The sequence below is a fragment of the Macaca thibetana genome, chromosome 5 (assembly GCF_024542745.1).
Source record: "Macaca thibetana thibetana isolate TM-01 chromosome 5, ASM2454274v1, whole genome shotgun sequence".
NCBI lineage: Eukaryota > Metazoa > Chordata > Mammalia > Primates > Cercopithecidae > Macaca > Macaca thibetana.
Genome location: NC_065582.1, coordinates 45873933 through 46011480, shown reverse-complemented (window position 1 = coordinate 46011480; position 137548 = coordinate 45873933). Strand labels below are relative to the sequence as shown.

The following is a 137548-nucleotide window of genomic DNA, read 5'->3' as shown; positions in this document are numbered from 1 at the left end:
TTTAACATTCTTTGAATGAGTATAAGAGTTGCTTAATTTCAAAGTTCTTCCTTAGTTAGTATATTTCTTGTAGCATTATGTCTATGTAAGTTAAGCACTTCTGTTCAAAACAGATACTTTTACAATTCAAGATGCCTCTTAATATGCATATTATATATTATGTAATATATTAAAATATACATGAGATATATATTGATTCAGATATTGTAAGAGCAATAAAAATTATCCATAAGAAGGCACTTATGGATCTTACAGTACTTGGGGGACATCATTACATTTGCTTTTTATTATGGCACAATACAATATCGAGGACCAGAGTGATCCGGAAAGAACTGGAGCTTTAGAATGAGACAAATCCAATGTGATAAAATGGTCACGGTGCTTAATCCAGGGAAGTATATATATATGATTTTTATTACATTTTGTTACATTTAAAATATTTAAAATGTATGAAATTAATGGGGGTATGGTGGAGAAGGTAAGCTCTTGTGATGATTCATAACTTCCTATCATACTTTTTTCTTGTCGATGCTCTATTGTAGAATCAAAGGACATAGCTTTGTAAAAAGTCCAACATATTTGTGCTTGCTCTGAATTAAAATTCATTTGATCTACTGTAGTGTCAATATATGCCATAATACCGAGAATGGAGGAGTCTGAGGCCCTGGTCCATCAACTGACGGCGTGAACTTCACGTCAAGAAGTGAGATTGGTGAATAAGTGAAGACAAAAGGAAAATTGGAGATACAGCTGCATATATGGACCCTGCTCTGAAAATACTCTTTAAAGGTATAAAGATTCTTATTAACAAATTTTATTTGTTCTTTATCTGATCATTATTTTATTTTGATTTATAGAGGAATATATAGAGGGGGATATCTATCTATAAAGACACACACGCTTATGTGTGTATATATAAATATATATGTGTGTGTGTGTGTATATATATATATATAGAGAGAGAGAATATATATATATTCTCTAGTCATGCTCCAAATTTGGAGTCTTTTTCTATAGTCTTGAAATTATTAGTGCGATATTGTGATATAATAAGAAATATCATTTAAGGTCTTTGTTCCTGATTCCTGTCATAGAGCTAGTAAAACCTTTGGAATTTCTGAGTGATAGAAGTAAGTGGAGAGTCTTTTGCTATTCCTAATACACCCCTGTTAACCATATATGAGTTTATGCTAATGAGGTGACTCTTATTTTTTCTTTTTTTTATACTTTAAGTTCTAGGGTACATGTGCACAACATGCAGGTTTGTTACATATGTATACATGTGCCATGTTGGTGTGCTGCACCCATTAACTCATCATTTACATTAGGTATATCTCTTAATGCTATCCCTCCCCCCAACTCCCTCCCCACAATAGGACCTGGTGTGTGATGCTCCCCTTCCTGTGTGCAAGTGATCTCATTGTTCAGTTCCCATCTATGAGTGAGAACATGCGGTATTTGGTTTTCTGTTCTTGCGATAGTTTGCTGAGAATGATGGTTTCCAGCTGCATCCGTGTTCCTACAAAGGACATGAACTCATCCTTTTTTATGGCTGCATAGTATTCCATGGTGTATATGTGCCACATTTTCTTTTTTTTTTTTTTTAATTTATTTATTATTATTATGCTTTAAGTTGTAGGGTACATGTGCATAACGTGCAGGTTTGTTACATATGTATACTTGTGCCATGTTGGTGTGCTGCACCCATCAACTCGTCATTTACATCAGGTATAACTCCCAATGCAATCCCTCCCCCCTCCCCCCTCCCCATGATAGGCCCCGGTGTGTGATGTTCCCCTTCCTGAGTCCAAGTGATCTCATTGTTCAGTTCCCACCTATGAGTGAGAACATGCGGTGTTTGGTTTTCTGTTCTTGTGATAGTTTGCTGAGAATGATGGTTTCCAGCTGCATCCATGTCCCTACAAAGGACACAAACTCATCCTTTTTGATGGCTGCATAGTATTCCATGGTGTATATGTGCCACATTTTCTTAATCCAATCTGTCACTGATGGACATTTGGGTTGATTCCAAGTCTTTGCTATTGTGAATAGTGCTGCAGTAAACATACGTGTACATGTGTCTTTATAGCAGCATAATTTATAATCCTTTGGGTATATACCCAGTAATGGGATGGCTGGGTCATATGGTACATCTAGTTCTAGATCCTTGAGGAATCGCCATACTGTTTTCCATAATGGTTGAACTAGTTTACACTCCCACCAACAGTGTAAAAGTGTTCCTATTTCTCCACATCCTCTCCAGCACCTGTTGTTTCCTGACTTTTTAATGATCGCCATTCTAACTGGTGTGAGATGGTATCTCATTGTGGTTTTGATTTGCATTTCTCTGATGGCCAGTGATGATGAGCATTTTTTCATGTGTCTGTTGACTGTATGAATGTCTTCTTTTGAGAAATGTCTGTTCATATCCTTTGCCCACTTTTTGATGGGGTTGTTTGTTTTTTTCTTGTAAATTTGACTGAGTTCTTTATAGGTTCTGGATATTAGCCCTTTGTCAGATGAGTAGATTGCAAAAATTTTCTCCCATTCTGTAGGTTGCCTGTTCACTCTGATGGTATTTTCTTTTGCTGTGCAGAAGCTCTTTAGTTTAATGAGATCCCATTTGTCAATTTTGGCTTTTGCTGCTGTTGCTTTTGGTGTTTTAGACATGAAGTCTTTGCCCATGCCTATGTCCTGAATGGTATTACCTAGGTTTTCCTCTAGGATTTTTATGGTATTAGGTCTAACATTTAAGTCTCTAATCCATCTTGAATTAAATTTTCGTATAAGGAGTAAGGAAAGGATCCAGTTTCAGCTTTCTACTTATGGCTAGCCAATTTTCCCAGCACCATTTATTAAATAGGGAATCCTTTCCCCATTTCTTGTTTCTCTCAGGTTTGTCAAAGATCAGATGGCTGTAGATGTGTGGTATTATTTCTGAGGACTCTGTTCTGTTCCATTGGTCTATATCTCTGTTTTGGTACCAGTACCATGCTGTTTTGGTTACTGTACCCTTGTAGTATAGTTTGAAGTCAGGTAGTGTGATGCCTCCAGCTTTGTTCTTTTGACTTAGGATTGTCTTGGAGACGCGGGCTCTTTTTTGGTTCCATATGAACTTTAAAGCAGTTTTTTCCAATTCTGTGAAGAAAGTCATTGGTAGCTTATGGGGATGGCATTGAATCTATAAATTACCTTGGGCAGTATGGCCATTTTCACGATATTGATTCTTCCTATCCATGAGCATGGTATGTTCTTCCATTTGTTTGTGTCCTCTTTTATTTCACTGAGCAGTGGTTTGTAGTTCTCCTTGAAGAGGTCCTTTACATCCCTTGTAAGTTGGATTCCTAGGTATTTGATTCTCTTTGAAGCAATTGTGAATGGAAGTTCATTCCTGATTTGGCTCTCTGTTTGTCTGTTACTCGTGTATAAGAATGCTTGTGATTTTTGCACATTAATTTTGTATCCTGAGACTTTGCTGAAGTTGCTTATCAGCTTAAGGAGATTTTGGGCTGAGACAATGGGGTTTTCTAAATATACAATCATGTCATCTGCAAACAGGGACAATTTGACTTCTTCTTTTCCTAACTGAATACCCTTGATTTCTTTCTCTTGCCTAATTGCCCTAGCCAGAACTTCCAACACTATGTTGAATAGGAGTGGTGAGAGTGGGCATCCCTGTCTTGTGCCAGTTTTCAAAGGGAATGCTTCCAGTTTTTGCCCATTCAGTATGATATTGGCTGTGGGTTTGTCATAAATAGCTCTTATTATTTTGAGGTACGTTCCATCAATACCGAATTTATTGAGCGTTTTTAGCATGAAGGGCTGTTGAATTTTGTCAAAAGCCTTTTCTGCATCTATTGAGATAATCATGTGGTTCTTGTCTTTGGTTCTGTTTATATGCTGGATTATGTTTATTGATTTGCGAATGTTGAACCAGCCTTGCATCCCAGGGATGAAGCCCACTTGATCATGGTGGATAAGCTTTTTGATGTGTTGCTGAATCCGGTTTGCCAGTATTTTATTGAGGATTTTTGCATCGATGTTCATCAGGGATATTGGTCTAAAATTCTCTTTTTTTGTTGTATCTCTGCCAGGCTTTGGTATCAGGATGATGTTGGCCTCATAAAATGAGTTAGGAAGGATTCCCTCTTTTTCTATTGATTGGAATAGTTTCAGAAGGAATGGTACCAACTCCTCCTTGTACCTCTGGTAGAATTCAGCTGTGAATCCATCTGGTCCTGGACTTTTTTTGGTTGGTAGGCTATTAATTATTGCCTCAATTTCAGAGCCTACTATTGGTCTATTCAGGGATTCAACTTCTTCCTGGTTTAGTCTTGGGAGAGTGTAAGTGTCCAGGAAATTATCCATTTCTTCTAGATTTTCCAGTTTATTTGCATAGAGGTGTTTATAGTATTCTCTGATGGTAGTTTGTATTTCTGTGGGGTCGGTGGTGATATCCCCTTTATCATTTTTAATTGCGTCGATTTGATTCTTCTCTCTTTTCTTCTTTATTAGTCTAGCTAGCGGTCTGTCAATTTTGTTGATCTTTTCAAAAAACCAACTCCTGGATTCATTGATTTTTTGGAGGGTTTTTTGTGTCTCTATCTTCTTCAGTTCTGCTCTGATCTTAGTTATTTCTTGCCTTCTGCTAGCTTTCGAATGTGTTTGCTCTTGCTTCTCTAGTTCTTTTAATTGCGATGTTAGAGTGTCAATTTTAGATCTTTCCTGCTTTCTCTTGTGGGCATTTAGTGCTATAAATTTCCCTCTACACACTGCTTTAAATGTGTCCCAGAGATTCTGGTATGTTGTATCTTTGTTCTCATTGGTTTCAAAGAACATCTTTATTTCTGCCTTCATTTTGTTATGTACCCAGTAGTCATTCAGGAGCAGGTTGTTCAGTTTCCATGTAGTTGAGCGGTTTTGATTGAGTTTCTTAGTCCTGAGTTCTAGTTTGATTGCACTGTGGTCTGAGAGACAGTTTGTTATAATTTCTGTTCTTGTACATTTGCTGAGGAGTGCTTTACTTCCAATTACGTGGTCAATTTTGGAGTAAGTATGATGTGGTGCTGAGAAGAATGTATATTCTGTTGATTTGGGGTGGAGAGTTCTATAGATGTCTATTAGGTCTGCTTGCTGCAGAGATGAGTTCAATTTCTGGATATCCTTGTTAACTTTCTGTCTCGTTGATCTGTCTAATGTTGACAGTGGAGTGTTGAAGTCTCCCATTATTATTGTATCGGAGTCTAAGTCTCTTTGTAAGTCTCTAAGGACTTGCTTTATGAATCTGGGTGCTCCTGTATTGGGTGCATATATATTTAGGATAGTTAGCTCTTCCTGTTGAATTGATCCTTTTACCATTATGTAATGGCCTTCTTTGTCTCTTTTGATCTTTGATGGTTTAAAGTCTGTTTTATCAGAGACTAGTATTGCAACCCCCGCTTTTTTTTGTTCTCCATTTGCTTGGTAAATCTTCTTCCATCCCTTTATTTTGAGCCTATGTATGTCTCTGCGTGTGAGATGGGTCTCCTGAATACAGCAGACTGATGGGTCTTGACTCTTTATCCAGTTTGCTAGTCTGTGTCTTTAATTGGAGCATTTAGTCCATTTACATTTAAGGTTAAGATTGTTATGTGTGAACTTGATCCTGCCATTATGATATTAACTGGTTATTTTGCTCGTTAGTTGATGCAGTTTCTTCCTAGCCTCAATGGTCTTTACATTTTGGCATGTTTTTGCAATGGCTGGTACCGGTTGTTCCTTTCCATGTTTAGTGCTTCCTTCAGGGTCTCTTGTAAGGCAGGCCTAGTGGTGACAAAATCTCTAAGCATTTGCTTATCTGTAAAGGATTTTATTTCTCCTTCACTTATGAAACTTAGTTTGGCTGGATATGAAATTCTGGGTTGAAAATTCTTTTCTTTAAGAATGTTGAATATTGGCCCCCACTCTCTTCTGGCTTGTAGAGTTTCTGCCGAGAGATCTGCTGTTAGTCTGATGGGCTTCCCTTTGTGGGTAACCCGACCTTTCTCTCTGGCTGCCCTTAAGATTTTTTCCTTCATTTCAGCTTTGGTGAATCTGGCAATTATGTGTCTTGGAGTTGCTCTTCTCGAGGAGTATCTTTGTGGCGTTCTCTGTATTTCCTGGATTTGAATGTTGGCCTGCCCTACTAGGTTGGGGAAGTTCTCCTGGATGATATCCTGAAGAGTGTTTTCCAACTTGGTTCCATTTTCCCCCTCACTTTCAGGCACCCCAATCAGACGTAGATTTGGTCTTTTTACATAATCCCATACTTCTTGCAGGCTTTGTTCATTTCTTTTTCTTCTTTTTCTTTTGGTTTCTCTTCTCGCTTCATTTCATTCATTTGATCCTCAATCGCTGATACTCTTTCTTCCAGTTGATCGAGTCGGTTACTGAAGCTTGTGCATTTGTCACGTATTTCTCATGTCATGGTTTTCATCTCTTTCATTTCGTTTAGGACCTTCTCTGCATTAATTACTCTAGCCATCAATTCTTCCACTTTTTTTTCAAGATTTTTAGTTTCTTTGCGCTGGGTACGTAATTCCTCCTTTAGCTCTGAGAAATTTGATGGACTGAAGCCTTCTTCTCTCATCTCGTGAAAGTCATTCTCCGTCCAGCTTTGATCTGTTGGTGGCGATGAGCTGCGCTCCTTTGCCTGGGGAGATGCGCTCTTATTTTTTGAATTTCCAGCTTTTCTGCCCTGCTTTTTCCCCATCTTTGTGGTTTTATCTGCCTCTGGTCTTTGATGATGGTGATGTACTGATGGGGTTTTGGTGTAGGTGTCCTTCCTGTTTGATAGTTTTCCTTCTAACAGTCAGGACCCTCAGCTGTAGGTCTGTTGGAGATTGCTTGAGGTCCACTCCAGACCCTGTTTGCCTGGGTATCAGCAGCAGAGGCTGCAGAAGATAGAATATTTCTGAACAGCGAGTGTACCTGTCTGATTCTTGCTTTGGAAGCTTCCTCTCAGGGGTGTACTCCACCCTGTGAGGTGTGGGGTGTCAGACTGCCCCTAGTGGGGGATGTCTCCCAGTTAGGCTACTCAGGGGTCAGGGACCCACTTGAGCAGGGAGTCTGTCCCTTCTCAGATCTCAACCTCCGTGTTGGGAGATCCACTGCTCTCTTCAAAGCTGTCAGACAGAGTTGTTTGCATCTGCAGAGGTTTCTGCTACGTTTGTTATTGTTTACTGTGCCCTGTCCCCAGAGGTGGAGTCTACAGAGACAGGCAGGTTTCCTTGAGCTGCTGTGAGCTCCACCCAGTTCGAACTTCCCAGCGGCTTTGTTTACCTACTTAAGCCTCAGCAATGGTGGGCGCCCCTCCCCCAGCCTCGCTGCTGCCTTGCCTGTAGATCACAGACTGCTGTGCTAGCAATGAGGGAGGTTCCGTGGGTGTGGGACCCTCCTGGCCAGGTGTGGGATATGATCTCCTGGTGTGCCTGTTTGCTTAAAGCGCAGTATTGGGGTGGGAGTTACCCGATTTTCCAGGTGTTGTGTGTCTCAGTTCCCCTGGCTAGGAAAAGGGATTCCCTTCCCCCTTGCGCTTCCCAGGTGAGGCAATGCCTCGCCCTGCTTCAGCTCTCGCTGGTCAGGCTGCAGCAGCTGACCAGCACCGATCGCCCGGCACTCCCCAGTGAGATGAACCCAGTACCTCAGTTGAAAATGCAGAAATCACCGGTCTTCTGTGTCGCTCGCGCTGGGAGTTGGAGACTGGAGCTGTTCCTATTCGGCCATCTTGCACACATACCATGTGCCACATTTTCTTAATCCAGTCTGTCACTGATGGACATTTGGGTTGATTCCAAGTCTTTGCTATTGTGAATAGTACCACAATTAACATACATGTGCATGTGTCTTTATAGCAGCATGACTTATAATCCTTTGGGTATATCCCCAGTAATGGGATGGCTGGGTCAAATGATATTTCTAGTTCTACATCCTTGAGGAATCGCCACACTGTTTTCCACAATGGATGAACTAGTTTACAGTCCCACCAACAGTGTAAAAGTGTTTCTATTTCTCCACATCCTCTCCAGCACCTGTTGTTTCCTGACTTTTTAATGATTGCCATTCTAACTGGTGTGAGATGGTATCTCATTGTGGTTTTGATTTGCATTTCTCTGATGGCCAGTGATGATGAGCATTTTTTCATGTGTCTGTTGGCTGTATGAATGTCTTCTTTTGAGAAGTGTCTGTTCATATCCTTTGCCCACTTTTTGATGGGATTGTTTGTTTTTTTCTTGTAAATTTGACTGAGTTCTTTATAGGTTCTGGATATTAGCCCTTTGTCAGATATGTAGATTGCAAAAATTTTCTCCCATTCTGTAGGTTGCCTGTTCACTCTGATGGTAGTTTCTTTTGCTGTGCAGAAGCTCTTTAGTTTAATTAGATCCCATTTGTCAATTTTGGCTTTTGTTGCTGTGCTTTTGGTGTTTTAGACATGAAGTCTTTGCCCATGCCTATGTCCTGAATGGTATTACCTAGGTTTTCTTATAGGAGTTTTATGGTTTTAGATCTAACATTTAAGTCTCTAATCCATCTTGAATTAATTTTCGTATAAGGAGTAAGGAAAGGATCCAGTTTCAGCTTTCTACTTATGGCTAGCCATTTTTCCCAGCACCATTTATTAAATAGGGGATCCTTTCCCCATTTCTTGTTTTTGTCAGGTTTGTCAAAGATCAGATGGCTGTAGATGTGTGGTATTATTTCTGAGGGCTCTGTTCTGTTCCATTGGTCTATATCTCTGTTTTGGTACCAGTACCATGCTGTTTTGGTTACTGTAGCCTTGTAGTATAGTTTGAAGTCAGGTAGCATGATGCCTCCAGCTTCGTTCTTTTGACTTAGGATTGTCTTGGCAATGCGGGCTCTTTTTTGGTTCCATATGAACTTTAAAGCAGTTTTTTCCAATTCTGTGATGAAAGTCATTGGTAGTTTAATGGGGATGGCATTGAATCTATAAATTACCTTGGGCAGTATGGCCATTTTCACGATATTGATTCTTCCTATCCATGAGCATGGTATGTTCTTCCATTTGTTTGTGTCCTCTTTTATTTCACTGAGCAGTGGTTTGTAGTTCTCCTTGAAGAGGTCCTTTACATCCCTTGTAAGTTGGATTCCTAGGTATTTTATTCTCTTTGAAGCTATTGTGAATGGGAGTTCATTCATGATTTGGCTCTCTGTTTGTCTGTTACTCGTGTATAAGAATGCTTGTGATTTTTGCACATTGATTTTGTATCCTGAGACTTTGCTGAAGTTTCTTATCAACTTAAGGAGATTTTGGGCTGAAACAATGGGGTTTTCTAAATATACAATCATGTCATCTGCAAACAGGGACAATTTGACTTCATCTTTTCCTAACAGAATACCCTTTATTTCTTTCTCTTGCCTGATTCCCCTAGCCAGAACTTCCAACACTATGTTGAATCGGAGTGGTAAGAGAGGGTATCCCTGTCTTGTTCCAGTTTTCAAAGGGAATGCTTCCAGTTTTTGCCCATTCAGTATGATATTGGCTGTGGGTTTGTCATAAATAGCTCTTATTATTTTGAGATACGTTCCATCAATACCAAATTTATTGAGCATTTTTAACATGAAGGAATGTTGAACTTTATCAAAGACCTTTTCTGCATCTATTGAGAGAATCATGTGGTTTTTGTCTTTGGTTCTGTTTATATGCTGGATTACGTTTATTGATTTGCATGTGTTCAACCAGCCTTGCATCCCAGGGATGAAGCCCACTAGATCATGGTGGATAAGCTTTTTGATGTGCTGCTGGATGCAGTTTGTCAGTATTTTATTGAGGATTTTTGCATCGATGTTCATCAGGGATATTGGTCTAAAATTCTCTTTTTTTGTTGTATCTCTGTCAGGCTTTGGTATCAGGATGATGTTGGCCTCGTAAAATGAGTTAGGAGGATTCCCTCTTTTTCTATTGATTGGAATAGTTTCAGAAGGAATGGTACCAGCTCCTCCTTGTACCTCTGGTAAAATTCGGCTGTGAATCAATCTGGTCCTGGACTTTTTTTGGTTGGTAGGCTATTAATTATTGCCTCAATTTCAGAGCCTGTTATTGGTCTATTCAGGGATTCAACTTCTTCCTGGTTTAGTCTTGGGAGAGTGTAAGTGTCCAGGAAATTATCCATTTCTTCTAGGTTTTGTAGTTTATTTGCATAGAGGTGTTTATAGTATTCTCTGATGGTAGTTTGTATTTCTGTGGGTCGATGGTGATATCCCCTTTATCATTTTTTATTACATCTATTTGATTCTTCTCTCTTTTCTTCTTTATTAGTCTTGCTAGCAGTCTGTCAATTTTGTTGATCTTTTCAAAAAACCAGCTCCTGGATTCACTGATTTTTTGGAGGGTTTTTTTGTGTCTCTATTTCCTTCAGTTCTGCTCGGATCTTAGTTATTTCTTACCTTCTGCTAGCTTTCGAATGTGTTTGCTCTTGCTTCTCTTGTTCTTTTAATTGTGATGTTAGGGTGTCAGTTTTAGATCTTTCCTGCTTTCTCTTGTGGGCATTTAGTGCTATAAATTTCCCTCTACACACTGCTTTAAATGTGTCCCAGAGATTCTGGTATGTTGTATCTTTGTTCTCATTGGTTTCAAAGAACATCTTTATTTCTGCCTTCATTTTGTTATGTACCCAGTAGTCATTCAGGAGCAGGTTGTTCAGTTTCCATGTACTTGAGCGGTTTTGGTTGAGTTTCTTAATCCTGAGTTCTAGTTTAATTGCACTGTGGTCTGAGAGACAGTTTGTTATAATTTCTGTTCTTGTACATTTGCTGAGGAGTGCTTTACTTCCAACTATGTGGTCAATTTTGGAAATAGTGCGATGTGGTGCTGAGAAGAATGTATATTCTGTTGATTTGGGATGGAGAGTTCTGTAGATGTCTATTAGGTCTGCCTGGTGCAGAGTTGAGTTCAAATCCTGGATATCCTTATTAACTTTCTGTCTTGTTGATCTGTCTAGCGTTGACAGAGGGGTGTTAAAGTCTCCTATTATTATTGTATGGGAGTCTAAGTCTCTTTATAAGTCTCTAAGGACTTGCTTTATGAATCCGGGTGCTCCTGTATTGGGTACATATATATTTAGGATAGTTAGCTCTTCCTGATGAATTGATACCTTTACCATTATGTAGTGGCCTTCTTCGTCTCTTTTGATCTTTGATGGTCTAAAGTCTGTTTTATCAGAGACTAGTATTGCAACCCCTGCTTTTTTTTGTTTTCCATTTGCTTGGTAGATCTTCCTCCATCCCTTTGTTTTGAGCCTATGTGTGTCTCTGCATATGAGATGGGTCTTCTGAATACAGCAAACTGATGGGTCTTGACTCTTTATCCAATTTGCCAGTCTGTGTCTTTTAATTGAACCATTTAGTCCATTTATTTTTAAGGTTAATATTGTTATGTGTGAACTTGATCCTGTCATTATGATATTAGCTGGTTACTTTGCTCGCTAGTTGATACAGTTTCTTCCTAGCATCGATGGACTTTACATTTTGACATGTTTTTGCCATGGCTGGTACCTGTTGTTCCTTTCCATGTTTAGTGCTTCCTTCAGGATCTCTTGTAGGGCAGGCCTGGTGGTGACAAAATCTCTCAGCATTTGCTTGTCTGTAAAGGATTTTATTTCTCCTTCACTTCTGAAGCTTAGTTTGGCTGGATATGAAATTCTGGGTTTAAAATTCTTTTCTTTAAGAATGTTGAATATTGGCCCCTATTCTCTTCTGGCTGGTAGAATTTCTGCTGGGAGATCCGCTGTTAGTTTGATGGGCTTCCCTTTGTGGGTAACCCGACCTTTCTCTCTGGCTGCCCTTAACATTTTTTCCTTCATTTCATCTTTGGTGAATCTGACAATTATGTGTCTTGGAGTTGCTCTTCTCTAGGACTATCTTTGTGGCATTCTTGGTATTTCCTGAATTTGAATGTTGGCCTGCCTTGCTAGGGTGGGGAAGTTCTCCAGTAATATCCTGAAGAATGTTTTCCAAGTTGGTTCCATTCTCCCCATCTCTTTCAGGTACACCAATCAGATGTAGATTTGGTCTTTTCACATAGTGCCATACTTCTTGGAGGCTTTGTTCATTTCTTTTTACTCTTTTTTCTCCACACTTCTCTTCATGCTTCATTTCATTCATTTGATCTTCAATCGCTGATACTCTTTCTTCCAGTTGATCGAGTCGGTTACTGAAGCTTGTGCATTTGTCACGTATTTCTCGTGTTATGGTTTTCATCTCTATCAGTTCTTTTAATGTCATCTCTGCAATGATTATTCTAGTTATCCATTCATCCATTCTTTTTTCAAGGTTTTTAGTTTCTTTGTGCTGGTTATGTAATTCCTCCTTTAGCTCTGAGAAGTTTGATCGACTGAAGCCTTCTTCTCTCAACTCATCAAAGTCATTCTCCGTCCAGCTTTGTTCCCTTGCTGGCGATGAGCTGCATTCCTTTGGAGGGGGAGATGTGCTCTGATTTTTTGAATTTCCAGCTTTTCTGCACTGCTTTTTCCCCATCTTTGTGGTTTTATCTGCCTTTGGTCTTTGATGATGGTGACATACTGATGGGGTTTTGGTGTGGGTGTCCTTTCTGTGTGTTAGTTTTCCTTTTAACAGTCAGGACTCTCAGCTGTACATCTGTTGCAGTTTGCTTGAGGTCCACTCCAGACCCTGTTTGCCTGGGTGTCAGCAGAGGAGGCTGCAGAAGATAGAATATTGCTACACAAATAAGTGTTGCTGTCTGATTCTTGCTCTGGAAGCTTTGTCTCAGGGGTGTACCCCGCTGTGTGAGGTGTGAGGTGTGAGGTGTCGGTCTGTACCTAGTGGGGGATGTCTCCCAGTTAGGCTACTCAGGGGTCAGGGACCCACTTGAGCAGGCAGTCTGTCCGTTCTCAGATCCCAGCCTCTGTGCTGGGAGATCTACTGCTCTCTTCAAAGCTATCAGACAGGGGCATTTACCTCTGCCAAGGTTTCTGCTGCTTTTTGTTTAGTTATGCCCTGTCCCCAGAGGAGGAGTCTACAGAGGCAGGCTGGCCTCCTTGAGCTGCGGTGGGCTCCACCCAATTCGAGCTTCCCAGTGGCTTTGTTTACCCACTTAAGCCTCAGCAATGGCGGGCGCCCCTCCCCCAGCCTCACTGCCGCCTTGCAGTCAGATCTCAGACTGCTGTGCTAGCAATGAGGGAGGCTCTGTGGGCGTGGGACCCTCTGGGCCAGGTGTGGGATATAATCTCCTGATGTGCCGTTTGCTAAGACTCTTGGTAAAGCACAGTATTAGGGTGGGAGTTACCCGATTTTCCAGGTGTTGTGTGTCTCAATTTCCCTCGGCTAGGAAAAGGGATTCCCTTCCCCCTTGTGCTTCCCAGGTGAGGTGACGCCTTGCCCTGCTTCACCTCTCGCTAGTTGAGCTGTACCAGCTGACCAGCACCGATTGTCCAGCACTCCCCTGTGAGATGAACCCAGTACCTCAGTTGAAAATGCAGAAATCACCCGTCTTCTGTGTCACTCACGCTGGGAGCTGGAGGCTGGAGCTGTTCTTATTTGGCCATCTTGGGCATGCCCTATGAGGTGAAGGATGGGCTGCTTCCAGAGGAGCCAGCCATGTGATTACAGGGCTTGAAATTTCAGTTCCACTTCCCAACTTCGAGGGAGGCAAGAAGAGCTGGAGATTAAGTCAATCACCAATGACCAATGATTTAATAAATCATGCCTATAAAATAGAGTCTCCATAAAAACCCTAAATGACAGGGTTTTGAGAGATTCCAAGTCAGTGAATGCATCCACATGGTAGGAGGGTGGTGCATCCCAAACTCCAGGGGACAGAAGCTCCTGTGCTCAGGACTCTTTGGGACCTTGCCCTATGTACCTCTTCATCTGGCTGTTCATTTCTTTTCTTTTTTTTCCTTTTTCTTTTTCTTTTTTTGAGATGGACTCTTGCTCTCTCACACAAGCTAGAGTGCAGTGGCGCAATGTTGGCTCACTGCACCCTCTATCTCCTGGGTTCAAATGATTCTCCTGCCTCAGCTTCCCACATAGCTGGGATTACAGGCACATGCCACCACACCCGGCTAATTTTTGTATTTTTACTAGAGACAGGGTTTCACTGTGTTGGCCAGGCTGGTCTCAAGCTTCTAACCTCAAGTGGTCTACCCACCTTGGCCTCCCAAAGTTCTGGGATTACAGGTGTAAGACGTTGAGCCTGGCCCATCTGGTTGTTCATTTCTATCTATTGTAATATCCTTTATAATAAACCAGTAATACTAAAGTGTTTCCCTGAGTTCTGTGCTGTTATTGCAAATTATCAAACCTGACAGGTGATTATGGGCATCTCCAATTTGCAGCCAAGTTGTTCAGAAGTATGGTGTCTGAAGTGGGGCAGTCTTGAGGGACAGAGCCCTTCGCCTGTGGGGTCTGATGCTAACTCCAGGTAGGAATCGTAGGGTACCCAGTTGGTATCCCAAGAGTGGGAGAATTGGTTATTGGTGTGGGAAGAACCCACACATTTCATGTAAGAAATGTTGTGAATAGAGGAATAGAATCAGAGTTTTATCTTTGTTTTGTTGTTTTGTTTTGTTTGAGACAGGGTCTTGCTCTGCTGCCCAGGCTGGAGTGCAGTGGCTCACTGCAGCCTCAAACTTCTGGGTTCAAGTAATCCTCTCACCTCAGCCTCACAAGAAGCAGGGACTACAGGCTCAGGCCATCACACCTGGCTAATTTTTTGTTTTCTATAGGGACAGGGTCTCACCGTGTTGCAGTGGCTTGTCTCAAACTCCTGGGCTCACGCAGTCTTCTCGCATTGGCCTCCCAGTGTGCTGAGATTACACCAGCAATGTGTGAGCCACCATGCCCAGGCAAGGAATACTTTTTATTTCATTAGATTTCTTAATTATTACATTATTGGTAGATTAGGCTAATGCCGGACTGCCTACAGCTTCTTTCTAAATATAGGTCTACTAAAGCCTCAGATTGGAATTCCCATTGCTTTCAGGACATTGTATATTTGCTGATGCTGCTTCCAAGTATTACCTCTGTCAGATGAACCGCATTATGTCTTCAGGACAGGGCCTTGAATCTGTACAGAAAGATCCCCTCACAGCAGACACTGAGTGTCGCCTCTGTCTGTATTCTCTGAGCGTGCTTTCTAGTGTTCTTCATTTTACTTCGTTGCCAATACCAGCAAACTCTCCTGATCTCTCCCTGCCTGTGGTACTAGTTTCCTATGGCTGCTAAAACAAATTACTATAAACTTGATGGCTTAAAAAAAACAGAAATTTCTCCTAGTTCTGGAGTTTAGAAGTCCAAAATCAGTATTACTGGAACAAAGCCTAGGTGTTGGCAGGGCTGTGCTGCCTCCAGCAGGAGAATCTACTTCTTGCCTGCCAGCTTCCAATGGCTGCTGGCCTTCCATGGCTTGTAGCCCCCTCACTCCAATCTCTGCCTTTCATAGTCACATTGCATCCTCCTCTTCTGTATGTAACCTCCATCTCACGTCCTCTTATGAGGACTCTTGTGATTACATTTAGGGCCCATTCAGGATAATCTTCCTATCTCAAGATCCTTAATTACACGTGCAAAGATGCTTTTTCTATATAAGGTAAAATCCATAGGTTCCAGGGATTAGGACAAGTCAGCACTAAACATTCCTGCAGGGACTCTATGAGACTTCATCGCAAATTGTGATAATAATAACAGAATGAGGTCATTATAATCTGTTTAATTTCCTTAATTTCATAAATAACTTCCTAATGAGCACATATATTTACCGATTAAATAACTTTAGAGTACATTCACAAAAAAAATGACTGATAATCTCATTACCCTAATAGAAAGTTATTACCATTTCCAGGCATTTTCTTTTAGTGTTTTCCATATGTTTAAGGATTGCAATAGCCACATGGTTGCGGATACTCTAGAATTCATACTATTCTATCACGTAGATATCCTATAATTCAGTTAAACATTTCCTGAGTACTGGGCTGCTTATAATTATTTATTATTATAAATAAGGTTAGGAGCAGCAACATTGTGCTGCCTTAGTGACGAACACATTTTTGAATGCTTAGTTGGCAGAAAACCAACTGTGGAGTCATCAGTGTTGGGTTGCTCCCCATAGTTCAGTCTCCTGGGCTGAGCCCTGGTGGGTACAGCATTTCACCAAGGACCTATGGCTGGTGTCTCTGCTCCAGTAAATGATGGCCCTTAGCTGCCTCTTTCATTCTCCCTGTCAGTGGACCCCTTAAATTGGGCCCTGGGTACTGAAATAAAATATACAACACCTTTCCATTTAAAGTTTACACAAGAATAGCAACATCTAGTATATCTCCATTACACTTTCCAGCTCTGAGAAAACTAAAATATTAAGTGAGAAAAAAATATTTAATTTTTCTATAAAAATGTTAGCCTAGGGAAGAGTATATAAGGGATGACAAATGAGCCCAATTTTCAATAGTGTGCAATTCCATTCTTGGTAGGAAATCAGGTATTTTTTCACTCTTTCAGGACACTAGATTACTTTCATTACTGAACTGTAGAATATGCTGTAAGTCATAACTAGAATATACCAGGTTTTATCCTAGAAGCCTAAAAAATGTAATTTTGCTTCTCTGGCATGTCTTAATGGGTAGAAACTGGGAATGAAACAGACTTTATAAAAAGCACTGTTTGTGATATCCTCCCTCCAAAAATATGAATGCCTAAACACTGCATTCATCTGAATGTACCTAAGTAACAAAAAATACAGTGAGAAAGAAAAAGAGTGATTTTCTGGAAAACACTGAAAGAATGGAAATAATTTCGAGTTCAAAACAGATTCCTCCATAACGCTGACAATGTGTATTTCCCCTGGGCACACACGTACTCAGCAGGAAACTCAATTGTGGCTTCATCTGGGGCCCGAACCAGGGCATCTGTGGGGTCTCTTAGGTATATCTGAGAGTTATCTTGGTCCATGTGTAGTTTTTCTATTACTTTTTTTCTAACGCATGTGAAGGGGACATATCTCTTTGACCTGAAGAAGCAGCCCAATAACTATTTGTTGAATTTGAGTTTAAAAGATTTTTGACTCTGGGAGTTGGGCAAATTGCAAGGTGAGGGAGGGTGATTTTCTGTTGGTGGATATGCACTCAGACAGGAATCAGACAGAACTGGAAGAGATCTTAACAGAAATCGAGTCCAAATTTCTCATTTTACAGAGCGAGAAGTGAGGTCAAGAGTTATAAGGTAGTTTAGAAAAATATTTTCTCTGATTGGGAAAATGAAAGTCTAGCAAAGAAGCAAAACCTGGGCTAACAGTAGACAAGGGCTTCTTGGCCTATATATGCAGACTATATTACAGTCAAGAGCCTTGTCATCCCCATTCAACATTTGGAAAACATGCATCTGGGAATGGTTTCTATCATACACTATGTTGGCTTGAGAATAAGTTAATGTCTGAAACACAAATTTTAAAAAAAGACTTGCACAAGAAATACCTAAAAAGTAATGATGGGGCACAAAGATGTGGTTTCAAAATAATTTGGGAACTTTGGTTTATGTGGTATTAGCCATATCTATATATATTGTCAATTTAACATTAGTTAAGAACTAACTGGGCAGTTTGTGAACTACGCAAATCTTCAACTCTTCTTTCTTCTCCTTTCTACTACTTACATTTTCATCACTTTACTGTTTATTATCCTTTTTTTTTTTTTTTGCAAAAGAGTGCAAAGGAATAAAGAGTTGAAAAATATTCCTACCAAGTAGTTCTGATAAAGAGTTGTGAAGAAAAATTGAAGAATTCACTAAAAGAACTTTATATATGGAGAGACAGTTGAAAAGTGTTTCATATGCGGCATCAATCAGTAAAGAGAGGTTAATCTTTTGATTTTAACTTTTGATTTAATTGATCACAGTGGATTTCTTGCTTGCCTCAGAAACAAAGTAAAACAAAATAGAAAAAGAACATGAATACGGTCTAATTCTTTGTGGGCTCAATGTTTTCTATGTATATATATTTCTATTTCCATGCAGGCACATAAATTACATTTCCACATATCACCAGAATATAACACCAATGATGGTACAATATCACTGATATCCCAGAATTGCTAAGATCTATAAACAGTAGAGTTTCATTCTGTTGTTAGGAGACATAACTTGACTCTTTTTTTTCCCTCTTAAAGTCTTTCAATCAAAGGAACTACAAGCACTCTGCTTACAGTCAGTGATGGTATCCTTGATGAAAACAGTAGTTTTATTTGGTTCTCCAAGCACTGCACCAATAGGCATCTGAAGAACTAACTCAAACTTCTCTGGGCCTTCCAAGGTGGGCTGTCCCAGGTCATCAAGGATGGTCACGCGGAAAGTCTGCATGCGCACGCCTGGAGCAAAGTCCAGATTTCGGCTGATGCCAACATAATCTGTTCCAGCTAGTGGAAGAGGAAAAGGCACTAGTGAGACAGCAGAATTTGTCATAAGTTTTCCTTCAGAGAAAAATGATCATCATCAACTCTGCGGCATTCTCCTTTGTACCCAGCACTCTCAGGATCATATATTTTGGGTTTGATCCCCAGTAGGGGGAACTTCCATATTCTGCCAAATGCCTTGTAGGCCCTTGTGCTATGCCCACCTGCCATCCTCACCAGGGCTTTACACGTCTAGACCAGGCACATCACCTTCCAACTACTTCCACCAAGATTCTGCCAATTGATGGAAGGATCTCTGAAGGTAGCTTCAATTTGAAATGAAAGGATGTGCCTTTTTAATTTTTAATCTTGAAGATAAATATGATACATTTTATTTTGATTAGGTTTCACTCATTCGCTTTTGCCAGACATCTGTTTTAATCTCACAACATTCTGCTCAATGTTATGAAGCCGTGAAGTTCTGCCATTCTCTGCGTTGTTATTAATCATTTTTTCAAGCTGGTCCACCTCACCATACAGCTTCTTTGAGACTTATTTGGAAAGCCATTAAATGTAATGATTGTAACATATGATAATCAATGGAATTAAATAGAAACCCCTGAGTGATATAAATATAAAAATAAATAGAGGAACAGAATATTTATATTGTCTCAAGGTACTCCTCCATAAAATATTAATTGCAAAGGAAAAAAGGGAATATAATGAGGAACCCTGGCAGATACTACCTTCCCCAAGTGACCAAAGTTAACACCACCATAATGGGACAAATGGAAACTGTGTGCCATTTGACAGAATACAATGAAAGGATAGTATCATCTTTGTGATATTCCTGCTGAAAATGCATTACCTGAATCTAATGATGAAAAACCATCAGACAAACCCAAATTTGGAAGACATTCTATATAGTATAATAACTGGGTTATAATCTTCAAAAACATCAAGGTGTTGAGAGGACTGTTGTAGACTGAAGAAAACAAAAGCAGACATGACAGCTAAATATAATGCGTGATTTAGAACTGGATTCTTTTGCTGTAAAGAATGATTTGAGGACAACTGTTGAAATATGAATGAGGTCTGAGTAGATTATGGAAGTGTATCAAGTTAATTTCTCAGTTTATGCTTGTTTTGTGGTTATACAAGAGAACGTCTTTGAAGGAATTACATTGTAAGTTTTTGGAGACATGGTTCCAAACTTACTCTCAATAGTTGATGAAAAAGAAAAGTATCTCATTCTACTTGTTACTCTTCTGTAAGTTTGAGATTACTCCAAAAATTTTTCTAAAAGGCACCAAATAGTGACATTAAGAAAACAAAACAGAGCCGGGCCCGGTGGATCATTCCTGTGATCCCAGCACTTTGGGAGGCCGAGGCGAGCAGATCACTTGAGGTCAGGAGTTCCAGACCAGCCTGGCCAAAATGGTGAAACCCATTTCTACTAAAAGTACAAAAATTAGCAGGGCATGGTGGTGAGTGCCTGTAGTTACAGCTACTTAGGAGGCTGAGGCTCAAGAATCAATTGAACCTGGGAAGCAGAGGTTTCAGTAAACTGAGATCACGTCACTGTACTCCAGCCTGGGTGACAGAGCGAGAGCCTGTCTCAGAAACAAAAACAAAAGCAAGGTTATAGTGAAAATTACTAAGGCAGGAGAGTAATGGATAAGGTTTTGTAACTCATGGACTTTGACTCAAATCTTGGTTTATTGCTTACTTATACTAATTCTTTAACTTCTTTGAGTCTCAGTTTCTTTTCTTCAACTGCAAAATGGGGATAATGATAGCTACCTTATAAGGTTTATTGTGAAGATTATAGATAGTAGAGCAAGGATGCTAACACAATATCTGGCAAATAGTAGGCATTAAGAACACAGAAGTTATAATTATTAATGTAACAAGGTATATCTTATACATATATACATAAGATTAATATAGTTAACTAACCTGAGCAGATATCAAATATTTTGTAGGTTCAATAGATTATCAAGTATAAACCTTACTTCTACAACTGTACTTGTTAAACCCATGAATCACCACCCCAAGCATGAACATTACTTCTATTAGTTCATCCCTACCAGAGAGCTAGCAGAGGCATCATTACTTTTATGCAAAGAGGTTTATCTAAAGGAATCTAAATTTCTCTTTCAAACCACAAGCAAAGAAGTCCACCTAACCAAATTGGTTTCTTCACTCTTGTTTTCATGGATACACACAGAGTGATAAATGACCCTGTCTGAAAACTTAAAAAAGAATGAAAGAAAGGGGAGAGGAGTGGCAAGATGGCTAACTAGAAGCAGCTAGTGTGTGCCGCTCTCATGGAGAGGACAGAGAGTGGTGAATAAACACACAAGCTCTGCAGCTGGATTATCCAGGTGGACAGGTTGAGACTCATCAAGGAAGCAACATGACCCACAGAGAACAGAGAAGAGTGAGACAGGACAGCTGCCACCTAGGACTGGGGCGAAGCCAGGGGAGGATCCCCACCGTGGGTAAATGGTGAGTGAGAGCTTCCTGGGACCCACAGTTCTTCCATGAGCTTTTGCAACCCTGGGCTCTGGAAATCCCCCATGACCACCCCCACCACTGGCGCCTGCAGACAGACACAGGGAACCGTGCGCAGACTGGGCAGAGCTAAGGCTCAGACATGCATGGAGTCCCAGGGCCCCTGGGAACCCTAAGCTCCTGCTGCCTCACATGCCCCCAGGATAGGGGCTGAATCCACAGAGCTGAAGAGCAGATGGACTATACACCTTGCCTCCACTGAACTCACTAAACAAAGCCCACTGGCTTGGGACCCCAGTGTGGCCACTTGAGCTTACAGGCTGGTAGCAGCCCTGTATTTCCTTGGGATGGAGATCCCAGTGGTAGCAGGCAGGCCTGTTGGTTTTGCCGGTTTGCAGCTCTGGCCCCTGCAGTCTTCAGGCTCTGGAGAGAGCAAAAAGATTGAGAACTAATGTAACCCCCAGCACAGCACAGCTGCCTTATGGAGAAATAGACTGTTTTCCCCATGAGTCCTGCCTCTGCTACCTCTTACTGGGCAGGGCCTCCCGACCTGGGACGCCGGCCACCCCAGCCCCACCTAGGCTCTTGGCTGGTAGCAGCTCTGCACTTCCTTGGGACAGAGCTCCCAGAAGTAGCAGTGCCACCATTTTTGCTGCTCCACAACCCCCACTCCTGCTGAGCTCAGGCTTGGGAGGGAGCAAAGAGATTCAGGACTAACTCAGGCCTCCAGCCCAATGCAGCAGCCTTACAGAAAAGTGCCCAGGCTGTTCTCCATGTGAGTCCCTGCCACTGTTACTCCTCACTGGGCAGGGCCTCTCGACCTGGGAATCCAGCACAGCCACCTTGTCCCCACCTGAACACTTTAATCATTGGTTGCTCTGCATTTCTCTGGGGAGGAAATCCCAAAGACAATGCAAAACCTCTCTGCCATTGCAGCTGCAGTCGTACTGCCCTTACTGCCCTCAGGCTGGGGAAGGAACAAAGGGCTGGTCAAGTTACCAGCACCTCCAGCATGCCACAAACACCATACGGAGAGGAGCTCAGTTTCTCTTTCCTGGGAGCCTCTACTGTTCACCAGGCAGGGCCCTCAGCTCAGGACTGGCTGAGCGGCTGCCCTGCCCCTGGCTGAGCATTCCCACTGGTAGTGGCTCTGTGTCTTCCTGGGCTGGAGCTCCCAGTGGCAACTCACAGCCCCTCTGCCACTGCCACTGCAGTGGTTCTGCCAGTGCTGCCCTCAGACTGGGGAAGGAACAAAGAGTCTGAGGGCTTTACTCCCACCTCTACCTTTCCAGTTGCCATATGGAGAGGAGCCAAGTCTGTTTTCCCTGTGAGCCGCCGACCTTCTGCTCTTCACCAAACAGGTCTCCTGGCTCAAGCCCACAGCACAGCTGCACTACCTCCTGACTGAACATTTCCATTGGCAGTGGCTCTGCATTTCTCTGGGGTGGAGCTCCCAGAGGCAACTGAAAGTTCTTCTGTTACTGCCACTGTAGTGGTACTGCCCTTGCTGCCCCCAGACAGACAAGAAAAGGAACAGAGATTCTGAGTGCTTTACTCACACCTCCAGCTCTTAACTGCCCTAAGGAGAAGAGGCCAGTCTGTCCTCCCTGTGAGCCTCCTGCATCCCCTGCTCATCACCAGGCAGGCCCTCCCCAGTCCCCCAAGCTTGGGCTCAGAATGCAGTCACTCTGATTGTAGTAGCTCTGTGTTTCTCTGGGGTGGAGCTCCAAGAGACAAGTGGAAAACCCTCTGCCATTACCACGGCTAAAGGTCCCTGTCCTCATCGCCCCCAAGCAGGAGAGGACATGTAAAACCTGAGCTTGCCTCAGGGCTGTGGTATATAGCTTAGGAATGCAAAGTCAGGATCTGCAGCCAGCACTCAAGTAAGAGAGGAGCCCACACGAGTGCTGAGAGGGAACATGGCTGCAAATGCACAAAGGAGCCATTTGGCTGACAGCCTGCCTACCAGCCATTACACTTACACACCATCTTCTAGATCACAGCCCAAATTTCAAAACCAACAATACTGTGCATATAACACCCTGTGAAACCAAGGACAAGAATTCAGCTACAAATGAAGACCCTGAACAAAGCCTTGGCCCTCTGAAAACATCCAGAAACAAAGTCAACTGACTATACTAAAATTACATCACAGTTAAAGGAATATAAGCTCACACAGATGAGAAAGAACCAGCATAATAACTCTGGCAACTCAAAAAGCCATAGGGTCTTCCTTCCTCCAAATGACTGCACTAGTTCCCTGGCAATGGTTCTTAACCAGGCTGAAATGACTGAAATGACAGATATAGAATTCAAAATATGGTTAGGAATAACGATAATTGACATTCAGGTGAAAATCAAAACCAATCCAAGGAATCTAGGGATAACAATAAAATGATGTAATAACTGAAAGATGAAATGAAGAAAGAACCAACAAATTTGATAAAGCTGAAAATACACTACAAGAATTTCATAATACAATTGAAAATATTTATTATTTTTAAATTAATTTAATTTTTTTTTTTTTTTTTGAGACAGGGTCGAACTCTGTTACCCAGACTGGAATGTATGGCTCACCACAGCCTCAACTTCCTGGGCTCAGGGGCTCAGGTGATCTTCCCACTTCAGCCTTCCAAGTAGCTTGGACTACAGGTGCATGCCGCCATGCCTGGCTAATTTTTTTGTATTTTTTGAAGAGATGGGGTTTTGCCCTGTTGCCCAGGTTGGTCTTGAACTCCTGGGCTCAAGCAATCCCCCTGCCTAGGCCTCCAAAAGTGCTAGGATTAGAGATGAGAGCTACTGTGCTGGGCCAATTGCAAGTATTATCAACAGAATTGACCAAGCTAAGGAAGGAACCTCATAGCAAAAAGGTTCTCTGAATGAACACAATCAAAAAGAGAAAAGAATAAAAAAGAATGTGCAAAACTTCTTAGAAATATGGGATTATGTAAAGAGACAAAATCTATGACTCATTGGCATCCCTAAAAGAGAGGAAGAGAAACCAAACAACTTGGAAAATATATTTGAAGATATTGTCCATGCAAATTTCCCCAACTTCACTAGAGAGGCCAATATTCAAATTCAGGAAATGCAGAGAACCCTGCAAGATACTGTATAAGACAACTATCCCCAAGACACATAGTCATCAGATTTTCCAAGGTGGACATGAAAGACAAAAATATTAAAGGCAGCTAAAGAGAAGAGAAAGGCAGCAAAGAGAACCTCATCAGGCTAATGGCAGACCTTTCAGCAGAAACTCTACAGGCCAGAAGAGATTGGGGGCCTATATTCAGCATTATTAAAAAAAAAGAAACTCAACCAAGAATTTTGTATTCAGCTTCATCAAAAAAGGAGAAATAAGATCTTTACAGACAAGAAAATATTAAGGGAATTCATTACCATCAGACCTGCCTTACAGGAGGTTTTAAAGGAGCACTAAATATGGAAACATAAGACCGTTATGGCCACCACAAAAACATACTTAAGTACGTAGACCATTGATACTATAAAGCAACTACACAACTGAGTCTGCATAATAAACCAACTAACAACAAGACGACAGCATTAAATCCTCACATATCAATATTAACCTTGAATGTAAACAGGCTAAATGACCCAATTAAAAGACCATAGAGTTGCAAGTTAGATAAAGAAGAAAGATCCAACCATATGCTGTCTTCAAAAGACCCATCTCACATGCAATGACAGTCATAGGTTCAAAATAAAAGGATGGAGAAAAATCTACCAAACAAACGGAAAACAAAAAAAGCAGGGGTTGCTATTCTAATTTCAGACAAAACAGACTTTAAGCCAACAGTGATTAAAAAAAAAAAGACAAAGACAGGCATTATATAATGGTAAAGGGTTTAATTCAACAAGAAGACTTAACTATCCTGAATAATATTTATGTGCCCAACAGAGGAGTATCCTGATTCATAAAACAAGTCCTTAAAGATCTATGAAGAGACTATAACCATACAATAATATTGGAACCATACAATAATAGAGGGAGACTTCAACACCCTATTGACAGCATTAGACAGACCATCAAGGCAGAAAAGTAACAAAGGTATTTGGGACCTGAATTTGACACTTGACCAAATGGACCTAATAGACATTTATGGAACTCTGCACCCGGAACTAACAGAATATACATTCTTCTCTTCTGCACATAGCACATACTCTAAAATCGACTACACCATTGGCCATAAAAATTATTAGCAAATTCAAAAAATTCAGAAGTATACCAACCACATTCTCAGACTATATAACAATAAAAATAGAAACCAATACCATGAACATCACTCAAAACCATACAATTACATGGAAATTAAACAGCCTGCTACTGAATGACTTCTTGGTAAACAATGTAATTAAGGCAGAAATCAAGAAATTTTTTGAAACCAATGAGAACAAAGATACAACATACCAGAACTTCTGGGACACAGCTAAAGCAGTAGTAAGAGGAAAGTTTATAGTGCTAAATGCTCACATCAAAAAGTTAGAAAGATGTAAAAGTAACAACCTAACACCACACCAAAAGGTCACAACTGGAAATGAGAAAATGTGGGCATCAATGTACATAGAAGTGTCCTTTTCTTTTCCTGTTGGGTCCTGTTCTTTTTCTGATAAAGCACCTGACAGGTACTCTACAGGAAATGGTATCTAGAATTGTGCCATGCTGTCAGCTAGGCCTTGGTCATCCATGTCAGGAAATGCAAAGGTGAGCAGGGCATGAACACATGCTGTTTGAAGCTAAGGCAAATGCCTGAGTCTGAAGTGGAAACCTCCTACCCTTCAAAGGTCTAATATGTGATGGGATTCTTCCAGGAGCTTGGACTTGCTTGGCCATTATGGGGGTAATTTCATCTGAAATATTATTTATGAGCAGCTTAAGTATCTATAAATATTCTGAACTTTGGAAAAATTAATTTGAGCCCATGACAAACAAGTGGGTAATAAATGAATCATAAAGGCTGCTGTTTGAATAACGTATTTATTTCATAACTAGCAGAAGTCATTACATATACAAACCACCTACGTGCTGAAACCAGAGAAACTTTCATTCAGAGTCCATCAACAAAGACTAAGCGTGCTTACACTTAACAGACTAGATCCCACCATAAACATGTATCCTGATAATGATATGTTCTTTGTGTGGCCCTCTCACCTTCTGCTGACTCCTGCTCTGACTTTCTGGAGCGCACGATGATGGATGATGGTTGGGAAAGATCAGTGCCTCTTCTCCAAACACAAACCTCCACATAGCCAGCACTTTCATTGACGTGATATTCAGCATCCCCAAAGTGCAGGACAGGTTCTAGAGAGGCAAAAAAAGATAAACTAAGAATGCTTCAGCTTGCCTGGTGTACTGTCTCCTTTGGCCCTGTGTGAGCCTGGGCATTTGTCATAATTGTCAGACATGACGGATCCCATAGGTCTTGTTTTTTTATATAGCTCAGGGAGAACAAAAACAAAAACACACAAAAAACCACATCAGAGTCACATGCCATGACTTTGACTCCAGGAAATGCCATGAGATGAAGTCAGTTGGGATGCTATTCATTTTTCTAAGAACTTTCCATTACATAGAAGAGATTTTCCTACTAGGGAAAATTGGCCAATCAGCTGTAACTCAGGCAAGTGTGCTATTGTTTGGGAAAAGATGGTGGAGAAGTTAGAGAGGCTTTTTTGGCAGGGAGAAAATTGCTCTTCTTGTGGAAGGACAGTTGAGCCAGAATTTTGAGTTTGATCACGATGGCTATGGCTTTTCTTAGGGCATTTGCTGATTACAGGGACAGATGGAAATCCTGGGGCAGTGAATGAGGGGGAGGAGAGATCCTGTTAGCTGAGATGCCAGAAGCACTTCCCCAAGAGGCCAAGAAGTGGCTTCATAGAAAAAGAAGGCTGAAGCAGACCAACCAGCACAGACACCAGGCTTCAGCGGTGGGTAGAAGGGAATTGTACATCTTCTAAAAGGAGGAAGAGGTTGACAATGCGAATGTTGCTTTGGCCAAGCAAATACACCTATCCATACCCCGTTTGCTCTGTTCTAAAAAGTAGCTATGAACTTAGGTGATTATTTAAAGCATATACAAGACTTAGCTGTAACAGTACCTACTATATGTACTGTCATGAAAAAGGTTTTGAGATGAATGCTTTTGTTGGTTGTGACATCTGGAGGCAAAAAATGTAAATATTAGGAAGCAGATTCATCGTGGAGGGACGACCCCTTGAGCTTGTCGAATGGAAAATTAGTTATGGAGATGACACCTTTGCAAACATATTGCAATGCATAAGGAGCATATCTGAATTTAAATTCAAATTTTGGAGGCTAGAAATCAGATTTAGTAAATATTTGCTTCAAGGTGTATTTTAGTAGATCTCTTAACTGCTGAGGGAGTAGTAGTAGTAAAACTGCTGAAAGTTTTCCCATGGCATACAAGACCTCTCCCAATCTGATTTGAGTCCATTTTTTCTGGAATCATCTGGTGCCGTACCCCACTCTGTGGCTTGTGTCCCGGTTATGCCAAAGAGCTCCCAATACACTGAACACAGCATGCATTTATGAGCCTCCATCTTTGTTGGTGATGTTCTCTGAGCTGGAATGTGCCAATTTGGCAAATGCCTACTCATTTTTTTAAGGCTTTGATAAAGAGTTGCCTTCTCTGGGAAGCCATATTTATTTCCTCAAGAAATAATCATTCTTCACTCTGTGCTTCCCTAACATTTCAAATAGTTCTATAACTGTAGTAATGGAACACACTTGCAATTTGCTCACCTCAGGCATACAGCAGGCAGATGGCCTGCACTCAGAAAAGGGTGGTGGAGTCATTCTTTCTTTTCTTTTTAATGAACATGTAGTAATTGCACATATTTATGGGGTACATAGTGGTGTTTTGATATATTTATGGCATAGTGATCAGGTCAGGGTAATGTGCATATCCCCTTCTTTCTTCTCTTACCAATAACCTTCTCCTCATTATTGCTAATGGGTGTTTCTGATGCCTCCACGGTTGGGACAGGACAGAAGGCGGAGAGGCAGGAGTAGCAGAAAAGTTATTTCTTGAACACTTTCATGGATGTCAGTATTCTTTGGTCTCGGAAGATGGAAGAAAAGCTGATTCTGTTTATCATGGACACTTTTGCAGGTTCTTTGGCGATCTCTCACTCCCACAGTTGGGTATCTCTTATCTGCAGTTCTCTTGATCAGGATGAAACAGCTATATTCTGGCTGGTGACTTAATCATTCCTCAACCTATTTAGCATTTGGCAGTACCTCTGTTCAGCCTCTAGATGGCACCTTTGGACGCGACCTAAGACAAGTTCATTCCGGCTCACTCTTGTATGCATGGCTAACATGTGGTCCATGCCAACCTTCCTGCATCCTCTGCCTTGATAAACTCCAGGAATACTGCTTAACCCCAATGCAGTCCCTCTCTTTTGTTCATCCACCAAAGCAGCCAACCAGTTTATCTCCCACATTGAGATTTTCCAGGCAGAGCCAGATCCCAGTTCACTGGGTTCTCCACATTGCAGGTGGCACGCATACCTCCCAAATGGTCTCCTTCGAGCCCCCTCTCTTGATTTAGCATCTTTTTAAAGTGCAAAAATGTTAAATACATTCTAACATGCTGTCCTGTGTTTTTATCAGAGCCTTATGAACTGTTCTCAAGGTCAGGGACCATATTCTATATGCCCTTGTATTTTTAGTGATGCAGTGGCTAGCATATTGACAAAGTCTCAAAAATTCGTCAAATGGACAGTTTTAACTCTCTTCTGATATATTTTGAACTTATTAAAAAGTTTTTTGAAAAAAAAGTCTGGACAAAGTTACCTGCATTTTTAGCAGAGGAATTATATTGTGTGGCATTGGGGAAGGGCAAGAAGTGAGAAAAGTAAAAAAACATTTGCATCAGTTATACTGTTGTTCAGAGAAAAAAATGTCAGAACTCAAGCCTCTGAATACACTAAGATATAAGACATAAGAGGAGGATAGTGACACTTGGAAAAAATGTCATGAAATTATTTCTAGATGCTCTAGGTATTGAGTATCAGGAGATCTGTCAGAATAGAGAAAATAGCTCCTCCATGTAGCACAGAAGAGTTTCCAAGTACTCTTTACCTTAGCTCTGTCTGAGAAACTGAGATGCTAGCAGTGATTCTAAAGGATGGGCAATTAGGAGAGTATGATGCTTTGACCACACCATATTTATGTTAAATGGATTCCACAGCCATAGATGAGTTTTAATCTCCTTTAAGAGAGAATGTCCTTTACATGAGAATAGGAAAAATAAATACGATGTCAGAAATTAAGCTCTCAGAGAGATAAGATTATCATTTAAAATGAGCTCAGTGTTCATATTCAGAGACATTTAATGCCAAGTTTTGCAGGTGAGGTAACAGAAACAATGTTGGTAAACTGAGAAACCATACAGAACAGAATGGATACCAACAGATGGAAGATAGAAAAATATTTTTCCAGTTGCCTCAGGATAGAAAACAGGTTCTAGAAACAGACTGGTAGGCTTAATCTTTAGAAAAATTCTAGAACTGCTTATTTAAACAGGTTTTGAATTCTGAGAAAAGAAATATAATGCCCATTGGTTAGTATTGGTTCTTTAATATCAGATTTGGCAAAGTCAATTCAATGTTTTTTCAAAAAAATATTTTTTAGTTCAGTTCAATAAACATCTATTGAGCATCCCCTATGTGCTGTAAGCATGGTGCTAGTTACTGGGAATGTAAAGAGATATACAGTCTTGTTTTCGAGATATTTTTGGTATAACAGGGCCTCCACACCAGTTCCTTCTTTAGCAGAAGGGGGCCAGGCACGGTGGCTCATGCCTGTAATCCTAGCACTTTGGGAGGCCGAGGCAGGTGATCACGAGATCAGGAGATCGAGACCATCCTGGCTAACACGGTAAAACCCCGTCTCTACTAAAAATACAAAAAAATTAGCCGGGCGAGGTGGCGGGCGCCTGTAGTCCCAGCTACTGGGAAGGCTGAGGCAGAAGAATGGCATGAACCCGGGAGGCGGAGCTTGCAGTGAGCTGAGATCGCGCCACTGCTCCAGCCTGGGCAACAGAGCGACACTCCGTCTCAAAAAAAAAAAAAAAAAAAAGAAAAAAAAAAAAGAAAAAAGAAACTGCCTTTGAGGCTCAGGAGTCCTGGAGAAAATAAGGTGCTATGTCTTTAAAAATTAATGAGAATTGACCAATGAGAGAGGTGGGAAAAATAGGTAGAGTGGCTAGTAAGAACAAAGACACATAAGCATGAAAAACATCTAGCATTTAGGAAGGGATGCAAGAACTCGTTTATTGGTAGTGTGTAAGGTGAGAACAGAGGAATGGTTGGAATGAATTTAGAGAGAAAGATAATCATTTTAGGTAGATGGCACTTGACATTTTAGATTGTATAGAATGTGGAAACCAATTTTAGGCAGCGAAAAGGTGTTTGGGTTTTTGTTTTCTGTATATCTGTCCAGTGTCAGTGTGGGCCATGAATTTAGGAGGAATTAGTGTAACCCATTAGAAAGGTATTGCAATTATTCATGTGAGACATGATGATGATACTACTAGTAGGCAGTAGTATTAGTGATGGAGTGGAAGAGGTGAATGTAAGAAGTGCCCTGAACAGCACACAGTGACTAATGCAGCGGCTTCTAGGATGCCCTGCAAATTTCTAGTGTTTGTGGGTGGGAGTGGGAGGCACTAGCTCAGCTGGGAATAAAGCAGGTGGAACAGTGTTGACTGAGGGTAAGAGAAAGAAAGATGATGAGTTTGATTATAGGTGTGTTGAATTTGAGTGGCCTGTGGTGCATTTAAGTAGATATTTCGGAAAAACCCTTTCATGCATGAATCTAGAGTTCAAAAATCAAGCCTCACAGTGGCTCATGCCTGTAATTCCGGCACTTTGGGAGGCTGAGGAGGGGGGATCACTTGAGACCAGGAGTTCGAGACCAGCCTGGGAAACATGGCGAGATCCCATCTCTACAAAAGAATAAATAATTATCTGGGTGTGGTGCACATGCCTGTAGTCCCAGCTTTGTGGGAGGCTGAGGTGGGAGGATCACTTGAGCCCAGGAGATTGAGGCTGCAGTGAGCCATGATTGTACCATTGCACAGCAGTCTGAGCAAAAGAGCGAGACTCTGTTTCAAAAAATAAAAAATCAAGCTAGGGCCGGAGATAAGATTTGGAAGTCTTAAGCATACAGATTGGGGTTAATCCTATATTAGATGGTATGATCGTCTACTATGGCTGAATAAAAAGAGGATCATAGCGGAGAGCATCAACCCTTGGGGAGAAAGACCGAGTGACAGGAGCCCCAAAAAGAGACCAAAAACAAACAGATGGAAAAATAAGCAAACAAGCAAAAACAAACAAGCAAAAAATAGTTGGCAAGATGGAGAGAGAGGAGTTTGAAACAGGAAAATCAAGAGAGTAAAGAATTTTGAGAAGAATGAGTGGTCACAATGTCAAACGCAGCAAGCATATCCAGAAAGATACATGTAAGCCAACAGTGGATGTCAATGGCAAAATCCCAAAACACATCATATGAAACTTTCAGCTGCATAAAGGAAATTAACTAGAGTGCCCATATGAAAGAAGATAGAAAATCTACTCAGGAAGACCTGCTTAGATAAGCACAGTTTTTATGCCAGTATCTTATAATTTTGACTACTGTTGCTTTGTAAATATTTTGAAATCAGGAAATGTGATGCTTCCAGTTCTGCTCTTCTTTCTCAGAACTGTTTTGGCTTTTAAAATCAATAAATAAATTCAGTACAGATGGAAAATACAAATCAACATACAAAAATCACTAGCATTTCTTTACACTAATAACAAACTATCTGAAAAGAAAATTAGGAAAACAACCCCATTTACATTCAAATACTATCAGAATAAAACACTTAGGCATAAACTTAACTAAGGCAGGGGAAGACTTGTACACTGCACTGAAAACTACAAAACATTGATAAAATAATTAAGAAGACATACATATGGAAAGACATCCTGTGTTCATTAAAATACCCATTCTACTGAAGGCCATCTATAGATTCAAATACCATAAACTGAGTAACTTATAAACAACAGAAATTTATCACAGCTCTGGAGACTTGGAAGTCTAAGATCAAAGCATTGGCAGATTCAGCATCTGGTAATGGTCCACCTTCTAATTCATAGATGTTGCCTTCTTGCTATACACTTACACGACAAAAGAGGTGAGGAGTCTCTTTTAGGTCTCTTACATAGGGGAACTAGTACTGTTCATGAGGGCTCTGCCCTCATAATCTAATCACCTTCCAGAGTCCCCACCTCCTAATGCTATCATCTTGGAGGTTAGAATTTCAGCATATAAATTTGGGGGAGACACAAACATTCCGTACACTGCAGTGGCCCTCAGCATCTAGAGTATGGTGGGTTACATCAGTGGTCTGAGGCAGGTAGACAGAAGCCAGTGACTTGGGAAGGCCTCAGTAAAAATCAGAACATTTATGTGTGGTCACATCCTTTTCTTCCCTGCCCGGGTACAAGCTGTAATATCAGCTTGGAGCTGTTTTCTTTTTCCCTGCCCACTCACTTTGCACTGAGCTGGAGGCTGCAGCTGTGGCATGTGCTAGCTTGCTATTACGAACTCTAGTTTTGTTCTCAGTAGTAGCTTCTGGACATCTATGGTATGTGAGGTTGTTAGCGCTCAGTGAGAGGTGACACAGAAGCCAGTGTTTTGTGCATGCCCCAGAAAAGTCAAGGCATTAGAGGTATGGTGCTTCTCTTCTCCTCCTTCCTCAAAGAAAAGCTTGGAGCTCCCAATTGTATGGCACTGTGCTTATCTTGCCCTTGATATAGGACTATGGGCTCAGAAGCACCTTATCTGAAGAGAGAAATATAACTTGGGGAACTACTTAAAAATCTAGTGGTTAGTCTTCACATTTTCTGAGTCATGCTGGCATCCAGCATGAGCTGGAGAATAGTCTGTGCCCTGGAACAGAGGCATCAGAATTTTTAAAGAAGCCCTTAAATCTTTCCAACTGGTTGTAGTGGTCTTATTAAATCTGACAGTGGCTAGCATAAAAAGGAACAAAGTAATGGCATTTGCAGCAACCTGGATGGAATTGGAGACCATTATTCTAAGTGAAGTAACTCAGGAATGGAAAAGTAAACATCATTTTGTTCTCACTTATAAGTGGGAGCTAAGCTATGAGGACTTTAAGGATACAATGGACTTTGGGGACTCAGGAAAAAGGGTGGGAGGTGGGTGAGGGATAAAAGAATACTCATTGGGTACAGTGTACACTGTTTGGGCAATGGGTGCACCAAAATCTCAAAAATCACCTCTAAAGATCTTATTTATGTAACCAAACACCACCTGTTCCCCAAAACCCTATTGATATAATAAAAGAAATGACAAATGCATTAGTTTAGACCTTAACCTTGTGTGCTTTCTATATAAAAAATAAAAAAGTTGTTTTGAACTTTGCAGTTGCCATTTAAACTATAATATGCTGTCAGCATAATGAGTCTAACAGTAAAATAATCCTAGGTCTACTTCTCCCAAGGTTACCTTCAAATATAAAAGTTGCGAAACTTCATAAAAAGATCTGACAATGGTTAGGAGAATATAATCCATTTTCTTTGACCTAAAATAAATGTAACATAACTAACAAATATGAACTGTATGTGATTAAATATCTTGTTTACTAAATACTAAATGCAGAAGAGCTTAAGATATCACAGAGGCTGAAAAGACCACGCACAGCCAACATCTCTGCCTGATAACTACTTTTTATCAGTGCTATCATTTCTATCTCAAGCAGGGGTGGTCACTGGTCACTTCATTCTGGGAATGCTCTTTTCTCCTTTCTGTTTCTAAAGTCTTTTTTTGTTTGTTTGTTTGAGATGTTGGGTAATGGCCTCTAAAATATTTTCTTTCATTAACTTTAAACTAAAAAATAAGGTCCAAAATTAAAATTATGATATTTTAAAAACCTGTAGCAATTGTTTTATTATACAACTAGCCCTAGAAAGCATAATGGTTCTATTTCTTCTGAACAGTTTCCTGGGTTTTTACAGCATAGCAATATATGCCTTTCACATTTTAAAAACTTTTATGTGTTGAAGTTTATCTTGGTCTATAACCATATTTTCAAAAAGTTGAATGTGCTGATATCACCAAAATGACACTTCGTTTATGCACAATTTTTTCCTTACAATGTTTTCTTAAATCTGTCAACATTCTGTTAGATGCCCATTTAATGACCAAGACACTAAACTAGCTGGTAATCTTTGTAGGCAAATTTTATGCAAGTTTTCCAAATCCTACTGCCTCAGGACAAAATATATAACCCTCTGTGAAACTGGACGATTCTTTTTGTGGCAGGTTACTAGAGTTTTCAAATCACGTACTAAAAATTGAAAGAAAGTCTTTACTAGTTGAGCGGAGATAGTATAAAGTGCTTATACATAGGACAGACACATTTTTCAATTTTATCTTGCCCTTGATACAGGTCCAGTGGAAGTTAGGTTCTAAAGCCAGGTGAATAAATGTGAAGTTGCCATTCATTCAGTCAGCAAACATTTATTAGGCGGATACCATGGCCTCCACTCTCATGGAGCTGATGCTTTTATAATGGCTGTCTTGGCAGTGTGGGCCAGGGAGTCTGTTGTCCCTGGCCTGGGGTAATGTTAGTCTGTGGTTGCTCCTATACTTTTTCTTTTCTTTGTCTTACTCCATGATAGTTGTCCTTATAAAAGTATTTCTTCAGGTGATCCATTTGACAGGGGATATTCAATCTCTGCTTAAGGAAGCTAACATTTCCTGGAGTCCAGCAAAATAGAATAAAATTCCCCAGCTCCATCTGGAAAAAAAAAAAAAACTTGCCCTTGAACAACTTGGGTACATCTTCAGGTTGCTAGATATTGTGTCATCACTTGGCCTAAATGAAAACATGCTTTCGTTACAAGATGATGTATTTGACTCTCCTCAAAAGGAAGCATTATTGGTATCTAACATGTGCCTAGACTGGTAAACTATATGTAAAATCCTAAACCTGGGAAATGAACGTGTGCTTTTCCCAGTATTTTCTCAAATAGTCAATGTTGAAGGACACATGTTTTATTTCTGACTGAAATGACAACTAAACTACTGCTGGAGACACACCACACACAGGAATTTGACAGGTGGCTAATGCTTAGAAACTCAAATTAACAGAATTATCATTTTATGTCATTATTCTTTAAAAATTATAATTATGTGGGGAGTACACTAATAATGCTTGTGGTTGCTTCCTCAAGGCCAAAATAAAATGATACCATTCAAAGGGATCATTAGACTCACGAGTGGCAAAATCTGAATATCTCTAGGGTAGGGACTAAAGCAGAAGTATCTCCCACAAAAGTCATACACTGACAGCTGCCAAATGAGTGCCCCATGGGGGACTTGAAGATGGGAGGAAGTCACACCTCAGAATGTTACAAACCAATACCTGCTCAAAATATCATTAACTCTGACAGGAAATTCTGTCAGAGTTAAATATCATTAACCCTGGAGATTGAGCTGTTTTAGGGCACTCAGTAGACTCAAGCTTGGGCTTAAAGGAATGTGACCAAGTGTAACTTCAGTAGAGTCAGGCTGGGTTAGCATGGTTACATCTGCAGCATGGCCGACTGTTTTGTGCTGTATTTAAAGGAAAATGGCTTTAGCTGAAGTTAGCTCTGCATGAAACCTAGAAAAGAGCAAGCAGCCAAAAGAAGGAAAAATGGGTTACCTGTTTCTAGCCATCTTAAGACGAAAGGTACTCTGACCTTGGATGTTTACTCTTCAGGACCCTCAGCATTTATTTGCCCAGGATGGAGATGGCTGTATTGGCTTGATGGGGTTTCTCAGATCCCATCATCATCAGTTTCCTGCTTGTGAAGTGGTTGCCCCGTAGAGCCTCCTTTAAGGAGAGAATCTATTAACCAGGGGACTCTGCTTTTCAGTTTTCTTTGACTTTGGTTTTCACTGTAATTTATAATTTGTCATTTTGGCACATACATCATGTCTCTTGTGGGTCTGCATCCTGTCTCTGTGCCCACAGACAAAATTGAGCTTCTAGACCTCTGACTCTGTCAGGCCATGGACTGCAGTGACGAACCAAGGAACTGCTTCTACATGGCTGGGAGACATCTAGGTAGTTTTAGAAATCTGAAAAGAGTGTTACATCACTTTGCTTTGTAAAGAGATTGTGCAATGTACATCATCTTATGAATATCTAACCTTAAAATGATTTTGATACGTTTTCTCAGATTTCTAGGATAAAAATCAATGGCAATCAGCTGTTATTGTTTGTCTCATTTCTTTTCTCCCAGTTGTCTCTGACTGTGATGACCTCATATGTGAAATGCCAAATGCAGTCTGCACTTTAGACATAGTTGATCAATTTAATACATTCTGTAGCCTCAGTAGAATGACATATTTCTGAATGAGGAATGCCAGATAAAGGAACAACTTAATGAGAATATGTTGATTCAGAAATAATTTGTATATTATCTATATGAGAAAGAAAAAAAACCTTTTTATCTGAGAAATGTTAGTCCCTTTAAGTTATCCAGCCCAGAGAGGCATTTAAAATGTAACACCTGTCACATCCCACTCCCCCTTGAGCTAAATAATATACTTCTTGAAGTCACTTGCTATGGGGACTCTAAGCAGCCATAAAATGTCATACACCCTATAATTCAACAGTGTATAGCCAACCACCAACCAATGTTATTTCTGTAAACCAATGAGAATTCCTGACAAACAACTTTTTGTAATTGCCTTCTGATACAGTTTGGATATTTTTTCCTTCCAAATCTCTTGCTGAAATGTGATCCTCAGTGTTGGAGGTGAGGCCAGGTGGAAAGTGTTTGGGTCGGGGGTTGGCTCTCTCATGAACATCTTGGTGCCATCCTCAAAGTAATGGGTGAGTTCTTGCTGTATGAGTACCCACATGATCTGATTGTTTAAAGAGCCTGGCACCTCCTCCCCTCTCTCTGTTGCTTCTCTCTTGCCATGTGATCTGCACATGCCAGCGCCCCTTCCCCTTCTGCCAGGAGTGGACCTTCCTGAGGCCTTCACCAGAAGCAGATGTTGGCACCATGTTTCCTACAGTCCACAGAACCGTGGCCCAAATAAACCTTTTTTCTTTATAAATTACCCAGCCTCAGGACTCCTTTATAGCAACACAAATGGACTAAGACACTCCATCTCCTGATTTGCTCCTTTTTCTCTAAAAACTTGAGCCTCTTCTTCACTCTCTGGAACACTCTCCAGGGCAACCTGGACGTTGTCCCGGGCTGCAGTCCTCAACCTTGGCTCGGATAAACTCTATATTAATTTTGCCTCAACTTCTTCCTTTTAGGTGAACATATTCAGGATACTAATAAAATACTTAAAAGTTATCTATTTTTCATTAATTATTAATATCTTAAGTGATAAAAATAAGGGCAGATCTCAAATCTCAGGGGTGCTGAGAACTCAAGAGCACAACCAAAATCACTTAGGAAGCTCCTGAAAGGTAACTGGAAGCCAAAACTTGAGAACTTGCCTCCTTTTAAAATTAAATAATATTAATAATTTTAATTAATAATATTATCAATATTTTAATTTTAATAATTATTAATAAATAATTATTTAATAATTAATCATTAATTAATTAATATGTAACATTAATATATAATATGTATGATTAATATATAATGTTAATTAATATATAATATATATGATTACTCTAATATTAATTAATATATAATATATAATATATAATATTAATAATATTAAATAATATTTAGTGTGACTTCATGAACAAATCACACAGATGACCATGTATGTGGATTCTAGCATTACATTTTAAGCTTTGCAATGTGCTTGATCCTCAATAAATGTTACAGAATCTGAATGCAAGTTCCCACAATCCAGTAATTATAAATAATGATTTGCTCAGATAAGTATATAGCAATTCAGATTGTGAATTCACTGAACTATGAATCTTCCATCATTATTTCTGTGCATATTTTTTTCCTCCATTAAGAAGGCTTAATTCATTCAAGGATAATCTAATTAAAGATCGAATTGGGTAGGATAGAAGGCAGAGATAGACTTCGTAGTCCTGTACTAAGCAAGTGGCAGGTCACTACGAATGTCTCTTGAATGAATTATCTACCTGTTAAGAGTCTACTAAAACCATTTCAAATAACATTGTAAATTAATCATTGGATCATATACTGGATTTTGTGTAATTTTCTTCCTTTCTCTGTTTTTTCCTTCTTTTTTATATTTAATACTGGAAATTTTCTCAAGTTCTCTTCTGAACATTGGAGGATTTAAAACTACCAAGTTTTAAGTAAAAATTAAGTAGGAATATGGCAGGGCGCAAGGGTATAATATTTCTTCAAGAAATAGATATTAAGACTTCTACTTGTTTTTACATATCCCTGTATAAATAACTACTCTCACAGTTAAGTACAATGTAGCTCATCTTATTAACTTTATTGTTCACCTGATGGCTTTGTTATTCATACAATGCTGTGGCACTAACAAAATTCAAGTGTTTTGGTTTCATTTTTGGAATTTAATTAGTGTTATTCTATTGTTTCAGTGGCCACTATGATTCGCAGATGTAACTTTACTATTTGAAATATAAACAACAGAGTCAAAGAGAGAGAAAAATGTAGCCAAAGTGGTTTGCCAGGATATGCACTGGATTAATTAAGAAAGTGGTGATTACAAAGAAAGCCATTTACATTCTTTATTCTCTTCCTTCCTCTGACTTTCATGTGCAGCCAATAAAGACACTATCATTTCAAATTCCTACCACTTAACTCCAAATACTGAGAGGCAAATAATTTACTACTTTATAAGTGAGCAAAAAGTCTCCTTTTATTATCTTACAATGTTTATTTACTTGCTACTTCATAAACAAAGTGGTAATTTAATGCCATTTCTATTTTTCTGAAAAGTCAAGCATACCCAAATGTGTTCTTGGGTAAGTTACTTATACTGGCTCATGGTTCTTTCTTCCCTTATGGCCATTTTTCATTTCTACACAGACATTTGCTCAGCCTATGAGATGACTGGCAGAATGTGCCAGCCCCTTTTATTTCAGATTTTTGTTCACTTATTAAGTAGCACGTTGTTTGCATCTCTTTCTTCAAAATTTTTACCGATGAACAATTGGATTCTTTGTTCAGTTGTACACACACAGCCAGCAGGTCTCCACATAAAATGAGACAATGCTACAGAGCCCACAGTATTTAAACAGGATCAAGGTACATTACAAAATCCTGTTGTTCACCTGTGTGGAGACAGCCAACATCAAAGGGCTGGCATCTGCTCCAAAGTATCTACTTTTTGACTATGTGCATATGAAAACATGTTCTTCAAGGGTTTGCTTGCTAAATGGTACCTGTGAAATTACTATATTATGGAATATAGTAACTTTTTTTTTTTTTTTTGCAAACACTTGAAAAAAGCTGCAACCCTTTTAAACTAACAATGGGGTCAAACTTTGGTGACTGGTGATTTCCTGTGGGTTTTGAACATGAAGGTAGCTTTTCGTTATCAGAAACACTAGATGGCCACCAGTATCACTGCAGTTAGTAACTTTAAAAGGAAGAAAATATTATTTGTGGAAGATTTGGCCATTTCTTAGGGGTAAATGCATCCTACAACCATATCACTGAAGGATCATAGTAGAGTGCAAAAGAGTTATGGACTCAGAGGCAGAAATCTGGGCTTTAACTGACTGGGCAAACTGGAAAAACCACTTAGTGCATTTAGCCTCAACAATGAGGAGGCTGAACCACATGATCTCTAGGTCCTTTTTTATTTCTAAGATTTCATGCTTCTATGAATCTAGAAGGATTTTTATCTATTTCTTGTCCTTAGCAAGATTTACATACAAACAACTTAGGTATTAGTATATTGTATATTCTCTTCTTAGAAGTATTCCAAAAAATATCTCTCCACTGTATATTTTGATAGCTATAACTTTACCAGAAAAATTTTCTTAAGTTTGAACCTGAGTTGCAATGGCTGAAAGTTATTATTAATATCCTTTATTTAGTCTCTAGGAAAACTCCAGAATAGTGTTCCCCCCTTGATTATATAATGGTTGTATTCTTCACTGCTGCATCCTCTGTGCCTAGCAGAGTTCCTGACACATGGTAGGGGCTCAACAAATGCTTTTGGAACTATATACATTAATAAACAAGTAGTTCTTCATAAATGTAAAGCATGAGGATTATTATTAATCCTATTGAATAAAAGAATTGGCCTATGGCATTCCTGCACAGTCTTGAATTGCATTCTTGATATCTCCTCATTTATGACTTTGCTCAAGCTGTTTCCTCCACCTGAAATGCTATTGTCCTTCCTTTCTCTATCCTCAAGTTCCACCTACCCATCCAGACACAGCACAAATGGTACATTTTTTCTTGAGTTCTTCCAGCTAGAAGAAATCTCTGCTTTTTCTTGATTCCCTTTGTCCTTCATCTGAGCCTTCCTTGCCTTAATCACTTTTTACCTTGCTCTGCAGTTGGTTCACAGTGTTGCTAGAAGAGGAATTGAAGATTTAGGAAAAGGACATGCAGTCAGAAGGGGGAACTCAACGATTAAGAGTTAGGTTGAGCATCCTTGACTTACACTCAAATGTTCAATACTCTTGCAGGATTATGAGTGTAGAAGAGAAGGCTGTATTTGCTTAATGACAAGAAGAGATCATCTTTTCATTTCATTTCCACACCAGTCACTAAATTTTCTAATTATAAACTGGTTTCTTATATAGATGTTTCCTCCAGAAACAATACTGATGGCATTAATTTCCTTTTGTTGCTGTAATAAATTACCACAAATTTAGTGGCTTAAAACAACAAAAATTTATTCTACTACAGTTCTGCAAGTCAGAAGTCTAACTAAAATAAAGGGTGTTGACAGGGCTGTGTTCTAACTGGAGGCTTCAGGAGGAAATCCATCTCCTTGCCTTTTCTAGCTTTTACAGGCTGCCTGCATTCCTCAGCTTGTCATCCTTTCCTCCAGCTTCAAAGTGCATCACTCCAACCTGTGGTTTCAGTCATCAGCTTCCCTTTTTCTCTGTGATTCTCTTGCCTCTCTCTTATAAGGACCCTGCTGATTACTCTGGGATCACTTGGGTAACTCAGGAAAATCTCTCCATCTCAACAGCCTTAACTTAATCAGATATGCAAAGTCCCTTTTGCCATGTAAGGTAACACATTCACACTTTTGGTGGTTAGAATGTGGATATCTTTGGGGTCCATTATGCAGCCTATATTAATGACCAAAGAGTTTGGATGTCTGCTCTTTTGACAGCCATTCACTTGTTATTATATAAACACTAATATTTTGGTTAAGGAGCTCTCTCATTCTTTTGTAAGGTGGTCCCCAGAGTCACTTCAGTTCTGAGCATACCAACAAAGTCATATAATGTCACCTCACCTGAATCCCATTAAATTGCTTGTTTAGATCTCATGTATGTTGGGTGCTTTATGCCTGTCTCTAGTTTTTGTAGTTTTCAAGTAAGCTCTGGTGTTTGAGCCTATTCTAATTGTTAGGTAAAGAGCTTGCAGAAAACATGCTTCTTTTTTTTTTTTTTTTTTTTTTTTTGAGACGGAGTCTTACTCTGTCACCCAGGCTGGGGTGCAGTGGCTGGATCTCAGCTCACTGCAAGCTCCACCTCCCGGGTTTACGCCATTCTCCTGCCTCAGCCTCCTGAGTAGCTGGGACTACAGGCGCCCGCCACCTTGCCCAGCTAGTTTTTTGTATTTTTTAGTAGAGATGGGGTTTCACCGTGTTAGCCAGGATGGTCTCGATCTCCTGACCTCGTGATCCACCCGTCTCGGCCTCCCAAAGTGCTGGGATTACAGGCTTGAGCCACCGCGCCCGGCCAAAAACATACTTCTTATTGAGGAAGAAGAGATAGAATAATTGAAGGTCAGACAACCTCATCGTGTTTGCTTAAAATTTTCAGGATAGTTTTAAAAGAAATTTCCTTCTAATTATCTGGGTAAAATCATATAATACACTTGCTTATCAAAATGTAACTCAACATGTGCTTGCAAAATGTTAGAGCATGTCCAGCGTATAGACATATCACTTCAGTTATATGTCTTCTGGCACTTAGCTTGGAAAGAATAGCATGAATCAAACAGGGGTAGGCCTTGGAAAAATAAAAGTCAAAATGGATAGCTTAAAACGCGAGACCATTCAAGTTCTTGCTTCACTAATTAACTCCCTTTTTTACTTGTTTAGAGCAAAACTTTGACATATATTTTTCTAAGTTCATGACAAAATTTTAATGGAAAAACTCAGCCTACAGGATGCATCATTTTTGTGTATTGGTGGTGTTTATTAACTAATGCCTTCTTCTTAGAATGACTTAAGAATCATAGAATTATGGAGTGAAAGGGTTCCTAGAGACAACCTAATCAATCCCCTTATTTCATGATTGGGAAACAGAGCCCCAGATAGCTTGACGTAGCCAAGGTTACCCAGAGAGAGTGTGTCTCAGGCTTAGAATCCAAGTCTCCAGGCCCCCAGCACAAGCTTTTCTGACTCTGTTGTTCCACTTTTGATTCTCTTCCTTTTCTCTACCATTTCCTTCATTGTGTACCTTGACCTATTACTAGCTCCAGTAGAGAAGAATAACGGAGACTGTTCTGACGCCAATCTTTCTGGCTAAGAAAAGGTGTGGTAGTGAAGGGAAAAGGGATTTGAAGCTATGTGTTTACAAATTTCAACTTTTCATGTTAATTCTTCATCATCATGGAAAAGCAAGCATTGATTATAAAAAGAAGGATATACTGTGAAGTAGACTATGTAGAAAAATGTTAAATAACTTTCCCTTTCTCCCTTCTCACTCTGCCTGGCTAACACCTTCTTGGTCTGTAGTACTCGGTGTAGGTAAATCTTTCCTAACGGCTTGGTAAGAGATAGTCGCTTTAGCAATATCCTAATCGTAGCCCTGTAATTAAAAAAAAATTCTAATCTTTTAAGCAGGCTTCAGAAACCACATAATGCCATGTCATCATTTTTTTTCTTTCAGAGTGTCCTCATTTCTCAATTTGTTTTCCATATTAATCAACTAGACTTGACCATGTAGGGATTTTTCAGATGTCTCAACCAGACAAATTTACTCAGATTCTACTTCTCTTCTGTTGGCAAATCGGCAGATACTTTTTATAAGATAATGTGAGTAGCATTTCTCTTTCCAAAACAACTTCTTTCTAATGAAACTGGAAAATCAAGGCTAATTTTCCTATTGGACACTTCTTCCTATCTCTTTGGTTTAACAGAAAATATATACAATTATACATTTCCATAAAGGAATATATTGAAAATTTATTCAAATTATTTTAAGAAAAACAATCTTTGTTTTAATTCCAATGAAGAAATTTTTGAAAAGTACATGATGAAGAAAGCATGGATCTCAGGGCCTATCCTTATCCTTAGCTCTTGATACTTGTAAAGATGTGTTTCAGAACTGAAATTAGTCCTTGAAAATTCTTTTTTCTTTATAATGGAGCAAAACTAGTCTACTGAAAATTTCAGAGATCTGGTCCACAGGGTGAAATATTCCCAAGCAAAGCCATTTAGGAGATTAAACAACAAACAAACAAACAAAAGGCCACTTTCAATCTTGCTCATATTTTCCCTGTTCTATGGTTGTTATGAAGACATAATTTTAAACAGAACACAATAGTACATGATAAATTTACCGTACCTACCTGGAGAGTATAAACTGTTCAAACTTTACAAATCTGTGTTTATCTCTTGGCACAGCTCTCAGTTTAATGGAAGCTTTGTGATGCATCCATAAAGCAGTCACATTAATTTTGGGTCTGTAATAACAGCCCAGCCTAACCCTTCTTAGATCTGAGCTCAGCAGCTCACAGCCACTCAAATCCTGACAGAAGCATGGTTGAGAGATGAAGCAGTCAAACTAATTTGAGAGTAGTAATAAAACAGTCTGATCCTGGCCCTGTCTTTATTACCATTTTCTGTTAAAAGTGCTCCTTATAGAAAGGGCAGGTGAGACCTAGGAAAATCATACTGGGCTTGATGCTTTATGTCGTGTCTGGGAGGGGAGGGTTGGTGTTTAGGAATGAGGTGCCCCTCTCTTCTCTGGCTAAATTTCAGCTGGGATCCCCAGGGACTGGAGCAAACGCCCTGCTAGGTAACCATAAAAAGAGGTCCAGATGCTGACACACTGGGCTCCATCTTATCCTTGTGCTGCTTAACAACTCATGCACTTGCTGTGAGGGATGATCCTTGTGCTGCTAAGATGAAGGTCCTCTTGGGGTAGTCCTGGTTGGGTAATTAGACACTTGACTTAGGTCCTCTCCCTGGCTTCCTTCTAAGTCTTAGGTCACCTCCTTGGGCTGTGCTTTTTCTTTTGTCAAGTTAAGTCATACCCAAATATTTAATCTTCCTGCATGGCTGTTTTGTCATTGGTGTTGGTGATGTCTATGTATTTGAAGAGCTACTCACAGTTTTTGGAGATAAAAGAACATCGAATATTCTTTTAAAAGATAATTTAAGCTACATTGGCCTTTCAACTGTTGGGGGAAAGTGTGAGAAGGCAGCCACTGCCAAAGGTTGGGAAGCAAGAAATGGACTTACCATCATAACGATCAGCCAGAATAGTGACCTTAGTGGTGGGGAATCTGGCTCCCAGCTGTCCTCCCACTGGCAGCCTCAGTGAAACACTGAAGGATTCCTCCTCTTCATAAAGGGAGTCATCAATGATCAGGATCCGGCAGGTCTTCTGTGTCTCGTTCTTGTCAAAGTGGAGGATGCTGGTGTGGTCTTCTGGACGTGAGATGTAATCAGAGAATAACACTGTGGAAGAAATCGTACCTGTGGCAGAACCTACAGCAATGTGAGAAGGAACAGGGAAGTTGAGAAGAAATGGAATTCCAAACAAGAAGCCTGTTTGTTTTCTTTAACGCATTTTTAGATAATAGCTATCTGAATGATCCAACACACTTACCTCTTATGCTCACAAATATTAATATTGTAAGAAGAAAGCTTTTGGAATAGACTGTGGTATTTTGACATGATCTAGATTTAGCAATTTTAAAATAGAGTATATTGAATAAGGTTTGTTTATATTAGGGGCTAAACAAACAGGATCACAGGATGCTATTACAGATGAGAAAACTGAGGTGTAGTGAAATTAGGACTAGAGAATCCACAGCATGAAAATAGTATAGATTTTTTTCCTGCTGTGCTCTACCCACAGCGGCATAGCTGTGAGCAGCATCTATGTAATCTGATCATCACACACCCTAACTAGAGTTCTTTGTATCACACCATAATACAGCCAGAAAATTATATCTTATTTTACAAGGAGTGCAAGATTGATTAGAGGATTTCAGTTTAGAATCAGTGTGTTTTAAATGTTATTTTAATAATTTACTTACATTAAGATTCATCAACGTAAATGCACAGTTTGAAGAGTTTTGACAAATGCATATAATCATGTGACCACCACCACAATCATAAAACGTTTTTATCCATCCACAAAAGTTGACTTGTGTTTCTTGCAATCCATCTCCTTCCCTGTCTCTCAGGCCTTGGAAATCACAAATCTGCTTTGCGTCATTATAGATTTATTTGCCTTTATGAGAAATTTCATACAAATGAAGCATATGTTTTGATTCTTTCATTTAGCACAATGCTTTTGAGATTCATCCATGTACCGTGACATGTTTTCCCTTTTATTGCTGACTACTGTTTCCCACTGTGTGGCTATACCACAGTTTGGTTATCCATTTACTGGTTGATAATTTGGGTTATTTCTAGTTCTTGGCAATTGTGAGTAATGCTTCTATGAATATTCAAGTACGAGTCTTTGAGTGGGTATATATGGGTTGGTGCAAAAGCAATTGCGGTTTTCCCATTACTTTTAATAGCAATAACCACAATTACTTTTGCACAACCCCCCAATTTTTTTTTCTAGAATACTTAGGAGTAGGATTCCTAGGTTTTGATGCATTTTTGCAGTTTTAAAACAGTAACACATAGGCTTAGGGCTAAAAGACTGAAAAGTATTCTTTGTAATTTAAATGATTTAGGCAGACCAGATTTAGGCAGAACAAAGACTACGAAATAGTAACCTATTATACCAGATAGGAAGTTTTTGAAAAGTATAAATATTTCCCACCATACCTCACTTTAATAAGAAGCAATAAGGAGATGATAGTGAGATTCTGGACTGGATGCTCCAGTCTTGTAAGAGTCTTTCTTGCTTATAGCTATGGTACATGCATATATGCATGATGACCCCAATGCCCACTGTCATCTAAACATCAGTACAAGTTGGTGTCCATCACTGCATGTTGCCTGTATAGATCTAAGTTGCTAAAACATGACAGTGGTCTCCAACTGACTTCAGATGCTTTGCTCGAAAGGGCACTGACTCACAAAGTATTTCAGAATGGTTTTTTATTTGAAAGAACAAAAATTTTAGAATTATTCGGAAGTAACAAATGGACTGTTTTGTTATTCTGGAATCATAAAAATTGTTAGAGCTGGCGAGTTGATGAGAATAAAATGTGTTTGCTAGGTCAGAGGGCAGAAACTGATCAAAATGGACAGGCACAAGGGGGACTATCACTTGGTGGGGAGGCTAGCTGAGTTTCAGTGGTAGTCTATGCTTTGAAACCTTATTATTTCATGAGATTCCTTCTCTGGGGAAACCTATGCATGAAAAAGTTCTCCACACTCAAGTCAACCAGGATAGGCTGGCTCTTGGGATGTGAGACATAGTGCTATCACTGAATGCCTAAGACAGGCACTCTCCAGTTAAATGGGGAAAGAGATAAGTGGCTAGCAATATAGAAAGGCTCTCAAGATGAGATGATACACTGTCAGGGAGACTTTCTGTGTTCTCCGGCACACAGACAAAGGGAAAAGGTCTTAAGCTCTTACAACAATCTGATTAAATAGCAAACAACTTTTGGAATGTCTTTTTAAAGAGCCAGATGTTTAAAAAGAACTATACCTTGGAGAACACAGTTCTCAATTTTGCCTAGCCATCAAGTGTGCATTATGCTGGTTGACAGGCAATATGACAAAGAACCTTGTCAGAAACTGCATGTTAACTCCTCGAGAAAAATGTCAAAAGCAGATACTGTACACACTAGACTTGCATGGTAACTAACACTGTCTTCACCGAATATAACTATCTGTATTAAACCTCTTTCTCAATATATACCACCTAACGAATATTCAAATAATGATTTATTTGTAGTTCATGAAACAAAAGCAATTGAGATTTTTTCTTTTTCTGTTAAATTTTTTTTTTATATTTGACCAATCCACTGGTCAACATAGATATGACATTTAAGTAGGTTGATTTCTGGGTTAAATGAAAGACTGAAATATAATACTTCTTGAAAATCATTTGGCAATTGAACTTTTCTAAAGCAGAAATCAAGACAATATGTTTTAGCAAGATTTTTAAACAAGAGCTGGTGAAAAAAGTTGTCTAAGTAAATTGTATTTAATAAAAAAATTCAGTTGATCTAAGTGGAACATTCCTTTTAGGATTCTAGAAAATTTACTTTGGGCAACTCTTTCAGCAGTTATATTCAATAGTTAAGAATGTGAATACTGACATTCATTTACATAAAAAACAAACAATATTTTATCTGTAGCAAGTTAAGAATCCTCAGGACTGGAAAAATTCTGTTCTGAAAACATCAAGTATATTCTGAGATAAAAGATAAGGTCCCTGGCGATGGTCTGTATATATCCCATATTTAACAGTGAAGAGGCTTCAAGGGGTATAAATGTATGATTTCCAGGTTGGTATCAAAGACACTTATTGGGTCTCAAGCCTTGTTTGGGTGGCTTGACCAGTGGTAGTGCATAGCATCTTTGTGAGAAATATTACAGAAGATTCATTTTTTTGCAGGGGTAGATTATGAGGCATGATGGATGACAGTTTTAATGGGTATGGGTTTAGTTCTCCAAAATTAAGGGTTAGAACCAAAGACTCATTTCATGTTAACCTAGGAGTTCCCTCCCTTAGCATGGCGATGTGCTCTCCAAACAAGGCACATGAAAGCTGATTTGCAATAATTGCTGATTTTTGTTGTATTAATATTCCCACCATAGCCAACTTCAACTATCAATGTGAAGTCACTGAGCACAGAGTAGGGAAGAGGTACACAGATTCAGCTTTTAGGAGCAGTTCCTGGCTGGATCCAGCATACCACTCTATCCATGATGATGATGGCATCGATTTTCTCTGTCCAGGCCTCCCTCACCTCACTGGCAGCCTGAGAATTTGTGAAGTTACTTTACAAATTAATTATTTATTTACAAAAGAGTATTTATGGCTCAGTCTCTGTGGCTACATATTACACTTGCTTTACAAAAATCATAAATGTTAAAATCAGAGAGAAAGTCCTATTAATGCACTACACTAAAGGGTAATTAAATCATTATATTATGCTGTTTGATTATGAGGTGGCCAGGGCATTTTATCAATGAGGAAATTGAGGCAGAGAATGCCCCATGATAGCCAAGGAGTCAAAGACCCATCTCCTGACAGTCAGCCTGGGGCATTTTTTACTTTCTCACATTGTCTTTAGTTATTTGATGACTTGATTATAAATTCTTTTAAACACACGATTTTCTTTTAATATGTACATTTTAATAGGACAGCAAGACAAGCAATCACCCTCTTTAAAGTGCAGCAGCTAACAGCTGGTTGGAGCAGGAGGCTTTTGGAGCCCCAGGCACAAGTCACTTCATGCCCCAGGAGTGCTGATGATTCAAGGGAGATGGGAGAACCAGAGGAGAGAGGAGGAGGGTAGCAAAGGCTTGACTGGAGCATCCTGGGAGCATCTATCTAGAGGGGACTTTGGGACTTTTGTTTCCAGCAGACTGGCCAGTCAGGTACTCTGGGATGCCTGTACATTAAAAAACAACTAGAAAAAATAATGATTCTGGCTTTTCTGTTCTCATAGGAAGTAGGGAATATCGTCGAGTGTGAAAAAAAAAAAACAAAACCCACAAACAAAACAAAATTGAAATTAAAAATACCTAAAACGAACCGTAAAAACCCTCCCCCAACCTGAAATCCCATAACCCACAGAAGGGATTCTCATTCAGAAGGTGGTATCCCCCCAAGAGCAAGTGCACTATCACCATTGCAGGTGGAGACAGGGCTTAGGCACAGGGCACCTCACAGAGCTGACCCGGAAGCTATGGTTACGCCTGAGGATACAGGGCTGCAGGAGTGTGTCTGGAGCAGTAGTACCCTCTGAATCCTGGACAGCGAAGCAAACTTTTCTTGGAGGAAAACATTTTCAAGCGAAGCCCTCAGATCTTTCACAGATTCAGATCAAATACATGTAAGATTTTAGATGCATAGAAAAAAAAATCTCTACAAAGACGACTTTTAGATGAAAAACAAACTTCTTAACAATGGAAGCCAGAATATGCTGGAATAATAACTTTAAAATGCTGGGAGAGAATTACTGCCAACCTAGAATTTTGAGACTGGAGTTGAAATAAAGACAGGTTCTGATAAACAGAAAATGGTGAGAGTTTACTCCCAGAAAACCTGCAGTAAGGGAACTTTTAAACCATGTGATTTGTACTTCAGGAACAGAAAATGATAATCCCCGCAAACTGTCTGAGATGCAAAGTATAACCTCTATAACCTATGAACACACCTACAACTAAATAAATCAACACAGAGAATCTTTTTTAAAAGGAAAGAAAGAAGAAAGTCTTTCACCTGGACATACTTGGAACCCTTTAAGAATTAGCCGCTTTTGGCCGGGCATGGTGGCTCACGCCTGTAATCCCAGAACTCTGGGAGGCTGAGGCGGACGGATCATGAGATCAGGAGATCGAGACCATCCTGGCTAACACGGTCAAACCCCGTCTTTACTAAAAAAAAAAAATTAAAAAAAAAAAAAAATAGCCGGGCGTGGTGGCGGGCGCCTGTAGCCGCAGCTACATGGGAGGCTGAGGCCTGAGAACGGTATGAACCCGGGAGGCGGAGCTTGCAGTGAACTGAGATTGCACCACTGCACTCCAGCCGGGGCAACAGAACGAGACTCCGTCTCAAAAAAAAAAAAAAAAAAAAAAAAAAAAAAAAAAAAAAAAAAAAAAAAAAGAATTATCTGCTTTCTACCTCCATCTTAGGAGATGACCCAGAGAAAAAGTCCAATCAGAGAAGTGGGGCGGGGTCCATGGCTTGTGGTTTACTACGCAGTTCTTTTTTAACTGGATAGAGTAGTTGAAAACCTCAACATATTTGACTTGGGCCTGACCAAAAACCACAGGATGATTCAATGCTGTTCCTACTCATTTGGTTTTCGGTTCTGTGGTTTGCTCTTCATTGGCTGTTCCTTCCAAGAAGGCAATTTTTTAACAAGAGAGTGACTAATGAGAAGAAAAAGATGAATGAGATTTTTCTTAAGAATGAAACAGGGCCAAGAAATGTCTAATTTGCAAGTCTTTACTTAAAGAATCCTTGTGCTTAAAACATTTCATTATAGAGCAATAGTTTTGAATTGGGCTGATTTTACCTGCTGGGGACACTTGGCAATGTCTGGTGACATTTTTGGGGGTCACAGATGGAAGTGGGGGATGCATCTAGATGCTAGATACTTGCGTCTAGTATATAGAGAGCAGGGATGCTGCTTAACATTTTACAAAGCACAGGACAGCCCCCACAATAAATAGTTATTCAGAACATTAATGGTGCCAAGGTTGAGAAGAGGAACAAGAATAAATTCTCCTCTGCCCTGGAAGACAGAGGATTTGGCAGTAAACAGATTATTTTAAGATATTTAAAACCACTACAAGGACAAACCTTTGTAATGCATCTTCAAGATCTTCATGTTTGTTGCATTTGGCTATATATCCAGAGACAGCCTTATTGCCTGTTCTTTAACTAAGATTTCCTCTTGAAAGCACCAGATATAGCCAGCTCCATATAATGTTAGCAACTCTTGTGTTTAAGCTAGTTTTCCTCTGTTTGGGAAGGAAAAAGTGAAGAGGAGAAAAAACAAGCTAGGTGAGGTACTCCTTGAGGCCTTTCTCCTTAGCTAGCTGATCACTGAAAGGATGTGCCAAATTCTTTCTTCCCCTGGTGCATTGGGGCTCTAGTTTGGGTTTTGCAATAATGGGCAAGTGCGTGGGAGCTAGGGGGTGTGGTTGAGGCTGGACAGACTAGCTATTATAGAAAGTGTACTCATGCTTTGCTCTGGGCTTCAAGCTGGGCTTCTTCTTGTATTAGTGGCATATTCTCTGTCTACAACCAAAGTGTCCAGCAGACAATGGTGCTAAGGTCTCTTAGATGTGAATGAAAGAGATGAGATGGTGAACAGCCCAGTTGGATAGATCATATGTCATTGCTAAGCTGGAAGAATTCACCGAGGGTCTGTCTGTTCTTCCCTCGGGAAGAGCTATGCTGCAGAAGGACCATCCAAATGAATAAGGAGGCTCAGAGTGTCTGGCAGGGAGTCAGCTATGATGAGGCGGTGCCGCTTCCTCACGTGGGAGGGCTACACCTAACTTTAGCTTCTCATAGGATTCCCTTATGTAATCCAACTTCTCACATGATTTCCAGATGTGAAAGCTGGCATGCCTGGAAAACTCCCTGCATGGCTGGTGCACAACTCAGACTGCTTGACACCTGAGCCTTGACCCCCAGATCCCCACATAAGAAGGTATTTTCATGTTTGTGGTTAAAAAAAAGAAAGGAAAAAGAAAAAATAGGATATAACAGGGTCGGGGCCCTTCCTGGAACACGAAGCCACTGTATGCATGGTAGCATCTTGACTCTTGCATACCTCTTGCTGGAACTGAAACTGAGGGCTAAGCTGATTAAGTTTGCCAAATTTAACCTGCCTTGCTTGCTTTTAACAGCTTACTTATCGCTTATCTTAAAACTCCCTTTAGCAGCCAAGTAGGGTGGCACACACCTGTAGTCCCAGCACCTTAGGAAGCCAAATCAGGAGAATCGCTTGAGGCCAGGAGTTTGAGACCAGCCTGGGCAACATAGCAAGAACTTCGTCTCTACAAAAAAATTTAAAAATTAGCCATGCATATTGGTTGGTGCCTGTAGTCCCAGCTACTCCAGAGGCTGAGGTGGAAGGATGGCTTGAGCCTAGGAGTTTGATCCTGCAGTGAGCTGTGATGGAGTCACTGCACTCCAGCCTGGGTGATAGAGTGAGACCCTGTCTCAAAATCCTCCCTCCACCTACCAAGAAACCAACAACAAAAAGCTCCCACTTGCAAATCACTTAGCCAAACAATACATAACTGAACTCCCACTAGCATCCTTATAGATAACATCTCTGACTGGGGCACTAGAGTAATGTTGCTTAAATTGTTTTTCAGGAACTAGGGGGTAGCTCTTGTCCATTTCAAGCTGTTGAGACCACTGACCCTTTAACTGGGCCTGCTCCAGTGCCCAAAGAGTGATCTTCTTATGTCAGAGGGTCAGAAGCTGTAACCTCAGATTATGCTAACACTGCCATTTTGTGCATACGTGTCCTATGAAGAACCATGTAGCTTGATTAGTTTTGCACACAAGCCCCAATTGCCTCACTTTTCCTACTTGCCAATCACCTTTCCCCATGCTTTAGAAGACCCTGCTTTCTATTTCATAAGTACTCCCAAACCCTCTTTTCCAAGAGATGAATTTGATTCGTTCTCTTGTATCTTTGTATGGTGGCCTTGTGAAGGAAATTGTTTTCTCTTTTGCAAAACTTGTCACCACAGTGATTGGCTTGCTATGCACAAGCAGAATGAACCTGGCCAGTAACAGAATTACAAACATGAATGTTGTAAATCTTCTTATACTCATATCGTGTGCCATTGTGGTATTTGTCCTCACCTACTCACCATGTATAGGATGAAAGTTCAATTCGGTTACTTAAACTCTCTGGAAGTCATGTTAAGGTAAATGTTTAACAATTATTTATTTTCACAAATAAAATGAACATGAGCTACATACACAGTGCAATGGAAAGCAGACTCATGCTTTGTATGTTACTAATAATTCACAAATACTAAACATGGCTACAGGTAAGTGAAGGAGGCAACTAGTTTTACGCTGTGTTTTGCTGGGGATCTCAAGGTCCTACCATTAAAGTTTCCATCTACCAAGGTACTTCCTGCCCCTGCTAAATGATTAGTGCACCATCAGTGTTTACAAACAGTGTTGTGGGGGTATTACTTAAAAAACAAAAAAACAAAAAACAAAAACATTGTTTGGGAGAGAAAGAAAAGCTGGAGGAATAAATTCTCTCTTGCTGACATATCAACAAGTAGGAGCATTGATTTTGAGAGACTGAATATACAGAGGGACAATGGCCATACCATACATAAAAAGAGAACTCCGACCCACAGCTGCAGCAATGAGTCCAGGAAGCCAAGCCACCACCTCTGTAGCAATCAGCAATCAAATGGTCAAGACTTACTCAATAACTGCCAGTTTCCCTGATTTCTGCTCCCACTTCTAATTTAAGACCAAGCAGAGAGAGCCAAATATGCCCTCCTAACCAATCATATAGGATGCCTGCTTCTACTGGGCCAGTCTCCAGATTCCCAGGCCAACAGCTTCCAATCAGGGCATACCTGATACTTTCCTTTTTCCACTATAAAGCTTTCTTATGCTTCTGCCTGCTGGGGAGTCTCTGCCACATGCAAGTGATGGTGGCTGACATACTACAGCAAGCTCTAAATAAATAGCCTTTTCTTGTTGTCATTTGAGTGGTCTTCATTTATTTCCGCAATTTTCGTTTTCTACATAGTTACTAATGAGATGTTAGAGAATATGATCCTGAGGGGATGAGACATGAGACAGCTAAATCTGGCTGTATAGAGGTGGTCAAAAAGAATGGAACCTTGTTTTGGTTGCAAAGATGCCTGAACTCATGGTTGGGGGGTATCTGTGGTTGTAAGATAGGGAGAGAGGAGGAGAAGAGAAACTGAGTAGTATATACAGACTATTTTACAATATTGCCCAGAGGCAATACTATTACAAATAAGAATCTTTAATTTATAATTTTTTGACCAGCATATATAAACTCTTTTGACACCAGATGTCTCATCTGACTTTCACAAATGTCTCATTTGACTAGCCCCTTTGTGGGGTAGTTAAAATAGTTATTTTAATCCCAATTTTGAATAAAGTGTTATCCCTGGTTGAGGAGACCGGCTAAGAACAGTAGGGCACCTGCACAGAGTCAGTAAAGGGGGTTTGCAGCAGGGCGTGCATGATGAGGGGCCCACGCATCCAGCATCTTAACTCTGCTTTGCTCACCCCCTGTGCTACTCCCAGCATTACCACAGTCCTGTTCTCATCATCTTATTCCTGCAAACAGGACCCCACAGAGCCTCATACCTTGACGTGTGGAGCAAATGACGATTAGTTCCTGGCTTGCATCTCCAGATCGTCTTACTGGAATCAAAAGTTCCCCAACGTCCTCTTCTATTTTGTATTCTGCCTCTGGAATATAAACTGTTGATTCTAGAAAAGACAGCAGAAGACTTTTCACCAAGATTTAGATTTGATCGGTGATATTTGAACACACCTGAGCAGAAATGTACAAAGTCTTTGACCCTTATATTTTCCAACAAGATTCACTGCATTAAATGTAGTGAGAATGGGAAACATTATTTATTATTGAGTGGAGCTGGAGAGGCAGTGGAATTGGGTTTAGGAGACCTCTTTTGAAAGGTTAAAAAGGATAGCCAGCATTACAAAGGAAAACAAAAATCCTGCAGCAATTTCATGTCTTTTTTTTCTTCTGAGATCAAAGTTTAAGTCTTCTCAGTGGAGATCACATATTTCTGTCCTTGCTTTACTTTTACTGTTTATTTTAAAATATTTTAACAATGAAGTAATCTAATTCATTAACGAAGAAAACTGTTTTCATGCTTCATTCAACAAACCGCTTATTTAATATTTATTAAGCAGACACTGTGCTGGTCATTTAATAGGCTGAGAAAAATAAACTACAGGTCCTTCCCTCAATTTTAAAGATCATATTACTGCTGAAATTTACTGAGTTGTGTATATGTGCACACACGTTTGTGTGTGTGTATGTGTGTGTGTGCATACACCTAGACATCATCGAAACATTCACTGAAATATCCATATGAATATAGGTCATGTCTTGTTGATGGGATTATGTGTACTATTTTGGTGGGGAGAGATTTTAGATGTTTTCTAAGGCTTTTTATTAAGCATGCATTGTGCAATTAAAATATAGGTGTTTGTTTACAAATAAAATTTTAGAGGAGGTTGTTCCAACTCATAGTGTGAAGTGGATAACTGCAGTAACTATCTATGAAACCACATTTTATTTCCTCAGTTCTTTTCCTTATGTTATATATACACCTAGATTCTTCCTTTTAGTGATGCAAGCTAAAAGGGAAAAGATTGTAGGCAATCATATATACATACGTATTTTTTTGAGACAGGATCTTGTTCTGTCACCCAGGCTGGAGGAGTGCAATTTCGTGATCTCAGCTCACTGAAACCTTTGCCTCCTGAGTTCAAGCAATTCTCATGCCTCAGCCTCTTGAGTAGCTGGGATTACAGGCATGCGCTACCAGGTCTGGCTAAATTTTGTATTTTTAATTGAGACGGGGTTTCACCACGTTGGCCAGGCTGGTCTCGAACTCCTGGACTCAAGTGATCTGCCTGTCTCAGCCTCCCAAAGTGCTGAGATTACAGGAATGAGCCACTGCACCCAGCTGGCAATCACCATTTTTTTTTTCATTTTGGAACTATTACTAAATGATAATTCAGAATTCAATGTTAAATTATCTAGCTATTATATATTAATTTTTTTCTTTTTTACTTTTCTGCCTACATTAGCTTCAACAGATACAAGTATCAACCTCCAGGAAGACACTGGCCCTGAGGCGCAGGGAGAAAAGACCAGTGATAATTTTCTTTCCTCCATTTTACCTATATGGTAGTTTACTATCTTGACATCTTTCAATTCAAAACGTTGGCATCATGGAAGAAGCTAAAAGTAAATTAAAGTTATCAATGTCGTATGAAAAAAATTGATACAATAGGACTAAGTTATTCAGTCATGCCCTCTGTTTTTTCCAATCTGGAGAGCCTGTTTCTATCTGCTCTTCTAATCAAAATCCCATTTATTTTTCAAGATTCAGCTCAAACCCTGCCTCTTTCATGAGCCTTAATTACTTGGGACCATGATGACCTATATTCTTCTCCTTGAACTCTTAGTGTTTCTCCCATGTGTCTTACATTTACTTCATAACTGATTCATGTATCAAAGTGTTGTTCTCAACAAAACTGGTCTGATACCTTGTTCATTAGGTGGTGGGGGCAATGTTTTCTACTTCTTTTGTACCTGCCAAAGTGCAGAGCATATGAACACTACTTCTCAAATTATGTTTTAAGAAAACTGGAACTTAGAGATTTTAAAAGACATTCCTTGGAGATGATGAAAAAAAAAATCCACAGTTCAAACTAACAAAACTAAACTAAACTAAATCGGTTTCCTTATAGGAGAGTTTCTCAGAATCTTAAATATGCTAACATGAATTATGATGCCTAAAAAGAGGGATGAAGTTTGAAATAGTTCCTAGACTTGTTTGACCATGGAAAGCTTTCCATCCCCTGTAGATGTCTATTACACTAACGTTCTCTTATGTAGTTCAGAGCATGCTAATGCAGGGATTCTTCACTGAGTCTTGTGGAACTTAAGGCCTGCTCCCTGGTTGTAAGCTACGCACTTCCAGGTGCTACATGACCTCTTTTAACTACTGTGTGTAATCAATGTACTTAATTAAAATTCAAAGATGAACACTAATCCCCACCCCCCTTTAGGGAATATTCTTCTACTTCCAAAAAAGGGGCAGCAAGCAGTATAGTTACTGCTTAGATTTTTTTTTTCCTTTTAATTTATCTGGGGAGATATTTGCTGAAAGAATGAATCCATAAAATGAACCAATGAATTCAAGGACATTATGTACAATAATAACAGAACTTCAGGGAACACATGTTGAAACAAATGAGTTGGCTCCAGGAGCCACATCTAGGACAATGGATATCTAAGTTCTCATTTAATCTGGCTGTGAAAAGATGGTGGCCCTGGAATGAACCCTGAGGATTAGCCATCTGGGAGCAGAGCTGCTTGGTACCTATGGTGTGTAGAAAGCCTGCAGTAAGATCTTGTATATATATTACAGGAATGCTGGTACAGATCCTCCTCATTTTAATCCTCCTGTATTCTCTTTCAAAAATCCTGAGACCAAACGAAAAATTATTGTCTATAAAGTAATTTACTTCACTTTAAATCCTAAATGGATATGAACATATCTAGTGGCTTACAGAGCCTGAGGGAAGTGTGAATGCTGGAAATGGAGCCAAGAACCTGTACTGGTTAATAAAGCAAATCAATCAGTATCACATACCATCTCCAGGGTCCACAATTTCAACCGTTGCCATTTCGGGAAACTCCAGTACAGCCATGAGAGGTTCCGACAGAATGATCTGGAAGGTCTCTGAAGTCTCATATTCATTGTCAGGTATGATTCTCACCCTCCATGTGGCTGTAGTCTGTCCAGGATTGAATTGGACCTGTTTATTGGTCTTCCATTTGAAATCTTTGTCTCTTTTTGCAGTTTCATCTTTGGTACCAATGCCTGAATAAAAATAAAAAAACCTATAAATATAAAGTCAAGTGACTGAAGGCATAGTCTCCTTTCAAAGTGGTTTCTATTGTTAACAAAAGTAGATAACATAGAAATTGTTTCTTTTAATGCTCCCAAAAGACACCTGTAAATGATCTTTCTTGGCTAAGAGAGTATAAGTAAGCAGAATTGAATAGAATTGAGAAGAAAACATGGAAGGGGGATTGACAAAAAGAAGAGAACAGAGAACAGTCTTATTTAACTTATTTATTCTAGCACATGCTTATTGAGATCCTCTGATGTGCCAAACTCTACCAGATGCTGGGGATTCAGAGATGAATAAAAAATTGTCCCAGCCCCCAGAAAGTTCATAGTCTCAAGAGAAAGATAGTAGAATATGAGCTCTATGGAGGTAGAGATCTTTGACCATTGTGTTCACTGATGAATTCCTGGGAATTAGGAATTCATGGCATGTAGTACATGGCATGTAGTAGGTATTCAATAAAAAATTTTTGAGTGAACATTTTGTATCTGATAATTTCAATTTCTGCAGTCTTTGGAAGAATGACCCCAAAGGTTGTTTTCTCTTGCTGATTCTTACTCATGGTGTCTTGTTTCCTCATATGTTTAGTGATTTTTTGATTGTAAGAGAATGCTTAGGAATTTTTCAGGCAATTAGTGCAATGTTGGTGAAAATGGAGAGAGGTGAGAGATTTGAGCTCTGTTAGGAAATAGTAATTAGTAACTTACTGAAGATACTAAACAACAACAACAACAACAACAACAAAATAGTGTTAAAATATCCAATGTGAGATACAATGATGAAAGATGCTATCCCATCAAGACTAAACAGACCTTCTTCTTAACCCAAAGTGTTCAAGCAGCATTCTAATATTGTTTGGTCTTGATTTTAACACACCAAGAAAACAATACCCCTGCCTCACCACTGTAGGTCTCAATATAAGGGTTAGTTACATTCTGCAGTTGTGTGGATGTGTGAAATCAAATACGGTAACTTGACACCAGCTCTGGTGAAAACTTGATATAAAATAAGATTAATAGCCCCCTCATGCAATTCCTTGGCCTCATTCTCAAATAATCTGAGACCTTGTAAAAGATACATGAAGCTATAGAGCCTGAAAATAATTTCAAAGGTAGGATAGCTCGTGTTGCCTTTGCAAATCTGCTGAAGAAAGCCTGCATTAATATCAATTTTGTGACCGAGAGTGAATGTTCAGTATTTAGGAAGAGCCTCCTTTGGCCACATGTTGGAAGTGGAGAACATAAAGAAGAGTGAATGGTATCCTCAGCCAAAGCTTAGATAGAGCTAAGTGGCGCTGCTATAGGAATGAAGCAGGCACATGGCGTTTACTTAATGTTTGGTGAACATTGTCTCTGTGTGAAGTGCTGAGGATGTCACACAGAATTAGGCACAGCCACCACTACCCTCAAGAGGTTTTCAATTTTGGAAGAGGCAAACAGATAAACAGGTGATTTTAATTGTGTTTGATGAGTGCCACGGAATGGTATTTATCACTTATTGAGCATTGGCGGTATGCCAAGAACCGTGCTAGATTAATTTATAATCATTATTACAAATTCCCCTTAAACACATCGTGAGGTGGATAATTTACTTACACGTAAGGAAACTGAACTCTTTTGAAAGTCACAAAAAAGAGTAAGTGACAGAGCAGGAGGTCAAACTCTACCATTTTGTTTTTTTCTTCTGGATCTTGTGGTTCGACTATTAGCCTGGGGTGGAGTAAGCGGGGGCATCAGGAGGACTTTCTGGATTGTCTGAGTGAGATGCTTTAGAGGTTCCTGTCTGTGATGTTGAGTAGTATTGTGCTTTTAAAGAGTATTTACCAAACAAAAGGCCTGGCTGTAGTTTACTTAACAACAAATATTGGTGACTACCATATGCCCATGCTGTTCTTGAGGTTGGACATAACCCAAGATGTAGTTCCTGACCTTATAAAGCTGAAATCTACTTGGGAAGACAAATAGACACATGATCCATGCCAATTATGGTAAGTGCTATGAAGAACCATACAGCAGTGCATGGAGATAGAGTATGGCAGGGGTGCTGCTTTGGACAGGGTGGCCAGAAGGATTTCCAAAGGGTTCAGTTAGGGCAAACATTGAAATGGTTCTGAGCAGATGAACTTTTTTTTCTTGGGTCAGGATATAAAAATGCTTCTTGACATTTTAACCCAAACTCACAAGAAGGCCTTGAGATAAAGAATTGTAGAAGTAGGGCCTGACAAGAGGAGGGAGGCATATTTCAGCTGACATTCCTGGCAGCGAGTTCTACCATGTGTTGATGTAGTAACCTGGAATGTAGGCTGAGGCTGAGGGCCACCCAGAAATCAGGGTGCTCTTTGGCTGACCCCTTCTCCTAGGAGAACAGTCCTATTTTAGGAGCTCTGGGCCTGGAGCGGAGACTAGGGAAAGTCTGCCTTTTCTTGATTGCTTGTTTTCTCCCCAGCTCATTTCTTCCCTGGCTTCTCTCCAACAGTTTTGATATACTGCCTGAGCTCTGGGGTCCTGCATGTCAGGGAAACTCAATGCTTATTTATAAAATGAAGACAATATACTCCTATCTGTCTTCTTAATAGATTATGTAAATAAAGGCAAAATGATCTCTGAAAGTTCTGGCAGCTAAAGATGTTATGAAAATGCAATGCCTTATTAGAACAACTACTGTTAATTATTAATGATGATAATGAGATATATTATGCACGCACTATGTATGTGTTTACTCCAAGAAGACATATTTCTGTACTAGGTCCTTGTAGAACATAAAGAAATTCGACATAGTACATGTCCTCAAGGAATTTATAACCTACTAGCAAGGTTAAAACAATTATACATAATCAAAAGAAATATATAGAACTAAACACAGTAATGGATCATGTACTCATAAATAATTTTTCAAAAGAAATAGCTAGAACTAAGGCTAAAAATATATGCTTAAAACAACTTTGAAGGAAATTGAGTGACTTGAAGATTGTGGGATGGCTATGAACTGTCTTAATTTTCCTGGGGACTGGTGAGTTATAAAAGAGAGAAAGATGTAACTTGCTAGAAAAAGAAAAACAGGGAAAGGATGATAAAAATTGATATATATCTAAGCCCCATAACTCACATGGAGCAAAAACCAACGCATAATTTCACAGACACTTTTTTAGAGATTTCTCCAAACCAGTTATTTATTCTCTTTCAGTATACTTTCTTATAATTAGGTTTAGTCCTAGATTTCATGTTTCCATGACGTTTTACCAACAACCAATCCAGAGTTACTTACTGATAAATGATGTTTCTCCAAGGTATCCTCTGCGTGTAAGTGTCACTTCTAAGAATGTGGAGTCTTCATCCACAATATAGTACTCTTTCTCCAAACAAATCCAAGCCCAGTTTAGATGGAAAGGTTGATTTGTTAGTTTATTTCCTCCTGTAATTGATAGGGGCAAAGGAATAGTCAGCTGGAGTATTTGATGGCAAAAGTCAATGATCAAGGTGTGCATTTTGCTTCTGAAATCAGGGGTTTCAAAACATACTCTTGTTTTATTTTATTTTATTTTTTTGGTGGAGAGAGGAAATGTTCTTTGCTTTGCTAGAGGATGTCATGAGTGTCATCTTAACCCCTATTCCCCCTGCTTAATCTAGAGGGAGCCAGATGCCTCCTGTTCCCAAAGGGTCTTGTGCATCAGGGTTCCAAAGAGCCAGAGCTTGGTAGTTTTAAATTCAGGTCATACTCAACACCTCTATCCTTTTCTCCCTGCCTGTCTTGTTCACTTCCACTCTCTCTGCCTCCTCAATTTTTTCTCTGCCCTTAACTTACTCGTTTGTATTATTTGAGCATCCATTTGATCTCATATTAGTCTGGAAGTTCCTTGAAGATAATACCGACATTATATTTACTTATTTTATCACTTTCAGGACATAGTATGATGCATTGAACCTATACACTCTAATGTTTAAAAACTACCCATGAAGAGGACAGTAGACAAGGGATATAAGAGCTCTATCTTATTTCCTCTTGTCCACACCAAGTCACTGGCCTCTTTCTGAAAGATCAACCCAGCCCCTTATTGTGGCTGTGTAAGGTTTGTGTATTGGTAGCAAGAGAAGGTCTCCCTCATCTGTGGAGTGGTTGCTGCAAATAATCACCTCTGAAAAGATGTTGAAGTAGAAATCTTTATGACTGAGTTTCAACTGATGGGCCAGTATGACAGATATCAGATACCAAAGTGACTGTGTATGAACTTTATCAAATAGAGCTTTACTAACCAGTGCCACAGTTACTGGACCTCTTAATCAGATCAAGCATATCAAAATGGGGCAGCGTGTGGAAAAGAAAAAGAATTTGTGAAGAGAATACTTTAGAAAAAGCTGATGCTGTGGTGGAAATCCCTATTATGACCAAAAAGGATATGGGTATGAGATGGGGCTACAGCCTTGACCTCCAGCCTACAGGGCTTCAGGGAACCTCCTGGAGGGCTTGACATCTCCTTCTACAGTTGGAGTCTATGTGACTTACTCATTTCCAAAAAAGATTGGCAGGGTAAAGGAGTGAGTGGAGAACGCTGCATTGGGAAGCAATAGAGTAGCTGTGAAGAGCAGGACAAAGAAAGCAGGTGTATGGACTAGAGGTGGGTCATCCGTCCAATAGGGCCAGTTAAGGAGGCAACAGGATTTCCGCAGAAAGGAAGCTGGGAGCCAACCACCAGATTCCCATGGGTTGCACAGGTGGTAAGAGACAAGGAGGCTCCAAAGATAGGAATCTTCAAGGAACCCATGAAAACACTAAGTAAAGGGGTCCCCCTTTAAAGGGCTGCCACCCAGGGACCTCCAAGAGCAGATGGCAGTGATACTCTCTATACTAGACTGTGCTCTGCCTACCTTATCTCCTCTCTCTCTAGAGTCAACCTGGGAAGAGCAAGGCCTTGGTAGTAAGGGAGGGGAACCATGAGCATGGAAAGAGGGAAGCTGGCCTCAGCCCTCCTTCGCACTGCAGGTTCTGATCTATAGTTGCAAAGAAGGATCAGTAGAAAACAAGCACTGAGATTTAATCCTACTTGGGCTTACAGGAACTCACTGATGTGTAACTGCAAGATAAATGTGTATGTTGATTTTCATGTTTACTCTCTGTAGTTTTCTCTCTCTTTAAAAAATAACATTATTGATACTATTGTGGATATTCTGATAAATACAGAAAAATGTAAGACAAATAAGACAAATAAACGTGCCCCAAATCCTACTGCTATTTTTTAAAAAACCATATTGTTTACAGTTAGAAAACACTTTAACTATTTATGTATGTAGTCCTTTAGATTTTGAAATCCTGTGTCTTGGTAATAGTTTATATTTACTTTTTTTGTGTCTTTTTCAAAGTTCTTTTATATACTGTCACATGTTTTATTCTACAAACCCATTAGAGTATGGCAAATATTAGTCTCAATTTATAACTGGACAAACAGTTTCAGGAGGATGAGGCAATTTGACCAGGTCCCCACAGGTGAGTGGTGAGGCCAGTTTTGCAGTCTGCTACTCCAGTGCTCTGTCTTTCACTCTGAGCTGCCATTCCTATGGGTTAGGGATCAATGCAATGCAAACACTTCAAAAGCAAAGTAGGAAAAATCGATTGCAGATCAGACCCTCTGAATAAAAACATGCACAGTGAGAAGGGTTTAACAATTAGAGACAGAAATGTTTCCAGATTCCAAACAGCTAATTTGTAGTCTTGTGATGAAGAGCACAGGCTCCTGAGTCACATGGACCCAGGTTCTAAGCCTGCCACTTATGAGCCATTTGATCATGAGCAAATTATGGGTCTTCAGTTTCTTCATCAGTAAATGTGATAATAGCATTATGTGCTCGATTGGATTGTTGTGAGAATCAAAGAAAATAATGCTACCAAATGCCTGGCACAAACGAGGTGCTCAATAAATGTGGGTTCTAATCATCATGGTTTTAAAACAGCAGAGGATTGATTTACGCCAGGCTATATTGCTTCTTTTGACTTTGCTTTCACTGCTGACTGGTTAATACATCTTTTAACAAGTGGCTAGTTTCATTGGAACAGCCTGTGTTAGAACTTGAAACTCTTCTTTTATTACAACATTTTTCTTTTTAAAGCACTTTCCTGTCACATTTCATATTCCTTTGCAATCTGCCTATATTTTGCCTGCCCCCATACCAAACAACACTATTGTTACATTTTGTTGAAATTTTAGTATGCCTTGGGCAAGTTAAGAAAATATGAAAGCATCATCCTCTTCAAGCATGAGCTCCTTAGTCACTGTAACCTGATATCACTGGCTAATCAATGCTTTCTGTGACCACATGCTTGCTGTTAGGCACCATATCAATTCACTTCCTAGAGAAATGAGAAATATAAACATGGTCTGGGATAAATAAGAAATATTCTGTGTTTCAAAACATTTTAGGGGAACCTACTTTAAACCAAGTATGTTAGGAGAAAGAGGCTGGTAGGAATTGTTTCTAGTTCTAGATGGATCCAAGAAGGTGAAGACCATCTACAGATGTTTTAAAGCTCTATTTATTATTATTCCTTAATAACATTAACCTTAGAAATAGAGAAATTAATAGCTAAGGAACAACTCAATGGGGTTTTGACCTAAAGATACCAGTGGCTAAAATGTAGTAAGTACATGTATTGGCCAGAAAAAAGACTGTCTATCAGAAGTCAAAATAATTAATGGTGATGCTAGAGCAGAAGAGAGTTTTCATTAAAGTATTTTCTCTTTCCCCTTCTTTATAAAGCAACACAAATCAGAGATAAATGGCTCCCTGATGTATTGGTCATATCCTACAAATTGATCCCAAATACTAACTTCTTGCTCTCTGCTAAAAATGTTATTTTATTCCAATTAAATGCAAATTTGTGCCAAAGACAATACTATTTGATTCTGGGGCTGGCTTAGTTCCTAATGCTTAAATCTTGAAGGAGCTACCATTGCAATTGCCGGTTTACTACAGAAATAAACATCCGGAAAAGCTGTGTTATTGTAATGCTGTATTTATTTATTTAGACAGAGTCTTGCTCTGTCACCCAGGCTGGAGTGCAGTAACGCCGTCTCAGCTCACTGCAACCTCCACCTCCCAGTTTCAAGTGATTCTTCTGCCTCAGCCTCCTGAGTAACTGAGATTACAGGCAAACATTACCACGCCTGGCTAATTCTAAATAGTAGAGATAATATTTATACATTTTTATTTCCCTAGTGTGGGCATTGACCTTCAGGATTCTCTAATCCAACTAGAAAATAAGACGTGTATATGAAACTGTTAAATTACAACACAAGGGCAATATGATTGTGGATAGAAATGAATGGAGCAAAATAAGTAGAAAGGAAGACTTCCTGGGATGACTGGGCTAGGAGAGATGGGTAGAATTCTTTCTGCAGAGAAAGAGGGGCCATTTTAATATGGAGGGAGAAGAAGGTAGACTTAGGGGAAGCAGAATGAAGGAAACTTACACGGGGCATGGTACGTTCTTGAAAATTTGTAACAATATTCTTTAGTAAAATGTACTGTTTCTAAGGCATGACAAGACCACTTCAGAATAGATTCAGGAAGATTTCTGATTGTCAAAATACATACATACATTTACCACAAAAAGAGTAATTCTGGTAACCTAAAAACATTTCAGGCATCCTTTCAGTTTGTTTGGCTTGATAATTAATAAAAAATGTGTTAATGCACTCCAGAATTCTCTTGTAGGTCTAAGTTATAGTCTAGGTTTCTGAAGTAGGATTGATGAAAAGTTATAATTAATTAATTAAATCATCCATTCAGTTATTCCACCAATATTTATTGAATACCTGTTATATGCTATTGACTCTTGTAAGTGTTGAGGATAGAACAGTGAAATCAAAAAAATCCTTGTTCTTGTGTAGCTTACTTTCCAGTGGGCCAATAAGCAAATAATGTATAATATAGTTGATGGTGAAAGTGCTATGCAAAAATCAGGATAGTTGGATAAAGCATAACTGGGAGAATCAGAAGGTGATATTTTATATAGAGTGGTTAGAAAAGGCTTTTCTAAAGGGGTAGTATTTGATTAGAGAATGGGAGAAAGAATATTTCAGTCAGAGGGAAAACAAACACAACAATAAATATTTCCATATTTTAAAACTAATCAATATTCTGTCATGACCAAAGGCTACTTGGTCTCCATTCCCTTCTGGTGCCCTTTTTATTCCTATGAATCAGTACCTATTAATCAGTACTTAAGAAGGTGGACTGGCTTTTTCTGGCCAGTAGTATTCATTAGGTCACATGATTTTGTTTTGTAACTATTCTGCAGCTTTTGAACTCCCTGTCCATAATTGGAGGATTTAGGATTTGATGAGTCCCATCTCCTATAGCAGGGGTGTCCAATCTTTTGGCTTCCCTGGGCCACATTGGAAGAAGAAGAATTATCTTAGGTCACACATAAAATACACTACACTAATGATAGTTGATGAGCTAAAAAAGTGACAAAAAAACTCATGTTTTGAGAAAGTTTACGAATTTGTGTTGGACCACATTCAAATCCATCCTGGATTGCATGTAGCCCATAGGCCATGGGTTGGACAAGCCTGATCTACTGGAAAGAATTAGAAAATATCATTATGCAGCCTCTCTAACAGCTAGGGCATAAGCTTGTCACTTAGGCTCTGCCAATGTAGCTTGAGACTTTGATTTAAAAGTGTACAATATGAGGAGGCTGCAGGTCAACTGCATAGAGCCCATATTGGTGAGGGTTGCAGTGGAGGCACTTGGTTTTCATGGACATTGGGAGCAGAGATCTAGTGTCCAGGGACAACTGTACCTAGTGGCAATGGTCATCCACAGAGTGCTGTTGGCATTCTTTCTTGCTGCATGTCCTGTCATTCTGTCTCTCTGGCCTCCTAGAGATACTACTAAAGCTTATTACTATGCCATAATAAGTTTCTTTATTGAAATAGCAACGGTATTTAATAGGACTTAAATAGCAATTGTAGGTTTGCAACTAGGAAAATTCTCTTGTAGATCTAAGTTATATTCTAGGTTTCTGAAGGATGATTGATGAAATATTATAATTGACTAAGCCATCCATTCAATTATTGCATAAATATTTATTGATCATCTGGCATATGCTGTTCCCTCTTCTAAGTGTTGAGGACAGAACAATGAAAACAACAAAATCCCACAGCAATGAACTTATTTTTGTCTTAGTTGGGTTTGTAAAGGAATAAGAAGACATTGAATAGTGAAGGTGAAAATGATTAGCATAATGCCTGGCATGCACTAGGCACTCAAGACACTGGGCCCATTAAGGTTATACTGATATCAATGCAATGCATACATTTTAATGGACACACAGGAGAAAATAAGTACAAATTGCTGTTTTGGAATGCATAAATCAATTATTCACAGAGAACTGTTTATTTGCTCATTTACACAATATGCAATTACTTTGAAGTCAAACCATACATCAGGCACAGTGCTAAGGGTTTTAGATAAAAAGACATGTCAGGTAGGAGCTCTTCAGAGAGGATGTTGACAGGCTTCATGAAATAATAAGAGCTTAAGTATTAAACAGTGACAGTGGAAAGGGAAAAGATGGGTTAAAGAAAAATGAAGTAAGAACCATCAGGCTGTAGGAGATGACCAGCTCTGAGAGTTACGGGGACTGTAAAAAATGACTCATAGAGCCCAAACAGGGCAGCTGGAGGAGTTGTGTAGGTACAGTAGTATGGCAGTATAGATATAGCAATAGCCGATTTAGAGAAGCCAGGAAGGAAGATAGCTTGGGAGTTTGGTTTTAATTTGGCTTTGATGTGATGGTAAGAAGTCCAAGTGCAAAAAGCTCATCAGATATTTGGATATATGGGACAAAGTTTTGGGGACAGCCAAAGGCAAGACATGTAAATTCAGGAGTAGTTATTATGCAGGAAGTTTCTGTGAGAGAGGCTGAAAGTCGGGTTTCTGAAAGTTTAACAATAGAGAGCTAAATATATATTGTACAATCTTTGTATTTTGTTAGGCATTACTCTCAAAGGATCTAGGCAATTGTGGAGTTGCATAAGAAGATTTATAGCTATTGGGACCCCAGCTGCGTATCTGTCATAAGATACCCCGGGGACTCTGAATTAGCTGATTCAGCCACCACCCTTTTCCACCCTCTCTCAGACCTGCTACTGGGGTCTTGATGGACAGCTGGCCACCCCTGGACTTTGATACTCCAAGCCAGAAGCAAGCTGGAGGAAAGGGCTGCGTCTTCATGACACATCCTGCCTCCTCATGTGTGGCTCTGACTGAGAGTCCCCTTCTGGCTGTGCATAATCACTTGCTGGAGAAAGGGTGTGAGGGGAAGGAAATGAAATATTAGAAAGGGAGAAGGTGGCCTGGGCCAGGGAAACCCTGCTAAGACGGAGACTCCTCGTGTGAGGGTCAGTTACAGGCTCCCTGAATTCTGAAGTCAGGGAATTGTGAGGGGGTGTGGGATTCTGAAGTCAGAGAATTGTGAGGGGGTATGGAGTGGGGGAGGTCACTGTGGTCCTTCCAAATGCAGGCCAGAGAGATCATTGCCTAGACCTTAGCTATGCCCCCACAGGCTTCAGTTGGGAGCACTCATCGTCCTCCCTCAGACCCAGCAGCAGGCCGTCAGCCAGATGATGCATTAACAATTGTATTCTGTGTATGAGAGGTGGTTTAATGTGTAATAAATAAGAGTGCAGATTCTGGAGTGTATGAAAACCCAATTTATGTAAGTCAGGGACTTTGTGTAGCGGACACTATGCAAAAATCATGAGGGAGATGCTGTAGAAAAAGAGAACCAAGAACTAAACTTTGAGGACAGTTGCATTTGGAAACCAGTGAAGAAAAAGAAATCAGTTACAGAATAGAAAATAAGAAATATTTGAATTAGTTTTATCACAATGTGGAAGTCTGGTATAAAATGATCACCTAGAAGTAAAAAAGAATAGCTTGAAGCGTAAGTATAATTTTCACATCAAAGCATGACACTTTGTTATTTGCTAAATTAAGCTGTTGTAGCTATGTATCTAGTTATACTCTAGTGCGTGATTTTCCATCTCAGTACTACTGACATTATGGGCTGGATAATTCCCTTGTGACGGCAGCCCTGTGCATTGCAGAATGCTCAGCAACGTCCCTGGCCTTTACCTCCTAGATACCAACAGCATTCCCTCCCTGCTCCTCCTCATCCTCAATTGTGACAATCAAAACTATCTTTAGACATTGCCAAATGTCCCCTGGGGGGGAAATCACCATTGATTCAGAACTACTGGTGTAGGTGAAATGAAATAATTTTACTAAATCTGATACAAATCTTCATATATCTCACACACCTGTGTTTTACAAGAATGATAAAACATTTTAGATTTGAATTTGGCATAGAAAATCAAACACTCTCTGTTGAATTCAGAAGGTAGTCTTAGCATTGCCTAAATTAATCCAAGGAAAATCATAATATAAAACTATTTTCCATGTGAGAATATTAGAGTTTACAAGTCATGAAGAAGAGCCATTTAGTGGGGTTTGATTTACCATCATACTTTTTTCAGACAGTATTTTAAAGTGGAAGCATCAGGTTGTCAAGTTCAGTTGGCGAGACCTGACAATCTGTTCACTCACATAGTAGCTCTCTGGCCTTAGGCAACTTCTCATCTGCTCCCTCATCTGTAAAGTGGGAGTAAAAGAGGTGCAAAGAAGTACTGTGTGTGAGAGACCTCAGAGGCAGGGGAGTGCAGGACAAATATCATCTTTATAACTTAAGCTTTTATTATTAAATTCCTTTCTTCACATCAAAAAACAGTAGAAAAAATTGTTGTTTTTTTTTTTAAAAAAACTACATAGAATAAAATTGATGCCCTAATGTTCTAAAAAAAAATAAAGAAAGGAAAACATATAACCTCATACTGGGAAATGAGAGTAAAGAGGGACCAACATGTACCAAATGCCCATTATGAGGCAAACATTAGACTGGACACTGGGCAGCCTGACCAAAAAAAAAAAAAAAAAAAAAAAAAAAAAAAAAGATGGAGAGATGGTCAAGCTGAAGGAGACAGGAGTCAGTAGACAGGCTCTGATAGGACCAGCCAGGATGAGAAAATGATTTGAGTGTACAGTAAAGTGAAGAAAAATAGAAATTTGAGGAAAAGAAATGGCTTAGAAAGTGACTATTAAAGTAATACTAGAGCAAAACACCCAACTGCAGATTTTATAACTTACCAAAATGTGAAGAGTATAATGACATTTATGTTTTCACAATTATTTCCCATTGGGTTAAAAAATATGGGAAAAAGACATCAAGTATTTTACCTAAATACTATATTTAGGAAGACTTAATTTTGATATAACTTAATTACTAATTCTAATTTCTAATATAATCTCCTCTTTTAAAAATGCAATAATTTAAAAAATAAACACAAAAATAAAAACAAAATAAAAAATATGATATACCACTAAAGAAATTTTGAAAATCCATTTAATAAATGCTGACTCGCAAATAGGTAAAGTCATTTACCAAATGATAAAGTGGCAGTCATTGTCAAATGTTAAATGTTTATAACTTGAAGTTGGAAAAAATTTTAGTTGACTAGGATATTCTATCTTAGGTGCTTAAAAAATTAAAAGAAAAATTAACATTATATATACTTATGTTTTCTAATACTTCATAGATTTTTAAATAGCTTCATTGTCATAAGCATTTAGCTTCTACAGCTCACACTGTAATATCATTTTAAAGTGTATTTGAATTCCATAAGAACCCACTCATCATGCATTTGGAAACAATACCTTTACTTAGCAATTGTCACATAGTGTCAGTTAGTATCATTGTCATTTGGAAAATGCTTTACAGTGAGAAATGTGTTACTCTGACTTGTGACTTCACATGCACAGGTCCAGTTACATGTCTATAGATAATAAATAAAATGGTCTTTTTTTTCCAGTAGAGCTATACATTTAAGGAAAAGAAAGTAACCTGGAATAGAAGAATTGGCAAATTAGGTAACAGAAAAAGCCAAATTGTATATCAGCTAGGTCTCCATTTTCTTCCTCTGGCTATCTCCCATGTTCCTGGAGCTGTTGGTAGCAATTTAAAAAATGTGTCTTTTTGGTTGAAATTTGCTCTATGCCCTTCCCAAATAAGGGTATTATTCCACTTGATTGTCTACTTCCATTTCTCAGGCTTTTGCTTAATTCAATTCTATTTATTGAACTGTTTCCCAGGTCTCCCTGATTGTGCCCTCTTAGTGCTTCAGGGTGCCACCACCCACATCCTGGAGCTTAGAGGGATAGGTGGCCCTCTTTTTGGAGTCTCCAACATTACAGGCTCATATCCATTCTCTTGTTGAGGAACAATAGACTATTTCGTGAAACCATACAAAATAGCCCATAGGTTTTTCAGAAAAGAGGGAAAAACCAAAAGAACAGCAAAGAGATGAGATTTCTGTGGTCCTTTTCCTAGTTGTATTCTCCTAAGCTGCAGAGATGCTACTCACAGACAATGCTCTTAAATCCACCCCTGCAATCTTTGGACATGTAGGACAGGTGGTAGAGGGAGAGGTGTTTGTGCTCACGTGGTTGGTGGGTGGGGAGAGCAGAAGGTGGCAGGTGTCAAGGCTGCTAGCTCTAATTCTGTTCACTGAGAGGTGTTTGGTGTATTCTTTTTGGAGATGTCCCCAAACTGTCTTGATAATATATTTGGCTCTCTATTTTGGAGAATAAAAACCCAACTTGTAGTGCTATGTATAACAATACAAGTTTTTCGTGCCCTTTTTCTCCTTCTTAAAATAGTGTTCTTCAATATAAGAACAGTAGAAACAGTGTGAAATAATAAAGACCCCAATCTTTTCTTAGATTCTTTTGCACGCCTCAATAGGGACACCACATTCTGCTTTTGACACAAAATAAAACTACTCAAAGAAGTCTCAAAGCAAGACATTAGTTTTTAAAAACAGTTGTATTAGCAGAAGCTTTCAATTAGTAGCAAAGTAGAAATACGCTGCATGCCCACATGGGCCATCTCTTTTTGGGAGTTGAGGCTCCACATGGCTTAACTGGAAGGCAGAAGACGTTGTACCTTCTTCTCAGGAGGATACAGGATTTAAGGAGGAGGTTGAAACAAACTCTTTCTTCCAGAAATGTAATATGATATAGTTAGTATAACAACTTATTTAGAGATCAAAAAATCATGCTAATTTTCGGATACAATTTTGAGTCCAGAGCAAGTGACTGTGTACTTTCATGTACTGAACTAGAGGGTCCTCTTCTCCTTTTGAATCTCACTCTGTTTTCTTTTTCTTTTTTTTTTTTTTTTGAGACGGAGTCTCGCTCTGTCGCCCAGCCCAGGCTGGAGTGCAGTGGCGCGATCTCGGCTCACTGCAAGCTCCGCCTCCCGGGTTCACGCCATTCTCCTGCCTCAGCCTCCCGAGTAGCTGGGACTACAGGCGCCCACAACCGCGCCCGGCTAATTTTTTGTAATTTTTAGTAGAGACGGGGTTTCACCGTGGTCTCGATCTCCTGACCTTGTGATCCGCCCGCCTCGGCCTCCCAAAGTGCTGGGATTACAGGCGTGAGCCACCGCGCCCGGCCTCTCACTCTGTTTTCTTGTCCTTCCCTATTCGTGGTAAAGACTATGTTTGATCCCTATGCTCTAGGGCCAGGGACACCAGGGTTTGCTGTGTCCTTAGCAATCTAGCAATTAAACATACTGTCCAGAACATAGTCTTGATTTATCGTTATTGAGAAGACACAGATACAGCGTATTGCGACTCTGCTTGTAGACTAAATAGGGCTCTGAGGCAGTGAAAGGAAATGTGGCCATCAGCATCACAGAGAGCTCATGACTGCCCAGGTGAGTGCCACACCCAAGTACGTCATCTGTCCTTGGTATCACTTATTTCATAGTTGATCTTGTGATTGTTGTGTGAAATAATTTACGTTTGCTTTCAAAATATTAATTTGGTGGTATCTTAAATTTTTTCTTCCAGTGATTCTTACCTTTTGTGCTATATAAGGATCCTTCTGTGCCATTACAAGGATCAAATATGAAGATAGATGTGGAAGTTTTAGAAAACAGAATTTTCCTAAACCTAAGTTTGCAGAGTTCTCAGTAAGAAGAGAACAGTTCTTCACCCGCAGAAATCATAGAAAGAGATAGCATTTGGGAGGGAATCAGTAATGAGTCCTTCTATTAGATTGATCCAGAGGAAATTGTTATTTTCTTCAGGTCAAAAATGGGTGAATGTTCAGCAATTTCAAATAGTTCAACTTGACATATGAGTGGTGCAAGGTGTCGTGGGAACAAAATTGGACTGAGTGAGGAGATCTGGGCTGGAGTCTTGGCAACACCACTAACTAAAGGTGTGGTCCTGGATGAATCGCTTACTTCTCAGGGCGACCTTTCCCCACCTCTCAGATGAGGGAGTGAAATTAGAACCTTTCTGAGTTCCTTTTCAGGTTTAACATTCTGTGACTCTTTCTGTACCCCTCAGCATGTGGCACCATTACAGAAATCCAGAAAACAGATTAACTTATTATGTCCCATTTTGGACAAACAATAATATTACTCAGCAAAAGTTGTTGTAACTTGATATATTAAGTGAGCTTTAAGCTTCCTGGAGGTCTAAGCAGTGTGGGAGGGTGAACTCCCCAGAAGGCATACAAATGGTCTGGGTACAGAAGTGCACTGGCAAATTTAGAGGTGTAATCTTAACATTGACTGCATATTATCACCAAGTCTTTTCATATCCATTATCTCATGTGCAAATCCAATCCTTACAACAACTTTCAAGAGTGGGAACAGTCATACTCGACATTTGACAAATGGAGTACCTGCAGTTCAGTAACTGTGCCTTTCCTGAGGTCACAATGCTAGTAAAAAAATGTAAAAATAGGCAAAACTCTCTACAGCCTGGATCCTTTCTACCTCTCCATTGTCTTCTACCTCTCTTACTGACTTTGGAGCACACAGGCCAGCGATACCAAGTTCTCATGCTGTTTCACAGCTCTGAAAACTCTTACTCATCCTTGAAGGCCCCGTTTGAATGTTGCTCCTCAATGAAGCTTCCCTGGGTAATGGTTTATCTCTGCTACCCTTGCACATACTTCCTTTTTGCAGTTCTCAGGCTTCTGTAGTTAATTGTCTACATATCGGTCTCTTTCCAGATTTGGAGCTGATTGCTCCAAATTACTCCAAGTGTCTTTTCACTTTGGAGTTCCTAGTACACAAGCACAGTTCTTGGCAATTGACAGGGGCTTAATCAATATCTGTTGAATGACAATGCTTTCTGGAGAAAAAAATGACCTAAATGTAGACTTAAAGAAGAATAGAATGAGCACTGCTAATAATTTAACCTATGTATAGTTTGTAAATGTATTACTTTTATTATCTTGTTACATAACTATGTAGATAATGGGTTAAAAATTTCTGGTAACCAGCCTGACCAACATGGAGAAACCCTGTCTCTACTAAAAATACAAAATTAGCTGGGCATGGTGGCACATGCCTGTAATCCCAGCTACTTGGGAGTCTGAGGCAGGAGAATCACTTGAACCCAGGAGGTGGAGGTTGTGGTGAGCCGAGATTGTGCCATTGCACTCCAGCCTGGGCAACAAGAGTAAAACTTGGTCTCAAAAAAAAAAAAAAAATTCTGGTAATATAGTATAAAACCATTTTTTTTCTAGTTAGCAAGAGCCAGTACCTTTACTCAGGCTTTTAGATTCTTAGCTTAGAGTTTCTACAAAATACTGTATGTACAGCCAGGCTGTGAACCAATCTTTAAGTATAAGGGTCTTATTCTAGAACAATCTTTAAAAAAAAAGATAAAAATGATTTACATGTCCATAGTATATATTATTTAACTTTTTATTCTAAATCTAGCATTCTCATGTTCTATAAATTGATCATGTCACATTGGTCATATAGAGTTGTACTTGATTGGCATTGAAATTAGATAGTATAATAAATAAAAACAAATATTTCCTGAAAGCCATAATGCACTGCACATCTTAGAAACACCTGGTCCCAATCAAACCAAGCCCCTTTACTTCCTTATACACACAGGAGACAGCCCAAGTGTGTTTTTGCTAATATCAGTAAAATAGGAAGTGTAAAAGCCAGAAATACTTATTTTTCTAAGAACACAAAGATAAATGTTACATCCCTACATGGCTTATGTACACAGTGTACTCAAAGGAGAAATAAGATGATTCCAAGAGCAATTTGATTCATAGATGTGAGGAAAAGGGAAGCCACCTGAAGGTCTACATGAAAAAAAGGAGATAAAAAAGAAGCCTTGTAGAGGCATAAAAATGAAGTTCTACTGATCACAGACTAAGTTTTAGAACCAAGTGTATTCACTAACAATTGTGAGTTTGGCTGAACCTTGGATCTATCTAACAAATCCTTAAGTGAATGGGGGATGGATGACCTCTGGTTGAGACTTCTTTTTGAGGTTTGATAAAACAATAATCAGGGAGGAAAGGTTGGAAGTTAAGTAAACCACAGCACAGCTCTGTAATCATAATCTCCATCATTAGTCCACACATTGCAAAAATAGCCAAACCAGAGATGTAACAGATGTCATTAGCCAAGTTCTTGGCCAACACTTATCAGGCCAAGAATACAAGCTGAGCTTTTCTTTTCAGGGGAAGCATTCCATTTGCCAGAAATTCCTTCCTGCCAGACCACAAATCAACAATTGTCAGATAAATAAAAAGCTTCCACTTAACTTACAAACTCTTGGGTAAAATATTCCTTTTTCTAGAAATAAAAATGCCCTTTACACAGCATAAGCCATAAATGATCCCAAAGTGTTCCACTAAAGCAATAAACTGTCAAATTCATAAATCTTATATACCCTTAAGGAAAACAGAACTGAGTCTGTTAGGCATCATTTTGAATTATGCTACAGAGAGAGGCAAACATTTTAAAGATGGCAAAATAGTCATAGATGGCAGACTAAACTTGGATACTACCTTCAGTCATGTTAAACAGAAATTCAGTTCAAAAACCATTTATAATACCTAGAAAGAAGCTTACCCCAAAAGGTGTAAGACCTCTACACTGAAAACTATAAAACATTGTTGAAGAAATTGAAGAAGACACAAACAAATGGAAATATATCCTGTGTTTCTGGATTGTAAGTATTAGTATTGTTAAAATGGCCATACTACCCAAAGCAATTTACAGATTTAATACAATCCCTGCCAAAATGCCAATGACATTCTTCACAGAAGAGATAACAATAATATAATTTATATAGTGAGTAGCTGAATAATCCTGAGCTTAAATAACAAATTTGGAGGCACCGCACTACCTGATCTCAAAATACACTACAAAGCTATAGTAACCAAAACAGCATAGTACTGGCATAAAAACAGACACATAGACCAATTAAACAGAATAGAGATCCAAGAAATAAATTCGTGCACCTGCAGCCAACTTATTTTTAGCAAAGGTAACAAGAACACACATCGAGGAAAAGGGCCTCTTCCATAAATGGTGCTGGGAAAATTGGATAGCCAAATGCAGAAGAATGAGGCTAGACCTCTATTTCTTATCATGTACAAAAGCAACTCAAAATGGATTAAAGAATTAAGTGTAAAACTCAAAACTATGCAACTACTGGGAGAAAACATAGGGGATAAACTTCGTAACATTGGGCTGGGAAAGGATTTTTTTAAATGAGGCCTTAAAAGTACAGGCAATGAAAGCAAAAATAGACAAACGGAATGATACCAAACTAACATGCTTTTGCACAGCAAAGGAAACAATCTACACAATGGTAGGAAGTGTTTGCAAACTACACATCTGACAAGGAGTTAATATATAGAATATATAAGGAATCTGACAGCAAAAAAACACAAACAAGCAAACAAACAAAATAATCCAGAAAACAATGGGCAAAAGACCGTAATAAACATTTCTCAAAAGAAGATACACAAATGGCCAACAGGTATATGAAAAAGTGTTTAACATCACTAATTATCAGGGAAATGCAAATCAAAATCACAATGGGATAACACGTCACTCCAGTTAGGTTGGCTATTATCAAAAAGACAAAAGTCAACAAGTGTTGGTGAGGATACAGAGAAAAGGGAACACTTACACACTGCTGGTAGGAATATAAAGTAGTACAGCAATGATGGGAAACAGTATTTTGGAAGTTCCTCAGAAAATTAACAATAGAACTACCAAAGAATCCAGTAATCCCACTGCTGGGTATATATCCAAAGGAAATAAAATCAATATGCTGAAGAGGTATCTGCACTCCAGTGTTTATTGCAACACTATTTACAATAGCCAAGATATTGGATCAGTGTAAGTGTCCAACAACAGGTGAACGGATAAAGAAAATGTGGTATAAAAACACAATGTTTATATTATATAATATATAAAGTAATAAATATAAACACAATCATAGAAAAGAGGAAAAATGTTGTCATTTACAACAATATGAATGAATCTGGAGTACATCATGTTAAATGAAATAAGCCAGACACAGAAATGCAAATACTGCACAGTCTCATTCATGGGATTTTTTTTTTAAAAAGTTCATGTCGTAGAAACAGAGAGCAGAACAGTGGTTACCAGAGATTGGGGAAGACAGTTGGGACGGGAGGATGAGGAGAGGCTGGTCAACAGGTAGAAAGTTACAATAAGGTAGGATAAATAAGGTCTGGTATTCTGTTGCACAGTAGGGTGACTATGGTAAATGGTAAGGTATTGCATGCTACCAAATAACTAGAAGAGAGGCTTTTGAATGTTCTCACCACAAAGAAATGAGAAACTCATGAGGTGATGGATATGCTAATCACCTTGATTCGATCAGTATTTAACCCATACATTATGGAATTATCAAATTGTACCCTATAAATATGTACAAGTACAGCATATCAATTACAAATTATTTAAAATATATTTTATTAAAATGAAAATAGTTTTGGGGACTTCGGATTGTATATACTGTTTTATGAATTATGCTGCTGCATAATTTAACATAGGATACTGTTAAATGATGATCAGGAGCATCCAAACACAGACAGAAATTGACAAGAGAACAATCCAGGCACTTGGTCTCTGTAACTTTCTGTTAATCTTATTCCCCTCCTGCTCTGCATGTGTGTGTGTGTGTGTGTGTGTGTGCATTTGCACTCGTATTTCTTTTCCCAAGGCCCCTTTCTCTTTATTTTATCTTGCCCTTCTCCGTATATCTGCATCATCATCTTCTTTTTTTTTCTGAGACGGAGTCTCGCTCTGTTGCCCAGGCTGCAGTGCAGTGGCGTGATCTCCCCTCACTGCAAGCTCCGCCCCCCCAGGTTCACGCCATTCTCCTGCCTCAGCCTCCCGAGTAGCTGGGACTACAGGTGCCGCCCAGGCGCGGCTAATTTTTTTGTATTTTTAGTAGAGATGGGGTTTCACCGTGTTAGCCAGGTTGGTCTCAATCTCCTGACATCGTCATCCACCCGCCTCGGCCTCCCAAAGTGATAATCTTATTTCTACTTCTGTGTCTTTATGCATACGTGAGCTCTTTCCAGTTTCCAGAAGGTCATTTAGTTTTTGTATATACTATCTTTAAAAAATCTAAAATATAGAGAATGAGTACCTAATAATCAGCATCCACAAAGAGATATCTCAATGTATCTGTTTCCTTTACCATGTCTCTAGAGTCAAACCTTGTAGATCCCTGGAAATTTGTGATAAAATCTCAAGGTAATGCTTCACTTCCACATCTTTAATTGAACACAGACACAAAAATGGGCATGATCTCTGAGGTTGTTTCCAGTCTTTAGATCTATAACTTTGAGTATAGTAATAATTATAATAATAGTTTCTATAATTTTACCTTTTTGAAAAATAAGAAAAGGCAAGTTCAACCTACAAAGCATGTAACTTTTTACTTAGAGTTTATAAGGAAAATAAATATTTTCTCACTAAGAACATATAAGCTTTACAGTACAAGCTGTACAACAAAAATATGACTGCCCTGGCAAGCCAAGGTCCTCTGCCCAGCCATAGAGGTTCCATAGTTATATTAGAGTAGGTGGCCTTTTGGTTTCCCAAGGAAAGTCCAGGCAGAAGTTATAGGTTGAGGATTAAAATGCACTATTTCTCCTCAAATCTATCCTTTCCAAAATTATTATTATCATAATTTTTGATTCTGGCCTTCTTTCTATGTATTAATAACGGGTGATAAATCAAACTGGGGATAAGCATCACTAATGAAAAGATAACTATTTCTTAAGTGAAGACATATGAATCTTCTTTACTCATGCAGCTTGTACATGTGAGAGTCCAGCGGGTTTGTGGCCCACCTTAACAGAAGAGGAACTGTGTCCTCTGTGAGGACGGTGAGATAATCAGTGAAAGCCTAGGGGCTTTGCTAGTGCAGGGCGAAGACATTCATGGTCTGTAGAACTGTTTTGTAGCTCTTGCAAACTCTCTACTTGTGCCTGAGAAGAAGAGGCACCAATTTACTCTGATTGAATTTTCATTCAGGGTATCTCTACTTGCTTCAAGAATGGTGGCAACTTTTTGATGGAATAGTCACTGGGATAGTTAATTTCATGTGTCAATGCAGCTAGGCTATGGTGCTCAGTCTAGATGTTGCTGTGACGGTATTTGGATATGCGATTAACATTTATAATTAGTTAACTTTAAGTAAAGTAGATTATCCTCCATAATGTTGGTGGGCCTCATTCAATCAGTAACTTTAAGTAAAGTAGATTATCCTCCATAATGTTGGTGGGCCTCATTCAATCAGTTAAGAGCCTTATGAGCAAAGACTAAGGTTTCCCCAGTAAGCAATCATACCTCATGACTGAAACATAGAAACCTTGCCTTACTTTCCTTCCTGCTGGCTTGTCCTGCAGATTTCAGACTCAAGACTGTAACATCAACTCTTAACTGAATTTCTAGCCTTTCCTATAGGTTTTGTATCTGCTAGCCCCCACAACTGTGTCAGCCAGTAAATATCTATGTTTTATCTGTCTATCTATCAATGTATCTACTTATCTATCAATATATTGGTTCTTTTTCTGATTCTCTGGATAATCCCAGCTAATATAGCTACTATGATATTCACCCCTTGCCTTTTTCTCTTCCTCTGTGAAAGTGCTAGATACAGGCATCTTATGAAATCTCGTATCTTAATTGCTTTTAATTTTTATTTACATGTTTGGACCCTGTCTTCATGTTTTGTTTGTTTGTTTTAATTCAGTAAGGAGCATTTTGTATGTAGCCTTTGCAACAAAAACGCTTTGTAGGGGGAAATTTGCCCCTTCCTCAGTGAGAGAGATGAAGTATTTTAATGTTAGCTAATTTGCCTAAAGCACTTTCATGAAGATTTAAACTCAGATCCTTCACTGGAGAATACAGAATAATAACAAAAAAAGAAATCCTCTACATTTATAAAAGTTGCCCAACATTTAAAATTGTTGGAAAATATGAGGAAGAATAAGACATACAACATGAAAGCTTAAGAATGTTTTACATAAAATACACCAAACATTCATTCAAAGATCCTTCAGAGGAAAACCTGAGTTGCAAAATTGATGCATTAGCAAACATACTTAAGGTATTAGGACATGCTGTATTTTCATGTACTAAGGATTAGTTGGTTTTCTTTTTTTTACAGACAGAGTCTGATATGATTTCGTTCTGTGTCCCCATCCAATCTCATCTTGGATTGTAATAACCCCACGTGTCAAGGGCAGGACAAGGGGGAGATAATTGAATCATGGGGGCAATTTCTGCCATGCTGGTCTTGTGATAATGAATGAGTTCTCACAAGATCTGATGGTTTTACAAGGGGCTTCTCCTTTCTCTCAGCACTCACTTCTCCTTCATGCCACCAAGTGAAGAAGGACATGTTTGCTTCCCCTTCCACCATAATTGTAAATTTCTTGAGGCCTCCCCAGCCCTGCAGAACTGTGAATCAATTAAACCTCTATCAGTTATAAAGTATCCAGTCTCAGGCAGTTCTTCGTAGAAGCATGAGAACAGACTAATACAGTAAATTTGATACTACAGAGAGTGGGATGCTTCTATAAAGATACCCAAAAATGCAGAAGTGACTTTGGAACTGGGCAACTGGCAGAGGTTGGAAGTTTGTAGGGCTCAGGAGAATATAGGAAAATGTTGAAAAGTTTAGAACTTCCTAGAGACTTGGAGGGCTCAGAAGAAGACAGGAAAGTGTGGGAAAGTTTTGAACTTACTAGAGACTTGTTGAATGGCTTTGACTAAAATGTTGATAGTGATACGGACAACTAAGTCCAGGTTGAAGTGGTCTCAGATGGAGATGAGGAACTTGTTGGGAATTGAAATAAAGGTGATTCTTGTTATGCTTTAGCAAAGAGACTGGTGGCACTTTGCCCCTGCCCTAGAGATCTGTGGAACTTTGAACTTCGGAGATATGATTTAGGGTATCTGGCAGAAGAAGTTTCTATGTGGCAAAGCATTCAAGAGGAAACAGACTAGAAAACTTTGGAAAATTTGCAGTCTGACAATGTGATAGAAAAGAAAAATCCATTTTTCTGGGGAGAAATTCAAGCCTGCTGCATAAATTTATATAAGTAATGAGGAGCCAAATGTTAATCACCAAGACAATGAGGAAAAATGTCTCCAGGTCATATCAGAGAACTTTGTGGCAGCCCCTCCCATCACAGGTCCAGAGGCCTAGGGGCCAAAAATTGTTTTGTGGGATGGGCCCAGGGCCTTGCTGCTTTGTGCAGTCTTGGGACTTGGTGCCCCGTGTCCTAGCTGCTTGAACTCCAACTATGGCTAAAAGGAGCCAATGTACAGCTCAGGCCATTGCTTCAGAGGGTGCAAGCCCTAAGCCTTGGTGGCTTACATATAGTGTTGGGCTTGTGGGTGCACTGAAGTCAAGAATTGATGTTTGAGAACCTCTGCCTAGATTTCAGAGGATGTATGGAAGTGCCTGGATGTCCAGGCAGAAGTTTGCTGCACATGTGGAGCCCTATGGAGAACCCCTTTTAGGGCAATGCAGAAGGGAAATGTGGGGTTGGAGCCCCCACAAAGAGTACCCACTGGGACACTGCCTGGTGAAGTGGTGAGAAGACGGCCACCATCCTCCAGTCCCCAGAATGGTAGATCCACCAACAGCTTACACCGTGTGCCTGGAAAAGCTGTAGATACTCAATGCCAACCCATGAAAGCAGCTGGAAAGGGGGCTGCACCCTGCAAAGCCACAGGGCGGAGCTGTCGAAGGCCATGGGAGCCCACCTCTTGAATCAGCATGACCTGGATGTGAGATATAGAGTTAAAGGAGATCATTTCGGAGCTTTAAGATTTGACTGCCCTGCTGGATTTTGGAATTGCATGGGGTCTGTAGCCCCTTTGTTTTGTCCAATTTCCCTCATTTGGAACAGGTGTATTTACCTAATGCCTGTACTCCCATTGTATCTAGGAAGTAACTAATTTGCTTTTGATTTTACAGGCTCTTAGGCAGAACGGATTTGCCCTGTCTCAGATGAGACTTTGGACTTGGACTTTTGGGTTAATTCTGGAATGAGTTAAAACTTTAGGGAACTGTTGGAAAGGCATGATTTTGTTTTGAAATGTGAGGACATGGCATTTGGGAGGGGCCAGGGGTAGAGTGAAATGATTTGGCTCTGTGTACCTACACCTTGAATTGTAATAATCCCCATGTGTCCAGGGCAGGACCAGGTGGAGATAAGTGAATCATGGGGGCAGTTTCTGCCATGCTGTTTTCATGATGGTGAGTTAGTTCTCATGAGATCTGATGGCTTTACAAGGGACTTTACCCTTTGCTCGGCAGTCACTTCTCCTTCCTGCCACTAAGTGAAGAAGGATGTGTTTGCTTCCCTTTATGCTATGATTTGTTTTCTGAGGCCTCCCCAGCCCTGTGGAACTGTAAGTCAATTAAACTTCTATTTTTTGTAAATTACCCAGTCGTGGGCAGTTCTTCATAGCAGTGTGAGAATGGACTAATACAGAGTCCTGTTCACCTGCGCAGGCTGGAGTGCAATGGTGTGACCATAGCTCAATGCAGCCTCAAACTCCTGGGCTCAAGCTGTCTTCTGCCTCAGCTTCCTGAAGATCTGAGACTACATGTGTGCACCACCACACCCAGCTAATTAAAACATTAAAAAAATAGGGATGGGGTCTTGCTATGTTGCCTAGGCTGGTCTCAAACTCCTGACCTCACGTGATCCTCCTGTCTTGGCTTCCAAAAGCACTGGGATTGCAGGTATAAACTACCAAACCTGGCCAGCTTTTTTTCTTTAACTGAAATTCCATGGCTTGAAAAACTTAATTTTATAAAATAAAGCCAATTTAATTTTAATAAGGATAGTAGAACAGAGAATATCATTTACCAAAAATGTTTATATGAATAAGATTCCATATCTGTTAAATTTCACTATAAAGTTTTAAATGGATTCTATTGCAGTCATAGATTCTGCCTTACCCGTATGGAAATCCTGAAAGCATCATCAACTCTTCATCATCACTAAGTTCTCCTTTGTCACACATGCTCCACACCTTATGTTCTTCTCACCTTGTGCATCAGACAACATTTGGATCAGTGCTTCGGCTTTCTGGAAACCTCTGCATTCCTCCTGATTCCATTACAGACTGCACAGACTCTTGTTTGTTTTTCCTTTGTGAAAATTAAATATGCTCATACCAACCCAGGGAAAGAAAAATGTTAACCTGGGAGTGTTAATAAGATCCTTCACAAGGTTGAAATTTCTCTTTAGGCATTAGTAATACCTATTGACTACATTTTTGATGATAGGTAGACCTTCCTGGAAGAGTTGAAGATATTCATGGCTTTCAGTGGGACTTTCTTCCTTGGCTTGGACTACTTGCCTTAGAAAGCTGTATACAACTTTTTTTCTCACCTTGTCTGTCATTGCAAATGAAACTATATTTGCATTACAGGCTTTGCAAATGAGACTCTATGTACTTGCTACAATGGTACTAGATAACAGAATTGCAGATTATTTATGAAAAATTAAGGTCTGTTTACACACTGGTTAACACCTTCTGTTTCCTCTGAAAGAATGTTTCAGGACCAGTTGAGAACCCTTTGCATTAAATTTAAGAACAAATCAATTGGTTGTTCAAATTGAATAAACCAGTCTGTGACATCTACTCTCACAGTTTGGGTTTGGCAAAACAGGAGTTTAGCTGGGGAGCATTCTATAAATATTAGTTATGCTGTTTCTATCTTTGTTCCCATTCATTGCTTTTGTCATGTCAATTGTTAACAAAATCATAAATGCTATGCACAGTCAGCATTCCACCAGTTCATACATCTGATGATTCTATAGCAAAAGAAGTCTGAAACAACACTGAAAAGACACTAATAGTGTGTGAAATCCTCTCTTCAAACCAAGGTAGTAGTGTAGAACTAAACATCTGATAATTTGCCTATCTTATTGTACGCATGTTGTTTTGCCTGAATAGATGAAAACCAATAGAAGGCACTGTAAAAGCAGTTTTCATTCACAAAGCTCTTGTTCAGGAGATATAAAAACTGGATGCTATATTTGCCCTTCCCCACAGCTGGTTCTAACCAGCCATACCTTATAAATGACAATGAACTTTCAGCCAAAGATGATCAATGACTGTGGTATCTAAAACACTCACCAGGCCCAGTTGAAGAGTCTTCTGTGAATGGTGAACATGGAACTGGCACTTATTTACTTATTTATTTATCATAGAGAATTTGCTCTGTCACCCAGGCTGGAGTGCAGTGGCACGCTGATAGCTTACTGCAGCCTTGGACTCCTGGGTCCAAGCTGTCTGCCCACCTCAGCTTCCTGAGTAACTGGAACTGTAGACACATGCCAACATGACCAGCCAATTTTTATAAGTTTCTGTAGAAACTCTGCACCCCAAATCAACAGAATATACATTCTTCTCAGCACCACATTGCACTTATTCCAAAACTGACCACATAGTTGGAAGTAAAGCACTCCTCAGCAAATGTAAAAGAACAGAAATTATAACAAACTGTCTCTCAGACCACAGTGCAATCAAACTAGAACTCAGGACTAAGAAACTCAATCAAAACCGCTCAACTACATGGAAACTGAACAATCTGCTCCTGAATGATTACCGGGTACATAACGAAATGAAGGCAGAAATAAAGATGTTCTTTGAAATCAATGAGAACAAAGAAATGAAATACCAGAATCTCTGGGACATATTTAAAGCAGTGTGTTGAGGGAAATTTATAGCACTAAATGCCCACAAGAGAAAGCAGGAAAGATCTAAAACTGACACCCTAACATCACAATTAAAAAAACTAGAGAAGCAAGAGCAAACACATTCAAAAGCTAGCAGAAGGCAAGAAATAACTAAGATCAGAGCAGAACTGAAGGAGAGAGAGACACAAAAAAAGCCTTTCAAAAAATCAATGAATCCAGGAGCTCGTTTTTTGAAAAGATCAACAAAATTGGTAGACTGCTAGCAAGACTAATGAAGAAGAAAATAGAGAAGAATCAAATAGATGTAATAAAAAATGATAAAGGGGATGTCACCACTGACCCCACAGAAATACAAACTACCATCAGAGAATACTATAAACACCTCTATGCAAATAAACTACAAAACCTAGAAGAAATGGATAAATTCCTGGACACATACACTCTCCCAAGACGAAACCAGGAAGAAGTTGAATCCCTGAATAGACCAATAGCAGGATCTGAAATTGAGGCAATAATTAATAGCCTACCAACCAAAAAAAGTCCAGGACCGGATGGATTCACAGCCGAATTCTACTAGAGGTACAAGGAGGAGCTGGTACCATTCCTTTTGAAGCTATTCCAATCAATACAAAAAGAGGGAGTCCCCCCTAACTCATTTTATGAGGTCAACATCATTCTGATACTAAAGCCTGGCAGAGACACAACAAAAAAAGAGAATTTTAGACCAATATCCCTGATGAACATCGATGCAAAAATCCTCAATAAAGTACTGGCAAACCGAATCCAGCAGCACATCAAAAGGCTTATCCACCATGATCAAGTGGGCTTCATCTCTGGGATGCAAGGCTGGTTCAGCATATGCAAATCAATAAATGTAATCCAGCATATAAACAGAACCAAAGACAAAAACCACATGATTATCTCAATAGATGCAGAAAAGGCCTTTGACAAAATTCAACAGTCCTTCATGCTAAAAACTCTCAATAAATTCGGTATTGATGGAACGTATCTCAAAATAATAAGAGCTATTTATGATAAATCCACAGCCAATATCATACTGAATGGGCAAAAACTGGAAGCATTCCCCTTGGAAACTGGTACAAGACAGGGATGCCCTCTCTCACCACTCCTATTCAACATAGTGTTGGAAGTTCTGGCCAGGGCAATCAGGCAAGAGAAAGAAATAAAGGGTATTCAGTTAGGAAAAGAAGAAGTCAAATTGTCCCTGTTTGCAGATGACATGATTGTATATTTATAAAACCCCATTGTCTCAGCCCAAAATCTCCTTAAGCTGATAAGCAACTTCAGCAAAGTCTCAGGATACAAAATCAATGTGCAAAAATCGCAAGCATTCTTATACACCAGTAACAGACAAACAGAGAGCCAAATCAGGAATGAACTTCCATTCACAATTGCTTCAAAGAGAATAAAATACCTAGGAATCCAACTTACAAGGGATGTAAAGGACCTCTTCAAGGAGAGCTACAAAGCACTGCTCAGTGAAATAAAAGAGGACGCAAAGAAATGGAAGAACATACCATGCTCATGGATAGGAAGAATCAATAATGTGAAAATGACCATACTGCCCAAGGTAATTTATAGATTCAATGCCATCCCCATTAAGCTACCAATGACTTTCTTCACAGAATTGGAAAAAACTGCTTTAAAGTTCATATGGAACCAAAAAAGAGCCCACATTGCCAAGACAATCCTAAGCCAAAAGAACAAAGCTGGAGGCATCATGCTACCTGACTTCAAACTATACTACAAGGCTACAGTAATCAAAACAGCATGGTGCTGGTACCAAAACAGAGATATACACCAATGGAACAGAACAGAGCCCTCAGAAATAATACCACACATCTACAACCATCTGATCTTTGACGAACCTGACAAAAACAAGAAATGGGGAAAGGATTCCCTATTTAATAAATGGTGCTGGGAAAACTGGCTAGCCATAAGTAGAAAGCTGAAACTGGATCCCTTCTTTATACCATATACAAAAATTAATTCAAGATGGATTAGAGACTTAAATGTTAGACCTAAAACCATAAAAACCCTAGAAGAAAACCTAAGCAATACCATTCAGGACATAGGCATGGACAAGGACTTTATGTCTGAAACACCAAAAACAATGGCAACAAAAGCCAAAATTGACAAATGGGATCTAATTAAACTAAAGAGCTTCTGCACAGCAAAAGAAACTACCTTCAGAGTGAACAGGCAACCTACAGCATGGGAGAAAATTTCTGCAATCTGCTCATCTGACAAAGGACTAATATCCAGAACCTACAAAGAACTCAAACAAATTTATAAGAAAAAAACAAACAATCCCATCAATCGGTGGGCAAAGGATATGAACAGACAATTCTCAAAAGAAGACATTTATGCAGCCAACAGACACATGAAAAAATGCTCATCACCACTAACCATCAGAGAAATGCAAATCAAAACCACAATGAGATACCACCTCACACCAGTTAGAATGGCAATCATTAAAAAGTCAGGAAACAACAGGTGCTGGAGAAGATGTGGAGTAACAGGAACACTTTTACACTGTTGGTGGGACTGTAAACTAGTTCAACCATTGTGGAAGGCAGTGTGGCGATTCCTCAAGGATCTAGAACTAGAAATACCATTTGACCCAGCCATCCTATTACTGGGTATATACCCAAAGGATTACAAATCATGCTGCTATAAAGACACATGCACACGTATGTTTATTGCAGCACTATTCACAATAGCAAAGACTTGGAATCAACCCAAATGTCCATCAGTGACAGACTGGATTAAGAAAATGTGACACATATACACCATGGAATACTATGCAGCCATAAAAATGGATGACCTCATGTCCTTTGTAGGGACATGGATGCAGCTGGAAACCATCATTCTGAGCAAACTATCACAAGAACAGAAAACCAAACACTGCATGTTCTCACTCATAGGTGAGAACTGAACAATGAGAACGCTTGGACACAGGAAGGGGAACATCACACACTGGGGCCTGTTGTGGGGTGGGGGAAGGGGGGAGGGATAGCATTAGGAGATATACCTAATGTAAATGACGAGTTAATGGGTGCAGCACACCAACATGGCACATGTATACATATGTAACAAACCTGCACATTGTGCACATGTACCCTAGAACATAAAGGATAAAAAAAAAAAGTTGAACCAATTCCACAAATCATAAATACTATTTAAAAAAAAAAAAAGTTTCTGTAGAAACGACAGCTTTCCATGTTGCCCAGGCTGATCTTGAACCGCTGGCCTTAAGCTATCCTCCTTCCTTGGCCTCTCAGAGTGCTAGGATTGCAGGTATGAGCCACCACAGCCAATATGGGATTTGTTTTAATCATTTATATCAATACTGTGGATTCATCCCACTCTCTCCGGTGTACAGGCGTCAGTCCTTACTTAGCATAATCACAATAGACTTTTCTTTTCTCGAGATATAGTCCCTGACTTCTCATCTTCAGTGAACTACTCTGAATTTTTTCAATGATGCGATTATCTTCCTGGCAAGTGAACAAACTCAGTGCTCATTTATTTGATCACTGTAGTGGTCTAGGTATTCCTTTTAATAATATTCATATGTTTCTATTTTACTTACTATTTAAATATGGGATAGTAATTCTATTTGGTTTTAGTCAGACAAGTAATATATCTACAGAGTGCTAACCAGGACTTAAGAAACAATGGGATTCCTGAGTGGTTTTAAAAACACATATCTCCCTGCTTTTTTAAATGGTTGCTCATTTCACCAGAAATGTCACAGAATCTATAAACAAATAGTTAATGCTGGTCTATCAGATGATTTCTCTAACTACCATTTGCTAAATCTCGTCAGCATTTGGCTTGTTGTACAATAATCAAGCAAGATAGAGGCTTCTGATTTCCTATGAATTCAATAGGAACTCAGGATGGGTGGAAAGAGATTACAAAAGACTGAAATCCCAATTCTTAAATATTGAAAGGTTTCAGATAAGATGATTCAGAGTTTCACTGGTGAGCACTCCAGGGCCCTTGATGGGGACATGGAAATGCACACACAGAACAAAATGCTGGCGTCTGGAGGGCCTTAGAATTTATTTGCACTATCTGCTCCTTCCTCAACAGATGGTAACTTTGCTCTAATTTCAGTGGGTGCAGATTAGTAAAGCGGTCAGCTGAAATGCTATAAGTTGGTTTCTTTTATTAATAAGTTAATCTGACCCTCAAAACGAGTTGGCCTACACACTCCCATATTAGTTGAAATTGTGCAAATCCAATGTGGACATCAGGAAATCCTAATCCTTTAACCTGTGAGAAAATAATAAAGCCCACCCTTAAGTCATTTCTACTTCTTAATAGATGGAAAGGGAGAGGGAAGTAAAGATGACATAAGGTCACTTTCATATAAAATAATCAGTTATGTGCTGGATGGAATAGTGTACTTTAATTCAGCATTACTATTATTTCTTTTCAATGGACTCATTCTTGGAGCTGCATTTTTTGTAATATCTGAAGAACCAATAGTTCAAAAGATTCTTCTGTATGTTGTATTTCTGCACAAGTCCCTAGCTGTGAATAACATCTTACCATTTTGTGCTTAATGTTACATGCTGCCAGTTTCCTCCCTGTTCATTTGGTTTTCCTGGTGTGTCCTAAAGATATAACTTTAAAAGTAACTCAACTATTCACTCAAATGGTCTTTTTCCTTTCTTTTTTTTTTTTTGAGATGGAGTCTCGCTCTGTCGCTCAGGCTGGAGTGCAGTGGCCGGATCTCAGCTCACTGCAAGCTCCGCCTCCCGGGTTTATGCCATTCTCCTGCCTCAGCCTCCCGAGTAGTTGGGACTACAGGCGCCCGCCAACTCACCCGGCTAGTTTTTTATATTTTTTAGTAGAGACGGGGTTTCACCGTGTTAGCCAGGATGGTCTCGATCTCCTGACCTCGTGATCCACCCGTCTCGGCCTCCCAAAGTGCTGGGATTACAGGCTTGAGCCACCGCGCCCGGCCATTCCTTTCTTAAAAAAAGAATAATACATAAAGAGTTTAAAAATTCTTAACTAGCAATAGAAATGAAAGTGGCAAATGAAATGGAATATAGAGAAAAATCCCATTCAGTCCTTTTGGGTCTTGTGAGTTGGGTAAATTGAGGGGAAGACTGCATGCTTTCCTGCCTTTCCTCTTTCTGTTTTTTCAGACAGGGTCTGGCTCTATTGCCCAGGCTGGAGTACAATGTGATCTCAGCTCACTGCCACCTTCGCCTCCTAGGCTTAAACCATCCTCCTGCCTCAGCCTCCTGAGTAGCTGGGATTACAGTTGCACGCCTCCATGCCCAGCTAATTTTTGTATTTTTATAGAGATGGGGTTTTGCTATGTTGGCCAGGCTAGTCTTGAACTCCTGAGGTCAAGTGATCTGCCTGCCTCAGCCTTCCTAAGTGCTAGGATATGGGCCTTTTCTGCCTTCTCTTAATGGCAACATGCAGAACTTGGAGAAAAAAGCTGTACAAGTTTTTGATACCAGAATGCAGCAAATAATAGGGCTTGACTCTATTTTTTTATGTTTTGAGCAAACTCTAAAAGGCATAAAGGAGCAACACAAACACAAATGGCTCTGATATAATTATTAGAGAGTGGTTCCTATTTTGTATTGCCATGTAAAAATTGCCATGACTTTAGCAGCTGAAAAAACATATATCTCACAGCTTCAGTGAGTCAGAAGTCCAGGCCCAGTTTAGCTAGAGCCCCTGCTGGGGGACTCAAAAGACTGAAGTCAAGGTGTTAACCACACTGCATTCTCATCTAGAGTCTCAGATAGGAAAGAATCTACTTCCAAGTTCATTTAGATTTTTGGCAGAATTCACTTACTTGTGGTCATTCAACAGCGTCTTACTGGTTTTGACTGGAGGCTGCCCTTAGCTTTTAGAGGCTTCCTGCAGTTCCGTGTCATGTGGATCTTTTAACAGGTAGTTCATATCGTGGTTGATTCCTTCTTTAAGGTCAATGGAGACTCTCTCTAGTGTGTGCCAGCCAGCCAGAGATGCACATACACACATACACACAGGTATGTACATGTGTAAATCTAAACATAGAAGTGGTATCCATCACCTTTGACATATTCTATTGATTAGAAGCAAGTCACAGGTCCCACCTACACTCAAGGACGAGAGGTTATACAAGAAGTATACACGGGACTTATCGTAACATTTTGCCAACCATTGTTTCCAACTTGGCTGCACATTAGAATTGCCGGAGAAGTTACTCAAAACACTGATGTCCAGTATTTACTCCAGACAAATTAAATTAGAGCGTTTAGATGGTTGGGCCCAGATTTGTATTTTTAAAAAACTTCCCAGGTAATGTAATTATAAAACAAATACTTCCACAAGGACCATGTGTGCCTATTCAGTAATTCTGGAATTAGGGAACTCTTCTTTTGATTACCAGTATAAAACATGAGAAAAAAATTTTAAAATTAAGCTCTTTTTAGTAGGAGGTTCATAAAGTGAGAATTCTTAAACAAGCAAAACAATATTAGGCAGTTGAACTAATACCTTTAGGAGGACTGCTGGTCTAAATCCAGTACAACAAACCAAGGGATCTTTCTATTTTTTTTTAATTTAAAAAAAAATTTTATTTTTGAGACTGAGTCTCACTCTGTCACCTAGGCTAGAATGCAGTGGTGCGAACTGAGCTCACTGCAACTTGTGCCTCCTGGGTTCAAGTGATTCTCCTGCCTCAGCCTACTGAATAGCTGGGATTACCGGTTTGTGCCACCATGACCGGCTAATTTTTGTATTTTTAGTGGAGACAGCGTTTCACCAAGTTGATCAGGCTGATCTTGAACTCCTGTCCTCAAGTTATCCGCCTGCCTTGGCCTCCCAAAGTGCTGGCATTACAGGTATGAACCAGCATGCCAGGCCCAAAGTAAAAAATCTTTTTGTCTAAAATTTAACATTAATAACTTGGAGTGTAATAAAAGAAGTTTTTGAAATGAGTGAGACGTATCTGCTAGGAAAGAATTTTCATGTAAAGTGCACTTAGGAAACAAGACTCAGTAAAAAAGATTCACTAAATGCTCTGGAGAAAATGATTGTTGGTAAGAATAAAAAGAAGCACTAAACCAGAATGAATCCAACTCCTTCCCATCTTCTTGCTGCACTTGTTTTCCACTAAATGTGTTTTATATATTTTGCTACGTTTTGCAAGTTTTTCCTAAGCAACTCTGACTAAAGCAATGATATCTACTAATCTGGAGGAGCCCCATTTTTTTTTTTTTTTTTTTGACATTTGGAATTCTTGGCTAAGGAAAGGGAAGACTCATCTTTCCTGAACTTGTCATGCAATGACTCTTAAACTGTATTTGCAAACTTGTGTTCATTCTATTATGTGATGCTACTTTGTGGTGAACTGTAAAGTAAGAGCATGTTAGACCCAGTAAGGAAACAAATTAGAGTTGAAGACAGTGAGCAAATGAAGGAATCAGAGTAAGCATGGAGGAGCACATGGCTGGCAGGAACAGTCGAAGTGGAGCTGTTTCCTCCATTCTCCATTTCCACACCAGGATGCCCAGGCAGGTAAGTGAGGACAGAGGCGTGGGGGTCAGGGAGGGGTGCAAGGCAGCAGAAAGGATCTGTGTTTTGCGTAGAAATCTGTCAGAAATCCCTTCCAGATATCTTCATTATACTGTGCACCAGTATTCTCCTCCTTAGGACTTTTTTTCCCTGACAAATAAATTCAGGAGAGAGAAAAAGTGAAGCTGTAAAGGCAAAAATCAATTTAAAGCATGAAAGGTGAAATTATGTAGAAAAATATCACCCTTTTATGCCTAGTTAATCACAGAAAATGTGTCTGCCAGCCTGAAGCCATTTTATCAGAAAGTAGCCCAGGTGAAACAGGGAAATAACATTGCCAAGCTCAACTTGGCTACACACGACAAAATGAGAGAAGAAAAACATTGCAGGTGAACAAAACTGTATTCAGTGGTTAATAAAATTAGAATGTTTTACACCTAGAGAGTACCCTGTCATAAATCTCTTCTCAGTACTCTAAAGTTAACATTGGAGATGATTTCTAATGGATAGTTTTGGTCAATTTACAATTCAACTTGTGAAACAAAAGGCAGCATCTTTTAATGTAGCATCTCTTAACTGCCAGCTCCATATGGCTCCTTGAGGAAATACCATGTAAATTATTTTGAATTCGTATCAAAAACCATGTGAAAAAAATAAATTCATTTCATCAGTGCTTCTCAAACCTTACAGCCAATACCCTAAGGGCAAATCGGAGTGAACCTGTCCCTACAAGGGGCAAGGACCAGGGGCCCGGGGCATAGCTAGAGGCCATGAGCTTTGAAGTCACAGCGATAGCTTAAAAATTCACTGTGAATTTTGTATTCAGTTTCATCGGTGTTTGTATTAATATGAAAGTAAAACTCCTCAGAGGATATGTAATAAATTTATCAAATTTTCCACATTCCCTAGCTCATAGGCATAACCCCCGTATTAAATGACCGATATTACTTACAACAAGTGTTATTGAAGTTGTGAAGTCTCTTAAGAAAACAGATATCAGGCATAGGTTATTGAATTTGTCTAATGCATTGCAGTAAAAATTTCTTACCCCACAGTAATTATAAATTTGGAAACAAGTAATTCATGCATAATTAGATAAACACCAAAGCCTAAATATGTTTTCAAAAGAAATCCAATTGCTTTCCTATCAGTTGCCCCTCATTACTCCTCTTTCTACTGAAATAAAGAGTTCCCCAGGCAGTGATGACAGCAGATATCAGGTCCTGAGTTCTAAAAACCGAGGGAAAATCTTTCATTTCTAGGTGTATACTCAAGAGAAATACCTCCATGCAAAATTTATATGCACACAGAAACTTGTTTGTATGAACGTTCAGATAGCACTAGTCGCAACAGCCCCAAAATGGAAACATCCAAATGTCTATCAATTGATGAATGGGTAAATAAAAAGCACTACCACATACACATACAATAGAATATTATTTGGCCATAAAAAGTAATGAAGTACTGATAAATGCTACAACATAAACCTTGAAAACATTATGCTAAGTGACAGAAACCGGACAAAAGACTACATATGGCGAGATTCTATTTATGTGAAAGGACCAAATAGACAACTCTTTACAGAGAGAAAGTAGATGAGTGGTTGCTAAGGCCCAGAGTAGGGAGATGGGTGGGGGAAATGGAAGTGACTGTATGAACTTTATTTTTGGGGAGAATAAACTGTTCTACAATTAGATTGTGGTGATGGTTGCATAATCCTGTGAATATACTAAAAACCATTCAATTGCACACTTTAAATGGGTAAATTGGATAAGATGTGAGTTTTTCTTCAATAAAACTGGTAAAAATATGACATTAAGTATGTATTTTCATGTAAATGAATAGATTTTATTTTAAAAAAAACGCAAACAAAAAAAGGAAAAACTAAGGGGGAAGGCAAAGCCCAGGAGTGTCTGATTGTTTACATTCAACAACATAGAACATAAAATAATGAAGGAAATTTTTTAGGGTTTTACATACTTTCTGCTCTTTGCATCAATGGCATGAGAAAAAAATCCCAAGCATTGTTTATGCATTCACATTCACAAAATGAAATTTAATAGGAAATGCTAGAATTATTTTGTGTCTTTCCTGACCATTGCAGCAAATAAATCACATTTTACCATTTCCTAGTCATACTCAATTAAACTGTTTCTGTAACACATTCATATTTATCAAGTAACCTATTAATCACATATGTACTTGTTTGTATAATAATAGTTTCTCAGAAAGCCTAAGCTTTCTTTTCTCCATAAAGTAGGTTAATGGTGACTGAAAATTTTTCTTAAAATGCTTTCCATAAGAATAATCCACCTAGACCTACTGAGGTCACGCTGAATATTCAATGGAACAGTCAATAGCATTTTTAGAATTTTAGGACTGGAAGGGCCTTTGGAGATGAGCTGTTCAACCTCTTCATTTTGCAAGTCAGGACCTTAGATCCCAGAGCCAGCAAGCAGAAGAGCTGGGACTGACCCTTAAGTCTCCTGATTCCTAGGCCTGTATTTATTTACTTACCTAAATGATAATTCATGATAGTAATGATGATATTGCAGAAGGTTTTAAACAGTTACTGGAACAGTGATCTGAATTATAGCACTTTTCAGTTGTACAGTGGTTAACAGTTTATAAAAGACTTCCACATACATAATTTTATTAGTGCTCCATCACACCATATGAGCCAGGCAGGAATTAGCATCTCTATTTTAGAATTAGCTAACTTTTAGAGATGCTAATTTTAGGTTAAAAAAGGTTCTAGGATTTGCCCAAAGCCATAGGGATAGTAAGTGTTAGATATGGAATGAGAACTTCATACCCAACACTTCCCAAGCTAAACTCATTATTCTCTGCCACCATGTCACTCAGGACCCATGCCAGAAATCTGGGTGCTCCTCCTGACTTCCTCTCTTTACCTCCTCAAGTTCAATAACTGTCATTTCCAACTCCTACACATTTATTTAATAAAAAATCAATCCACTTCTCTCCACTCTTGTTGCCACCACCTAAGTTTCTACTAACATCAATCTCACCTTATTTTACTGCCATCTCCTCCTTTCTAGTTTTGTCTCTACCTGCACAATCTAGTCTTCGTAGTGCAAACAAAGTTATGTGTGCAAAGCACATTGTGAGTACTGTGGTCTGAACATTTGTGTCCCCCTCAAATTCAGATGTTAAAATTCTAACCCCAAAGGTGATTGTATTAGGAGACATGGCCTTTGGGAGGGGACTTGGTCATGAAGGCTCTGCCCTTACAAATGGGATTAGTCCTCTTATAAAAGAGGCCAGAAAGAGACTCCACCCCTTCTACAGCATGAGGACACAGTAAGAATTTGCCATCTGTGAACCATGAAACAGGCCTTCACCAGATACCAAATCTGTTGGCACCATGATCTTGGGCTTCCCAGTCTCCAGAATGGTGAGAAATACATTCCTGCTGTTTAAAAGTCATCTAATTTGTGGTGTTTTGTTACAGCAGCCTGAATGGACTGAGAGAGTGAGCATGTCACCCACCACCTTGTCTAAACCTTTGCTGTTTCCTCAGTGTCCTCACGGTGAAGTCTATCGACATCAGTTAGAACAAGCTTTGAATGTGGCCCAACAAAAATTTGTAAAGTTTCTTAAAACATTATGAGAATTTCTTTTAAACTCATCAGCTATCATTATCATTAATATATTTTATGTGTGGCCCAAGACAATTCTTCCTCTTCTGAAGTGGCCCAGAAAAGCCAAAAGATTGTCACCCCTGATTTAGAATATCCTTCATGGTCTGGAGCGTGCTCATTACTTCAACTCTGGCCGCAGCCTCTGCAGTCAGGTTTACAAAGTCACAGTGAATTCAGGCAGTGCCCCAAATCTCCTTTGCTCTTGCTCTTTCTCCCTTTATACATCTCCTTCACTTGGCTAACTCCTACTCATTCAGGTCTCAGGTTATATGGGAAGCTTTCCTTGAGTCCTCAAAGACGAATAAGGTGCCTTACTTACTTATTCTCATAGTAACTGAAGCTTACTCTTACCATAGCATTTACTCTGCCTTGTTAACTTATCTCCCATTAGACTGTAAGTTCTTGAGAGCAAGGATTGTGTCTTTTTCTGTGTCATATCCCAGTTGCCTAGCATATAAGAGGTACTTAATAAGTATTTGTTAATTATAAAATAATGCTACAGTAAATTCAGAATAGTATTAGGCCATTTCTGAAATTCAGCCCAAGTTCAAGGTAGGTGTTCACATATTGAGGACAATCCTATTCTGAATCCTAAACACTTAAGTTGGGCAAGAGGTTAAACTATTTTCTTATTATAAAACACAAGATTTAAGTGAAATTCTTTATAAAAGACACAGTAATGCTAACCATAATGAATTTTGAGATGTTTAAATTGAATACAGTTCTATGCAAGAGATGCAAATTGTTTCCCCTCTACCTTTTCAGAACTCCAGTAGAAGTTGATTGATTAAATCAACCATGTTTCAAGAACTATCTGGATTTCAAAGTGTACTCATCTAACTAGCCCTTACGTTCTAGGATATCAAAGGCCTGATTTATCATAATTACCCACTGAATTGCATATTATGTTTTCTCAACATGTTTATTGTTAAAGATATTTCTTACATTATCAATCCAGCACATTTTGTTCTGAAAGCATTTTTCATTTTAGTCATTAGTCTAGCTTATTTGTACTAACCTTCTAAGATCATGCAAAATCACTATTTTTATAATGATTGCTCTTCTTAGTTTCATTCTTTAAATACCTGCCAGGGTTTTACAAATTTAAATTATTTTGTCTTAGATAAAACAGAAGATAGGTGCAGAAGTTCTTGAACATTTTTGTGCCATGGAGTACCCTGGCAGTCTGGGAAAGCCTACGATCCCCTTCATAGAACAATATTTCCACATGCATAAAGGAAAATGCATAGGATATGCAAAAAATTATATTACAACACAATTATTAGAATATTAAAAAAACTCTGCAACTGCTATGGAAAACAGTTTGGCAATTTCTAAAAAAGCTAAACATACAATTGCTTAATGATATCCAGAAATTCTACACTTAGGTATATATCCAAGGGAACTGAAATCAAGGACTCAAAGATATTTGTATGCCAGTGTTCACTGCAGCATTTTTCACAATAGCCAAAAGGTGGCAATAACCCAAATGTCCATCAACAGATGAGTGGATAGAAAAATATGATATGTACATACAATGGAATATTATTCAACATAAAATGAAGTGATGATGCATGTTAAAACATGGATGAACCTTGAAGACAATATGCTAAGTGAAATAAGTGAGACACAAAAGGAAAAATATTGTATAATTCCACTTATATGAAATATCTAGAAAGGTAAATTCATAGAGACATAAAGTGGATTAGAGGTTACCAGAGGCTGGAGAAAGGGGGAAGATTACTGTTCAATAGATAAAGGGTTCCTGTTTGGAGTGATGGAAGGTTTTGAAAACAGTAATGACAGTTGCACAACATTGTAAATGTAATTGATGACACCGAATTGCATACCTAAGAATGGTTAAAATTACAAAATTTATGTTATATATATTTTACCACAATGTAAAAAAATGTATAATATACTAAAAACCATTGAATTATAGACTTTAAATGGGCAAATTGCGTGGTATATGAATTATATCTCAATAAAACTGTTAAAAAATTCGAATAAAATTATTACCAAAATTTAAAGTAATAATGACTCTGAAGAATATTTTGACATCTCTGCAATACCTGTAATTTGATATTAAAGTATCTGTAATTTGATATTTCTAATAGTTGCAAAGTCACAAGTAATGCTAGTAGCATTTTTGTTACCAGCATATATTTATAATTGGAGGAATACTATATTTTATGTGGAAGTTACTAAAATTAACAGAAAATTTAAATTCCATTTCACCACTATATTCTATATACAGATCTCTTAGATTAAGATCTATAGATTTATTCTACTGAAAATAAACTACTTAAGGAAAAAATTGATTTGTCTTTTCTCTCTTTAATCTATCTGTATAAATAATTTTGTCAACTGAGAATCTAATGCTGGGCAGTGTTTATTAAATTAACATTGCATAGTAATTCAAACTACTTTAAAAAAAGGAACTGGGAAATCGATTACAAGTCTTCCCTCAAATAATCATTTAACTCCAACATTATATCAGTGGCTTGAAAAGACTAGAAAGTCATTGTCTCAAGAAACTCATTTTCTTTTCTCCCAGTTCCTTGCCAACTGGCACATATTCCGCTTTGTTTTAATCAGAGGAAGTAGAGACCACATGCCATTTTCAATCCATCATAACTTTTTCAGTTGAGTAACTCAGTTGGCTCTCCTAAGCAAGAATGCTTCCAGCTGTAACCCTGCCAGAACTACAAAATGTCTGCCCCGAGTAGGGTTTAGTGCCTTCCCCGATAAGTACAGAGGATGTCTAGCTGCTTGAAACTCACTGTGTGAATGAGATATTTTACCTAGCTAGTCTCAAAGGAAATTCAATTTTCCTCTCTTTAGTAGGATTTTCTTACAGAGTTTTCTGATGTTCTTAGCTTTTTTTGAGTAAACATCATAACAAGTCATTCTGTTTCAGAGAATTTATACTTATAAAAATAACAAATTCCACACCTTCTTCAGTGCATTTATTAGATATGACGATAGATATAGTAAAAGTTGCTTATTGTAACTTATGAAACTACTTTAAAAATAAATTGTTATCTTATGAAAACACTCTTTAGTAAATAGATGAAAGTGTTTTATATTTTCTAAACACTATTTTGCAGAATGAAAGATAAGGCACTAAGTAATGTAAATAAAGTCCCAGGTGGAGTATTACTACAGGGCTGGAAAATAACTCAAGAACCAGAGAACACAATGAACACGATGAGTATCCAGAGCTCATTCTTCAAGCTGGGCCAGAGAAATAAAAAGCAAATGAAGAGAAGATGGAAGTAGAGGTAGAAAGAAGAAAAAAGTAAAAACAAAGAAGTGGAACCTCAATGGCATCACTAACAATGATCTGGAGGCCCTAAACCTTCCTCTGTTTTTGCCACACTGCATAACAATACATTCCTATATTCACTTTCTTAAACAACTGTCAAAAAATAAAAGCAAAAGCAGAACATTCTGTTTGCATGTCTATATCTAATAACACACCTAACTAATAAAACACTGTGATCCTTGATTACTTGATTGGCACATCCTCGCCCTTAATGTTGGCTTGTTTGGCTTCAGTTCATGAAAGGGCTGAAATTATATTGCCACTGACTTTCCAGTTTGGTGCTATTGCTAGGACATGGGCCTCTGAAAACCTGACAAGGTTAGATACCAGGTGTGCCTTCCATGTTTTACTATATGGTCTCCTTCTAATGAGGCCAGGGTTTGATATCTACTCCGTGCTTCATACATATATTTTGTTTCTCTGCCAATTTTTCATAAACATAGGCTAAAAGAAAGTGTGCAAGTGGGCATAAGCATAGTCATTCCTACTTTTTTGTAAATTACGTTAGAAAAACCTGAATCATTCTCATACATGGATACAGCCCAGTATATCTGTGCCTTGATAGGAAATTGTAAGCAAACGGCTCAGAAGCTCAATTTAGTTGAAGCTCAATTAGAATGCAATCTATAGGTAGTTTTTCTATTAAAAAATACCATCTTCAGTTCAGCAGACACTGAAGAATGCCTGTCTTCTGTGACTCCAGACAATGAAGAGTATACAGTGAAGTCATTTACATATTGAAACTGATTTTTGGTTTCTAAAAGTGGCAGTGGTTTCATTCAGTTGTTTGTGCTACTTGCTTATTCAGAGGCAAAAACTCAGAGGAGTGGCTTTATTTTCTCTAAAATAAAAATGAATCTAAGACTGAGAGGCCCATGAACCAGCAAAAATAATCACATTAGGAACTAGGGTGCTTTATGAATTCTCTACACAGATCATAACTCTATTCTTAGCTGTGCTTTTAATTCATAATTAATGGATTAATAATTAATTTCTTTAGAGACAGGGTCTAGCTCTGTTACTTAGGCTGGAGTGCAATGGCTTGGTCATAGCTGACTACAGCCTTGAAATCTTGGGCTCACTTGATCCTTTCGCCTTAGGTCTCTGAGTAGCTTGGACTACAGGCGTGAACCACCATGCCTGGCTATTTTTTAAAACAAGTTTCTTTTTTTGGTGGAGACAGGGTCATCCTTTGTTGCCCAGGCTGGTCTCGAACTCTTGGCCTCAAGTGATTCTCCCACTTCGGCCTACTTTGGGATTATAGGCTTGAGTCACTATGCCCGGTCCCTAACTCTTCATTCAATTTTATATGAAGTTTTACATACCACAAATAAATGTATTCAACTGCTTTTTTAGTTCAGAAAAAAAAAAACAAAAAACAAAAACCCAAGTCACCTAAGGACTTGTCTGTGTGCATGTATTGTATACAAACGTCAGCTTCCAGATGTTTGCCTATAGTTTTTGCTTTAAATTAAATATCTTTTGCATTCTACAGAAACATGTTTTTATATATATATATATATATATATATATATATATATATATTTTTTTTTTAATTTCATCTTTTATTTTCGACATAGGGGGTACATGTGTAACTTTGTTATGTGGGTATATTGCAGCCAGATAGTGAGCATAGTACCCAATAGGAAGTTTTTCAACCCACACTCTGCTCCCTTCCTCCCCTCTCAAGTAGTCCACTCTGTCTATTGTTACAAGAACTATGTAATTTTTAAAGTAAGAGTAGATGAACACATTTAAAGATAATTTTGATATTGACTTAATTTCAAAGGGATTAGAATTTTGTGATTTTCCTGTCCTTCCCTGTGACTGCCTAGAATGTAACCATTCACTCAATCTCATCAAAATTTAGTTTCTTCATCTAAAAAATAGAGGATGATATCTATCTCCTGATGGTATTGTGGAGATTCACTGAGAAATTAGGTACATCTAGCACAATACCTGGGATGAGATATGTGTTCAGTAAATGCTGAACTTGAATTTGAGAATGAAGAATTAGAAATATCCTGAAAAATGAAGTATTTTACTTTACTACCAATAGGAAAGATACATGCTAACTAGCCATTCCAAATGAGTAAAAATATTTTTCTCTTTTGAAGAGTTGTATATACATGCCTCATATATTAATATACACACATGTACTTGTTTATTTATAATTATCTACTTACTAGGCACATGTGTGTGTACATGGAATTTAAGACTTTATCCTGAGGTTGAAGTTATATTTTAAATTTATCTGTGAATTGATTATTTAATAACCTGTTTACATAAAGCAAGACAAAAACAGCTTTGACTTTTCAAGCAATAAACTCTCTTTTCAAGCAAAATGATGTTTTTAAAATTGATGTATGTGGTAATCAGGATATTTAGCAACTGGAAAATGAAAGGCAAGAAATACACAATAATGCAATCTAAAAGACACAATCTGTGAATATAGTAGGTATTGATTTGCTAGTTGAGAATGTTTCAAAAAATCATTCATAATATTCTTTTTCTTTCCAAAATAGTTTTTGATTAGCCAGGTTTTCTGAAGTGTGATTATTTTCTTATATCAGAGCTTTCTTAAGTTTTTACATGATCACACCTCCTAAAAAGCCTAGGAGTACTACGGGAGACTGGGGCTTATTTCATCCCTTTGTCTTCGACTGTAAAAGACAGCTGCCACCAAAATGGCCATTTTAGAGGCCTACTCTCAGGGGCACATTCTCTTTCTCAGGGATGTTACTTGCTGAGCAAAAGAATTCAGTGATATTTCTCCTATTTGCTTTTGAAAGAAGAGAAATATGGCTCTGTTCCGCCTGGCTCACCGGCAGTCAGAGTTTAAGGTTATCTCCCTTCTTCCCCAAACATTGCTGTTATCCTGTTCTTTTTTCAAGGTGCCCAGATTTCATACTGTTCAAGCACACATGCTCTACAAACAATTTGTGCAGTTAATGCAATCATCACAGGGTCCTGAGGCGACATACATCCTCCTGAGCTTATGAAGATGATGGTATTAAGAGATTAAAGTAAAGACAGGCATAGGAAATCCACAAGGGTATTGATTGGGGAAGTGATAAGTGTCCATGAAATCTTCACAATTTATGTTCAGAGATTGCAGTAAAGACAGGCGTAAGAAATTATAAAAGTATTAATTTGGGGAACTAATAAATGTCCATGAAATCTTCACAATTATGTTCTTCTGCCATGACTTCAGCTGGTCCCTCCGTTTGGGGTCCCTGACTTCCTGCAACATACACCAACTTTCTATTTTTATACATGGAATTGCATGATTAAAAAAATAAATTATAGTGAAAAAATAAGCCTGTGTTTCATTTTTGTGGAGAGAAGCATGAACACAAATGTTTTCATGCAAATACTAAAAGATAAAGAGACCAAAGCTATTTTTCTTTGAAGCTATTTGTTCTGGTTCAGAAACTCCACAATATATTCATTTATTATTTTCAAAAAGTCTCCCTCCAAATCATCCACAATGATAATCAATATTACTTCAAAAATCACAATTAAACATTGAGCCTCTACAAATCACAAAATGAACTTGAAATTCAATAATTTTTTCATTATTTTGACTGTTTCTTCTTTTATTCAACCAATATGATTTGATCACTTATTATATGTCAGGGAGGCATTTCAATTCCAACATAGATTATGATTAGGAATATATGATTTGATTGACTATGTCTAACCAGATTATCTCCCTCTCTTCTTTAACTCATATACACAGCCTGAGATATAATTCTAAACAGCATTCTCTTACAAAAAGATAAATATTTATGCTATAGATAAATAAAATATAAATGAGTTCATCTATCATACTTCCAGTTTTTAAAAAATTAATGGGAGATGTAGTTACAGCTACAGCTATGTGTACTAGTTAGACACACACTTATACATATTTGTTTATATAAAAGCAATTTTTTCTCTCTGGAATAGGACTACAGATGGGGGCAGGAAAGAAAACTTTTGTTTTTTAGACTCTTCTGCACTAAAATTCTCATTTTATTCGTGTATATATTATTTTTATTTTTTAAGAGTATGGTGAAAACCACAGGGATGTTTCAGAATAAAATACAGAACTGAGATAATCATCTGGAAATCATCCCACTTTTGACTCAATATCTAAAAAACTTTCACCTCAAAACCCCATTTAATTGTCTATGTGGAAACTAGGTGTGAAGAATTCTAACTGTTAAAAATTAAAATTGATACATCAGAAATGCAGCTACTTTGTAAAAGTATGGGCAAGTCTACATCACACAAAATGAATGTGTGGGCAGGATCTAAAATTAGAAGATTTAAAGCCATTGGTTCCTACATTCTGAATGAGATTTTATAGTCAAGCACTGGGGATGGATGTAGAATATTTGATAAAATGCTGAGACGACACCCAGCTCTGTTATGTGACATACAGTGGGCAAGGTTCCCCTCTCTCTCACTATGCATCACTATGCATTGTCACTGCATAGTGATGTTTGGCATTCCACTGGCTAGCGAGCTAGAAATGTGTACTCAGAGCAGCAGTATATCTTCAGGCAGTTCAGTGTAAGTGTAGACTTGATTCTAAATTGCAGACTTAATCCTTACAAGTTCAGCATAAATGACCTCAAAACCCCAAAGGTAAAGAATCCACCATAGTTCAACCCCTCTAAAGCCAAAGAAGCAAGAATGCTGACAACTCAGTTTACTATTCAAGGAGTTTCTTGGAACATCTACCAGCAAGAGATTTTGTTTGTTTGGTTGTTTCTTTGCTCATACTATTTTTACTTCTAAGGATTAAAAGCTAATCTTGGAATAAACTGCTGTCATACTTTAGACCTCAACCACATGTCTGTCTTGGCATCTTTGTATGAAAAAGTCTATGTTTGAAGCAACTATGGAATTTAGGAAAATGCTAGAATGTTTTAGACATTCAAATATTCAGGTTAAATCAATATTTCTGGTGCTAAGAAAAAGTATGCAAGCATGTACCACAGTCAGCCGAGATTAAAAGTTCAAAACAACATTGAAAATGAAAGAGAAAAATGCCTTTTATTAGATAACAACTTAATTAAACTTCAGTATAGTCATAAAACGAAATATACACTGTTTAAAAAGAATAAGGCAGCTTAGGTAAATCCATTTGTGCTAGTTTATTATATATATGATGAACTATATTTCGAGTAATATATTAAGAACATATTTTAAGTAGATGCGAGTAAGGTTTAGACACAAACATAAAAAATCTCTTTTGCATGTATAAAAAGGATGCACATATATATATTCTGCTTTGTGAATAATTTTCTTTCTGTAAGAAAACGTAAGAAATAATTTCTCTTTTTGAAAAGGAATTAGGTGTCAATGCACAGTTTAATTGTTGTTATTCTTTAGTCATGTATACACATTTATTTTATTTTCTAAAAATGTTGATAGCAGTCTTCTGGTCTCCACCAGAAATTATAGGTCATTTAAAATTTCTTAGACTATTTAAAAAATACCACCAAATTCAGGTATTTATGTGCAGGATTTTAGACTTAACACTTTCACTTGGAAGTACAATTAACAATGCTAAAAACAAGTTTACCAGTGTGCCCATTAATTTTCAAAATATTGTTCCTTACCATTGTCTCATTCATTGAATTCTCTTCTAAGACTGACTCAATCTTGGATGGTGTGAAAAAGTATTGCCTTTTAGAAAAGAGCAATTTGTAGCAAAAATTGCCTACAGCAACGGTTGAACTCCAGGCCTGGCCTTCATAGTAAAAATAGAAAATATGGCTGAGCTGACTCCCTGGATAACTTATTAGATGATCAAAAGTAAATAGAAAATATTTTTTCATCTTTATATAATCAGCGGTTTCAGCATAAAAGAAAAACAGAATAAAATTAAATCATACAAAGGGAAGATTATCTGGCATATCTCATGTGGGAGAGTGGATGATGTCACTTTGCTCAGCACAGGATCTGCACATCCAGCCCTCTGCAGCAATTTCCTATATTTCACAGCTCTGAGCCAGTTCTTCCACAGATTGGCTTTATGGAACCTGGAAATGCTGTTGGTGAGCCTTGTCTGCTCCATTGCCTCTCATTGCCTCTGGAACTATCTTGCTTAGAGCTAGTCCAGGGCGAACAATTCATTTTTGTTCACCATGTATGCAGGAATAAAAGAACCAAACAAGAAGGACTCATGAGGAAACAAGTTAGCAACAAGTCCAATTGCTGATTCCTTCCTGCCTGAGATAAATCGTCCTGATTCCCTTTTGTTTGGATTTTTGAACCCATTACATTATTATAATGGGGACATTTTTGAGGTATGTATAAGCCAGAATAATGTGGTTAGTCATATTAATCAATATTATTGAACCAAGCTGGTTGTGATGTATTCAAGTATTCTTTTTTTCTTAAATGGAAATTGCCTTCTTCTAATAATATTGCCTTCTTCTAATAATAATTAAAATGGTCATTGTAAAGCATTTACACAAGAAAATGTAAAGAAAAGCAAAGGGAAATATTAATAAAAACAATTTATAATCCATCATTGCCATTATAAACCAATCTTAACATCTTGCTGTATATATTTTAGACAGCTATATATATATATATATGGAATAGGGAATAATGCATATATATGGAATATATAGCATATCTATCTCTATATATCACAATGTAATCTCCTTTACATCGTTACACACTGTTTTCCACTTGTTTTTCTTCATTTAGCAGTACATTATGAACCTTTTCCAATATGAACAAATATAGGTTTATTATTATATCATCTTCTAAGGCCCATAGACTTGTTTTACAGACTTACCACACTTATGCCTTCCTCTATATTATAAGGAGCTATAGAAATATGTTGGGCATTTTGTCTCATCACTACATTTACATTGCTTCCCGAATTCTTTATCTGCTAATTTTTACCTTGTCTATATTTTGTAACTGTCTTTGCCTTTAACACTTATGCTTTTCTTACCACTGTTTTTGTTTAAAATATAATTAGAGTCGTTTGAAGAATAAGAGCAAACAGACTTCAAGCATTTTTGAGTCAGGTGTGAAAATTCTGGGCCATGGATCTCATAATTTGACTACCCAGAGACATTTCTAACTTGCTTTTGAATTATCATATGTATTCTAGAGAGTTCAATGTTCTAAGTAAGTGTGATATTACTTTAACTGCATGGGCAGATTCATTGAACTCTTGGTTGGTTCTATCCCTGTCACTGTCCTGATAAATATTTTAAAAATCTCTTATTACTTTATTTTCATAACTTGCTTGAAAAGGACAGCCCACTTAAACAGAAAATTGGAATTCATATGGACCGTGAGGCTAGTCAAATTCCATCTGGTCAAATTTAAAATCAAAATGCACAATATTAATCACATGAGTTTTAAACACCAAATTATTTGAGAGAAAATTGAACAATCTGTTTCTAGTCTTAATAGGATAGTTAAATATCTATAGTACATCACAAAATTATAATAGTCTTACTTGCATATAGCTAGCTATTCAGTATGGCTTGTTAGAAGGTGTTGACTTGGTTCCTCTAAATTGTTCTTTGTATAGATGACTTTTATTCCTTAAGCCCATTTTGTCATCTTAAAATGGCAAATGAAATAATTTTGTGGTAAGGAGCAAATGAAATAACTCCTATAAAACGCTTTATTGATATATTAAGTACTATATAAGTTTAGAATAATATTATTATATGGTAAGTGGAAGAGACCCATTTAGTGTTATATATGGTGGAGATGTGAAAAATTTCAATACAAATCTATGATTCTATGAGTATAATGACCTAGGGAAGGAAAATTAATAAACTTGACAGTATGCTTAATTGGCACAGTTCAGAGCTTTAGAAATCTGAACTGTTCCCCTATTCTGCCAGTGGCTTTCATAGTAATCTTGAATATAATGAAATTTATCATTAATATTAAAAAGTAGACTGATCTCTCATGGTGAAATAGCCCTAGTCTGGATTACTCAAAAACTGCAGAAATGGATGAAACACATAAATCCACCACATTGTCAAAAATTTCCATTTAAATTGCCAGTTAAACTCTATACACCAGTATGGTTATGTCCATAACTATGTGGGAGGAAAGAAGAGAAGAGACGAAAACTCATATTTATTGGGAAATTGATATATGCTAGGCATCATATTACATTTTTGGTATATGTTAGTTAAAAGAAAAAGGCAAAATTGATAGAGACAACAAGATATGGATAGGTAAGATATTCACTCTGCATTAGCTCAGTAAGTAGCATCAAAGACTGAAACACTGGACTGAGTTACTTCCTCTCCTTTTGTCTACTTGTTGGACATCTAATAAATATAAAATCAGTTTATAAGTAGGCAGAGAAAAAGAGGTGAGAAACCAAGGGTTTCAGGCAATATCCCAATAAAATAATTCACCAAAATAGTCTAAAAGTTGACCTCCTATAAAGAGGAATAAGTTAATAAACTCCTTTTCAGCTAGAAGAAGAAAAATACAAAATTTGGTATCATGGTGAGGCAAGAGAATAGGGTCTGGAGGCAGGGGATCTAAGCCTGTTTCACGCCAACTTCCTAGAACTAAATTAAGAGGAAAATCCTAATTTTCCAGGCCTAAGTAACAAAAGGACCAGAGGCTACTGCCTTTGACCTTTTCTGCCCATCAGATGGGAGATTGGCTATCTGCAACAAATCATGAGTGAGGTTGAGTCTTGGTTTGCAACTTTGTAACTTCACTCCAGCCTCTGAATAGCTACTGTCTGCAACCAATCAGACTGATAGTGGGCTACCACTTCCGTTACATGAGGTGAGCATGAAGTGGCCAAAGAGAAACTTCTAGCAGGTATTGGGACCCAAGAAGATTCTGTATCCAGCCCTCGAGCCACTGCTTGGGTCTGCTCCCACACTGTGGAGTGTTCTTTTGTTTTCAGTAAATCCCTGCTTTTGTTCTTTTGTTGCTTCATTCCTTTGCTTTGCTGGGGGTTTTGTCCAATTCTTTGTTCAAAATGCAAAGAGCCTGGACAACTTGCAGTAACTACCCTTTACCATTAACACTAGCTGATAATTGTAAAGATGGTATTTACTGAGTGCTTATTATGTGTCAGACAGTCTTCTAAGTGCCTTATGTGTGTTGATTCCTTTAATACTTGTGGTAGAGAACAATGGTTCAATGTTTCCCAGAAGACATCCACATCTTCATTCCTGGAATCTATGAATATATTGCATGGCCAAAGGGAATTTTCAGATGTGATTAAAAGAAGGCTCTTGAGACAGGGAGATTATGCTGGATTATCTGGGTAGGCCCAATGTATCACAAGGGTCCTTACTAGTGAAAGAGGGAGGCAGGAGAGTATCAGAGTGATGCAGCAGGAGAAAGATTCAGCCACTTCTGGCTTTGAAGATGAAAGAATGTGCAATCGCTAGAAGCTGGAAAAGGCCAGGAAATGGATTCTACCCTAAAGTTGCATAAGAACATGCGGTCTTGAGGTTTTAAAAACTAGGCTGGAGAGAGGTGGGACATCATGGCAGATGGGAGGCAGGATTAGATTGCAGCTCCGGACAGAGCGAGCAGGGGCTCGCATTGTGAATTTTAGCTCCAGATCGACTGCAAGAACAAACTAGCAATCCCAAGAGGACCCACAGACCCTCTGAAGGAAGCAGAATGTTCCTGCAGGACCTGGGAGAGTCCCCCCAAACTGTGAGTGCCCCAACTATGGAAGTGGTAAAGGGAGACCCTCCTCTCCTGAACACACACCCCCATTGGAGAAGCTGAAAGTCTGTTCGCAGGAGAAGTTTCCAACTTTACCTGCAGCTGAGTCAATTTGGAGAGCTGAACAAAATTCAGGGGTAGAGGAAGCCGCAGAAAGGCCCGGGAGCTCGCTGGTTCCCCTAGCAGGCCATTCCTGCCTGGCATCACAGGGATCCAACAGGAGAGGAGCAGGCGGAGAACTACACAGGGACAACGAAATCGCTAGCTGAACTTTGTAACAATTTCAACGGAGTGAGAAGCCTCCTGGCCAGAACTCAGGGAGGGAGCAAATCCAGTGTGGAGAACTCCACAGGCGGGGAAAGAACCAAGCCCCTTTCTTTCGCAGCTGGGAGGCATATAGCCTGAGGCAGGTTTTCAAGCCCGTGAGGTTCTCTGCCTGGAAATGGTCTGGGGGTTGTTGTGGGGGGCATGGTGAAGGTGAGAACTGCCCTTAAGTTTGCGAGGGAGCTGGCCGAGGCCTGTGACTGCAGGCTTTCCCCCACTTCCCTAACAACCTGTATGACTCAGCAGAGGCAGACATAATCCTCCTAGGTACACAACTCCAGTGACCTGGGAACCTCACTCCTATCCCCCACAGCAGCTGCAGCAAGACTCACCCAAGGAAAGTCTAAGCTCTGACACACCTAACCCCTCCCTCACGTGATGGTTCTTCCCTACCCACCCTGGTAGTGGAAGACAAGGGCATATAATCTTGGGAGTTCTAGGACCCTGCCCACTGACAATTCCTCCCCATACCACCACAGCTGACGCTCTTTGTAAAGTGTGACCTCCTAGCAGGAGGTCAACTGGCACAAAAATAGAGCATTAAACCACCAAAGCTAAGGACCCTCATGGAGTCCACTGCACCTCCCGCCACTTCCACCAGAACAGGAGCTGCTTTCCATGGCTGAGGGACCCATAGATGCTTCACATCACAGGACTCTGTGCAGAAAACCCCAGTACCAGCCCAGAGTCTGGTAGACTTGCTGGGTGGCTAGACCCAGAACAGAGAACACAATCACTGCAGTTTGGCTCACAGAAGCCACATTCATAGTAAAAGGCAGAGAGTACTACATCAAGGGAACACCCCGTGGGACAAAAGAATCTGAACAGCAGCTTTCAGCCCTAGACCTTCCCTCTGACAGAGGCTACCCAAATGGGAAGGAACCAGAAAATCAATCCTGGTAAAATGACAAAACAAGGCTCTTCAACACCCCCCAAAAATCACACTAGTTCATCAGCAATGGGTCCAAACCAAGAAGAAATCCCTGATTTACCTGAAAAGGAATTTAGGAGGTTAGTTATTAAGCTAATCAGGGAGGGACCAGAGGAAGGTGAAGCCTAATGCAAGGAAATCCAAAAAATGATACAAGAAGTGAAGGGAGAAATATTCAGGGAAATAGATAGCTTAAAGAAAAAACAATAAAAAATTCATGAAACTTTGTATATACTTTTAGAAATGTGAAATGCTCCGGAAGGTCTCAGCAATAGAATTGAACAAGTAGAAGAAAGAAATTTAGAGTTCAAAGAAAACGTCTTCAAATTAACCCAATCCAACAAAGACAAAGAAAAAAGATTAAGAAAATATCAACAAAGCCTCCAGGAAGTCTGGGATTATGTTAAATGAACAAACCTAAGAATAATCGGTGTTCCTTAGGAAGAAGAGAAGTCTAAAAATTTTAAAAACATTTTTTGGGGGATAAATCAAGGAAAACTTCCCCAGCCTTGCTAGAGACCTAGCCATCCAAATACAAGAAGCACAAAGAACACCTGGGAAAATTATTGCAAAAAGATCTTCACCTAGGCTCATTGTCATCAGGTTATTCAAAGATGAAGGAAAGAATCTTAAGAGCTGTGAGACAGAAGCACCGTGTAACCTATAAAGAAAAATGTATCAGATTAGCAGCACATTTCTCAGCAGAAACCCTACAAGCTAGAAAGGTTAGGGGCCTATCTTCAGTCTCCTTAAACAAAATAATTATTAGCCAAGAATTTTGTATCCAGCAAAAGTAAGCATCATATATGAAGGAAAGATACAGTCTTTTTCAGATGAACAAGTGCTGAGGGAATTCGTCATTACCAAGCCACCACTATGGGAACTCTAAAGGACCTCTAAATCTTGAAACAAATCCTGGAAACACATCAAAACAGAACCTCTTTAAAGCATAAATCACACAGGACCCATAAAACAAAAATACAAGTTAAAAAGCAAAAAACAAAAACCAAAGTACGTAGGTAACAAAGTGCATGATGACTGCAATAGTACCTCACATTTCAATACTAACATTGAATGCCAGTGATCTAAATGCTCTGCTTAAAAGATACAGAACCAGCTTCATTCATGTCCAAACTAACACAACAACAGAAAACCAAACACAGCATATTCTCACTTATAAGTGGGAGGTGAATAATGAGAACGCATGGACACAGCTGCGCGGGGCTCATCACACACCAGGGCCTGTCGAGGGGTGGGGGCCTGGGGGAGGGATGGCATTAGGAAAAATACCTAATGTAGATGATGGGTTGATAGGTGCAGCAAACCACCATGGCATGTGTATACCTATGTAACAAATCTGCATGTTCTGCACATGTACCCCAGAACTTAAAGTGTATATATATATATATATATACACACACACACACACACACACACACACCCCCAGAACTTAAAGTATATATATGTGTACACACACATATATATGTACACACACATATATATATATACTTTAAGTTCATATATATATGTGTGTGTGTGTATATATATAAAAGATACAGAACCACAGAATGGATAAGAACTCACCAACCAACTATCTGCTGCATTGAGGAGACTCAGCTAGCACATAAGGACTCACATAAACTTAGAGTAAAGGGGTGGAAATAGGCATTTCATGCAAACAGATACCAAAAGTGAGCTGGGGTAGCTATTCTTATATCAGACAAAACAAATTTTAAAGCAACAGCCATTGGAAGAGACAAAGAAAGACATTATTTAATGGTAAAAGGCCTCATCCAACAGGAAAATATCACAATCTTAAACATATATGCATCTAACACTGGTGCTCCAAAATTTATAAAGCAATTACTAATAGACCTAAGGAATGAGATAGACATCAACACAGTAAGAGTGGAGGACTTAAATACTCCACTGACAGCAATAGACAGGTCATGAAGACAGAAACAAGGGATTTAAACTATACCTTGGAACAAATGGACTTTAACAGGTATATACAGAACATTGTATACAACAATAGCAGAATACACATTCTATTCAACAGTACATGAAACTTTCTCCAAGATAGATCATATGATAGGCCATAAAACGAGCCTGAATAAATGTTAGGAAATTGAAATTATATCAAGCACTCTTTCACACCATAGTGGAATAAAACTGGAAATCAACTCCCAAAGGAACCTTCAAAACCATGCAAATACATGGAAATTAACCTGCTCCTGAATGAGCATTGGGTCAAAAACAAAATCAAGATGGAAATTAAAAAATTCTTCAAACCGAACGACAATAATGACACAACCTATGAAAATCTCCGGGATACAGCAAAGGCAGTGCTAAGATAAAAGTTCATAGTCCTAAACACCTACATCAAAAAGACTGAAAGCACAGATAGACAATCTAAGGTCACACCTTATGAAACTAGAGAAACAAGAACAAACCAAACCCAAACTCAGCAAAAGAAAGGAAATAACCAAGATCAGATCAGAACTAAATGAAATTGAAACAAACAAACAAAAAATACAAAAGTTAAATAAAACAAAAAAGCTGGTTCTTTGAAAAGATAAATAAAATTGATAGACCATTGACAAGATTAACCAAGAAAAGTAGAGAGAAAATCCAAATAACCTCACTAAGAAACAAAATCTGCATGTAACAAATCTGCATGTTCTGCACATGTACCCCAGAACTTAAAGTGTGTGTATATATATATATACACACACACACACCCCCCAGAACTTAAAGTATATATATATGTACACACACATATATATGTACACACACACATATATATATACTTTAAGTTCATATATATATATGTGTGTGTATATATATAAAAGATACAGAACCACAGAATGGAGGTTTTACAAATGACACCAAATGTAAGGAGATATTACAAATGACACCACTGAAATAGAAAAGATCATTCAAGGCTGCTATGAGCACCTTTACTCACATAACTAGAAAACCTAGAAGAGATGGATAAATTCCCGGAAAAATACAACCCTCCTAACTTAAATTAGGAAGAATTAGATGCCCTGAGCAGACCAATAGCAAGCAGTGAGATTGAAATGGTAATTAAAAAATTACCAACAACAACAACAAAAAATCCAGGACCAGATGGATTCACAACAGAATTCTACCAGACATTCAAAGAAGAATTGGTACAATTCTTTTGACACTATTCCACAAGATAGAGAAAAACAGAACCCTCCCTAATTCATTCTACAAAGCCAGCATCACCCTAATACTAAAACCAGGAAAGGATATAACCAAAACTGAAAACTACAGACCAATATCCTTGATGAACAATGGATGCTAAAATCCTTAATCAAATACTAGCTAACTGAGTCCAACAATATGTCAAAAAGACAAATAATCCACCATGATCAAGTGGGTTTCATATCAGGGATGCAGGGATGGTTTAACGTCCACAAGTCAATAAATTTGATACACCACATAAACAGAATTAAAACCAAAAATCACATGATCATTTCAATAGATGCAGAAAGAGCATTTGACAAAATCCAGCATCCCTTTATTATTAAAACTCTCTGCAAAATTGGCATGCAAGGGGCATACTTTAATGTAATAAAAGCCATCTATGACAAACCCACAGCCAATATAATACTGAATGGGCAAAAGTTTAAATCATTCCCTTCGAGAACTGGAACAAGACAAGGATGCCCACTCTCACCACTCGTCTTCAACATAGTACTGGAGGTCCTAGCCAGAGCAATCAGACAAGAGAAAGAAATAAAGGGCATCCAAATCGGTAAAGATGAAATCAAACTGACACTGTTTGATGATAATATGATCATTTACCTTGAAAACCCTAAGGACTCCTCCAGAAAGCTCCTAGAACTGATAAAATAATTCAATAGAGTTTATGGGATACAAGATTAATGTACACAAATCAGTAGCTCTTCTATACACCAACAGCTACCAAGCAGAGAATCAAAAGACCTCTAGAAGGAAAAGTACAAAACACTACTGAAAGAAATCACAGACAACACAAACAAATGGAAATACATCTCATGCTCATGGATTGGTAGTATAAATATTGTGAAAATGACCATACTGCCAAAAGCAATCTACAAATTCAAGGCACTTCCCATCAAAATACCACCATAAGTATTCATAGAATTAGGAAAAAGAACTCTAAAACTCATATAGAACCAAAAAAGAGCCCGTATAGCCAAAGCCACTAAGCAAAAAGAACAAACCTGGAGGCATCACACTACCTGATTTCAGACTGTACTATAAGGCCATAGTCACTAATACAGCATGGTACTGGTACAAGAGTAGGCACACAGACCAATGGAACAGAACAGAGAACCCAGAAATAAAGCCAAATACTTCCAGTTAACTGATCTTTGACAAAGCAAACAAAAAACATACAGTGGGGAAAGGACACCCTTTTCAACAAATGGTGCTGGGATAATTGGCTAGCCAAATGTAGGCAAGTGAAACTGGATCCTCATCTCTCACCTTATACAAAAACCAACTCAAGATGCCTTAAGGACTTAATCCTAAGACCTGAAACTATAAAAATTCTAGAAGATAACATTGGAAAAACCCTTCTAGACGCTGGCCTAGCCAAGGATTTCAAGATCCCAAAAGGAAATGCAATAAAAACAAAGATAAATAGCTGAGACCTAATTAAACAAAATTAGGTCTCATGGCAAAAGAGACCTAATTTTGCATGGCAAAAGAAATGGTCAGCAGAGAAAACGCACAACCCACAGAGTGGGAGAAAGTCTTCACAATGTATATATCTGACAAAGGACTAATATCCAGAATTTACAACAAACTCAAACAAATCAGTAAGAAGAAAACAAACAATCCCATCAAAAAGCGGGCTAAGGACATTAATAGACAATTCTCAAAAGAAGATATACAAATGGCCAACAAACATGAACAAATGCCCAATATCACTAATAATTAGGGAAATGTAAATCAAGACCACAATAAGATACCACCTCACTCCTGCAAGAATGGCAATAATCAAAAAATAATAATTAAAAAAAGCAGTAGATTTTGGTGTGGATGTGTTTGTTAATCAGGGAACACTTCTACACTGCCAGTGGGAATGTAAACTAGTACAGCCACTACAGAAAACAGTGTGGAGATTCCTTAAAGAACCAGAAGTAGAACTACCATTTGATCCAGCAATCCCACTACTAGGTATCCACCCAGAGGAAAAGAAGTCATTATTTGAAAAAGATACTTGCACACGCATGTTTATAGCAGCACAATTCACAATTACAAAATCATGGAGCCAACCCAAATGCCCATCAATAAATGAGTGGATAAAGAAACTGTGGTATATATATACAATGGAATACTATGCAGTCATAAAAGGAATGAATTAACAGCATTTGCAGTGACCTTGATGAGATTGGAGACTATTATTCTAAATGAATTAACTCAGTAATGGAAAACCAAATATCATATGTTCTCACTGATATGTGAGAGCTAAGATATGAGGATGCAAAGGCATAAGAATGATACAATGGACTTTGGGGACTTGGGGGGAAGAGTGGAAAGGCGGCAAAAAATACTGTATACTGCTCGGGTGATGGGTACACGAAAATCTCACAAATCACCACCAAAGAACTTACTCATGTAACCAAATACCACCTGTACCCCCAAAAACTTATGGGAAAAAAAAAAAAAAGAAAATGCAGCCTTGTCAAAACCTCGATTCTATTCTATTAAGGACCATTTTGGATTTCTGAACTCCAGAACTGTAAGATGACAGATTTGTGTTGGTTCAAGCCACTAAGTTTGTGGTAATTTGTTATAGTAGCAATAAGAAACTAATAAAATCCTCATAATAATTCTAAGGGGCACATACCATCATTATCTTCAGCTCATAGGTGAGCAAACTAAAGCACAGGCAGTTTCTCAAATATGTAAGACTACAAGAGTTGAGCTGAGATTTGGACACAGACAGCCTGGGTCCAGAGCCTATTAATTAGAAGCCTTCATGGTATCACTCTTGAGATTTTAGCAAAGTTGGAGCGTGAGGGTCATTTTTGCCAGTATTTCCATTCTTACTACCCCTGAGCTAAGCTGCAGCATACACCTAATGTCAGTTCTGGAGGCAGGGCAGGGTCTTCTTTTAACAGTTTGAATATTGGTATGGAAACAACAACAACGACATCTACTTCAGCCCGACAGTGAAAGATCTATTTCTAGAAGGATATAATACCTTCTGTTAGTGCTATGTGCCATTAGGAAAAAAAATTATTAATAGATCAAATGGAAATGTTCAACATTCCATTTAGGAAATCTTTTTAAAGTGAGGGCATTTTGAAAGAAAAAAGATTAAGTCAGCTACTGTAAAGCAATGGATTCATAATATTTCAAAATAACAGATAATAAAACGTTTAAAGTGAGTCCTTTATCAGCTGTTCCAGGGATGCCCATCATCAGCAGACATGGATCTTAGCTCCATGCACAGTACGTGGAAGGCAACTGAAAAATTCACTGGTTGGGCATGGCAGCACATGCCTGTAGTACCAGCTACTTGAGAGGTGGATGTGGGAGGACCAACTTGAAGCCTAGAGTTCGAGCCACTGCATTCCAGCCTGGGCAACATAGAGGGATCCTGTTTCTAGAAAAAAATCTTAAAGAAATAATTTTTAAAAATTTCAGTTTGTCCCTGGATCCAAGGGAAAAAAATTCACTGGATAAATGAATGTGCAAATATTTAATTAGTTTATGTATACATGCTTTAAGATCCAGCTATAAACAAATGTATCCTCACATATTTTGGACTCTGTGTTTGATCATTCTTATTACTTTGATTCTCAAGGCGCTTCTTTGTCAGGTTAAGAAGTGCAGTCTTGTCCCTGTTCTCTAACTTTTGTCTGTGGCTTCAGCTTCCCAAAGCAGGGTGAGTGTAGCATTAGCAGTTAAGAACCCTAGCTTTGGAATTGGCAAGACCTGGATTTGATTCCAGTTAACTTGCCTGTTACTTGTATGACTTCAGGCAAGTTATTTAACCGTGGTGTCTTCATTTTAAAGTGGGCATCATAACATTTACTTTTTATTTTGTAGTGAGGATCAAAAGTCATAATGTCTTTAAGGACAGCCTAGCTCACAGAAAAAAGTTAAAACATGGTAGCTACATAAAATCCACCTTACAGTGTCATCACAGACTGATTTTTGTTTCTAACATTGTTCACAAAGCATAGTGTCAGAGTCAGAGGTACATCTTTTTAGAGTGACGATCGTTTCAAAAACAGAAAGGAAAATATTCAAGATAAAGCATTTGTCTTACATTTATTTATGAGCCTGTTTAAAGGCATACATTCATCTTTTTAGGAACTTATGGTTCTTGGGAACTTGGGAAAGGGAAAGAAGATTTGGTTTTAAACTTTAAGGAAGGAAATGGGGAGGAGAGATCAGTGGTTTCAACTGTAGTTAGTCTCCTCAGAAGGCGAGAAAATACCTAGTTAATGGGCACCTATTTTTAAATTAAATTTTTTTAAAAAAATGAACAAGAATCGGGTGAAAGCACCTACTTTTTATGAAGTGCTTTACATTTATGATCTTAGTCAATCCTCTCAGTAACCCTTTGACATAGGTATGAAGACCACCACTTTATACATGGGGGAATGAATGAAGAGGACAAGGTCACTTACTCAAGGTCACACAGGACAAGTTGGGATTCAAACCCAGTCAGTATACCATACGGCCTCTCATAGAGGACTACTTTACAATAAATTCAATTCTTGACTGATTACACATGATTTAGGCAGAAAATGCAGGTTACTTACTGGGAATGAGTAATGATTTGTACTGAAAGAGGTTACTGAGTGGCAAGCAACACACAGAGATAATTTCTACTATTATCCTGTCATACTGCAAAATGATTTTTCTGCTGACCACATAATCATTGAATCCCTAGGTGTGTAAAGAAAGTGGCTTCTGTTAACTAGATGCTGCCCATTATTCGACTTTGAAGTTAATAGTACACAGACCAAGCTGCAGCATAAACAGGCGGTTTTAAAGTAAGCTTTCCTCTATGCCAGGAGATGTGTGTGTGTGTGTGTGTGTGTGTGTGTGTGTATATATATATTTACCCCATCCAGAAGGATTTCAAATCTAAGGTCAGGGAGCCATAAGATTCAGTTCTGCAAATAAAAATCTCAACAAAATCTGAAGATGTATTTTCTAATTTGTTTCAGAATGATAGAAACCACTAGCTAGATTCACAGAATCTCTTGAAGGTGAGATTCACTTGCCTATATGATGTCACACATGATCCAGATCAGATAAAATACTTCACATTTCACTCATCAAATCCCTCATTGCTTTCTCTTCCTAAAAAGTTATTTATCAAGAATCGTTTGGCACAGGACCATAAGAGAAACAAAAAGAATTAATTTGTTTGTATTATGACATTATTGATTGTGATTACTTGCTTATATGATACCTGTACTTGCCTATATGATACCTGTACTTGCCTAGAAATTATTTAATTTTTTTCCTATTTTATGTTGATTTTAGTTAACCACGAGTCCTTTTGAAGGTTTTATTATTGACTTACCATTGTCTTCAACAGAGAAATAGAAGATGTCCTTTGATGCATTGCTGCCCTCATTCAAGACATAGGATATCTTCATCTCATCAATGTCAGCTAAAAAAAAAAAAAAGAGCAAACGTCACACACAGTCATATTGGCACAAATGAAAATGAGTATGTTAACAGCTTCAAAGTTTTAATTAGGCATAGAAATACTCCAATTAATAAATTTGAAAATAATGATTAAGTGAACATGAATCTTCTTAAAGCTACAATGTCAAAAATAAAACTTTAGTTTGAAACTTTATCACAATGAGGTACCATCTCACCCCAGTCAGAGTGGTGATTATTAAAAAGCCAAAAAATAACAGATGCTGGGTGAGATTGCAGAGAAAAGGGAACATTTATACATTGTTGGTGGGAGTGTAAATTAGTTCAGCCATTCTGGAAAGCAGTGTGGTGATTCCTCAGAGAACTAAAAGCAGAACTATCCTTCAACCCAGCAGTCCCATTACTGGGTATACACCCCAAAAATATAAATCATTTAACCATAAAGACAAATGCATGCAAATGTTCATTGCAGCACTACTCACAATAGCAAAGACACTGAATCAACCTAAATGTCCATCAATGATATTTTGGATAAAGAAAATATATTACATATACACCATGGAATACTATGCAGCCATTAAAAACTAGATCATGTGTTTTTGTTGTTGTTGTTGTTGTTTTTTCAAGAACATGGATAGAGCTAGAGGCTATTATCCTTAACAAACTAATTAAGGAACAGGAAACCAAATACTGCATATTCTCACTTATAAGTGGGAGCTAAATGATGAGAACTCATGAATACAATGAAAGGAACAATTGACAGTGGGGTCTTCTTGAGGGTGGAGGGTAGGAGGAAGGAGCAGAGCAGAAAAGATAACTACTGGGTACTGGGCTTAAATACCGGGGTGATGAAATAATCTGTACAACAAACCAGCATGACATGAGTTTAAATATATGTACTTCCAAACCTAAAATAAAAGTTAAGAAACCCTGACTTTGTCACAGTGCTACTATGTGCATATTCTCTGGGTGCTAAAGCCCAGCAAGGAGGGCGTTCTAGTTACGTGTGCTTTACAACATCCTGGCCCTCTATGGAGAGCCAGGTCTATCTGGTTTTGAATCTTCTGCACAAGTATAGAGCTTGACATATTTGTGGATACTCATGAACTATTTGTCAAAATGAATTTAAACAAGAATAATTGCTGCATCCTAAGAAAAAGGAAAATTAGAATAAAATCATGAGTTTTTCCTATTGCCTATTCTCTTGGGTAATAATTTGTTATGAAGGTCTATAATTATGTTTTTATATTGGTAATTATTAGTATTTTAAAAACAATTTGCTCTCGGAGGTGTTTGTTTGTAGAAATAATTCTTATAGAGTCATATGATTTTATTATTTAAAAAGTTTATAAAGTTAAATATTTGAAAATGTTATCACTGTTGTGATTGCATTATTTCTTTTTCTGTTATACTTTAAGTTCTGGGATACATGTGCATATCATGCAGATTTGTCACATATGTATACACATGCCATGGAGAACCACATATGATTTCATTTGCTTTAGAAGAAATTCTGAAAATGTAACCAAACTATTTTTTAAACATGTGTAAGTTTTCCTCTGAGTTTGCATCTAGGTTTACATGTATCATGTGTGGGACATTTCACGCACAGAGCTATCTAAAAAAGTTATGACAACATAAAGAGCATTTAAAAACCAGCAGGTATCACATCACCTGGGAAAGTAGAGGGACCTGCCTCTAGTTCATAATTAGTAGTAACACCAAATATAAAAGAAAAAAAAATCTCAAGCAAACATAGTTCTGTGCTTTTATTAGATGTAGAAATTACATTTGAATAGTATAATAAAAATGAACAATGTAGGAATTTATATCCAAAATCTAGATACCAAACATCTTCAGAAATCTGGACTTACTAATAACTATGCAAATGATTTCTATATGTCGTTCTTAAAATTCAAAATCAATCTGATATTATCAGAATTAATATAAGGTTATCTTATAATATTTCAGAAGTAGAAGCTGTCCTCCTGTGTTTAGCAGTTTTAAGGTATAACTACAACTTTATGAAATACGTGTGAGTTCCTGTTAAATAGGCATTCTGATGAAATTGATGAAAAAGGACTTGTTGCTTTGTTTGTTTTTAGAATAATTTCATACTTTACTGTATTTTATTAGAACAAGAATCTTAGTGCAAATGTCTGAGGTCAGGACAATTTTACACAAAGCTGAGAGATCTGATCCAATGAAGGGGAGGGACAGAATAGTCAGGGAAGAATGCATACTAACCTTGTGTAAACACTCGAGTGCTCTGGTTTCCAAGGCCAGTTCTGATAATGAAGCCATGCTCTGGTCCTCTGGTAACTTTATACTTCAGAAGCCTGTGGGGACTGTCCTGATCTTCTGCCTTCAGAGACTTACTGGTAATCAAGAAGCCCATATGTCCAGTGTGAAGGTGCTTCAAGGTTAGGGCACCCCTGTTGATAGTAATCTGGGGAAGCCTATTGTCTAATGATCTTATCTGGACCCTCATTACTTGAGGTTTGTGTGTCTCCAGGGCAGTGTCTGGGAGGACATAGAAATCAGTGTGAGTGCCATCTGTCACAGTCAAGGAGAAACTATCTTCAGTGGTCTCACTGCCATCGTGCTTGTAGCTAATCATGTTCTTGTTCAAGTCTTGCTTGGTGAAAGTGGCCACAGGATGGCTACCATTGTACAAAATCTTGCCATGCATGGGGACCTGGGTGATGGTAAAGAGAATAAGATAATCTGGGGTATCCTTGTCTTCCACTGTCAACTCAAGGGGAGTGATCAGTTGGCTAGCCTCTTTCTGTAGTGTTAGTCTATGGATGGTCAAGATAGGTTTCTTATGATCCACATCAGTGATGAAAATCCTGAAGGTTCTGGACACAGGGTAGAGTTCACTGATCACTTGAAACTCAAAGCTGTCCATCTTTTTCTCATCATTTGAAGTATGGACATAGGATATTTTGTTGCTAGCCAATTGAAGCTGAGTGAAAGAGGCAATGGGTTCCCCAGCATGGTCAGAACTTTCTAGGTGACCCAGGCTTGGAGCCCGTGTAATGTTAAAGTGATGTTCATCAGAGCTGTTGATATCACTGTTGCTAAGCAGACTGTTGGTAAGGGTCACTCTGGCACCTTCTGTTAAGGTGATCCTTTTGCTGATTAACTCAGGGAAGACCTTGTCTAAGTTGCCAATAGTGACATAGAAGTAGTGGTCTGTCAAAGTGTTAGCCCCATCAGTCACATCAAACTTGATAATATCAACAATCCCTTCTTGGCCTGTGTGGATATAGCAGATGAGGCCTCTGTCAATCTCATCCTGGGTAAAGTTCATTCCCAGAGTAAGATTGTTCCTCACTTCTCCTCTGGGTTTTCTCAGCCTCTGTAGAAGCCCTTGTTGAGGCCCAGAATGGAGGACAAAACTGAGGCTCTTATCATCTGAGTCAAGATCTGTGGCCTTGAGGATCTGATTTGTGATAATCTCAGAGTGTCCTTTCTCTACTTTCAGCCCATTGTTGACAGTCAGCTGAGGAGTTTCATCATCCACTAGGGTCACTACAATGGGTACCTTCCTGTGGGTGGTGTGCTTGCCATCACTTAGCCAGACCTCAAAACTGTCCTCTTTGGTCTCTGAGTCATCATGCTCATACACAATGGTGGAGGCCTCCTGAATCTCCTTGAGGGTGAAGCTGTGGATGGGCTGGCTGCCCGTAGCCAGCTGCTCTATGATTTGTCCATGCCGAGGGAGGACTGTGAGTTGAAAGTGGAGCTCATTCGGTGGCAGGTCAGCATCTGCTCCATTGAGCAGCTGAGTGTCTATGACCAGGCTCATCCCCTCTAGTACCTCAAACTCATGGGCAAAAAGTTTAGGCTGCTCATCATTGGTGGGTAGGATGATTATAGGGAAGAAGACATTTGGGGAGAAGTTGATGCCATCAGAGCAATAAAAGGTGAATTGATCCTCTTGTGGCTCTACTCCCTTGTGAATACTCTGTACATAATTGATATGCCTCATTTGGACATCTCTGAGGGAGAAAGCACTGATGGGGCTGCCAGACTGGGACATTTTTGAACCAGGAGCTGGTGCAATATTTTCCAGGTAGCCAGAGGCTGGCTGACTAGTCACTGTGCAGAGGAGTTCATCTTGAGGAGTGTCCACATCTTCAACATGGAGATGTTGTAAGGTCAAGGAGTTCTTCTCACCTTCATAGACAATGAAGGACTCCCTCACCAAGACCCTGGGTCCCACATTGTCCACAGGCAGCACAGTTACTCGCACCTGTACTCTCTCTATTATACTATTCCCCACTACCCATTGGTAAGAATCATTGGAGAGGATGAGGCTGAAGGCATCGTGCTGCTTTTGAAAACCAACTTCACCTCCAGTGTGGACATAGGCTACTCTCCCACTGATGAGGTCCTCTTGGGTGAATCGTTCTGTGGGCAAACCATTGACCAGAATAGTGCCCAATTTGGGGCTGTCCTTTACAATGAAAGACAGCATCAAGTGATGTACGTCCTTCCTTTTGCCATGGGTGACACCCATGGTAATTTCAGTGGCTTTATTCTCTAGTACATCTATAGAAACATCCAATAATGAACTACTTGTGATAGAGATCCTAGGACTTTCATTAGCCACACTGGGATGCACGGAAATTGGGATGGTGATGGGTATATGGTGCACCCCATCACTTACTTCCAGATGGAAAGTGTCACTGGTAGTTGTCTGGTCTCTACCATGCTGGTAAGAGACACTCCCATTAATAATATCAGCTTGCGTGAAAGATTCCCCTGGGACCATACATTTTTTAAAGTACTGCAAGCGTCCATGTTGGGGACCGCGGACTAATATGAAGACAATTTGGTCAATGTCTGTGTCTGGGTCTGTAACATGCAGCTCATTACTGCTGAGGTTAAAGCTGCCTCCCTCTAAGACAGTAAAGCCTCTGTTGGTGACTTCTGGGGGCTGGTTGTCCACAGGTTGCAGGAATAATGTAAATGTGCCTGGCACGCTATTGCCTGCAGCATCTTCCACCTGGTAGGTAAACTGCACAACCCGTGGTGCAATACCTAACTTCTGTGGAGGCTGGTAGGCAACTTCACGCTGATTTACCTGGGCTTGGGTGAAGTGCATGATGAGTGTGTCTGGTGAATCAGTGAGCACAATTTCTCCAGCCCGGACTTGGTGGTTTCGATCTGTGTCAGTCGGGAGTGTCAGTAGGGTGTACCATAGGTTCTGGTCATCAGAGTCCTGGTCAATGTATCGGAGGAAGTTCTTCTGGAAGTGAGTGAGTTGGTATTCTTGTACAGTCATTTCTAGTGTAGTTCCTGGATACAGCTGTGGACTCAGTATATCCGCTGGCTGGACCTTGATGGTGAAAATGTGCTGGTTGGAGAGATTGGGTGGGTCATGGTCATCCTGCACATGGAAAGCCAGCTGGACCATTACAGTTTGAGAGCTGTGTGGTCCAAGATGGCGGTAGAAGAGTCTCCCTTCCATTATGTCTCTCTGTAGCCACTCAGTCACCACTTTCTCATAAAGCCCTTCCTTTTCCATGTAGTGCCAGTCCCCACCTTCGGTGGAGAGAGGCAGTTCAGCCTGCCGCAGCAACATGTCCCCCAGGTAGTGGCCTGAGTGGGAGGAACCAGGGGCCAGCTCCCACTGTGGCTCTTCCTTATTTCCTTCTAAGAGCTGGTTCTCTAGCACAAAGTGGATGGTTGAGTCCTCAGAGTCAATATCAGTAGCGCTCAGTACAAAGGGAGAGATCTGGACCACCTGCCCTTCCGTCAGTGAGAGTCCTGTGTTAGTATTGACCATTGGTGGTTCATCATCCACAGGTAGGATGGTGACGGGAAAGAGAAATTCCACTTGGTGGTGTCCGTCCTCCATCCGGAAGATGATGTTGTCACTGTAGGTGTTGCTGCCATCATGCTGATACACCACTCGTCTTGCTGCCAGGTCCGCAGGTGTGAAATACTTGCACCCAGCAGGTGCCCCAAACACCACCAGCTGCCCATGTCTCAAGCCCCTGACTGCAGCCATTTTCACCTCTTCCAGGTTATCTTTATCACTGATAGGAACGCTGTGGGTGCTGGACAAGGGCCTTGACTGACCTTCAAAAAGCACAAGTCCCCTGTTATGGCTAGCCACTGGGACCAGAGTATTCATGGATTTCACTGTCACCATGAAGGCAAAGGGGTCTGAGGCGGCGCCGTCTGCGTCCACCACCTCCAGTTCCAGCTGAAAGAGGCGCTCTCCATGGCAGTTCTCTGTAGGGGGCTGATAGGCAATCTTCAGCTCCCGCAGCTCCTGCTGGGTAAAGAAGGAGACTGGAAGGCCTAGAGGGTCGTCGGTGCTGACCACGTAGCCCTGCTGCCCTGGATGCCCTGGTGCGGGAGTGGGGGCGTTGAGAATGTTGAACACCAGGTCGCCAGGGTCTGACTCGACGTCCTCCGCGGCTAGTGCGTCAGGTGTCAGGGCTGTCAGCACAAACGGATCCACCTCCATCATCATCGTGGCCATGAAGCTGGGTCTGGGCGGTGTGTTCTTGGCTCCCCCGAGGATCCTCACCAGCAGCTGGAAGTGCTCGCGGACCAGCACACCCGCGGACCCAGCGTCCTGGCCCTCAGGCCCCAGCAGCTCCACCATCATTGGCAAGTAGTCCCGGTTGGGCGAGGAGGCAGCGGTGTGCTGATAGCGCACCCCAGCCCGGAGGAAAGCTTCACAGTCTACGCGCTTGCCCCTGGGGAGAGGGGCCCCCATCGCGTCCACCAAGCGCCCGTACTTGGGCAGGGGGCCGTCCTCGTGAGGAAGTGGGGTGAGCCGGCACCTGCGGGTGGCCGTGGCTCTGGACTTCAGGGAGGCGAAGTCCAGCACTCTCCTGTCGATGGCACGGCTCCAGCCCTGCAGCTTCTCCACTACCAAAGGCCTGTTGCGCGTCACCAGCTCCAGCTGGGAAAAGACCACGTCCACCGCCAGCGTGAAGGGCAGCACCAACGTGTGAGTCGGGGCGTCGTAGCGCAGCTGCAGCAGCACCCGGGCGCGTCCGGGGCTGTGGGAGCCGAAATGAGTGTACTGGACCTGGCGGGGCCCGAAGGCGCAGGGGAAGCGGCGCGGGGAGAGCGCGCCCTTGAGCAGCGGCAGGGCGTCCAGTACCGTGACTTCGCACCGGTCCCCCGGCTGCACTCCAATCACCAGGTCCCGGAGCGGGTCGAGCCAAAGGGAACGACCCAAGGGCACCCGGAGTCCAGGGTTGGCAATCAGCACGCTAGGGCCGTCGGGGCGAGTGCCTTCAAGTGCACCCCAGGCGTGCAGGTAAAGCACCGGGTCGGGCTCGGTCCCAAGCGAGGATGCCTGTCCCTGCAGCGCAGGGCGACTCAAGAGCAGGCAGGCGAGCGCCACAAGGAGCTGGCTGGGCGTCCCAGTCGGGTGCCGAGAAGCCCCCGTCATGGCCATGGATGGCTCCTGGCGTTGGGATTCCCGGAGTGGGGGTGCCCTGTCCAAAGAGGGATCCGCTGAGTCGCAGGTGCAGGCAGTGGAGGCGGTAGCTGCTGTCCAGTCGGCAGCCCACGCGCGGATCCAGCAAGAGCCAGCGGCTGCGCTTCTGCTGCTGCAGGTAACGGCAGCGGGGGAACGGGCTCTGCCCACCTCCTGCTCTGCCCGGGCCCAAGTCTGCCTCTGCTGGTTTCTGGGGCCGCCCAGATACGCGCCCAGCGCGGCTAGACTTAGCGAGGGTGCAGCGCTCTTCCCTCCGCTCCTGGGTGCTTCACCCCGCCTACCTTACACACCTTCGCGCCCGGAGCCGTGGTGCCAGACTCCGACCAGCTCGTTTGGATACTCTCTTTCCCGGGTGCCACAAAGGGATTGTCCCCCCTCAGGGTTGGGAGAGAGACGGTGACTGTACTCGGGTCAGTCCTGCGTCTGTGAGACTGCGCTCCTGCTGTCCATTCATCCAGGGAATGGTGTTTCTGAAAAGGGGGAGAGACACCATTCCTCTTCCTTACCGCTGACAGGAGTGTATTTTCTAGCCAAAATCTGAGTCTCACTTCGGACATAAAAGAAACTGGTGGGAGCTATTTTGCAAATAGGATTTTCTAGCTGGCTGTCTGGATCTTGTAATTCGGTGCTTCCAAACAACCCTGACATTTTTCTTCTGCTCAGGTTTTGAAAAAGAAAATCAGCACCCAAACTTGAATAGCTTGTAATCTTTTTTTTTTTTTTTTTTTTTTTTTTTTTTTTTTTTTTGTCATTGGGTCTCACATAACACAATCAGGTGTGCGGCTCGGCTTCTTTCCGTTTTCTTAGAATGTGATTTCCATATCTGATCAACAGTGACTTGCCTGTTAGTTTATTAGACATGCTGTTTTCTAATTACTTTCTTCGTAGACAGTAGCCAGAGGGGAGGATGTCAAGGGAAACAGTAGCAGAGAAAATATTTAACACAGGTACTTGGATCAATTTCTGTGGCTCAATCTATTTGACACCCGGAATCAGGCTCTTCGTGGCTCTCAGATGAAGATGACCATGAATGTAGTGTTAGGTACTTAACAAAATCCTATTAACTTTTTAAGTTTTAAAATAGCCAATTTAGTTACAGTGCAGAGTAATCTTTTTCTATAAATAAAGTAGTAATAATAGTAACTTGCTTCCTTATAAAATTAATGTGAATGTGAGAGACCTTTTGATGGCAGTAAAAATAGATGCCTAAAACTATATTGATAGAAATGGCTTCAAGGGGGACTAGAACTCTTTAAATGTCATCCCCAAGTTATTCTTTTAGTTTTTTACAGTGTTACAAATGCCTGTTTTATTCACTGCAGCAACAGCATCAGCTGATTTCCAGGGCAAGAATAATCTGCTAGTGACTTGAAAGATTTAATTTTCTCTCTAAACATTTAAAGTAATCATCCAGTGAAATGCTATGTGTCTATACAATTCACTTTAGTTGAATGTTAGTGTGCCCCATTAGCACACAGATTTGTTCATATAACAGAATTTTGAGATAATAAGTTTGAATCAATATGTGTTTAGCCTAATTATACCATATTCAGTGTATCTGGGAAAATATTATTTTAAAATATATTTTTAATTGAAACACCAGTAAAATTTCATTGTAAAAATGAGTCATTATATTATATTTTATAAAGCTGCTGCCTTGTCCAAAGGATGGGTTTTCATGGTAGAACTTTTATTAGTTTGCATATATTAAAGTTACCTAATGAATATTCCTATAAGAGTGCAGCTTTGGTTCTTTTTCAAGCACACTCACTCACTTTGGGACAAGTACCTTTTTTTCCGTGCTATTTTCACTGGAAGTAGAGATGGATGTGGACAGCTGAGATAACAGAAAGCTAAACTACTATATTTATATTTTTGTCCTCTGACCCTCCCTCTTAAGCATATATTCCCTTCTCCTCTTCTTCACCATTAAATGTCTTGAAAGGGTTTTTTATTTCGTTACTGTCTCCATTTCTTCACCTCTCACTCATTGTCTCTTTAGGGCACTCCCAGTCTGGTTTCCACCTTAGACACACCAACAAAACTTTCGCTAAGGTCATTAGTAACTTCCACCCCGCAAACTCCTATAGCTATCTCTCATGTTGTTAATGTTGCCACACCTTTCTGATTTCTCTTCTACCTCCCGGTTTAAGTCCCATTTCTTCAGGAAGCACTTTTCATATGCTCTTCAAACCATGTTGCAAAATCTCTGTAATTATTTATTCATGTACAGGTCGATTAGCGTCTGTCTTCCCTGTTTGGCTTTAAGCTGTAGGAGAGCAGGGAGTATGTAATGTTCACCATTGATACTTAGTGCTTATGCCAAGTACTGGCACATAGCAGGTATGTAATAAGTGTTTGTTGATTGATTGAATGAATGAATGAATGAATGAATAGAAAAATGAAAGAGAATCAGAAGTAGTGATCGACATACTATGCAGTCTAGGTGTCAGGCAGGAGAAACCAGTGCAAGTGTAGGATGACTTCTTTTTTTTTTTTTTTTTTTAATTTATTTATTATTATTATACTTTAAGTTGTAGGGTACATGTGCATAACGTGCAGGTTTGTTACATATGTATACTTGTGCCATGTTGGTGTGCTGCACCCATCAACTCATCATTTACATCAGGTATAACTCCCAATGCAATCCCTCCCCGCTCCCCATGATATGCCCCTGTGTGTGATGTTCCCCTTCCTGAGTCCAAGTGATCTTATTGTTCAGTTCCCACCTATGAGTGAGAACATGCGGTGTTTGGTTTTCTGTTCTTGTGATAGTTTGCTAAGAATGATGGTTTCCAGCTGCATCCATGTCCCTACAAAGGACGCAAACTCATCCTTTTTGATGGCTGCATAGTATTCCATGGTGTATATGTGCCACATTTTCTTAATCCAATCTGTCACTGATGGACATTTGGGTTGATTCCAAGTCTTTGCTATTGTGAATAGTGCTGCAATAAACATACGTGTGCATGTGTCTTTATAGCAGCATAATTTATAATCCTTTGGGTATATACCCAGTAATGGGATGGCTGGGTCATATGGTACATCTAGTTCTAGATCCTTGAGGAATCGCCATACTGTTTTCCACAATGGTTGAACTAGTTTACAATCCCACCAACAGTGTGAAAGTGTTCCTATTTCTCCACATCCTCTCCAGCACCTGTTGTTTCCTGACTTTTTAATGATCGCCATTCTAACTGGTGTGAGATCGTATCTCATTGTGGTTTTGATTTGCATTTCTCTGATGGCCAGTGATGATGAGCATTTTTTCATGTGTCTGTTGGCTGTATGAATGTCTTCTTTTGAGAAATGTCTGTTCATATCCTTTGCCCACTTTTTGATGGGGTTGTTTGTTTTTTTCTTGTAAATTTGTTTGAGTTCTTTGTAGGTTCTGGATATTAGCCCTTTGTCAGATGAGTAGATTGCAAAAATTTTCTGCCATTCTGTAGGTTGCCTGTTCACTCTGATGGTAGTTTCTTTTGCTGTGCAGAAGCTCTTTAATTTAATGAGATCCCATTTGTCAATTTTGGCTTTTGCTGCCGTTGCTTTTGGTGTTTTAGACATGAAGTCTTTGCCCATGCCTATGTCCTGAATGATACTACCTAGGTTTTCCTCTAGGATTTTTATGGTATTAGGTCTAACATTTAAGTCTCTAATCCATCTTGAATTAATTTTCGTATAAGGAGTAAGGAAAGGATCCAGTTTCAGCTTTCTACTTATGGCTAGCCAATTTTCCCAGCACCATTTATTAAATAGGGAATCCTTTCCCCATTTCTTGTTTCTCTCAGGTTTGTCAAAGATCAGATGGCTGTAGATGTGTGGTATTATTTCTGAGGACTCTGTTCTGTTCCATTGGTCTATATCTCTGTTTTGGTACCAGTACCATGCTGTTTTGGTTACTGTAGCCTTGTAGTATAGTTTGAAGTCAGGTAGCGTGATGCCTCCAGCTTTGTTCTTTTGACTTAGGATTGTCTTGGAGATGCGGGCTCTTTTTTGGTTCCATATGAACTTTAAAGCAGTTTTTTCCAATTCTGTGAAGAAACTCATTGGTAGCTTGATGGGGATGGCATTGAATCTATTAATTACCTTGGGCAGTATGGCCATTTTCACGATATTGATTCTTCCTATCCATGAGCATGGTATGTTCTTCCATTTGTTTGTGTCCTCTTTTATTTCACTGAGCAGTGGTTTGTAGTTCTCCTTGAAGAGGTCCTTTACATCCCTTGTAAGTTGGATTCCTAGGTATTTTATTCTCTTTGAAGCAATTGTGAATGGAAGTTCATTCCTGATTTGGCTCTCTGTTTGTCTGTTACTGGTGTATAAGAATGCTTGTGATTTTTGCACATTAATTTTGTATCCTGAGACTTTGCTGAAGTTGCTTATCAGCTTAAGGAGATTTTGGGCTGAGACAATGGGGTTTTCTAAATATACAATCATGTCATCTGCAAACAGGGACAGTTTGACTTCTTCTTTTCCTAACTGAATACCCTTGATTTCTTTCTCTTGCCTGATTGCCCTAGCCAGAACTTCCAACACTATGTTGAATAGGAGTGGTGAGAGAGGGCATCCCTGTCTTGTGCCAGTTTTCAAAGGGAATTTTTCCAGTTTTTGCCCATTCAGTATGATATTGGCTGTGGGTTTGTCATAAATAGCTCTTATTATTTTGAGGTACGTTCCATCAATACCGAATTTATTGAGCGTTTTTAGCATGAAGGGCTGTTGAATTTTGTCAAAAGCCTTTTCTGCATCTATTGAGATAATCATGTGGTTCTTGTCTTTGGTTCTGTTTATATGCTGGATTATGTTTATTGATTTGCGAATGTTGAACCAGCCTTGCATCCCAGGGATGAAGCCCACTTGATCATGGTGGATAAGCTTTTTGATGTGTTGCTGAATCCGATTTGCCAGTATTTTATTGAGGATTTTTGTATCGATGTTCATCAGGGATATTGGTCTAAAATTCTCTTTTTTTGTTGTGTCTCTGCCAGGCTTTGGTATCAGGATGATGTTGGCCTCATGAAACGAGTCAGGGAGGATTCCCTCTTTTTCTATTGATTGGAATAGTTTCAGAAGGAATGGTACCAACTCCTCCTTGTACCTCTGGTAGAATTCAGCTGTGAATCCATCTGGTCCTGGACTTTTTTTGGTTGGTAGGCTATTAATTATTGCCTCAATTTCAGAGCCTGCTATTGGTCTATTCAGGGATTCAACTTCTTCCTGGTTTAGTCTTGGAAGAGTGTAAGTGTCCAGGAAATTATCCATTTATTCTAGATTTTCCAGTTTATTTGCGTAGAGGTGTTTATAGTATTCTCTGATGGTAGTTTGTATTTCTGTGGGGTCGGTGGTGATATCCCCTTGATCATTTTTAATTGCGTCGATTTGATTCTTCTCTCTTTTCTTCTTTATTAGTCTTGCTAGTGGTCTGTCAATTTGTTGATCTTTTCAAAAAACCAACTCCTGGATTCATTGATTTTTTGGAGAGTTTTTTGTGTCTCTATCTCCTTCAGTTCTGCTCTGATCTTAGTTATTTCTAGCCTTCTGCTAGCTTTCGAATGTGTTTGCTCTTGCTTCTCTAGTTCTTTTAATTGTGATGTTAGAGTGTCAATTTTAGATCCTTCCTGCTTTCTCTTGTGGGCATTTAGTGCTATAAATTTCCCTCTACACACTGCTTTAAATGTGTCCCAGAGATTCTGGTATGTTGTATCTTTGTTCTCATTGGTTTCAAAGAACATCTTTATTTCTGCCTTCATTTCATTATGTACTCAGTAGTCATTCAGGAGCAGGTTGTTCAGTTTCCATGTAGTTGAGCGGTTTTGATTGAGTTTCTTAGTCCTGAGTTCTAGTTTGATTGCACTGTGGTCTGAGAGACAGTTTGTTATAATTTCTGTTCTTGTACATTTGCTGAGGAGTGCTTTACTTCCAATTACGTGGTCGATTTTGGAGTAAGTACGATGTGGTGCTGAGAAGAATGTATATTCTGTTGATTTGGGGTGGAGAGTTCTATAGATGTCTATTAGGTCTGCTTGCTGCAGAGATGAGTTCAATTCCTGGATATCCTTGTTAACTTTCTGTCTCGTTGATCTGTCTAATGTTGACAGTGGAGTGTTGAAGTCTCCCATTATTATTGTATGGGAGGCTAAGTCTCTTTGTAAGTCTCTAAGGACTTGCTTTATGAATCTGGGTGCTCCTGTATTGGGTGCATATATATTTAGGATAGTTAGCTCTTCCTGTTGAATTGATCCCTTTACCATTATGTAATGGCCTTCTTTGTCTCTTTTGATCTTTGATGGTTTAAAGTCTGTTATATCAGAGACTAGTATTGCAACCCCCGCTTTTTTTTGTTCTCCATTTGCTTGGTAAATCTTCCTCCATCCCTTTATTTTGAGCCTATGTATGTCTCTGCGTGTGAGATGGGTCTCCTGAATACAGCAGACTGATGGGTCTTGACTCTATCCAGTTTGCCAGTGTGTCTTTTAATTGGAGCATTTAGTCCATTTACATTTAAGGTTAAGATTGTTATGTGTGAACTTGATCCTGCCATTATGATATTAACTGGTTATTTTGCTCGTTAGTTGATGCAGTTTCTTCCTAGCCTCGATGGTCTTTACATTTTGGCATGTTTTTGCAATGGCTGGTACCGGTTGTTCCTTTCCATGTTTAGTGCTTCCTTCAGGGTCTCTTGTAAGGCAGGCCTAGTGGTGACAAAATCTCTAAGCATTTGCTTATCTGTAAAGGATTTTATTTCTCCTTCACTTATGAAACTTAGTTTGGCTGGATATGAAATTCTGGGTTGAAAATTCTTTTCTTTAAGAATGTTGAATATTGGCCCCCACTCTCTTCTGGCTTGGAGAGTTTCTGCCGAGAGATCTGCTGTTAGTCTGATGGGCTTCCCTTTGTGGGTAACCCGACCTTTCTCTCTGGCTGCCCTTAAGATTTTTTCCTTCATTTCAACTTTGGTGAATCTGGCAATTATGTGTCTTGGAGTTGCTCTTCTCGAGGAGTATCTTTGTGGCGTTCTCTGTATTTCCTGGATTTGAATGTTGGCCTGCCCTACTAGGTTGGGGAAGTTCTCCTGGATGATATCCTGAAGAGTGTTTTCCAACTTGGTTCCATTTTCCCCCTCACTTTCAGGCACCCCAATCAGACGTAGATTTGGTCTTTTTACATAATCCCATACTTCTTGCAGGCTTTGTTCATTTCTTTTTCTTCTTTTTTCTTTTGGTTTCTCTTCTCGCTTCATTTCATTCATTTGATCTTCAATCGCAGATACTCTTTCTTCCAGTTGATCGAGTCGGTTACTGAAGCTTGTGCATTTGTCACGTATTTCTCGTGTCATGGTTTTCATCTCTTTCATTTCGTTTATGACCTTCTCTGCATTAATTACTCTAGCCATCAATTCTTCCACTTTTTTTTCAAGATTTTTAGTTTCTTTGCGCTGGGTACGTAATTCCTCCTTTAGCTCTGAGAAATTTGATGGACTGAAGCCTTCTTCTCTCATCTCGTCAAAGTCATTCTCCGTCCAGCTTTGATCCATTGCTGGCGATGAGCTGCGCTCCTTTGCCGGGGGAGATGCGCTCTTATTTTTTGAATTTCCAGCTTTTCTGCCCTGCTTTTTCCCCATCTTTGTGGTTTTATCTGCCTCTGGTCTTTGATGATGGTGATGTACTGATGGGGTTTTGGTGTAGGTGTCCTTCCTGTTTGATAGTTTTCCTTCTAACAGTCAGGACCCTCAGCTGTAGGTCTGTTGGAGATTGCTTGAGGTCCACTCCAGACCCTGTTTGCCTGGGTATCAGCAGCAGAGGCTGCAGAAGATAGAATATTTCTGAACAGCGAGTGTACCTGTCTGATTCTTGCTTTGGAAGCTTCCTCTCAGAGGTGTACTCCACCCTGTGAGGTGTGGGGTGTCAGACTGCCCCTAGTGGGGGATGTCTCCCAGTTAGGCTACTCAGGGGTCAGGGACCCACTTGAGCAGGGAGTCTGTCCCTTCTCAGATCTCAACCTCCATGTTGGGAGATCCACTGCTCTCTTCAAAGCTGTCAGACAGAGTCGTTTGCGTCTGCAGAGGTTTCGGCTGTGTTTGTTATTGCCCTGTCCCCAGAGGTGGAGTCTACAGAGACAGGCAGGTTTCCTTGAGCTGCTGTGAGCTCCACCCAGTTCGAGCTTCCCAGCAGCTTTGTTTACCTACTTAAGCCTCAGCAATGGCAGGCGCCCCTCCCCCAGCCTCGCTGCTGCCTTGCCGGTAGATCACAGACTGCTGTGCTAGCAATGAGGGAGGCTCCGTGGGTGTGGGACCCTCCCGGCCAGGTGTGGGATATGATCTCCTGGTGTGCCTGTTTGCTTAAAGCGCAGTATTGGGGTGGGAGTTACCTGATTTTCCAGGTGTTGTGTGTCTCAGTTCCCCTGGCTAGGAAAAGGGATTCCCTTCCCCCTTGCGCTTCCCAGGTGAGGCAATGCCTCACCCTGCTTCAGCTCTGGCTGGTGGGGCTGCAGCAGCTGACCAGCACCGATCGTCCGGCACTCCCCAGTGAGATGAACCCAGTACCTCAGTTGAAAATGCAGAAATCACCGGTCTTCTGTGTTGCTCGCGCTGGGAGTTGGAGACTGGAGCTGTTCCTATTCGGCCATCTTGCTCCGCCCCAGGATGACTTCTTTCTTCTTTCCTCAGAATATGCCAGTTCATTAGAGGTCAGTGGAAGCTCTGTTTAGAAAATTCAAATTTGATTTCTAGCCAAATATTTATATTACCAAAATTTTCTTTTCACAGGGCAATTTCACTATCCATATTGTACTTCAGTCTCTCATTAATCCAAATTTATTCTTTAAACCTGAGCTGCATCTAGTCTGTCATTATGTGGGAAGGAAAGTGGGAACTACAAACTGTATGCTATGCCCAAGGTTTTCTTTTTTCTCTTTTCTTTTTTCTTTTTTTATTTTTGAGACAGAGTCTCGCTCTGTCGCCCAGGCTGGAGTGCAGTGGTGCTATTTCGACTCACTGCAAGCTCCACCTCCTGGTTTCTCGCCATTCTCCTGCCTCAGCCTCCTGAGTAGCTGGGACTACCCCACCACCACCACGCCTGGCTAATTTTTTGTATTTTTTAGTAGAGACGGGGTTTCAACGTGTTAGCCAGGATGGTCTCGATCTCCTGACCTCCTGATCTGTCCACCTCGGGCTCCCAAAGTGCTGGGATTACAGGCGTGAGCCACCGCACCCGGCCCCAAGGTTTTCATAAGCCCTACATTATGTGATCATTGTGAAAAACCTCTGCAAGCTGATTATGTGTTGTATTTCTAATTTATATGTAATAATAGATCCCACTTCATACAGCTATCATAAGAATTAAACAGATTACTACACATAAAAGGCTTTGAATAGTGCCTGGCACACAGTAAGCACTCAATAAATGTAAGTAATTATTATAAATATAGATAAGAAATTGAGACTTACAGGAGTTAGGTAGAAAAATTTTACCTTGTGAATTAATTCCACTATAACTAAAAGTATGTCCTATTGGGAGGGACTTCTTACATATCCCTGTCACTTCAGGGCAACTTTCCATCATGCTGCACTTCATAAATAACTGGCTCTGCCCTGAGGTACTTAGAATAAATGGCATTAAATAGGTCATAGAAGGGAGACTATGTGTCCAAATATCCTGAGTGTGCTGTGGCAGAGAGTCCATTTTTAGAAAAGTCACATCCAGCTTTCAGAAGTTACTGGAAACAGGTAGGAAAAGTTCTCACCTCATGAACCAGGAGGTGCTAGAATAGCAGCCCCATTCCCTCAAACTAATGGAGCTGAGATCAGCTATCTAACCTGATCTTTGTGGAAGTTATTTTTTCTCTAGCAGCTGGAGAAACAAAAGATCTTAAACCCCACATGTCACACCATGAATGCCTTGAATCAGGTTGCTTGCAAATGTTTAGCATTGATGTACTTCAGTAAAGCCTATCTAGAGGCTTTGGTCTAATTGAATCACCAGAGGGCTCTTAGAATAACATGCTCCAGGGAGACTACAAGTAAAACAAAACAAAACAAAACAAAACAAAACAAAACAAAACAAAACATTAAAATGGCATCCAAACCATTTGTAACCTGTGGGGACTGCATCTTCAAGACAAGTTAACTGAAGTAAGTCACACAGCCTGTCAGTGGCGGAGCCACCTTTGCCTCCATTACATATAGACTCAGTGGGGCACCTTCATTTTCTGTGTCTCTCCCAACCTGAAGAGTGCAGTAGCTGCAGCCCCACCTCACTAACTACATCTCAGGGCCATGTCTTTCTTGCATAAATCTGGGCTAGGTTCTCCCTGCCCTCTGGGATGGGCACTGAGATGTAGTTCTCTGTGCCTCTACACATGATGGGATGTTGGTAAAGGCAGGCTCCATACAACGGAGCAAGGAGAAGATCATCATACCCAATGGAATAATCACTCAGCATTGTGATGCTGCATTCATTAACTTCTAAAACATTCCCAACCAACTACTAGTTATCCTATTTTGCTTGCCTTCAAAAAGGTGGTTGAAAGTCAAAGTACAGGCCGGGTGCGGTGGCTCATGCCTGTAACCCCAGCACTTTGAGAGGCCGAGGTGGGTGGATTACGAGGTCAGGAGATTGAGACCATCCTGGCTAACACAGTGAAACCCCGTCTCCACTGAAAATACAAAAATTAGCCGGGCATGGTGGCAGGCGCCTCTAGTCCCAGCTACTCTGAAGGTAGAGGCAGGCAAATGGCGTGAACCCGGGAGGCGCAGCTGGCAGTGAGCCAAGATCGTGTGCCTCTGTACTTCAGCCTGGGTGACAAAGCGAGATTCTGTCTAAAAAAAAATAAAAAAAATTAAAAAAAAGAAAGTCAAATACATTGGTAATGTCAGAGCCATTTGAAAACTGAATGGTGTGAAAAAAGAGGGAAGAGGGAAATGAATGTTTTGCCTGTTCTTCTGAGACATCAACTAGCATCTAGAAGAGAGCAGGTGTCAGTAGCTCTCTCATGCTGGAAAGAGCTATCCTTTAGGCTGTTGGCTACATGATCCCTGACTCTGAAAGTTCCTGTTCAGGCTGTCATTACTCAGAGAAAATGATGCACAGCAA

General features: G+C 39.4%; 1 protein-coding gene across 1 annotated transcript; it reads right to left on the bottom strand.

Moving 5' to 3' along the window:
• Positions 1 to 17655: 17655 nt before the first annotated feature.
• Positions 17656 to 126576, bottom strand: FREM3 (FRAS1 related extracellular matrix 3). The gene is made up of 8 exons (XM_050791081.1): positions 121226 to 126576; positions 118893 to 118982; positions 60896 to 61042; positions 57370 to 57600; positions 54314 to 54439; positions 44548 to 44796; positions 26059 to 26208; positions 17656 to 18395 (listed from the first exon to the last, which is right to left on the bottom strand). Exons 1-8 carry the CDS (start codon positions 126414 to 126416, stop codon positions 18154 to 18156), a joined length of 6426 nt encoding a protein of 2141 aa, XP_050647038.1. The 5' UTR covers positions 126417 to 126576; the 3' UTR covers positions 17656 to 18153.
• Between the last annotated feature and the right edge of the window lie 10972 nt (positions 126577 to 137548).

Excerpts from the sequence above, each read along its gene's own strand:
- FREM3 (XM_050791081.1), bottom strand. The coding sequence starts at position 126,416 with ATGGCCATGACGGGGGCTTCTCGGCACCCGACTGGGACGCCCAGCCAG. Across the intron at positions 61,043-118,892 it reads TTTCTCTGTTGAAGACAATG|GAGGAAATAAACTAACAAAT; the intron begins GTAAGTCAATAA and ends TATCAATTACAG. Across the intron at positions 57,601-60,895 it reads TGGAGAAACATCATTTATCA|GCATTGGTACCAAAGATGAA; the intron begins GTAAGTAACTCT and ends ATTTTTATTCAG.